Source organism: Manis javanica, chromosome 4 (genome assembly GCF_040802235.1).
Source record: "Manis javanica isolate MJ-LG chromosome 4, MJ_LKY, whole genome shotgun sequence".
NCBI classification, from domain to species: Eukaryota; Metazoa; Chordata; class Mammalia; order Pholidota; family Manidae; genus Manis; species Manis javanica.
In genome coordinates, this window is record NC_133159.1 from 132,319,965 (window position 1) to 132,441,234 (window position 121,270).

Here is a 121,270-nt window from a genome sequence, read left to right on the forward strand (position 1 = left end):
ACAAAACCCCAGACCTTCGCCCACCAGACCGCAGGAATTCACACCGGGCAAAACTCAGTGCGGGCGGGTGCCGGCCACCCAACACCGCTGCGCAGGTGGGGAGCGGGCGCGCGTCTCCAAGTGGCCTTGCGACGCAGTCGGAGCCTTAAAGGAACCAACCTTTTGTATCTGCTGTTCTTCTTCTGGAAATTCGTCCACAGAATAACCGGCCAACACACTGAGATGTGTCTTTTACTGGAACCCTGAAAAATGTCCACTCTGCAGAATTTGTTAAATGTGATCATATACTATGCAGGCGTTTGAAATGCTATTGCGCATGTGTATTTATTGACATTCAGAAATGTTCACATTTTAGTAAGTGTAAAAAAAGGCGAGGACGTTTATCCCTTCCACCGAAGCCAAAAAAAAACATATAAATAATGTCAACAATCCCATTTATGTAAGAGAAGAAATATTTTTTTGCCCAAAGAGAAAGTCTGACCAAATTTGCAATAAAATATTAACATTGGTCATAGATGGTGGTGAGTTATGGGAAATTTTATCTTTATGCTTATCTGTATTTTGAAATTTTATTCTACAATAAATGTGTAGTACTTACATAATAAAAAAGGAAAATAAAGGTTGTTGTTTTTTTTTTTAACATTCTATTGTGAGAGTTTGTCTTTTCAGGTTTTGTTTTTAAATTTGTCACAGGGCTTGGCTTTCTGGGCTCCAGGCTGGAATATGCGGCTGGTTTCCTGCCTGGGGAATTGTATTTTTCCAGGTTGCCTGAGAGGCACTGCGACTTTGGAACAAACAGGAGCTGCCCGTTTCTCACGAAGTCCTGACCCTGGGCAACCCCTGGGCCGGAGTCACCATACCACCCAGGACGCTGCGCCCCACGCGCCAGCCCTGCTGCCTGGGCCAGACTGCAAGCCCCACTGGGCTCTGAGCAGAGCATCCACGCCTGTGTATTTAATTCTACCTGTACTTATGTGAGCACTGCAATCCGAGCCTCTGTTCTTGCCATTTTCCCTTCTCTCCTAGGAGTGTTTCTTTCTCTATGGCAGCAGACATATGACCCAGGCCTGGCCAATCAGAGTCTTCTATTCTCTTGCTGCAGTGATTGGCCCATGGTTGGTCATGTGACCCAAGTCAGCCCAATAAAACCTTGTCCCAGTACTTTTGCCACAACTATGGAAAGAAGTTCCAGTCTCTTGGGGTTGCTGGACAAGGGAACGTCAGCCTGGAGCTAGCTGCTGGTGGCCCTTCTGCAGACCCTTCAGGAGCCTAAGAGTGAAGTCCACTAACATTTTGCTCCCTGGTTCAGCCAGTCTGATGCCAGCTACCTTGGACTTGTCAGTCACGTGAGCCAAGAGTTTCCCATTTTTGCACAACCACTCTGAGATGGACTTCTGTCACTTGTAAGCAAAAGAGGCCAAACGAACTCCTTGAGCTAATGAGCTAGGCGCCAGGTGCTGTGCTGGGCCTGAGATGCAGGGGGACAGGCAGGCCCAGGCTCTGCCACTCAGGGCCCACAGCCCGCTAAGGTCCAGGCTTCCTCCTGGTGGCTGACTTTGCCTGTGTCTCCCCCACCAGCCTGCCCAGCAAGCCAGCCCCCTAGGGCCTTCCACCCGCAGAGCCCGCAGATTTTGTGATTCTCCCGCACAAGTCCCTCCTTGGCAGAAGAGCAAGGAGTTGGACTCACATTCCTCCAAATGCTTGACTTCAAGTTCCAAATTTCTTAATGCCTCCCATGGTAGCTTAAATTTTGTGTAAATTTTGCATTCTCTACTATTTTAACATTTAAGGAATGTTTTCCCAAAAAAAATCTTTTTGAGTAAAAGTAATTATATACTTTGTTTATCAGGTGACTTCTGGAAACAATACCCTTAGAGATATGACTTGCAAATATTTTCTCCCATTCCATAGCTTGTTCTGTCACTCTTAGTAGTTCCTTTGATGCACAAAAGTTTTTAATTTTGATGACATCCAATTATTTTTTCTTTTGTTATTTATGCTTTTAGCATCATTTCTTAGAAACCATTGTCAATTTCAAGGTTATGAAAATTTACCTGTATGTTTCTTCCAAGAATTTTACAGTTTTCACTGTTTGGTTCATTTTGAGTTGGTTTTCATATATGGTGTGAGGTAAGGGTCCAACTTCATTCTTTTTGCATGTGGATATCCAGTTATTCCAGCCACACAGACCCCTGGGGTGGGTGTCCCCCAGTTCCCCTGAGAACCCTGTAGAGAAGGCACAACTTGCACCATTTTGGAAAGGAAGCTCTACTAAGTGCCAGGCACAGGCCAGGATGGTTTGAGTCCGGGGAGGATGGGATAGACAAGGAGAAAGGAGTGTTGTGAGGAAAGACAGGACAAAGCAAGAGGCGAAATAAGCAGGGGGAGCTGGCAGGCCCTGAAATGAGGGGACTGGAGGCAGGCTGGCTGGGGGGCAGGGGAGCCCACTGCTGACCAAAGGGAAAGAGTCAGCCCAGAGGCTGGGGTTGCAGTGAGGTTTCGATGGAGATAGGAGGCCTAGAGTCATGGGTTCTTCACCCACCCTGCCTAGACGGCCCTGCGGATAAGGATTCTAAGCTCAGAGGCTTAGAATGCCTGGCTGACTGTTCTCAGCTCCGGGAAAGTAACTGGTCCCACCCCTCACCTCAAAACAATAGATGTCAGTGTTCCCAACAACACCATACAGTGGTCAGGCTCATGAATTCAGGCGCCAACAGTCAGGATTCAGCTCCCAGAGCTACCACAAACAAGTATGCAACTTTGGGCACATCACTTAACCTCTCTGAGCTTCCAAGGCCCTGGACAGCTGAGGCTACACCCAGCACATGCTGCATGCCAAGTACCAGTTAATATCTTATGACCAGAAAATCTAGATGGCAGGCACCCAAGATGTTTAATGACACTTATTTTCTAATTATTCCTTATATAGATTTTTTTACAGTGATGGTATATAGCTTTATGACCATAAAACCTGTGAAGCTTGGAACTTGTGCCTTGGTGTTTTAACCCAGGCCTGCTCCCAGCTGGGGGCAGGAGGCTGAGGGCGAAGGCCACACTATTGGTTTGACCTGAGCGTGGCCAGGCTGTGCTTGGCTCGGGGCCGGCTGCGGCAGGAAGCATTTGCTGCCCGGAGTCCCCGACCCTTTGTGTCTGGGGCTGCCTCTCTGGGAGGGGCTAAGGCAGACCCTCTGTAGCTGCGGCTCCTGGGCCTCACAGCCACCACCAGGCTGACATGTGACTCAGTTTAGAGCCTGGGAGTCATTACAGAGGGGAGGTAATGTGCTCAGAGGTTCGAGCATGTTTCTGGGGTGGAACCCCATTCTGACCTGGTCCCCTGCACCCCTCACAGAGGGCTGAGGTCTAGGTCCAGGGGCCATGGGCATCTGAGATGCCTGGTGTGTGCATCTGCCCCCCGGCTGGAGACGCACATCCGCTCTTCGCCCCGGGCGTGGGCTCCGCGGCTACTCCTCGGGGGAAGCTGGCATTGTGTTCTCAATGGCCGGCTGTGGAAAAATCGCACACAGAGAGCCGAGTAAACAGAGACCGGGGCCGCCGTCATGGGAACCGCCGGGTGGAGTGGCAGCGGAGGCCGGTGGCAGGAGCATGTGGCTTGGCCCAGGCTCCCCTTGGAGCCAAGACTCTGCCGACACAGACCCAGAGGGCCGAAGGGGTGGCTGAAGGAGGGCAGAAGCTCAAGGAGTCCCTGAGGCCACCCAGCAAGCCAGGGCCCAGGTTAAGGACAGCACCCAGGCCTCTGGGCTACAGCCCCTCTGCCCCCTGCTCAGAAAGGCTGGCAGAGAAACAGTAGGAATTCATCTTTGAACTACCATTTCGGGGAGGCCTAGGGGAGAGCCCTCATCCTTCACCTTCCAGGCCCTGACCTTGACTGATGTCCAAAGTAAGGAGCCATCGATACCCAGGGGAAACTGAGGGTCATTCCAAGTACTGCCACTGTTCTTTGGTTAAAGCCCTTCCCGGGCCCTCAGACTGTATGTGGGCGACACTGGCACACAGAGTATATGAGCATGTGGGAGGCATTCATACTCGGAAGGTGGTAGACTCGGAAAGCTCCCAGAGGGTGGATAAAACGATAAGCGCCCCCTGCACCCCGGCACTCCACGCCTAACCAAGAGGTACCTTTGTTTAAGTGCGGATGGTTCCCTTTGGGAATAGATGTGGACAAGAGGCAAGATGTGGACTCACTAATTCTGCTTCCTCGTGTGAATTGCAGCCATGCATTTGCACGTGGCTGGACCCCGGTGCCATTCCAGGGCTCAAGGATGAGGCCAGTTTGCTCTTGGGAAGCTACCACTTCCTGTTTCTACAAATAAGGATCAGTCAACAGCATCTCTCCCCAGAGCCTCCCCGCCTCCCAGGAGAGAGACTTGTCCACAGAGGCCACGGCCCCTCACCCAGCCCTCCATTGTCCGCATCCCAGAGGCTCCGTCCCTGGGCTGCTCTGCGCTCAGCACTCACCCTGTGCCTGTAGGCCTCCCCGGGGTGGCCGCCGAGGCTCTTGGGAGGCTGGTGCTGGCCGGAGGCTTCCACCCCTCCTCTCTGGGACTGTCCCAGCTGCTCCTATGAGCTGGGGCCCTCCTGGCATCCGTGGGGAGAACTCCCTGCCCAGCATGCTCCCCAGCTGTGGCAGCCCTCCGTGTTCCTGCCCATCAGCACCCCGTCCTCCAGCTTCAGCACCTTGACTGGCCTTGTGTTGACCTCGCTTCCTGCGCCCCACCTCCCACCTGCAGAGCACATGCAGCCGGTTGGAGCATTCCAAGGACTGGTTCAGGAATGGGCACAAAGCAGTTACCGAGGGAACCCAACATGAGACTCAAATCAGGGGCTTTCAGTGAACCTGTTGGCAAGGAGAATCTCATTCCTCTGGGGTGGCCATGCAAGAGGGACGTTGCATAGAGCTGCTGGCAGCCATTTTACCACCATAAGGAAAGAACCATCCTAAAAATGAAGCCACCACAGAGCAAATAGTCCAGAGGCAGAGAGAGACAAGTTCCTAAAAACATTATCTGAGAACACTTGATTCTGCTGTTTATGAAGCCATCACACTCCCTGGACTTTTCAGTGAGATGAGCCAATAATTTTCCATTTGCCCTTCAACCTGTTTAAACTGGGTTCCTGTCCCTGCAATTGAAAGAGACCTGACTTGTCCACCACATCCAGTCAGACTTTGCTGGACCTGCAAGGCCCTCCCACCTGCCCCTCTCCCTTTCCCTGGAAAATCCCAGGACTGTGGATGGCTTCTTGCTGCCTTCATCACTCACACTCACTCCTCACTTAGGCTAAGGGGCAGACGGGACCACAGAGCCCAGGCCAGAGTGGGAGGAGGCAGACCAGGAGGGCCAGACAGGGGCTACACCTGCCAGACTCTGCACAGCAGCTGTGGTCCCAGGCACAGACTGGAGCAGGCATCGCCCGGCTCCCAGGCCAAGTGTCTCCACTCCTCAGACTGGGAAGAAGGGCAGGCAGCTGGGGATGTGAGGAGGGTCCCAGAGGGCAGCCCCCAGCCAGCTGTCTGATGAGGTATCTGTCCATCTGTCTCTGGGTTGGGCAGGGGTCTGATCATTCTGTAACAAGTACTCCTCATTCCCTCAGAGAAGGAGAGGCCTCAAAAAAGAAGGCAGGCCAAAGATAGGTGGGACTTGCTGGAGGTGACAGCGCGTGGGAGACCGGGCTGAGCCCTCAGCCGTGGGCCTGGCAGCTGTGCTGGAAGGAGCCCCCTCCCAGCCCGTCCCTTCCTCCACAGTCCTCCCCTCATTCTGCCCTTCCAGATCCCCAGGCAGGGACTTTGTTTAACCCCTCCTCCCAGGGGGTGGCAGTCTAACAGAGGAGGCCAAAGCAAGGCTCTGGTGGTGGGCTCACAGGAGCGGGCAGGCGGCGTACCTGTCAGTTCAGGGCAAAGGCCCCCCTGCCCCTGACGAGAGCCACAGCTAGAATTCGCCCCTGAGAAGGCCAAGTTCATTCCCAGCAGCTGGCAGAAGCTTCCCAACCACTCCCTTCCCACCCCAGCCAGGCCATGTTTTTGAGGAGCCACTCTCCAGCCCTGCAGCCCCCAAGGGGCTCCCCTTCCAGAGGGCAGGCTGGGCCCGCTCTCCACAGCGGAGGGGGCAGGCCAGGAGGCTCCAGGCAGGGGTGTCTGCCTCCGGACCTCCCTGGGCCTTGTGATGGCCTCGTTGACAGAAGCAGAGCAGCGTCTCCCCACCTCCAGGGGCCGTGGGTGCAGGCCGGCTGGCCGCTGGCTGGGCACATGGCTGCTCAGGCTGTGTGCATGGGCCATGCCGGCCCTGCAGGATCCACAGTGTGCAAGCTTGGCCTCAGGTCAGCTCCTTACTGTTCAACCCTGGGGCTGACATCAGGGCTCCACGGTGAGAACTGAATGAGATCTGGGCTAGGCCACAGAAAAGATCCAGAGCAGACTCGGCTCCAGCGGCCACAGGATGCAAGCTCAGGCTTGGATGAGGGCTGGGAAACCTGTTTGAACAGCCTGGGCAGCCTATGAGCAGGAGGGATGTGGATGGTTAGGTGGGGGGGTTCTTTATTTTCGCAGGTTAGAAAGACCAGATCAAAGGGTATAGACACGGGGCTTGATTACTTTCTCGAAGGACAAGAAGCACATACAAAAGCCTCCCAGTGCACCTGTTTCCTCCCAGCCTGACAGCACGAGGTTTATTATTCCAATGTAATTTTTATTAGTTTAACAGGCATGTATGGGTACCCTCAGGCTCTATATTTACATTTCTTTTACTGAAGGAAGATTCTCTACTGTCCGAGCAACAACTTGCTGCATGTGAACATTGGGGTCTGGGTTTTCCCCCCACCACAGTGCCAGTCCAGCTGGTGTCAGGTCCCAGCATTACCGTACATGAACAAGAGCATATGGCTGCTGCCATCGGCGTCCCCACCCCATGTGGTCCCCTTTCTGTGGCTGTTCCATGGCGTTCATGGCAGAAAATGTCACACAAACGTGTATTGTTTCACTTGCCCCCATTTGTCTTGCTGACGACACCTGTCTCTTCGATGCCCAGATTCCTTTCCTCCCATGGCCCTGCCATGGCCCCTGGGGTAAGTCCCTGGCCTCTCCGGGCTCTGAGCCCTACCTGTGCCAGGGGGAGGAGGGGTAGCAAGACTCAGAGGCCTTTTCCAGGTCAGATACCCTGGGTTCTACTATGTCATTTGCAGGGTGGGGGACGGAGCCACAGCCCCCTTTCGCACAGCTCCCGAGGGCCCAGTTCCCGGCACATCGGCGGGACTGGGTGGCTTGGAGCCCCCTTCTCCTTCTGGGCTCCTGATGCCTCTCTCTGCTGGCTGGCAGAGCAGCACCTCCAACACTTAGGACCTTAGGAGCAATCCTTTATGGCAGGCCCCATGCTTCTGCTTACAAAAATGAACAACCAAAAACACAACTTGGAATACTTACAAGCCAAGAAGCTGACCAGAAGGCCTTGGGGTTTGTTGTACCTGGATATCATCCTTTATCACAAGCCTTGGGCTCTCCCAGCTTCACTGACATTTAATGTAAAATGAAGCCAGCTTTTGAGATGTCAAGTTTTTTCACTCGAGAGCCTGTGTTAGCGCCGGGCCAGGATGTCACATCAGATCACACGCAAGGGGATGAGCCAGATCACCCTTGAAACCCTCCAGGAAGGGATGGGAGGCAGTGGCCATCAGCTGCAGTGGTTCCAGCCTTCAGGCCTTCTGCAGGCACGGGGCAGTCTCCGTTTCTCCGCTGGAGCCCATGCCTCAGTCCCTCTTTACAACTGAGGTCCTGAGAGATGTCTGAGGACAGCAGATTCACCCACTGAGTGGAAAGGCAAGTGGGCCCACTGACACCACTTACACCCTTCCTTCCTCTTTCCTTGTCTGTCTACAGAGCACATGTAGCCAAGTGTGGCATATGCTGTGACTTCTCTGTAAGGTCACAGCTGGCATGTGCTAAGCATGGTACCAGGGCTTGTATCACAGGGTGTTTTCAGTGAGGGGAACAGACAACCCATTTCCCAGCTGTTTTGAATAAAGGCTTTTAAAATCATCTCTCTGAACAGAAAGCCTGGATAGGTCATCTCAAGCTGTTCTGCAGCTCAACAATGCTTCCCCCCAGCCAACCTTCTTCCACTCTGCCATCCTCAGTGCATGGGCTTTACATCCTCAAGCTGGATGCCTCATGACCACAAAATGGCTGCTGCAGCTCCAGGGATCACAACTCTTCATGGGCAGGAAGCAGAGAAAGCAAAGGCTTCAACCTCTGTTTTTTATTTGGGAAGCCCCCAGCAGATTTCCCCTTACACCTCAATGGTGATAAATGGGTCACATGATCATCCTCAGCTGCCAGGGAACTGGAAAAGTCAGTATTTGGCAAAGAGGAAGGGCATTGCTGTGATTGGCTTAAACCATTCATGATTCATGCCCTGGGCTACGGCACTTTGCTACCTGGAGCAAAGTCAGGGCTCTATTAGCAAAAGGAGACACCTTCGTGTAGCCAGCTAACAATGCCATGTATTTTTTTCAATTAAACTCCCAGCAGTCCACTGAGATGGGGTCTGTTGTACAAAGGATGGAACAGAGACTCAGAGCCATTTAGTAACTTGCCCCAGATCACACAACTGGTAACCAGTAGAGGTTTAACCCACCATCCACCCTTAGACCCCTGCTACTTGGGGAGATGCCTCCCCAGGCTGTGAACCTCTTGAGGGAAGGGACCAGCCCTTCATCTTTATATTTAGTCAGTGTCCTGAAATTGACAGGTTCCCAACTGAATTTATTTAAAGACAAAATCATTTTGTTTTGATACTTGCCGCTTTGTAATATGTTTTAAAACCAAGAGTGCAAACTTGCCAACACTACCTTTAAAAAATACACCTATCTCTTCTTTTGTATTGTTTTCCACTTACCCAGGCTGGGTTCCTGAAGTCCTGGGAAGAATTCCAATGTAAATATCACCAACGATGGAAATTGGAGGGAAGGAGAGGAGGGTGAAAGACTAATTGAGGCCCCAGAGAGTGTCAGTTCCTCATTAACTGTGGAGCCATGGAAAATTCTTTGTTTTAGCCTGTTGGCTCCTTGCCTCCAGGATCTGGGTGGGTATTACCCTTGGCCAGCTTCCTGGTCGGGTCAGACAGTCTGATCAGAGGGGGAGTGTCCTGGAGAGCAGAGGGCAGAACCAGGCTGGGTCCTTCAGGGGGGATGCAAGAAAATGATGGTGCTGAGCACCTGTGCCCAGTAGGCCCACTTAGCACTCAAAATGGCCTGTGGATTGGGATTCCTATCTTTCCCATTTTACAGCTGAGAAAACTGAGGCTCAGAAAGAGAAAGTCATTTGTCGAAGGTCATACAGCAGAGCTAAGATTAAAAATTAAAGCCCATGGACTTCTCAGATGGTGTTATTTCCCCATCTCAGGTACCATGAAGAGGGTGCTGAGGGCATTTTGGGGGCCAAAGAGGTCCCTGGCCCATCTTTCTGAGCTTTCGCCCAGCAGTCAACTCAGGGTCACCAATGGTGGTTAGGAGCCCAGACTGCGCTGCCTAGGGATGCAGGGCCAGTGGCATGCCACTCTTCTTTCTGTCCACAGCACAGCCATGAGAAGCTTGAGTTCTGGGGCCAGACGGCCTGGGTTCAAACCCCTGCTCTTCCGGGGCCCTTACCTCATTGTGTAACTCTGTAAAGTAGGGGCATAAGAGAACCTGCTCTAAGGGCTGCTTGTCGGGATCAAATAGTGTACTCAGCCCAGTGCCCAGCACTCGGTTGAGTCAGTTTGGGTTGGCTCTTGTTAGTTTATACCCTTAGAACAGATACTGCTGCCCTGTGCCCCAGGGCAGACCCCATTTCAGATCCATCCCTTCCGCCACCCCAGCAGCTGCTTGTGAATGAAAGACCCAGACTCCTGACTGATTTGGCTATGCAAACTATGGATCCAGGGAATTAAAGGCAAATGGAACCCAACTTGCAAATCTGGGCATTTTGTGTAGTGCAGTGAAGCCAGAAGTGAAGCCCAGCTGCAGCTCCCCTCACCCCCAGCCCACCAGGGTGCAGAGGGCCCACCTGAGAGCACCCAGCCCACCAGCCACTCTGGGATGACGACTCTCCCCCACCACACAGATTCCCTGGGTCTGCGGAACCTGGGCTGGGTCTGCCCTAAGTCATGGCCTGGTGGGGAGCAGGTAGCCCAATGAAGCAGAGGACATGCCAAGGTCACCCACAAGGCCGGTGACAGGGCAGAGAGCCCCACCCGTGCGTCTGCCCAGAGGCTGGCCACAGCCCAGGCGTCAGGTGTCTTGGGCACTGCCGGCTCTGCCACGCTGCATATCTGTGTGCCTTTGCCAACTTCCCTAACCTGTCTGCACTCCCGGGCCCCACCTGGAGGCCTGGAAGGGCCCCAGAGCACTGGAGCTAACCTGGCAAGATGCAGCACCTAGGCTCTGGGCCACAATGACAGGATATCCCCAGGGAGTTGGGCTGGCTGCCATGCAGGGAACACCGGGGCGGAGACCTAGCGCAGCTGATGGGAGGCCTGAACGGGCACTGAGGAGGGAAAGCCAGGACAGCTGGGCCCAGAGCTGGTGAGGAACAGGCCAGGGCTGTCATGGAAACCAGGGCCCCAGGTGGCGAGGGGCCCATAGGCAGCTGAGGTTTTCCTCGGCCCCCAGCCTGGGAGCCAGGGGCAGGGCCTGATCTCCTGACTTTCTCCTAGGTGGGCAGCACGAACAAGTTCTCACCAGGGATCCTGGGAGCTCCAGGTGCCATCTGTCCCACCCCACTGCACAGAGACCCTGAGTCCAGTGGAGAGGGGGCTTTCTCAGACTCCCTTGGCCAGGGTGGTGTCCGGGAGGGCTGAGCCTGGCTAGAAGCCTTGACCAGCCTCCATAGCCCAGCCGAGACCTAGGGCACCCTCTGGGAAAGGCCAGCAGAGCAGCCCCTGCTGTGCACACAGGGAGCAGGGCCGCCCTCCAGGCTGGGGGTCTGATCAAGCCTTGACCTCAGGTGCCCCAAGGCCAAGGCCTGGTCCCATTTCCTGGAGCAAGTCCCGGGTCTCAAATTCCTTTTCAAATTGTGCATTAAGCTTACAAGCCTGGTTGAGTATAACCATTTACAAGGCAAATAGGGTTTTGCATTTTATGTTTTACAACCCAGATGAGGTCGTGCAGGCACACTGGTCAGGCATGGCCTAGAACAGCTGGAGCCCCTCCCTGCCAGGCAGGGCTTCTTGCTTCATTGACCATGGTGCCCATAGGCACAGGCCAAGACTAGCCGAGAGACTATGTGCTTGTGCCAGACATTGTGGTGGAGAAAATAGTATAGAGCTAGGAAGGAACCCAACTCCCTGTGTAATCCTGGGGAGCCTCTAGCCCCTGGCTGGGTCGTAAGCCCCTGTCCATACAGTGGGACTGCAAACTCAGACATGTCCCATAGTGAGAATGTCACAGCTCATGGATGTGAATACACTCATTCCTTCTTTCACTTTCCAGTATTTGTACCCCATTTCCTTTTCTTCTCTTACTGCATTGGCTAGAACCTTATTCATTTAACCAATATCTTTGTAAGTATAGTAAAAACCTGATGAGGTACTAGGCACTGAGATGCAATGATGGATGCTACAGACACAGTTTGGGTGGGCCTCAGGAGCTCCCAGGGCAACTTGGGAATGACCTTCATGCACCAGGCTGCTTGTGGAGACCTTGCGGTGACTCGGCCACAGCTCTGTTCTGGAGGTTAGGAGCCCAGCCCGTGCTCCACATGCTGCAGATGAGAATTCAGGCAAAGACAGAGGAACACACCAACGCTGGGCCCCTCAGGAGGTCCAAGGTTATTAGCTCCTGAGAGGTCAGGAAGGAGCTCTCTGAGAAGGCAGCTTTTGAGCCTGGCTTTGAGGAGCGAGAAGGGTTTAGACAAGGTAAAGATGAGAAAGTTTCTCAGTAAAGGTAACAGCCTGGGCAGGGACAGAGGGGGAGGAGCTGTGGGAGCAGGACGGAGAGACAGGTCCAAGTGACTGAAGTTTAAGGTGCTGAGGGGCAGGAGCAGGAGACAAGCCTGGCAAGCTGAGGAGTTGATCTTAACTGGGGAGGCCATAGAGAGCCACGGAAGGTGCCTGAGCAGGCGGGGAGCAGGGTATGGCTGCTTTAGGAAGAGGAATCTGGTAGCAGCAGCAAGAGGTGGCAGGCAGGCCCTCACATGGTATGCTCCCATTTCCTGAGGTCTGAAGGTGTCTGTCCGCCACTGGGAGGGAGAGGACAGCTTCCTCTCCTCAGCCTGGCTGGGCAGATAAGGGGCTGAAGACAGGAAGTCGCCACAAGGAGCTGAGGAGGGAGCAGCCTGGCCCAGCATTCCCACCCCCACCCCATGCAGGGCCTCCCTGTAGAGGTGGATGCAAGGGGAAGGAGGCCAGGCCCCACAGGTCAAAACGTACTGTCCAGGTGTCCTGGGCTGCTGAGGGGCCCTGGGTGCCTCATCTGACCTGCTGCTGGCCACCCTCCACTCCCTCAGGCCCCCAGAGGCCAGGTGTGCTCCTCTGCCCGGAAGAGGCTCCGGGGTTTCCTGTCCTTACCTCGGTCATTTACACACCCTCTTTGACACCTCCTGAGAGCCAGGTGAGTGGACGAAGTGCCTGCCCTCAAGGGCGCCTGCAGACAGGAGAGCAGAGCAGATAACGGACCCTAAGGTGCTGGGAGCTGGACTGGGTCATGCGGGCCCCAGAGCTCTGTTGGCCTGTGGGATGATGGGTGGCTGCCAGGCCGTAAGGACTAGTAAGAATGAGCACTGAGTGATGGAGGGGTGCTCGTGCTCTAAGCAGAGGGCACAGCGTGAGCAAAGGTGCAGAGGCAAGGAGCTTCCTACTGTGTGCAGGGAGCTAGCTGTGGCCCCAGGGGGCACCCATGGGAGGCAGGAAGTGGTGAGGATGAGTGGTGGGTGAGGAAGAGGGGTACCCCCTGACGGACAGGGCAGAGTGGGTGAGGGGGGCCACGTTAGAGCACAGGCAGAGGCTGGAGGTGCAGGTGTGAGGGTGACTCCAGGCCAGCTGGGGCCCAGGCCCAGGAGCACTGGTGGGTGCATCAGGGACTTGCACAGGGGTCCCTAAGCCCAAAAGATGGAAATAAAGAACTTGGGGTCTGGTGGGGGAGTAGCAGAAAGGAAGTCTCCCACTCTAAACAGCCGGCAGCCAGTCTTCCGCGCCCCTCCAGGGGGGCTGTTCAGGTGAGCAGAGAGGGGGGGCTAAGATGGAATTGGGCTCAGCAGCAGGGTCTTGAAGAGCCTGGGACACCTGCCCCCTGGACCCTGGTGACCCTGGAGGGGCAGCAAGGTTCCCAGGCTTCCAGGGCCATTTGCATTTAGAATCAAAGCCATTTACAGAACAAAGTGGGGCAAGGCACCCCCAGCCTCTCTGTCTTCTCTGAGGACAGAAGCTGCTTCAGCCCTTCCCCTGTGGGCACTGATGTGACAGGGTCACGGAGGCCCAGAGGCAGGCAGGCACCTCCAAGTCCTCACAGCGTAGCCAGCTCCACACAGGCTGTTCCTTTGGCCTGGAACTCTTTTTCCTCCCCTGCTCCTTCTCAGCTTAGCAGAAGTGTCACCTCCTCCAGGAGCTGTCCCGTGGTCTCCCCGACACACTGGGAGGCCCCCTCCCTGCCACATTCTCAGGTCGCTTGCTGGCCTCCCTGCCCTCTGCTTGGTGTGTGGTGGTCTGGGAGAGGTAGCTCTCCCTTCTCCTGTGTGAGCCCAGGGAGAACAGCGGCCAGCGCTCCAGGTTCTGGATGAACATTTTAGAGGGACGGAGAGAGGAAGAGGGGGAGGAAGGTGGAAGGAAGGAAGGGAGAGAGTGCTCTCTGGAGCCTCCCCAGGAGTCTCATTCAGGGCCCAAGTGTGCAGGGTACAGGGTAAATACACAGAATTGGGGTAGCCAAGGAAATGGGTTTCCAGAGTGGGGAGAGATTTTAGGGAGAGTTGCTGGAAGCGCTGTCTAGGCCAGGGGTACAGCATGAACAAAGGGGTGAAGCTAGAATGTGCAGGCCAATGCGGGGCATTTTGAGGAGACGGATTTGCCTGGATATGCATAGGAGCCAACTGGTAAAAGGTTATGATTGCTGGGTTGAAGGGTTTGAACTTTATCCTGCTAGTAATAGGGAGCTAAGGAAGGTTCTTGAGCAGAGGAGGAAGTAATGGAGGCAAGGAGGCCAAGGAGGAGGCTATTGGAACAGTTAGTCCAGCTTGGGAGAGAAAGTGCATCCTGCTCTCAGGCAATGGTAACAAGCCAGGGTGGGGGAGATGCAGGCAGGGGGACTTGAGCCCTCAAAACACCCTTCTCTGCCTGCTCAAAGCTCCACTGAACCTGTGCTTTGGGAGGAGCTCCCAGCCAGGCAGGATGCTGTGGTGCTCAGGGGCCTGGGCTCCAGAGTCAGACTGCAGACTAGCCCAGGCTTGAATCCCACCTGACTGAGTGCCCTTGGACCAGTTACCTAGGCTCTCAGAGCCTCTCAGGGCCTCTCTTTGCCTATGAATCGAGAACAGGGCTGGCTGCATGATTTGCAGGGCCCAATACAAAATGAAAATATAGGGCCTCTGTCTAAGAAAGAGGGGAAAAAAACTACCATTAAGGGTACTAAAATACAAAGCTGTTTCTTTCTTTGCAGTCTCTACTGGGCAGGATGTTTTTTTAATTTGTTCTTTAGTCTTCTAAGTAAGGAAAAATTCAAAATTTAAACTGTTAGCATGTATTTTGCTGCTCATTTTATGTTGTGCGATGCCAGTTTTAAATGCAAAATTAAGGGCATTGCACACGTGTGTGATCACTAGTTATACAAATTTTAACTTACATATTTGGAACGTGCATATATAAGCTGCGCGCCTTGAGTACAATGGTGGGAATGCTGCACAACACTAGCTCAGTGCTTTAATTCTTGATCTGTGCACTTTCTGACCCCCTCTCTACCTTGGGTTTATTGATGAGTAAGGATGAACTGAAAAGAAGGGGAATGCTGGCTGCCCTATCTTTCCCTTTCCTTCTGGGATATTGTTTTTTTAACATAAGTGGTTGGTGAATGCTGGGAATAATGGGAGTAAGAAAGGTATGGTAGGGTTTGCAGACCCTTTGTGTTTCTTAGAACTATTGTCTTTTTTCTGCATTTGAGGCAACCTCTCAGGGCTGCAGCAGCCCCACTCAGCTGTGGACGTCACACCCTTACCCTATACTTGATTTGAGTCTCACAATCCATGCCTCACCAGGCCCCAGGAATCTGTGTTCACAGAGCATGGCGGGCTGTGTTTGAAATGGGCGGCATATGATGCACGTCCTCTCTGCTCACACCAGGCTCCACTGTCTTCACTTACAAAGCACAAGTTCAGAGATAAAATTATTAAGAATTTCAAGACAGTGATAGCAGAGTGTTAAAGCAAGCACACATGCCTACTGACCACAGGCTCTGTGTGGCAGCAGAGTGTGCATGCCCATGAAGCTGGCCCTGCATGAGGATAATAATAGTACTGTACATATACCCATGGTATGGTGAGGATTAAATGAAATGATGCTTGAAAACAATTTAGCACAGGGCTTGTCACATGGTGAGTGCTCAATTCAGGTGGCAGACCCGAGGCAAATCAGGGTGCTGGGGTACAGACCTAGCCCCAGCCAAAGGGGCTCCAGGACAAGGCCCAGAGCAGCGACATCTAGGAAACCTTCCTTTCTTGGCCCCATGCTCTTCACCCCCTTCTCTGGCTGCTCCTTCTTAACCTCCACTGCCAATCCCTGCCCCATTCTCATAATAATAAAAATAACACCAGAAACTATTTATTGAACATGTGCTACTTCTAGATACTACGCTTTACCAACAGCCATCAGTTAGTTCCTGCAACAGCTCTTAAAGGCCCAACTCTTTGATTTTCAAAGGGTAGAAGCCCCACTGAAAAGGGAATTTACTGACTCACATAACTGAAAGAACTAGGGATGAACTGATTTCAAACAGAGGTCATCAGCAATCTGCCTTTCTACCTCTTCCTGCTTTTCTTTGCTTTTCTTCATTGGCAGCTAAATTCTACCCTCATGGTGGCAAGATGGCTGCCAGCAGCATCCAGCTTACATTGCACCAGGTTCACCATCACTTAAGGGAGAGAATAATAAAAATATTTTCCCCAACATTCTAACAAATAGCCAAGTTGATGGCTCTGGTTGGCTGACTTCTGGTCACATGTTCATCCTAAACCAATCAAGCTCCATGGGTAGGGAGTTGTAGACCTTACTATCTAGGAAAGAGTCATATGCCCACCCCTGGATCTAATGGGATCAGTTCTAAAGATACCACAAGAATTGAGGAGGGGCAGGGAAGAGTCTCATAAAGACACCAAACAGAAGATGGATACTGCCTGTGCGACCGGCTTCATCAACCCTGGGAGCGGGCAGCTATCATCTCCACATATGGCTAAGACTACTTGTTCACCAAACCTGCATCGTTTTCTTTCTGGGCACAGCTAGACTACATTTCCCAGCTTTCTTTGCAGTTATATGGCCATATGACTGAATCCTAACCGATGGAATTTGAGGGGAAATGATGTTATTGCCTCCTGGACTGGCTCATCTCCAGACGGCCACCGTCTCCATGCTCTCTTTCCAGTGACTCGATGCTCACAAGTGTACTAACCTCTTGGAACCATGCTGAAGATGGCAGAGCCACAAAACAGAAGGAGCCTGGGTCTCAGTATTACCACCCCACCAACTAGAACACCTACCTGGACTTCATTGACCTAGAAGTAAAGTCCTGTGATGTTTAAGTCCTTAGATATTTTTGGGTGACCTTGTTAGAGTAGCTGGCTTGCCCTAACTAATAATTACAGATGAGTAAGGTGGGGTTCAGAGGATAAAGTGCCTTGTCCGAGACCACCCTGCCGGTTAAGAGGCAGAACCCAGGTTCAGAGCTGGGCCTCTCTGACTTTTTCTAGTTCAGTGCCTTGACTACGAAAGACAGAAACCTGCTCAAACTGTAATGAAAAAAGGCAGGTGTATGGGAAGGGCACAGAACTGTGCCCTGTGCAGTCTGGGAGAGCCAAGGACAAAAGTACAGTAGAGGCTCTGAGGAACTTGGGTGCCACTGGGCAGTCTCTGTCCCTGCCTCTATTTCTCTCTCTTGGCACCACACGGTATCTTGTCTCCATTTCTTGCTTCATGTGCCCCTGGTTTTCCCCTCTGCTCTCCCACTGCTATACTCAGATGATGTTACCTCTGGCCCTCTAACTCTGGGCCGAGCACCCATGGCCATCCCTACATCATCTCTGGCTCAATCCTTAAATTCTCATGAGAGACTCTGATGGCTCAGCTCACTGTCCTATGACTGAGCAACTCCTCCATCAAGGTCCCTCCACGTGCACCCAGCTAGGGTGAGGGATTACATGGGCAGCCCAGGCTGCCTCCCAGGTATCCCTCTTCAGCCCTAAGCATACAGCTGCCCTTAGACACGTCCACCTGGAGTCCCTCAGGCCCCTCACACTCGACTCCGCTCCAGATGTAAGCCTTAACTCCTCCCCACCTCATCCTGCTGTTCCCCCACCTCAGGGCTAAACCTCTCACCCAACTACTACAGCCAGGATCTTGGGAGTTAGCTGTGACTCCTCACTTCTTTCACCCCCAAATCTAGTCCTTTACCAGGTCCTGTCCATTGCAGCCCCACTGTATCTTTGTCCAGAACTCCTCATTTTTCTTTGGGATAACTGTGGGGGCTTCTCAGCCTCTGTTCTCTCCTTCAAAGGCTTCAGGGAGAAGCTTTTCTAGAAGGCAAATCTGACCCCATCTCTTCATTGCTTAAAAAGTCTTTAAGACAAAATCCAGGCCATTATGTGGGCAGCCAACATTTTCATGTCCTAGCGCTCTCTCTCTGGTCTATCCTCCTGATCCCCATGATCTAGCCATGCTGAGGGACTGAATCACTGCCCTCAGCACTTGGCTGAGGTTTCCCACTTTCAATTCGTGTTTTTTTTTTTTTTTCTGCCTGAAACACCCACTTCATATATCCAAATCCTTTCAGGGAAGACCTACCTTTCCCTCATCCTGGCCCCCTCAAGTGTGGCTGGTAGACCCACTGCTAGAGAGGTGATAAGTTTTGCCACCAACCGTCCTTTTGGGGAGCCAGAAAGAGCTGGGACTGGGTGCCAGGCCTGGAGCTCTCAATCCATGGCAGCTGGGGGATGGGGAGGACCAGCCTGTACCCTTTGGACAGCATACCTGTGGTATGTCCCCCTGGCCCCTGGCTGTTTGTCCAGGTGTAGATAAAGCAGTGATGGGCTGGACCATTTGGTCCAACCAGTCCTCACTGACTGTCTCTAGGCTCAAGGAGACATAGTGCGGGGGAGACAGGGGAGGGGACCACCGCCCTGTCCTGGGAGGAGATCAGGAGCTGGGGGTTACACGGGGTCTCAGCAGGACTCAGCAGCCCACTTCTAGGCTGGAAGCTGGGGCTGTTGTATGTTGGGGGAGGGATGTGTGAGTGGAGTTGTAGGATCTGGGAGGGCTTTCTGGCTGCAGACGCCCTGTATGGGTTGGGGTTTGAACAGACATCTGAGTGGGCTCAACCCTCGAATCTATGAACCTGTGAGGCGAAGGTACATGGCAGAGGCTGAAGCTCTGGACAGCAGAGACCAGCTTGGTGGGGAATAAGATGGCAGGTGGGGTGAGACCAGCGGTGTCTCTCAAGCTAGAAAGGGTACCAAGCAGACTGTACCCTCTGCTCTTCCTTTTGGTGGGGTGAGTGCTTCCTGCCTTTCTGCAATTCCCTTCCCTGACCTTCAGCCCCTCTCCTGCCACCCGGGAGCTGCTGGAGCCCAGGAGCTCTGAGTCCCTCACTGAGGGGCCCTCCCACTCCCTGAGCCAAGGTCACAATCCCTAGGGGCCCTGGCTGGGCCTCTAGGGAGCCCCACCCCCACCCAGCAGTTAACATTTCCTGCTGGGGTGAGGGTGAGTCTAAGGAAACAAGACTGGTTCACTTTCTCATATACTGTTTCCTTAGTAGACGCCTGGTTGTTTGAAGAATAACCAACGGCTCACTGGACATTTGGAAAAGATAAAGAAAGCACAAATATCAAAAGAAGGAAATATCAAGTTACCTGCACCGGAGGAGACGCGCTTATCCACAGGCTTTTGGGTTCCCTCTAGACCAGGGTCACCCTTTGCATAATTGGGTGTAGGGGGGCAGGAAGCTCTTCTATGGACACCTCCATTTTGCAACTTCCCAGGACCCAGGAGGGCTTGAAAGGGCTCAGAGACCCGCACTCTGCAGCCTGTGGCAGCTCTTGGCCCTCGGGGCCTCCCGAGCTCTGCAGACCCGGGCTGACGTCCCTCCGAGCCACGCGCCCTGGGCTCCCCCACGCTCAGCACGCTCCCGCAGGCGACCTCAGTTTCCTCGTCTGCAGAATGGGCCTGCGGCTGGCCTCTGCGCCCCGGGGCGCTGCGGGGGCGGGGCGGCGGGCTCCGAGGGCGGCCGGAAGGGGAGTGCGGGGGCGGGCTCCGCGCCGCCCCGCCCCAGGGAGGGAGCCCGGGGCGCAGCATCCTGGCGCGGGCCTGGCCGCCGCCGCCACTGCCGTCGGGGAAGGTTCCAGCGCGGACATGGCCTTGCGTGGCGCTCTCCCGGGCCCGAGCCTCCCACGCGCGGCGCAGTAGCCCCGCGAAGAGGCTGCCTCGACGGTGCCCACGGCGCAGAAGGCCGAGTGGGCGGCATGGAGGCGGCGCACCTGCTCCCGGCTGCGGACGTGCTGCGCCGCTTCTCGGTGACTGCCGAGGTGGGCCTGAGCCCCGCGCAGGTGACCGGCGCGCGGGAGCGCTATGGCCCCAACGGTGAGAGCGCGGGCGGCCGGGGGAGCAGGGGCCGCGCAGTCTCAGTTTCCCCCCTGCGCCGCGGCCGCGGAGCCGTCCTTTCCCCTTCTAGCTCTCGGACCCCGCGGGCGGGCAGGAAGCGAGGGCTCCGGAAACCTCTGCAGATGCTTTTGAGCCATCCGGCTGCGCTGCGCGGCGGCTGCCTTCGCTGGGGCGCGGGGCTGAGGTGGGTTCCGGGTTCCGACAACGGACGTCTGGCTCCCGGTGTCCGCTCTTCTCCCTGCGGGGCCAGGTACCTGTGCGGCGCTTCCGCTTCCCACCTCCACCCGCGTCCCATCCACTTCGGCAAGCCGTGGGCTCCGCCCCCACCCCCCACCCCATCTGGCTGTCAGCGCTGCATCCCGGCGCCGCACGGGCAACCTGCCCATCGTGCAGGTGCACCCCTGAGGTCAGCTGGTGAGGGACCAGCCAGGGACTCTGAGGTCCAGCTTCCCAGCTGACCCTGAAGGTCTCTCCCCAGGGCTCAATAAAATGCCCAGAAGGCGCTGCTTGTCAGCTGGCGGCTTGGTGCCCTCACCCCCACCCCCAGGTCTTCCTCTTTTCTGCCACCCAAGGCGGATGTGGCTGGCGGGAGTTGGTGGGGGCTTTGAACTGCTGAGGCGGGGGACCCACCTCCCTGGGGGTGGCAGACTCAAGGCCTCATGCAGAGAGTTGCCTGGGGAGGCCTTTCCCTCCTGGGGGACCTGTAGCAGCGCCTGCCCATTTGTGGGCCGGCAGGAAGCCTGCCCTGCTGTTACTGTTTGAGTGGGAGAGGTATCATTTCTTCCTCATCTTCCAAGGAGTGTGTCATTCTCCATTTGCCAAAAGGCACGGGAAGTGCCAGGTACTGTCCAGACGTGGCCCTGGCACACATGAAGGACCTGTGAGGTTGGAAAATGTAGAAGAGGCCCTCCCCAAGTTGCTTCCAGGAAAGACTTGCTACCCCCTTCATCCACCCCAGGGCACCAGGCAGAGTGTTAGGGGTCCAAAGAGAAATGACCCCTCCATCCCCAAAGTGCAGCCCGGACCTGTGTTCAGGACTTGGGGCCTCACCCTTTGAGGGTCCCCAGCCAGCCAGGGGGTAAGTTTGAGTGCTCACTGCTCAGCGCTGGCTTGAAACTTACGAAGAACTGTCAGAAATGGAGCTTTGGGTTTTGTATTGGTTTATGAAAACCACCTCTTATACAAATATTATCTTTCTGGAGCAGAAATCCATTTTCAAAAAAATTAGTTGCTATATTTAGTTGAGCTGTGGTAGGAGCTAGGGAGATAAATATTATTTAATATCCCCCCTTAGTGACTTGGCAGGGAGAACGTCATTGCTGCAGAAGAGCAGGACAGCAGAGCCGGTCCCCCAACCCGGGCATGGGAGTGGGGGTCAGGGTAGTTAGTCTGGGGTTTCACAGCCTCTTCTGTGGGGTTGTGGCCTCTAGCTTGAGAGTCCTGATTCCCAACGGAAGCTGAAGACCCAGCCTTTGGTTCTGCCTCCAGAAACACACAGATCGGCCCTGTTTGACAGCCTGGCCAATTCCCCTTCCCTTTCTGGCCCCCATGTCTTCATCGGTCCAGCAGGAGGGACTGACCAGGAAGGAGGGAGCCTCTGGTTCTCTCCCATGTTGCTTTGCCTGAGTGAGGGGATTTGGGTGCCCTGGCCACTGAGCATCTGTGTGGGGTGATGGGTGAGGATGTTGGTGTGGTGTGCAGGTCCACAGAGAGGTGGATGTGCATTGAGGGAGTGGTAGGAGTCGGTCACCACTGGGCCTCCCTGGTTCCTCTGTGCTTTGATAGTAGGAATAATAAAAGCTAACGTTCATTGAGTACTTACTATGTGCCGGGCATTGCTCTTAGCACTTTCCATCTTTTCTCTCATTTTTCCCCCAAACAACTGTTGTCATTACCACGTTACAGAGGAGGTCATTGAGGCACCAGGAAGTTACACAGCTTCTCAAGGTCACACAACAAGGGGTAGAGCTGTTATTGGGTGCATGCCCCTCTCTGGGGGTCACTGGTGGGGTCACTGGTTCTGCAGGCTCTGGGGCCCTGATGCTGGTGCTTGTGCTCAGGTGATGATCAGCTAGGTAGGAGCTATTCTCGCTTTCCCCTCATACCCCTGAGATCACTGATCAGCTTCTTCCCCAGGCCCTGGAAGTCCTCGGGTGAGGAGGGGGTAGCCAGCTGTCCCTGCCTTCCTCATGCCCTTCCGCCCAGCCCAGGCTGAGGAGGGGGCATGGGTGTCCCACAGTCTCTACCGGCACAGCCTCTCGGGTGGGGCTGACAGGGCTGAGCCCAGCTCTGCTCCTTCGTGGCTGTGTGAGCCTGGATAAGCCATTGGGTCTTCTGTGCCCTGGTTTCTTCCTCATAAGTGAGAGTACAGTAGCAGCCGTGCCCTGGGGCTGTCTGTGATGTTTGTGTACACTGAGGCATCCTTCCTTGTGGCAGAAGAGACTGGACTGGGCGCTGGGCCAGAAGCTGGGTGGTGGGGTGGGCGGGACCTGCAGGTGGAGGGGAACACCCCAGGGACTGGTGTCCCCTGCTTCCCACCCCTGGAGTGTGTGCACCTGCAAGGGCGTCAGCTGCTGGAAACCGCAAGGAAGTCATTTGCTTAAGTCGTGAAGTTTGCAAATTCTGCCTGCAGGGTTGGGGGCAGGGAGGGGCTGAGGATCCCACCCTCGCACCTTAGCCTGTTCCTCCTCAGATTGAGTCAGTAGTATGTCAGTGAGTACACCAGCCAGGAGACGCACGCAGAGCACTGCCCATTCCAAACCTGGCTTGTAGATATGTTGCCTAAGGCCCCAATGGGCCAGTGAGCAGGAGGCTCTTGTGAGCCAGCCTTTCTGGGCAGGTCCCAGAGGTGCCCAGGACTCAGCTTCCTTGGGGTTGGGGTTGGGTGTTCCACATCCTTTCAGTTTATTTTCTGAATAACAATGTGCAAACAGTACAACCTTCAAAGGGTACAAAAGGTGTACAGTGAGTTTCCCCAGCCCAGTCCCCAACTACCCATTCTCAGTGGTCCCAGGGCCTTTGCACATACACCCCCTGGTCAGTGATCTGTTGTCAGGAGTGCTCTATGGCCCCAGCTTTCCATGTGATGATCATGTGGAGAGAGTGCCTCATGGAGCATCCTTGGGCTTCCTAGAGGACTAAGGGTTTCCCTGTGTGGCTGAACCAGCACTTCTTCACCCCAGCTTTTGATGGGCACTTGGGTTGTTCACATCTCTGCTTATCACACACATTACAAGGCATATCCCTGTCCCCGTGTCATTTCACAAACTTGTGAATATCACTAAAGGGTACATTCCTAGAAGTGGAATTTCTGGGTCAAAGGGCATGTGTATTTTAAATTTTGACAGCTGTTGCTAAATTGTCCTCCATAAAGTTCCCCAGTCAACCTGCCCGTTTCCCACCACGTCACAGTGTGGTGTTCTGCCCTGTGTCCATCTGACAGGAAAGTGTGCTCTCATAGCTCCACTTTGCATTTCTCTGTAGACAAGTCAGGACTTCACATGTGGACGTCACATATTTAGGGGTCATTTGTTCCCTTACATCCTTGAATGGGCTGCCCAACATCTTTGCTGGACATGAGCCGAGGCAGAAGGCAGGACTGGGTCAGGTATATCCTGACAAGTGGGTCAACGCTCCAGAGAGCCCAGTGAGCTGGGGGTCAGAGGAGGTCCCAGGAGATCTCTGGAGGGTGGAGGGTGGTCTCTGTCTGGGGGGTGGGGAGGGGCTGTGCCAGGGGCTGCCTTCTGGGCCTCACATTGCCCATCTGTGCTGTGGGTGTGGCAGCCCCAGAGATGCCAGGTGGGAGGCATGGTCCAGGTTTAAATTCCTGCCAGTGGCTTCCGAGCCTTGGCCTTATCTCCTGCCCTCAAACTCAGGCCCCGTTGGCAGCTGGAACTGAGGAAAGCCCCATGTGTGGCCCATGGCAACCAGGCCAAGAGGAAAGGGGTCAGGTGGGAGGAGGTCTGAGTGGCCTGGCTCATGGGGTGGCCTCAGGCCAACTTGCCCCTTCTCGGCCTCAGTGTCCTCAGGAGAGCAGAGATGGGACCTTGAGATCCTCCTAAGCCGTGCTGGCTATGGACCAACCTCAGGTCTGGGGGTGTGGCTGGCCCACAGGTTGGGAAGCCCCAGGTCTCTCAGGCTTCCCCCAAGTTTTTGGCCCACAGGCCCTTGTCGGGCAGCCTTAGCACCCCTCCTAGGAGCGGCGTCAGGCTTGCCCCTCAGAACCCACACCCCTAAGGCAGAGCGAGTTGGTCCGCGGAGCAGCTGGCACACGGCTGAGCAAACCCTTTGCCAGGGCTTCCCAGTGCCAGGCCAGCCAGGAAGGCTGCAGCGCAGGGTGGCCATTTCCCGAGGCCCCCTGCCAAGCAGAGCCAGGTTGTCTAGTCTAGGTGGACCCTGGAAGCCAACAGGGCTGTGGGGTGGGGCGGGGTGTGCCCAGCCAGGGCCGCTCCCTGACTCTGCAAATGATGGTTAGATTGCTTTGTCAACTTACCTTTGAGGAAGACCTGGGCGAGCACTTGCCTACCCCCACTGGAACTGGTATTTAGAAGCCAAAATAGCAGTCTCCAATATTTCCAGAGGAGAAGGAAAGAGTCAAGAAGGGGGGTTAGGGGTGCAGGTGGTGTGTGAGCCCTAGGGCAGCATTGGCCCTGCACCTGCTTCTCCGGGCTCTGGCCTGAGCTGCCTGGGTAACCGAGTAAACAACTCTGAGGCTCTGTGTGGGCCCAGAGATGACTCAGCCCCTTCCCACCCTGGAGGTGCTCCAGGCCGGTGGGAGGATGACTGGTCAGAGAAGGTCAGAGGAATGGCAGGGAGAGGCTTTTCCTAGAAGGCTGGGGTTTAGAAGGGGAGATGGAGAAGGGGGTACCCTGAACAGGAGTGCCCCAAACAAAATCTTGGAGGGGGAGAAACTTTAGTAAAACCAGGGGAGGTGGGAGCAATCCTGAGGCATTGGGTATGTCTAAGATGCAGGCGTGATTCTGGAAGGGCAGGTTGGGGCAGATCCAGGAAGGCCTTGAGGGTCTTCTGCAGACCAAGGAGAGCTCCTGCATGTCTGAGAGCAGGACAGAGGCAGGGTCACCCACTCATTGAGCACCTGCTATGTGCCAGGCATTGTTCCAGGTGCTGGGACACTGCAGTTAACAAAGTCATGCTGGCATGTAGCTGACACACTAAGAGTTATGATGGCTACTGTTTTTGGAGTACTTACCATGTACTGGGCATATTCTAAGTGCTTTATGCATAGCATGTCATTTAGTCTTCATAGCAACCTTATGAGGTAGTGGACTGTTATTATCCCCACTTTGCAGATGGGGAAACTGAATCACAGAGGGTTTGAATGACTTGTCCGTAGCCACAGAACTCCCAAGAGATAAAGCAAGATTTGAACTCAAGCTCTCTGGACCAGACCCCTTGCTCTAAGCCATGAAGCTTCTCTGATCACATCCCCTGTTGGCCCCCAGGACCCCCAGGCCAGCCCCACATTAGGCATCTGTGGGCATGGGCCGGCTCGGTCTGACAACAGTGACCTAGAGCAAGGGTTGACCGGGAGAAGCCACTATGTGAGAGGTCCGGAGGTCTGCCATGCAGAACAGTGGCGGCTGCACGCCCCTGGGCTGGCCCAGCTGGGATCTGTTACAGCTGAACCCAGCTTCTGGGGTTATAAGATAGAACTTGTAACTGTCTGGGTCTGTGCAGCCCGGTGGATGGCACCAAGAGGTGGGCAGGGCTGGGGTGTCCTCCCCATCTAACAAACCCCATACTGACACCACTTAAAGGGGAACTGGCTCAGAGCCCCCACATGCAGCCTGGAGGTTGTGAAGGGAAGCCAGCAACTTCTGGGGATGCCCGGGGAGGAGCTGGGAGGGTGCTCTCCTAGCCATGGGCTCCCTCTATGGCTCTGGGATTTGGTCGTGTCAGGGGAGAATTGGGTCATCCAGGGTCTTGCCAGGTTGAAACTTTGAACCAGACCAAACCTGAGCAAGAGGGCTTAGTAACCCCCAAACACCACCTTGAGAACAGCAGAGCCTTTCAGACAGGAATGATTCTGGCTGATGGCTCTGGGGTCACAACAGAGGGGTGAGCTGGTTGATGGGATGAGGACATCCAGCCTAACAGTCAGGACATGGAACACCAAGGTGTTTCAGGTGGTCTTGGCTTGGGGAGGCAGGGGGCCAGGATGGGAAGGCAGGACTGCCGAGAAGTTAGCGCAGGAGTCCTGTGCAGAGACTTCTTCTGCAGGGCACTAGAGCCGGCTTCTGTGCCCTGTGAAGTCCCAACCCAGGCCTTTCAGATACGCAGAGGGTTGAGAACCAGACTGCCTGAGCTCAAAGCCCCGACCCAGCTGTGTGACCATAAACTAGTCACTCAGCCTCTCTCCCTGCTTCAGTTGTCTACTCTGTAAAATGGGCAGAGTAATTGTATCCTTCTTCTCAGCTTGTTTGACAGTCACAGAGAGTAACACACTCTAGGAGTCAGCATGGCATCTGGCATGCTCACACTGATCATTCTGCTGCAGTCATTCTCTCTGTGAGCGCCTTCTCCTGCTCAGTGCCTTCCCATTTCTCTCTGCAGTTAACATGGGTGAAGCATCTGGCACATTGCTCGGTACATTGTAGGTGCTCAGTAAATGAGGCTCTTATTAATTATAGTAGTGCTCATCCTCAGAGCAGCCCTTCAGGGAGGGGTGGGTGCCCCATCTTCCAGAGGAGGTCAGGCCCCCACAGGGAGCCAGCTGCCGAGGCAGGACTGCACACATGTTCATGTGCAGGAATGGCCTGTGTAGGGGTGGGCGGCCCTCTGCGGTGATCTGGCTGGCTGAGCTTCCCCCAAGGGGCGGTGGGTGGGCTGGAAGGGAAGCCATGGGGTAGAAGCTGGGTTGGGGGAGAAGGGGACACCAGTCAGGACAGGCTAGATTATGCTGCAGTAACAACCCCCAAATTTCAATGGCTTAAGACAACAGAAGCTGTTTCTCATTCACACTGTATATACGGATGTCAGTGGCAGGTATCTGGGGGCACCTGGGGGCTCGGTATCTCCTGCATCCTGTAACTCAGGCTCCCAGAGCAGACACCATCTCACAAATTGCTGGGCGCTGTAGCAGAGGGACAAAGAGCTCCAGACATGCTGTCCAGTGTGCCAGACACTTGCCTCATGTGGCTCTTTAAATCTAAATGAGTGAAGATTAATTGAAATTTAATAGTTAGCCTTTCAGTCACACTAGCCACATTCCCAGTGCTCAGTCGCTACATGCGACTAGTGGCTTCTGTATAGGACAGCACGGCTGCAGAAGAGTTAGGTTATCACAGAAATTTCTACTGGACAGCCCCCTTCTGGAGAGTCCCGCCAGCAGTTCAGCGCTCCAGCCCAGAGCTCACGCACATCCTTTTGGCAACTCACGCGAGGGCCGGGAAGAGCAGACTGCTATGTGCCCACAAGGTGGAGAGAAGCAGAATCATTTGGGGAATCATGGCCACTGAAGAGTGGATCCCGGGTCAGAGAGCAGAAGGGAAGGACCTGGTGGAAAGGCAGAGAACAGAGAACTTGGGAGAGGGCGTTCTGCAGGGCACTGGAGCTGGCTTCTGTGCCCTGTGAAGTCTCAACCCAGGCCTTGCCCCTGCCCAGAAAAAATGCCAAGGAACGTGGTGGCCGAGGGGCTACATGCCTAACAGAGGGTGGGGTAGGGAGACAGCACGAGAGGTTCAGGTGAGACTTTCAAATAAGCTCCCCCTTTAGGCAGGAACCCAGAAGATACCTGCAGAGATGAGGGGTTTAGGAGTCTCCTGCGTAGAGCACAGCAGAAGCAGGCTGATGTGTGATGAGGTTGGAAGCATTCTGTGCCGAGTCTGGGGCATGGCACAGATGACCTCTAAAGGACCCTGCTCCATTGGAGAATTGGCCCAGAATTGGCCTGGCCCTCCCCCTACCTTTCCTGTTCACTTCAGTTAAATAGATCAGAAGGAAAAAGTCTGATTTTAATCTCAACGCAGAACACTGGAGATTACATTTTCCACGGAAAATGTCAGCTGTTGCCTAAAATAGGACTTTGGAGAAAATGCTAGAAAGTGTATTTTTAGATTATATGTTTCCCTCCTGGATTCCTGCAGTCCAGTGGGCTGCTTGATACTCTCCCCCTTCAGCTGCCAGGTGCAGACCCCAGACCTTCCCAACAGGTGGTGTGGGGAGAGGACTCCCATGAGAGAAAATGCTTCCCGGCCCTCCAGCCAAAAACAGGTGGAATATGCGAGGATCTGTGTCAAGGAGGAGGAGGAGCAGAGAGCCAGCCTGGGGTGGGCCTGACAGTCTGCACTGCTAACAGGCCCCCAGGGATGCTGATGCTGCGGGTCCAGAGACTGTCCTCTGAGTAGCAAGGCACAAGAAGATGGGGCTCAGTTAGGTCTGGTTTGGGAGGAGCCTCAAGCCTCAGCAGGGCCTGAGCTTGGAGGGAGCAGCCCCCGTGTCCACCCTCTAGGGCCCAGCTCCCACCCCCGGGACTCACTGGGTGACCTAGCTCAAGCCACTGTCCACTCTGAACCTCAGTTCTTGCACCTGTGAAACAGGGCAGGTACTCCCCACCACTGCTTCCCCTGTAGGTTGCTGGGAAGCTCCAAAGACCTCAGGGGCAGAGCCGCTCTGCCTGGAACAGAAGGAGATAAATGTGGAGCTGAAAAGTGACAGGAGGCCTTGGTGGAGTTTGGGGTCTGGGACTGTGTGTGCAGGCTGGAGTGGAGGGCCTGGAAGGGGGCGAGGTGACACTCAACCTCTAGGACCTAATCTGTGGCAGGCTTCTTGCTGTCTGGAGTGATGGCTGTGGGGTTGCATCCAGGGGAAGCCCCCAGGTGGGGTGGGGCCCAGGGGGCTGGGTGTGCTGCAGCCTGTTCCTGGTGGTCCCCCAGGAGCAGGTGTGTCAGAGGCAGCCCGAGCTGATGTTCTCAGATTGACGGGGAGCTACCTTGCCTCAGGTGTGGGGGGCACTGAACAGGACTGGGTGGGCATCTGTCCATTCTTGGTGCGACCTTGGGTCCCTTCTCTTCCCCAATTTGCTCAGTTTCCCAGTTTCCCCTTGTGCAGTGGGGTCGGGGGTGTTGGACTGGAGGGTCTGGAAGGGCCCTCCTGCTCTGGTCTTGGCCCAGGGTAAGCCAGGCCACATCAGACCTTCCTCATGCAGAGCAGGGTGGGGGCGGGGTGGAAGCACGGGCCCAGACCCCCATTCTGTGGCCTCTGAGCTGTGGGGACGTGTGCAGGCTGCCGCAGAGGTCTGGGTGGGCACAGTGAGGGGGCTGCTGAGGCCCCTCCACAGCCCCACTGCTCAACCCAGTTGTCTCTTGTCTCCTCATGGCTCCCGTGGCTGCTGGATCCCACAGAACTCCCGACGGAGGAAGGTGAGGCTTGGGCCAGGGCAGGTGGCAAGGCCACTGGGTGACGTCCTTGGGTCATCCACTGTCACATGTGTCCTCCTGCTCCTTGACAGAGCAAGGCCTGGCTGTGCCTCCAGGGCCCGGGCTCTCCTGCTTCACATGGACAGAGGGAGCAAGCCAGGTGGTCTTGGGGTGGTCCCAGCTCTGAATGGGGCAGGTGGGCTGGTCAGGGGCCCAGACCTTACAGAATGCCCCCATTCCCAGGCAAGTCCCTGTGGGAGCTGGTGCTGGAGCAGTTTGAGGACCTCCTGGTGCGAATCCTGCTGCTGGCTGCCCTGGTCTCCTTTGTAAGTAGACCCCTGCCCCATAGCATGTGCAACACAGTGGGGTGCAGGGAAGCCAGCCCAGGGCGGTGCTCCGAGGCCCAGGCCCCGGCCCACAGGGCTGTTCCCTCATGGGCATCCCTGGGCCTCTAGCCACTCTACCCACCTCTGCCTTGCTCAGACTTCAGCTTTCCTTGCTTCAGCCTCACGGCACCCCCCCTCCCCACTGGCCTCAGCCCCCATCTGTCCCTGACCCCCTGGCTGTCAGAGCGAGCTTGCAGAAACACACGGGCGCCCCGCCCCTCCCTGTCTCAGTGCAGGGTTTCTCACCCTCACACCACTGGCATCTTGTACCAGGTAAGGCTTTGTTGTGGGGCCATCCTGTGTACTGTAGGATGTCTAGCAGCATCCCTAGCCCCTGCCCACCAGAAGCCACTGGCACTCCCCAGCTGTGACAATCAAAAGTCTCCAGACATTGCCAAATGTCCCAGAGGGGGCTCAAATGGCCCCGGGTGAGAGCTCCTTCCGTGGCTCCCAGTGCCTCTCAGAAGATTTGGGGTCTTTACTTCTCCTCGTGGCTGCTGCTCCCCTTTGCTCTTACCCCATTCCTGCTGACTGGACCTCTCTGGACCTGTGGTCACATCAGTGTCTGAGCAGCAGAGACCCAGGGGTGGGGCAGGGAAATGGCTCCCCTGAGGATGGATGCAATTCCCTCTCTTGCCCCCATGCGCAGCAGGGCCAGGAGAGAAGGCCTCATCTCAGTACGTGGAGTGCAGAGCAGCAGGTGCATTGGGTGGGACCAACCCTTCCCCTCTAGCCAGCAGGGCCCCCGCCAGCAGTGTCTGGCCGTCCTAGCCACTGTCCTTGTGGAAACTGAGGACTCTTAGAGAGAAAGAAAAGCCTATCCATGCAGATGCCCAAACAGTTGAGCCATGAGGGTGCTGGTACGCCTCCACGGTAAGGATGGACGCACTGAGGCCCATGGAGGGCAGTGAGAAGTACCCACCTGGGGCAAGAGGTGGGAACAGGATCTGAACTGGGTCTCCTGGTCCAGGCCTGGGCTCAGGCCGGAATTAAGCTCCCCTGGCCAGTGGACTTTGAGCATGAGCCTGTAGCGAGATCACCTGGGCTTGTTAAAACACACGCTACTGGGCCCCCAACAGTTTCTGACTTAGACTGTCTGGGATGGACCCTGAGGACTGCATTTCTAACAAGACCTCAGATGATGCTTCTGCTGCTGGTCTGGGCACCACACTGGAAGAGCCACAGCCTGGCAGACAGTGAGGCCCCTAGCTGGCAGCTAGACAACTGCCCCACAGCCCTGAAAGCTGGCCAGGTGGGACATGGGCTGTGGCCGTCACCACCTGCAGAGGCAAGGTGTCCTAAGCCAGGGCTCCCCAGGGCTATCTCCCCAAAAGCAGGGGGACAGGGTACAAAGGAAATGGTGAGCAGACTGTGGCTCACAGCAGAGTCCAAACTTACCAGCTCTAATCCCGGCAGATCCTGGCCTGGTTCGAGGAGGGTGAGGAGACCACGACAGCCTTTGTGGAGCCCCTGGTCATCATGCTGATCCTTGTGGCCAATGCAATCGTGGGCGTGTGGCAGGTGGGAGGCGTGGGGGTGGGCTGGGCCTTGGGGTCTCCTGGCTGCTTGGTGTGACCTCTGCCTGGTGCCAGAGTCCTGCAGGGCCTTCTGCTTCCAGCTCCATCCCAGGCCCTAAGGTTGTCATTCCAGTGGGGTGGCTTGCTGGGGCCAGTGGGGACTGACCACATGTCTGCCTCATGTTCGCAGGAACGCAATGCTGAGAGTGCCATCGAGGCCCTGAAGGAGTATGAGCCTGAGATGGGCAAGGTGATCCGCTCAGACCGCAAGGGTGTCCAGAGGATCCATGCCCGGGACATCGTCCCTGGAGACATTGTGGAAGTGGCAGGTCATTGGGGGCCTCCTTCTTTTGTTACGTGACGCCAGCAAGCCCATGTCCCCATGGCATGGGTTCATGCCAGCAAGTCTCTGGCCCCATGCTTTGGGCTGTATATGCAGAGGGGTGGCTGTCAGATCCCTCCAAAGCTCTTTGGCCAAAACTCCACTGGACAGATAAGGGGACTATAGGCCAGGGCACAGGGGCCACCTGAGGGATCACAGCTCAGGCCCCTGTTCCCAGCCCCAACCTTGTTTCCTGGGGCCCCTCTTGACTTTCCTGGTGGGTGGCTTCCAAAGCCACACTTAGCCGAGCTATTCTGTCCCCACAGTGGGAGACAAAGTCCCCGCCGACCTCCGCCTCATCGAGATCAAGTCCACCACACTGAGAGTGGACCAGTCCATCCTGACAGGTGAGGCCCAGAGGCGGGGCCCGGCAGCAGCTGGGTCAGGGGATGGAGGTGCCTGCATGCGGGGCCTCTCATTTCTGATTCCGTGACCAGGTGAATCCATGTCTGTGACCAAGCACACAGATGCTATCCCAGATCCCAGAGCTGTCAACCAGGACAAGAAGAACATGCTGTTTTCCGTAAGTCCCTGGGATGGCTGGGCTTTGGCTTGGACATTGATAATAAAAATGGTAACACTTAGTCAGTTAAAGGAAAGAACCTCCTCAATTATTGACAATACATGCAAATTTATACTAATAATAATAGCTTGTATTTACTAAAGGCTCTGTGCTTGGCACTAAGTCTTCTACATGTATTAATTTATATTAATCCTCACAATGCCTTTGAAATAAGGACTCCTGTTATCTGCATTTTTCCAGCAAGGGAACAGGCACCAGGTAAGCTGCCCAAGGTCACATAGCCAGTGAATGGCAGAGCTGGGATTGCACTCAGACATTCTAACTCCAGAGCTTTTCCTCTTACCTTCTAGGCTTATCCTGCCTTAATCTGGAGAGGGGCAGAGCTTGCCTATAATGACTAAGTGGAGAATCCTGTAGAGGGGAGAGGGTTGCCAAAGCGGTGGAGGATGACAGGAACAGTCCGTTTCTCAGCTGGGAAAAGGGACTCCCAAGGCTCTTTTTAGGAAGAGTGATGGGTTCCGCCCTGGTGGGTGTGGTCTGCCCTGGGGCCTCCGAGAGACAACCAGCGATGCTCACAGGCTGCCCAGAAACAGCCTGAAGCCAAGCCCAGAGGCTACAAGGATGGCTCAAGCCAACTGACAAGTGGCCGAGGCCCCACGTTATATAAGGCTAGAAAACCTCCCCAGAAATGAACAGAAATGGATGGAGGAAGTGATACTTACCAGAGCTGTTCTTGAGAAGTGCACCCTACCTAGATGGGTGGAAGCCTTGGGCAAACTGCTTTGGGGTGGGGAGGGGACTAAGGGGACTACTTGGGCATCAGCAGTTGTCACTGAGAAGCTTCTTCCCAAGGAGGATGCCCTGGCTAACTGAGGGGTCTGAAAGTGGGAGGTGGGAGCCACATTGCTCAGGAGAGAAGAGAAGCAGAGGCTGCCACCAGCACCCACCTTCTCTCCAGCCTCGGCGCAGTGCGCCTGGCTGAAGGGCGCCAACGTATCAGCCTCCTGGGAGCAGCTGTGTCTTGAGCCTCTGTGGGACCGTTTTACAGAGAGGACACGAGGCTCAGAACTGGCTGCACCTTACTCCAGGATTAGCGGTTTTACTGGGAATGGATGGATTTACGGATGTTTGCCTTGGGAACGGATAGACTTAAGTTCAAGTTTTCTGGATTCTTCAGTAAATATTTATGGACTGTACCTGGGGCCACGGTCAGGGGCACTCCTGCGTGGCTGTGCTGGTTGTTCATGAATGGTATTTTGATGGGTTGGGGCTGTGCTATTGACCATATTGTGAGTATTGGCCGGATGGGTGCTTCCTCTGTGCTGGGCCCCATGTTTTAGGCACTGGGGATACGGTGCTGAGCCAAGTCCTCGGCTTCAGAGAGCTGACACTATCATGGGATGACAGCAGTGACCCAGCACTGCATAGCTGCCTAAGCCTGGGAGCACTGAATGACATGGAGAAAAAGAAAGCCAAGCCAGGGTTCCTGGGCCCCGGCTGAGGTGCTGAGCAGCCTTCTTTCGTCCATCCCTCTGCCAGGGTACCAACATTGCGTCAGGCAAGGCAGTGGGTGTTACCGTGGCCACAGGCCTGCACACGGAGCTGGGTGAGATCCGCAGCCAGATGGCGGCAGTGGAGCCAGAGCGGACGCCGCTGCAGCACAGGCTGGATGAGTTTGGGCGGCAGCTGTCGCAGGCCATCTCTGTGATCTGTGTGGCTGTGTGGGTCATCAACATTGGCCACTTTGCCGACCCGGCCCACGGGGGCTCCTGGCTCCGCGGTGCTGTCTACTACTTCAAGATTGCTGTGGCCCTGGCTGTGGCCGCCATCCCCGAGGGCCTCCCAGCTGTCATCACTACATGCCTGGCGCTGGGCACACGGCGCATGGCACGCAAGAATGCCATCGTGCGGAGTCTGCCCTCTGTGGAGACCCTGGGCTGCACCTCAGTCATCTGCTCCGACAAGACGGGCACACTTACCACCAATCAGATGTCAGTCTGCAGAGTGAGTGGCCATGACCGGCTTGAGGTCCCACTGGAGTTGCTGTGTGATGCTTGGCAGACTGCACTCTGTCTCTGGGCTACTCTCTGACTCCCTTTTTAGCCGGGGATGGAGGAGAGAACCTGTAGGCTGCCCCACAGTAGGAGCAGATCCAGGTTTTCAGGGTATAGAGCAACATAGCTTAGCTGGACATGTGTCACTAAGACTCATGCATCACTGTAAGGCCGTGGGAGGTCACTGCCCATCTATGAACCTCCGTTTTCTCATCTGAAATTGGGTTGTGTAACCATGAAAAACATAGGAGAGGGTCAAGTACAGCCCTGGCATCTGAGTGAAGCTAGGCTGGACCCAGGTTCTATCCTGCTCCACCATGACTGCAGTCAATGCTTGTCACCAGATGTGCCAGCTCCAGTGACCTGGGAAGGGTCAGGGCAGGAATCACTCATTCTCTGGCACTTGATCCCAGATCCTGGGTTTGCTACCCACATTCTCCAGGGATTCTGGCTGAGGCACCAGCAGGCCTGTGGGGCAGAGGGAGGGTGGGGAGATGATGACTGTTGTGGGCTTCCCACCCCTCCAGGTTCTCCCATTGCTCCTCTCCCGCCCCTGCTCCCATAGTCTGCCTACTGGGCCTTGGAAACCTGGGCTCTATATCCAAGACTTTAAAAGCCCCATAGAAACCCATCAGAGGCTGCCGCAGAGGCAGGGACGTCAGCAAGCTTTACTGCCTTGCAGCCCCTGACCTGCCAGAATCCCTAGTAGGATGTCGTTTGAACAGAGTGTTCCTTGACTGCAATAAAAATTTGTAAAACAGTATAGGGAAGTTGTAGAGGTCTCACATGGTGGATAATGGGCCATGTTGGCTAGACGGCTGCCCCAGGGGCAGGGAGGAGAGCACAGGAAGGGACATTTCTTCAGCACCTACCTACTGGGTGCCAGGCTGGCCATTCATTGGCTTGGGAATGTGCAGTGAGCCAGTTTACAGAAAGCAAAACCTGTCTCCTGGGCAGAGCTGGCTGGCAAACAAGGAAATGGGCCACCCTGGGAGGGGTGAGCCCCTTCCGTGAGGTGAACAGGTAGGGGCTGGGTGACTCAGCGGGCCCAGCAGGCAGGAGCTCACTGTCCGGGGATAGCTTTGATCAGGAGGGGTCTATGGCTCAAATAAGGTGTGGGTTTCCAGAAAGAATGAGGCCAGAAACTCATCCTCTTGAAAGGAAAAGAAGAGCAACTGGACCCTGATCCCACTTTTTTCATGTTACTAATGGGGAAACTGAAGCCCAGTTCCTCAGCCAGGAGTCCCTTCCTGCCCCAGCCCAGGGCTCTGTCAAGCTGGGAGCTGCCCCTAGAACACTGCAGAATCTGCCATAAACCTCCCAGGTGCAGAGCAAATGGTCCAGCCTGAGCTGGGCACACGTGGACAGAGCAGAGACCCCGCCACAGCCTGGACTCTGCTCTTACATTGCCCCTGGGAGACCCTGGCAGGAGGAAAGGCAGGTGGCTAGGGGGCCCCTAGGACCCCAACCCTAGGGTCAGGTGGTATCAGACTGGCTGCCCAAGGAATGAGACCTGAGCATGCCTCGCGCTCCGCAGATGTTCGTGATAGCTGAGGCTGAAGCGGGCTCCTGCCGGTTACACGAGTTCACCATCTCAGGCACTACATACGCCCCTGAAGGCGAAGTGTGAGTGCTGCGAGAGGGGGCGCGGGTGGGGCGGGGCTTCGTGCTGGGCGGGGCTATAGGGACACCTCGGAATTGTCAGTGGGCGAGGCTTCCCGGGGGCGGGACCAAGAGGCTGGTCACCTAGGAACCAAGGTCCTTGCACTGACCTCCGGGGCTCTGCAGGCGGCAGGGGGAGCGGCGTGTGCGTTGCGGGCAGTTCGATGGGCTGGTAGAGCTGGCGACCATCTGTGCCCTGTGCAATGACTCGGCGCTGGACTACAACGAGGTGGGCTCTCGCACCCTTTCATGACCTCTCTAGTATCCAGGCGCCCAGGACAGCCCCTTCTCCCAGAGACTCGAAGCTCCCAGGGCTGGTGGTCCCCGCCCCTTAGGAATGCCACACCCTAGGAGCACTGCCACGTCGCACGCTCCCCACTGCCACTCCTTCCTCGGACTGGCTTCGGAACCCTGTCCTGGGGCTCTTGGGCTTTGGAGGACTGTAATGTAAGGGGCTGAAGGGCCAGGGAGGAGAAACGGGGGGAGTGGGGGTACTACTAGAGAGGGAGTTTTAAGCAGAAGGCACAGCCCAGGAAAGGCCCATGGCTGATGTGATGTAGGCATTGAATGCAATGGGATGGAGCAGGCAGGAAGATCCGCCCTGAAGGGACGGACTTGTCCAGCCAGGTCCCATGCCAACCCGAGTGTGTAGACAGCAAGCAAAGGGTTTTGAGTTGGGGTGGTGATGTGGTCAGATTTGCGTTTACAAAAGATCGCCCAGACCTCTGTGTGGAGGACAGAATAGGGCAGGGCTGGGGCCAGGTCAGAGAGATGCCAGCTGATGCCTGATTGGGCCTCAGGGGTTGGAGAGAGATTGAAGAGCCAGAAAACCTGGGACTTGCTGACTGGTTAGGTGAGAGATGGGAAGGAGGTCAGGGGAGCTCCTGGTTGCTGTCCTGGCTGGGACTGTCACTGGACTGGCAAATATGGGGAGAGGGGGAGGTGGCTGAGGGTCCCCAGGGAACAAAGTCCAGTCGGCAGCAGTGAGACGTGAGGGCCTGGAGCTCAGGGGAGTGGTCCTGGCCTGGCTGGGCACTGGCAGTCATGAGCCCATTAAAGGTCCTGGAACAGGGAGCATGTGAGGCCTCGGAGAGAAGGTGGGAGGGAAGGAGCAGGGCCAGACAGCAGGGTTTAGGAGGAGAAACCCGGTTAAGGAGGCTGAGGAGTGGGCAGAGAGGTGGGAGGCAGGGAGGATGCATGTTCATCGCTGGGGAGCAGCGAGCCTCAGTGTCAGGCAGCACCCAGATCCCACAGCAGCTGGGCTGGGCCAGCCCACAGAACTCCTGCGGAGGAGATCTCAGGTAACTGGCAAAGGGAGCGCCAGGGGGCAGGGAGTGAGTGGGAGGCCAGCTGGGGGCTTTGCTGGGGGCCACCTGCCCCTCACTCCCTTACCCTGGTCCCTCCAGGCCAAGGGCGTGTATGAGAAGGTGGGAGAGGCCACAGAGACAGCCCTGACTTGCCTGGTGGAGAAGATGAATGTATTTGATACCGACCTGCAGGCCCTGTCCCAGGTGGAACGAGCCGGCGCCTGCAATGCGGTGAGCAGGACAGGGGCTTGGGCGGCAAGCTGCATGGCTGGGACTTCTAGAGAAAGTGGAGAGGAGAGCGAAGTCTTGGGAGGCTTCTGGGAGAAGGAAGACTTCAGAGCTTAGTAAGCCTTGGCCCAGGAGAACCGAGAAGGGCTGAGTGCGGGCAAGGATTGGGCCGGGAAATGCACAGCATGGTCAGGAAATGGCAGTAATTCGCCATTTCCCGGGATGGAGAGGAAGATGGAGGCCTCAAATGCTGGGGTCAGAGTAGGCCAGACACCGTCCTGCAGGGAGAAGAGGCTCCTCATGGGGCTGAGTCACTGGCTTTGCCCCTCGTGCCCTGACCCGCCTGGGCCCCACAGGTGATCAAGCAGCTGATGCAGAAGGAGTTCACCCTGGAATTCTCCCGAGACCGGAAGTCAATGTCAGTGTACTGCACGCCCACCCGCCCTGGCCCACTGGCCCAGGGCAGCAAGATGTTTGTGAAGGTGGGACCTCTGCACGCCTGGGGACAAAGAGCCAGAGGCTGCCACTGTGGGGGACTGAGGGAAGTTCTAGGCCCACTGTCACAGCAATGAACCCAGAACCAGGGTGGTCAGCCTGCCATGGGGAACTGGAACAGGGTCCAGGCTTGCTGGAGATAAAGCCAGGGCCAGGCGCCAAGGCCTGCCCCTCCCTGGAGTCCCAGCTTAGGCTGAGGCACTGCCTTGCTGTGTGACCCTGGGGTCCCCATGCCGCCCCGTGGACCCCGGCCTCCCTCTGAGTGGCAGGGTCAGGCTGGAAGGCTTCAGAAGCCCTTTGCCCTGGCTGGTGGTTGGTGCTCTGTGTTTCGGGAACAGTCCCAGGGAGGGAAGGACCAACTCCTGCCAGACCTCTGACAGTACCTCCTGTTGCTGCTTTTGGACCTGAAGTAGGAATCGCAGCTGAAGGAGGTGTTACCCCCTTTTGAAATGGCTTCTGTATTGGGAGCTCGGGCCACTTTGAAACAGTGTATGGAGTGCCCTTTGGGCAGAGGGGGATGGCATTGATGGGGTGGTCAGAGGCTGTTTCCAGGCCTGGCGTGAGGGCCCAGGTAAGACTCAGAGGCTACTGAGGAGCCTGTCACCCCCAGAGCCACCTTGCCAGGGCCACATCCACCACCCCTCAGTATGGCTCTATTTCTGGTTCTTAGGCAGGGCTCTGCTCACCTCCTGCTGCTGAACTCCCTACAAACTGGGATCCTGGTCACAGCAGTCTGGTGGGAGGCGGAGCCTGTGGGTGGGCTGCCGTTCCCACCCCCACCCCCAAAATGCTGCAGCGGGCCTCGGCGGTGGCCTGGTGTGGGGAGGGCACCACAAGTGGGTGCTGAAGACCCCCACCGCCTTTGGGTTTTCTCACAGCAGGGCTCACTCGGTTCCCACTCTGAGCCATCAAAGGACAGATTCTGGCCCTTGCCTTAGGTGGCCTTTCCCCATATCTGGGCCTCCATTTCCCCAGTTGGGCAAGTGGGAAGGAGGGGTCCTGACTGATGGAGCTGCCTCCCCCTCCCCACACTGCAGGGGGCTCCTGAGAGTGTGATGGAGCGCTGCAGCTCAGTCCGAGTGGGCAGCCGCACAGTACCCCTGAGCACCACCTCCAGGGAGCAGATCCTGGCCAGGATCCGGGATTGGGGTTCAGGCTTGGACACACTGCGCTGTCTGGCACTGGCCACCCGGGACACGCCCCCAAAGAAGGAGGACATGCAGCTGGATGACTGCAGCAAGTTTGCGCAGTTCGAGGTGGGTGCTGGGGCAGGACTGCAGGGCCTGGAGCTGCGTCTGTGTCAGCGGTTGGGCAGGCACCATGTTGTGGATAGGCCCAGCTCCCCTACCTCTGCCTCTTCCTTATAGACAGACCTGACTTTCGTGGGCTGCGTGGGCATGCTGGACCCTCCGAGGCCCGAGGTGGCTGCCTGCATTGCCCGCTGCCACCAGGCAGGGATCCGCGTGGTCATGATCACAGGGGACAACAAAGGCACAGCCGTGGCCATCTGCCACCGGCTTGGCATCTTTAAGGACACAGAGGATGTGGCAGGCAAGGCCTACACAGGCCGAGAATTCGATGACCTCAGCTCCGAGCAGCAGCGCCATGCCTGCCACACAGCCTGCTGTTTCGCGCGTGTGGAACCCGCACACAAGTCCCGAATTGTGGAGTACCTGCAGTCCTTTAACGAGATCACCGCCATGGTGAGGCCACCGAATGGGCACCTGGGGGAGGTGGCAAGGAGTGAAGGGAGCACTCATCACAGGCTTGGAAAGAGCAACCCATGCAACCCCTGCCTCTGCTCCATCCTTATTTTTTCCGACATTTTATTACAAAAAATTTCAAGCACAAAGAGAAACTGAAGTAATTTTATAGTGAATGCCTATGTCTCTACAATCCAGGTTCTATAAATAATATTTTTATCACAAACCTGTCCATCGATTAACTCATCTTTTCTTAAATGCATTTCAGAGTAGGTACAGACATCACTATGTCTCACCCTCGCATACATTAGAATGCGTGCTCCGGACAGCAGTATCCGTGCTTCTGTTTCTTTTCCTTTGTGAGGTTTTAAAACTTGCATGGAATGAAATACATGAGTCCTAAGCACACCACATGTCTGATGAGTTTTGTTCTTGCACACGCCTGTGACCCAAACCCTTAAGGGCAGGGAACATTACCATGCCGTTTCCTCATGCCCCTTCCCACCAGGCCCTGCTCCCACCACAGGCAACCCCTGTTCTGACTTCTTTCCACTATGGGTGAGTTTTGCCTGTCCTAGATTTTCATATGTATGGAATCACACAGAATGACTCTTGTGTCTGGTCTCTTTCTTTTGAGATTTATTCATATTATCTCAGGCAAATGCTTTTTCATTGTTGAGTCCCATTCCACGGTGTGAATATTCCACAGTTTGTTTATCCATTAAGCTTTGGATGGACATTTGGTTTGCTCTAAGTTTTGTTCAGTCTCGTTCTCGATGACTGACCTATTCAGCGACACTGATCTGATTCTTGACCTCTCCCTCACCCCTGACCTGGCTTCTGTTGACCTCCAGCCTAACCTCGTTCTTTAACTTGACCTCAATACTGACCTGTGGTGAAGCCTTGACTTTGATACTGAGCTGGACACTAACCTTGACTACAACTGTAACCTGGTTCTTGACCTTCTTGCTGACTTGGTCCATGACCTTGACCTTCTTAATCTGATTCTTTACTTTGAGCTCAACCCAGATATAGGTTCCAGTCTTGACCTGGATCCTGACCTGATCTTTGACATTTACCTTGATCCTTCTAACCCAATACTTTATGTTGACCTCCAACTTTGATCTGGCCTCAGTCTTGACCTTGACTGCAACTCCAGCCTCAATCATGACATCACTCCTGAAGTGGACCATAATCTTGAGTTGACCTCTGACTTTTGATGTGACCTTTACCTTAACTTAACTTTTAATCTTGAGCCTAAGTCCAATCTTGACCCTGACCTTCACCTTGGCTCCACTGTTCACCTCAACTACAACATCTGCTTGGTCCTTGAACTAGGCCGCAACCTTGACCTCATCCCTGACTTGACCTTAATTTTGCTCTCAATTTCATCTTCTTCCTCACATCCAATCTGAATTCCATCCCTCTGTTGTCCCTGACCCCACCGTACCACCTTCTCTGACCTTAGACTTGATCTTCCCCATTTACTTTGTCCTTATCTGTACCCCTTGCCTCCCCTTTAGCCTCATTCCCAGCCCAGGCTCTAAGCTCAGGCTTGACCTCACCATTAGTTCTGTCCAGCTGTCTGTTTCCTTGGGGACGTCCCCTGAGCTTGGAAATAGGCTGCACTGAGGGAGTCTGGGAGGTGGAAGGGAAGTTTCTCAGGCATAATCCTTCCTACCCTGGCCCCCAGACTGGAGATGGGGTGAATGATGCCCCAGCCCTGAAGAAAGCAGAGATTGGCATTGCCATGGGCTCCGGCACAGCTGTGGCCAAGTCGGCGGCAGAGATGGTGCTGTCGGATGACAATTTTGCATCCATTGTGGCTGCAGTGGAGGAGGGCCGGGCCATTTACAGCAACATGAAGCAATTCATCCGCTACCTCATCTCTTCCAATGTCGGCGAGGTTGTTTGGTGAGGCTCTGTGCTCCCTCCTCCCAGCCCTCTGGACCAGCCCTGCATCCCTGAGCCGGGAGAATGCCAGTTCCTGGGATGGGGCTGCAGGAATGGAGGGACAGGTGCCCTACCCTGGCCGGGGCTTTCCAGGGTACCCCTGCAGGTGCACCCCAGCCCCAAGGAAGTACCTAAAAAGTCCCCTATCGTCCCTCCAGCCACTTTCAGAGTTGCACAAGATGGAAGAACCAGCCCCACCTTCGGGCAGTAATGTGTTCATGTGTGTGTGTGTGTACCTGTATTTTTGCACACAGTTGTGTGCATGTGGTGTGTGTGCCTGAGAGGAGTGTGTGTGTGCATGTGTGTTCTCCTGCATCTGTGGGCATGAGTGCAAACACAGAGGATTTGTGCTGGTGTGTAATTGTGAACACACTTAGGTTTGCGTGTAAGGAATGCCTATGGGGAACAGCGAGCGCATGTTGGCCTGGACAATATGAATCTTGCCATCTTTGCACGTCAGGGCCAGCATGTAGGTGTTTGCTTGTGTTTGTGGAATTGTGTGGCCTGTGCTAGGTTTTTGCTCATATCTGTGGACAAATGCATGTATGTTCAGGTGTGTGTTGCCCACATGTGTGTGTGCATGACCAGAGAGGAGTTAGGTCCTACACAGGAAAGGCCTGAAGAGCAGATACATCGAGGCTCCAGGACTGGGACTGAGGAGGCAGTGATGGCCCCAGGGGAGGCAGATCCATGTATGCATACTTGTCATTCATGCACATGCATCACTAGCAGAGTGAGATGGAGGTATTGGGAGACGGTGGGTGAGCTCCCCAGTCTGGTCTATGAATGGAAGCTGGATCTTCCATTTGCTGGGGGCTAGAGCCATGATTCTGGTTCCAGTATCTTCCTCACGGCAATTCTGGGCCTACCCGAAGCCCTGATCCCTGTGCAGCTGCTCTGGGTGAACCTGGTGACAGATGGTCTACCTGCCACAGCCCTGGGCTTCAACCCGCCTGACCTAGACATCATGGAGAAGCCACCCCGGAACCCTCATGAGGCCCTCATCAGTGGCTGGCTCCTCTTCCGATATCTGGCTATTGGAGGTAAGCGCCTCAGCCCTCAGTGGGGTTCTAGTAACTTCCTAAGACTCTCCTATTAGTTAGTCTTACAAACTGCAGATAGTATGACTCAGCCTGGCTTGTGTTAAAAGAAATGGTGTGGGCTCCTCTAACTGAAAAAATTAGAGCATGCCTCATACATGGCTGGATCCAGACCTCAGACAGTATCATTGTCTTGCCTCAACTGCATTCTCAGGCAGATGACCTTCGGGGTAGCAGAGTGGCTGCTGCAGTGCCAGCCCTCGTGCTCACTCCATTATAACTCCACATTCAGCAGAAGGGAGAGCTTTTCATCCTACTACTCCCTCAGGAATATGATAGAAGTCTTAGGGTTATTCTTGGCTCAGATTGGGTTACCTGCTTATGTTCTGGCCAATCACCATAGCCAAGGGTATGGCAGATGCTGATTGCCAGTCAGGCCCACCGCTGGCCCTGAGGGTAGGTATGGAAACCACCCAGCTTAGAGAGGGAGAGGGTGGTTTTCAGACAGAAATTCAGGGACTTATTAGGAAGGGGAAATGGATGCCAGAAAAGCACAGCTGTCCACTACAGCCGGTTTCCTCCTGCCCTCCCTGCAGTGTATGTAGGCCTGGCCACAGTGGCTGCCGCCACCTGGTGGTTCCTGTACGATGCCGAGGGACCTCACATCACCTTCTACCAGCTGGTGAGCAAGGATGGCCAGGGAGCCTATTGGGTTGTTTCTGAGGTAGAACTCGCAAGCCCAAGTTATTGGTGTTCCAGGGAAAGGGGTCTGGAACCCTATGGTTGGCCAATGGCTGTCCCTTTCCAGCCTTATACAGACACCCACCACCTAAGGGGCCACTGGAAACATCGCGATAGCACAGCCCAGAGCCAGAGAAGTAGTCACTCCCTCTCCCAGTCATCTGGTTGGGGGAGACCAAGGGGCAGAACTGCCCAGAAGTGTCTTACCTTTACTGGGGAACCCCCGAAACATTGAGGTCTGAGCTCAGAGACATGAGCCCCTAAATGTAGAACTTCAGGCAGCAGGTCAAACTGAGGAGATGAAGAGTAGAGGGAAGGAATGTGCCAGGCCCCCTACTCCCTGCCCCCCACCATAACCAACGCGTTTCTCGGGGAAGGACCCACTGACCTCTTGAAGTTACCTGGCTGGCAGGGGTCCACCATGGGGCTGGCTCAGCTCAGCACAGCTCTGGAAGCAAGCAAGGAGACCCAAGTTGCGATCTGTTGGTCTGTCCTGTCTGAGCAGCTGACGCAGCTTTGAAAGAGCCTTTGGGGTGTTTGCAGAGCCAGCTGTGGGTTTCTCCTGTAAAGGGGAGAGTGGCCAGGATGCAGGATTTCCTTCCTCTGAGTACGCCTGCCAGTGTTGCCTTCTGGTAGATGAAAGAGCTCAAGGGAGGGATCCTGACTCTACCCCACCCTGGGAGCACCTGGGGTCTGCCCTGAGGGTGGGTGAGGGCTGGTCGCCTGCGTGCTCCTTGGGGAGGCTGTGATTTTGGTGATCGCAGGGTTCTCTCGGGGTTCACAGCCAGGCAGAGCCCGCCCCTGGCACCCAGAACTCTCAGGCCCCAGCGGCTCTCCCTTCTGGCAGCAGTGCAGAGCATGGGCCCGGGCTCTCATCCCAAAGGCTGCTGCCTGGCCTGGGCAGAAGGCTCATGCCAGCCTCTGTCACCTCTGCTCATTTACCTCCCATGGAGGCAGCGGGGTGGAGAGTAGGATGCGCTACCCACTGCTGCCTTCTCTTGATGCTGTCTCTGTTACCACACTTATCTATGGATCCCAAGTCTCCAGGGACTTCCGCCCACCCGACCTTTCTTCTGGGCCCAGTCTGCGTACCCAGCTGGATACATCCTCTGGGAGCCCCAAAGGCCCCTTGCGCTCCCTGAGCCCAAAGTCAAATCTCTCACCTTTCTCCCAAACAATCCCTGCCTGGTCACCCAGACACCTTGGGCTCATGCTGGGCACCCCTAACCGGTCAGTCCCTGGTCCCCTTGGTGCCATCTTCCCATCTGTCCTCAGCTCATTCCAGTTCTCATTTAACCACTTGGTCAAGAAATAGCTATCAAGCCCGGACTGTGTGCCAGGCACCAATTACTAGGGCTGGGCCTGGACCCAGCAGGCAGTCTCTGCAGAGCTTATGGTCTGGTGAGAAGAGTGCCAGGGAAACGGGCAGTCACATTTCAAGGGGAGGGGCACTTCAGCAAAGAAAAGGTAGATGGCTGTGGGACTTGGAGGTGTCAGAGGTTAGACCAGAGGTAGAACTTCCAGCTCTAGTTGTTGGAATTTCAGGAGAGGTGCTCAGAGTCCCAGTGGGTGGTTCCTGAAGGAAACTGCCAAATGGCAGCAGAGTGGTTAAGAAACAGAGCATAGAACTTAGATCCAGACTGCCTGGGTTCACACCCCAGTTCCACGCTAGCTGTGTGACTTTGGACAGGCTACTTAACCTCTCTGTTGGTTTCCTCATCTGTAAAATGGGTAATAATCCCTGCCTCATAAGGCCCTCAAGAGAATTAATAGAGTCAATACTTGTAAAGACCTTAAACCAATACCTGGCACATAGTAAGAGCTATGTAAGTGTTAATTAAAATTCATGAAAACCAGAGGAGGCCTTAAAGGAGAAGGTAAATAGGAAAGAGCCATGGCAGCAAAGGGAAGGAGTAGGTAAAACTTGCATCACCCAGAGAAACAGGCTCACTCCCCCAACCACGGGACTCGTGATGAACCTGTGAGACAGAAGTTCCAGCCCCGAGCACCTTCACATAAACAATTCAGGAGGCCACACTGCGACCCGTGACCTGGGACATACTGTGTGTGCATCGGGTGCTCACTGGTGAGACCCAGGTCTGAATGGGCAGGGCATTTATCTATTGAAACTAATTGATGTCATCCTCTTTGTGTTTTCCTCCGCGTGCACATGCACGAGGATCTAAACACGCACATGAGTAGGATCTGGGAGGTGGGGCCTGACAGTGGTGGCCCTAACTGGCAGGAGCATTGGGTCCTCTTGGTCACTGGCTAGATTCAAAGTTTAGGACATTTTCTCTGCTCTGTGATCAGTGCCAACTAAAAATATGTGCACATGTCCCAAATCCTGGAGCTTAATTTTTGGAGAAAAGCCCACTGTTTATTTAAATGAAATGAGTGCATCTTTTTGTTGATATAAATCTAGCCAAGACCGCTTTTGGGTAATGGTTCATCCTAAGTGAGAGAGAAGAGGAAAGTGCTGGCGCCCCCTTCTGGTCAACAGTCACCCTACCTGTATTTAAGCAATGTGGGCCAACAGGAGTGTAATAAGTCGGCCTGGCAATTCATTAGTCCAAGTCGTAAGCAAAAGGCAGGTCTGGTAGAGCTCAATTCCAGTAACAGAAATGGAGGGAGATATGAATGGGACCTTATTTAGTAACAGTAAATAGGGTACATGTAGCCTTCACTGTCTATGTACCAAAGGCAGATTCTATTCAAGCATAATCTGCTCATTGGTTTCATATGGATTTACTTATTCAGTGGTCTGTTAGCCACCCCCAACTCCTGCCCTCAGGTACTCAGGGAACCTCCTGCACCTTCAGAGTAAAGCCTGGACCCACCCCTGATCTCGAGGATCCCCTGCTCTTCTCCCCATCCTAACTCCAGTTGCTCTACCTCTGTCCCATCATGCCCCTGCCTGGAACGGTACCCTTCCACCGACACAGGGCAGCCTCCTGCCCCCATCCTGGGTGCCCCATTCCTTGGGCCCACACTGCACAGCACTTCGCCCACTGGTGGTGTTGGGCCCTCACCTGTGGGCTGAGGGTGGAGTGAGGCTTCCCTCTCCCCATGCACCAGCCCCTCCCCTGACCACGGTTCTCCTTACCCCACCTGTCACCCCACCTTGGCCTCTCAGAGGAACTTCCTGAAGTGCTCCCAGGACAATCCACTCTTTGCTGACATTGACTGTGAGGTCTTCGAGTCACGTTTCCCCACGACCATGGCCTTGTCTGTGCTGGTGACCATTGAAATGTGCAACGCCCTCAACAGGTGGGCTGGGCAGAGGGGCCTGGAGCTGCGGTTGAAGGATAGATGGAGGCCGAGGCCTAAGAGTGGGACTGGGGGTCCGTTGGGGCCCAGAATTGGGGTCAGAAGGTCCAGGAGTGCAGTCTAAGTGCTGGGGGGTTCAGGATGGAGTCTGAGGGTCAGAGGGGTCCAGAATTTGGGATCCGAGGGACAAAGGGGGCCAAGATTGGGATCTAAAGATAGAAAGGGACCAAGAATTAGGTCTGAGGGGTGGAAAGGGGGTCCAAACTCTAGAACGGGCCCCAGTGGGGCTGAGTGGACAGCAGTGACACATCCCCCCTGGCTGCACCAGCCTCCCAGGAGTGCTCCAGCCTGCAGGCCTAATTAGGGAGGTGCAGCTCCACATGGAGCGGATGGGTGCTCACAGCAGGGCCTGCCCACGTCCTGACCTGAGATGAGCACCCTGTGCCCTTGGCAGCGTCTCGGAGAACCAGTCGTTGCTGCGGATGCCACCCTGGCTGAACCCCTGGCTGCTGGCGGCAGTGGCCATGTCCATGGCCCTGCACTTCCTCATCTTGCTTGTCCCGCCCCTGCCTGTGAGTCACTGCCCTGCTCCACCCCCTCTCCAGCTCCAGGGCTGCCTGGGTCCCAAACATCCTCTGACACTCCCTTGGCCATGGAAGCCGCCTGCAGACGTGAGTGGGGAGGCTTGAAGGTGCTCCGTGTGTGTGGCCTGTGCTTGGACCCTGGCCGGCTGCCATCCTCCAGATGTGTCCCCACCTTCAGGAGCCCCCAGACATGGGGAACAGAAGAGGTGGAGACCCCTTGCTCTGGGACTCTCCCAGGCTGGGCAGGGGGAAGGACGATGTGCTTCCCTATGCAGACTCCCTGCGGGCTTCCCTGCAGGACTGGTGGGGTTGGTTCCTGAGGGAGGACAGGGTCGGGCACTTCAGGCAGAGGCATCAAGGTGGGCAAAGATCTGAAGGTGAGACCTGTAGGGGCATCCTGGGCGTGCTTATGAGGGGTCCACTGCCGCCCGAGTATATGAAGTGGGTGGACGTGCAGGGGGTGCTCAGCAGCCCTTAACCACCCCCCTCCTCCAGCTTATTTTCCAGGTGACCCCACTGAGTGGGCGCCAGTGGGTGGTGGTGCTCCAGATATCTCTGCCTGTCATCCTGCTTGACGAGGCCCTCAAGTACCTGTCCCGGAACCACATGCATGGTGAGTGGGCGGCCTCAGGTGGATCCTCCCTGCCCTGCTCGCCCCGTCCTGCATCCTTGCCGCCTCTGCCCCCAGGTGGCAGTGGGCTGGTGCAAGCTTCGGCCTCCCGGTCTGTACAGAGCAAGGAGTGTTCCTGGGTCACCCAGTGGAGACATGAAGGGGCACTGGTGGTTGTGACCCGTGGTCTCTGCAGGGACCCTGGGTCTGCTGGGCTTGCTCAGGGCCACACTGCCTCGCTCTCCCCACTTGCCACCAGCTCCGCGTGGCCAGGCCCGCTGTGCCCTCCTCTGGGCTGTGGCCTCTGATTTCTCTGAACCCGCCTGCTATCCAGGCTTTCTCAGGTCAGTCTTCAGATGTGGAGTGGGCCAGACCCCAGACCAGACCAGGGTGGCCTCGTTGGTGTCACTTTGTGGGCCAGTGGAAGTGGGAGGGTTCTCTGTTCTGAGAACAGCTCTGGGTCTGCCTTAACCCAGGACTGGAGGACAGAATCGCAGGGTGCAGGCTGGGGCACAGTGCCATCGCCTGCCTCTGAGCAGTCCTCAGAGAGTGGGTGACTCCGAACTTCCCAGGGACAAGGAGGGCGAGGCTCACCGATGGAGCTGAGAGAGGGGGGATGCAGGGGTGAGAAACTCCTGGCTCCTGGGAGTTTGAGCCAAGGCAGTTGCCTGGTGGCCAGGCCGCTCTGGAGGGCCCAGGTCAGGCCCCACCATGGCTGAGGCCTGTGCTAGAGCAGTTGAGGGCCACCTCTGGCAGGAATGTGCCCTGGTCCCAGGACAGGGTGCTGGGGGTGGAGGGGTTATAAATAGATCACATGCCTATCATTCCACAGGGGCCAAGGCAATCAATCAGCCCCCATCTCCCACGCTGGCCATCCCTCCCGGGTGCCTCAAATATTTTATTCTATTAAAAATGAGAAAACAAGTTGGCCTCCTGTCTCTGGAGAAGCTGGCCACTACAGGTCTGCTCAAAGGTTGTCCAGACACATAGCAGGGGCTCATCTGAGGGTGGAGGAGGGTGCTCAGCCAAAGCAAGGCCTGTTGGAGCCCATGGGTGGGGTGGAGGGAGCCAGATAAGACATTCTACCCTGTGTCCATCCTCTGTGGACACTCCTGGGAGGTAAAGAAGGGGAAGTGGGTCTGTTGTCTGAAGCTCCATCCGTGGGAGCCAGGAGCCTAGGGATCTACCAGGAAATCCTCTGGCCAACCTTGACCACACTAACTCACCTGCCAAGCCAGGCCTCCCGAGGATGTGACAGTTCAGGCAGCTTTACTTGTCTTCCTTGAGAGCCTTCCCCAGCAGCCACAACTGCCAAGGAGGTCTGCATATCTTCCTGAAAAAGCTTAAGTGAGAAAACTTCTCAGCCAGTGGGGAAAGCCTGTGTCTTGGGCCCTGCTCAGCACTGGCTGTTAGATGATGGAGGATTCAGGCCTGGGAGGGGCAGGGGGCCCCTGGCAGGATGGGGCAGGTTGGAAGGCCTGGAGAGGGAGCCATCCCTGCTGGGCGGGTGGTTGGGGATGGTTTCTGGAAGGGGTGGGGTATGAGCAGAGGTTTCAGTGGGGAGGATTGAGCCTGGTGGGGAGGTGCTGGCCTATCCTGGCTCAGCTGGGCTGGGGTGGAGTGGTGAGGCCAGAGCATGGCAGGGGCCTTGAATGCCAAGGTAAAGACCCTGGACACTCCTCGGAGCTGCAGAAGGGTGCAGCCATAGAAGCCACCAGCGTACCGGGAGTAAGCATGGAGGAGAGAGTCAGGAGGGGTGGGACCAAAGGCAGGGAGGTGGTGAGGGCGTTGAGCCGGCTGCAGGTTGACACTGAGTCTCAGCCGGGATGGGCTAGTCCCATGCAACACTTCCACCTCCACCATTAACCTGAGATGTTGACTATGATCCTCGTGAGACCTGGTCTGAAAGGGTGGTGCCCTGCTATCAGGAGGGGCTGTGGGGCCCACAGGACGGGCACAGGCTGGGCATCTGTGGCCACATGTAAGGAGCGGAGTGGAGTGAGCTTACTGAAGCCCAGACAGCTCTGCTACATGCACTGCAGTCCCTCGGGCGGGGTGAGAGGGGGGCTCTGTTAAGTTCCCAAACTAGCCTGGTTGCCTTTTAGGGAAGTTTTGCAAAAGCCTGATGCTCCTGTCTTCCCCATGATTTATGAGGGATGTTTCCTGAGGGTATCTGTGGGTGCTGGGTCAGCACCAGGGGGCTGGAGGTCCTCTTGCCTCACCTGGCTCTGCCCAGGTGCCGCTGAGCCACTGTCAGGCAGAGGCCTGTTGGCCAGGTAGAGTGGAGGGAGGCCTGGAGAAATTGAGCAGGGACAGATATGGGAGGGTCCAGGATGTGAGGTGCTTTATTCTGCGGGCAGGTGGGAGCCATGGCAGGGGGAAATGTAGTGTGATGCCAGGGGCAGGAGGGTGATCATGAGGCGAGATGGGGGCTGAGGGCAGGGCTGAGGCCTTGGGCCGGGGAGGAACTGGTAGTGAGCTTGAGAGGTGCAGGTGGGGAAATCAGCAGGCCCGGCTGGGTGGGATGGGCAACAGGTCCGTGATGCCCTGGGTTTCTGGACTTCCTAAGGCTGGGTGGTGGCTCCCCAAAGTGACAACCAGGAGGAGACTACACTGGGGTGAGCCGGGGGCCGGGCCACTGGTGGGATGCATGGAGTGGAGGAGGATGGGGGTCATCAAGGGGCAGCACAGGGAGCAGGGAGCCAGGGGACGGCTGAGTGATGCCTGGAGAGTGGGGCCGGCCTGGGGGGATGGAGGGTGCGGACGGCTGAGGGAGGGCTGGAAGGAAGCCTCTTGGATGTGTGCTCTCACACACACAACGTAACATACATACTCGTGTTTTTCTTCCAGAAGAAAAGAACAAGCAGTGAGTGTCAGCGGCGCAGTGGAGTCTGTGGTGTACACCTAAGCCTGATGGTGCCCAAGCATTCGCCCCCACTCCCCACCCTGCCACCACGCTCGCCTGCTTGCTCACTGGGCCCTGTCAAGGCGACAGCCAACCCCCTGACCAGGCCGGGGGCTCTCTCCCTGCTTCCCTCTGCCTGGGGGCTGTGTACTGCGTGTCTCTGGCACTCTCCCTGCGAGTTCCTCCCTGGAGCAGTGGCCCAGGAGCCAGCAGGGGCCTGCCCAGAGTCCAGAGCTGGCAGGAGATGGAGAGATGCCAAGCCCTCTGCCCTCAGACCCACAAGCATTCTGGAGCCTGCTCCCCATGCTCAGAAGCTGGGCATTTATGTACTGATGGAGGGCGTCTGGAGGCTGCTCTCCCCAGCTCTGACCTCCCACTCAGTGCCTGGTCTGGAGCCTGGTCAGCTGGGGGTGGGAGAGGGGACATCTGGGTCCAGCTGTGCACCGCGAGGAGGGCAGGCAGGCCCCCCGACTCTGCTCAGCTTCCACAAAGTTGGCTCCTGAGGGCCTGAGCCTCTTACGTGTGCTGGGGATGGAGGGGTCAGAGAGCTGACCTGCCTCAGCTCGGCTCACCCCTGCGCCTAGGCTTCCCTGTCCTAGCCAAATGACATGCGCCGAGTCTTGGTGCTGTCTGCTCTGCCAAGCAGAGGCCAATTTGCCCTCTGTGTCCCTGGTGCCTGAGACCCCAGATGTCCTTGGGCTCCTGACCACCGTGCCCTTCCGGCCCATCCCAGTGCGTGGTCATCTCTCGGTCTGCACGGCTAGGTGATTCTGAATCCTCTGCACTTGGGGGCTTACTCTTCATGCCTGAGCCCACAGACCCGTGAACCAAGGGGATGTCCCTAAGAATGGCTGACCACCCAAGGGCACGTCCTCTCCCTCTCTCCTTGCTGGAGGAATGAGTCCATGTGGATCGTTTCAGATGACAGGAAAAAGGATTTGATGGACAGAAATGGTCTCTGAACTCAGGTTTTGCCCCTTTGGCAAAAAGTAGACACAGAAGAAAACAGTCAATGACTGTGTTCTCGCACCTAGAAAGGGTACAAAGTGATTGTTTTTTGTGGAAATTAAAGACTCACATCCCTGTCCTGGTCCCCAGAACCGAAAGCCCCCCTCCCTGCCTTGCAGACAAATGGGCTCTAGGTTCTGTGGCCCCTTCCCGTCCCCCACCTCAAAGGTTCTGGGTGGGTCTCCCCTGCTGCCCCAGAGGGGCTCAGCTTCTTTCCTGCTCGGGGAGGGGGCAGGGCCCTGTCCCCACCTGCTGACATGCAGTTTGATAGAGAAATAAAGGCCGAGTGCCCAGGGCGACAGAGGACTGTTAGCGTCTGTTTCCCTGGAGAGTGGTCCTGCCATTTGCCTCTGTGTCTACCTGGCCTCTCACCACCTGCGCCCACCCCACCCCCAGAAATGGGGGCAAAGGCCTGGGGCTCTCACCCCACATTGCCAAGCAGGGATGGTTGCCTTCCTTGAGGCAAGACCTGTAGAGGCCCAGATTTCCCGAGCCACACCCAAATGGCGAGGCCTGATTCTGCCCCTGAGAGACAGCACCAAGTGCATTTGGTGGGACCCCACTGCTCATATTAATGATTCTCATGTCCCCACTGAGAAAACACGCTGGGAGAGGGGTTCATGACTTGGCCCAGGGTAGGGCTGGGCTTGGATCCTCAGTATCAGGCCCCTTGCACCCCACAGAGGGCCCCCAGCCCTGGCTGTGCTGTGGGTCTTGTGTTCTCCCTGAGGTTCCTCTCTTACTTGTTACACACAATCCCCCCCCCCCCACTCCTTGAACCTTAGAATGCCACCCAACCACTTGCCCTTCTGAGCCCAGCTCAAATGCACCGCTCCAAAGCTCCCCTTCTCACACTGTCTGGGGGCCTTGGGGGCCGGCCGGGCATTTGCTCCTGGCTTGCCCAGGTGGCTCTGTCGTCTGGGAGCAGGGGCTCTGAGAAGGCAACTGTTCTGTCCCCTCCTCCCTCCTTTCTCTCCTTTGGAGGGAAACCCACTCTTGGAGTACTGTATGTAATCCTCTATCCAGCTACCCCGGAAGGGGAGCCCAGCCCTGCCTGCAGGGCCAGAGGCAGGACCGACTGCATGATTTGTGGGGCTCAGTGCAAAGTGAGAGAAAATGTGGAGCTCCTTGCTCAAAAATAGGACTTCATAGCAGTGACAGCAGAGCCATAAAGCAACTGCATGGGGCCCTGTGCAGCCACACGGGTCACAAACACATCTGTGAGGTGAGCTGTGATGGGAGGAGGCAGCCATAACCTTAGGAGCTCCCAGGTTTTAGGACAGGATTTGGTGCATAGCCAACAGCTGGAGCCAGGGACAGCCAGAGGCTTTTTCCTTTCTGCTTAGTCCCTCTGTAAGACCTCTCAGACCACAGAACCTTTTCATACTCCTCCCCAAGGCCTCAACCAGCTCCGTGAGATGGACCAGACAGGGGTTCGAGCTCCATTTTACAGGTAAGCCTGAGGCCCTCAGGCTGGCCACCTGGTGGGCAGGCAGGGCACGCAGATGGGCCGGGGGGCTTATGCAGGAGGCAGGCTGGCTTCAGTGCTCTAGGCAACTGCTGGGGCTCGGGCCAGGCCTGTTCCGCCTCCACTGCCACCCAGGCCTGCCTGAGTCCAGCCTGCCCGGCTCACAGCGTGAGACCCAACAGGCCAAGATGAAGCGGCCAAGGTAAACAGAGGTTTCCTACCTCACAGCTGCTCGCCCAGGAGGGAGTTCCAGGGCAAGCCCCAGCACACTTCTCACTAGCTCAGCCGCGGCAGCTGCCAAAATGCCCATGGCCACCTCCTGGCCCCTCCAGAGGCCAGGACTCTCTGCTCCCCAGGTCCCCCACGTCCCACTCACAGGGCCGTGGTGGGAGAAATGGAGGGGCCAAACCAGGAACTGAAGGCACATCTACACCGTGGGCCTGAACCCAACCATCTGGCGGCTTTATTCATCATGGCCCCAAACTGGAAGCAATCCACATGTCCAACGGGAAAGATAAACAAATGGTGGCAGTTCGTGTAACGGAATACTCAGCGATAAAAAGGAACAAACAGACCATATATGCAATGGCACAGCTGAAGCTTAATACCCTTGTGCTGAGTAAAAGAAGCCAGACACAAAAAGGGCTCGCATTGCGCTATTTCACCTCCGCGAAGTTCTAGACAAGGCAGACCAGCTCTGCAGTGAGAAAGCAGACCAGTGATCACATGGGGCTGGGGGCTGGGGACTGACTGACAGCCAAGGGGCAGGAGGGAACATACTAGGATGAGGGATTGGGGGGTGGCTGCAGACATGTGTCAAAACTCATCAGACTGTGCCTAAAGTGGGCACATTTTGTTGTATGTAAATTTTACTTCAATGCCATTCGAGTTAGAAAGAAAACAAAGAAGGTAAGAGCCAGAGGAGGTGGGTAGGCACGAGGCTGCCTTGTGGGTGCACAGGTCTTGGCATCATCAGGAGGCAGGGAGGAGGCGAGTCTTCCAGGGGTGCCCCCTGTTTGAGGAGCAGGGCCTAGGCCAGTCCCCAGGAATGCCCGCGTTCCAGGGGCAGGAAGAGGCTGGGCACGGGAAGAAATGGCGCAAAATGACGGAGAACCAGCAGAGTGTGATGGCCCAGACTCTCAGGAGGAGGGGCTCCAGTTGTGTCGTTGGCCGTCATGGGAGGACAGAAGAGGCCAGATAAGCACTGCGAGATCTGGGCAACGGGGAAAGCCAGCTCTCCTGTGGTCTCCCCATAGATGCCTGCCCCCCACCTAACCTCCCCTAGACAGTCTCTGGTATAGTGGCCCAGGGCCCTGTTCCAGCCGGCATCTGAGGGGCTGTGTGGCATTGGTGAGTCCCTGGGCGCTGAGGGACGCCCGGATGGTGCCAGGGGTTGGACCAAACACCTCTGGAGGCAGAGGCATGGGCTCTGCAGCCTGGGGACCCTGAGTGGCTAAGGAGACTCACTGGAGCCTGTGCCGACCCCCTTGGGGGCCTGGGCTGGCCTCCAGGATAGGCACAGGCCCCCCACACTCCACAGAGCCACTAAATTTAGCCAAGCAGAGGAGGCTGTCCAGGGGCCGAGTGCTTGGCAGCACCTCCTCGTCTCCCTACAAGGCCTGGCCCAGTACCGGAGCAGGCCACCCGGCCTTTGGGCTTATAAGGCAGGTCTGGCAGCTCTTGAGGACTGGAGTCTCAGGGTAGGCTCTCAGCCAAGCTCTCAGACTTTGGGGAGCCTCCTTCCCAGCCACCAGCAGACATGGAAGCTACTTGTGTGACTTGTGGACAAGGCACTCAACTTCTAGAGCCTCGGTTTCCTTATCTGTAAAATGGGTTTCTTCTAGTACCTACCTCACAGGACTATTTTAAAGAAAACCTGCCAACTGTGAATGTACTGTGTCCCCTGTAGACTCTGACCCCTGCCCTGCTCACCCTGCCTTCCCCAGAGCCTTCCCCATTAGTATAGTCACGGGGTCCATCCCCCAGGATGCTGGAGTTGGGGCCAAGGGCAGGAAGGGATAGACCTAGGACGGAAAGGTGCATTTAGAGCCCGTGAAAGAGACACTGGCCCTATCAGCAGCCTGCCTCACTCTTGCAGAATTATTAGCAAGAAAATATTTGGGAAGGGAAGTGCAATTGTTTTTATTTCTTTTTCCTTTGGGTATGCTTTGGAAAGGATAACCCCGAATGAGACAGTCCTCTGTGCCAGTCTGTATTCTGGGCGTCAGGGTCAGAACTGAGGCCATAACAGGAGTATCTCTGTGTGCCCCCAGCAAGTCTGTCTGAGTGGCTAAGGAGACCCACTAGAGCCTGTGTCCACCCCCTTGAAGACCCCCTTGAGGGCTGGCCTCCAGGATGCACATGTGTTTCCCCATGCTCCACAGAGCCACCAAATTTAGCCAGGCAGAGGAGGCCATCAGTCCATTGGTCCATCTGTCTGTCAGCAAGCCTGTCTCCTTGGAGGAGGAGGAGGAGGAGGAGGAGGAGGAAATCATGGTGACGGCGATGAAAAGGACCAACAGATCGCAGAGTGACTGCCTGACCTCCCTTCCCCCCTTCTCTTTCCCCTCCCCACTCACTCGGTGCCTGCTGCCTCCTGAACGTGGTGCACCTGTCCTCTGGAAATGTCGCTGGAGTGGGACACAGAGGCGGCTCAGACAGTGCCAGCATCCACCCCACTCCCCGTCACAAGCAGTCCCGTCCTGAGGCCTGCTATCCCAGGGGCCATGGGGTCAGCTGGGAAGGGGATGGGCCCTGTGGAGCCCAAGTCCAGGTTGAGGGGATGTAGCCACCACAGCTCTGGCTCCCAGCATCTCTGGAGTTTTCCTTAAAAAAATCCCAGGACATTGTTCTTGCTGGCCCCTCTTGACGATGGTTTTAGACAGGCAGTTGAGCCTCAGACTGATGGAGCTGATCTGTTTGGGGCAGGGGAGTGGCGGTGCTGGAAGGGGCCATGGGCCTGCCCTCTGTGGGGGCCCCTTGCTGTCCAGAAAGCAGCTCTGCTCAGACGGGTGCCTGGGCTTCCTGTTGCTGAGGCCTGGCTCCATGTCAAGAGAGATTTTCCAGCTACAAGTCAGCAAGAAGACCCCTGCTGGCCTTTAGGGTGGGGTGGCTTGGATGGGGGGAATCCAAGGACACCCAGCCTTCCCACATCCAGAGACAGCCGCAGAATGTACACCCAGCCCAGGCTGACGGCCAGCCAGGGAGGCCTCCTGCCTGGAGCTGGAGCCTTCAGTACCACCCAGGTGAGCGTGGGCAATTAATTTCTTTTCTCTGAGCTCATTCCTTCACCTGCACAACAAAGTAGGGTGTTAGGGGCACCCTCTAGCTCTAGGTTTCTGAGGACTAGCATGGGACCCCTGCTGCACCTCAGCATCCAGACACCACTGTGTTCAGGGCCTGGGTTGGGACTGATGACGGGCTGCAGGGGGCTGTACCCCGAGATCAGTGGTGGCCTCAAGTTCTGTCTGTCTTCATCACTGTTGGACCCACCCCTTGGGGCCTCTGCCTCTGAGGGAAGTCCCATTATTGTCCCCATTTCAAAGATGAGGAAGCAGGCCCAGACTGGTGAGGGAGCCCACCCAAACCCCATACCCCACAGGTAGCAGTGGCAGAGCCAGTGGACTGAGGATGTGGCCTGAAGTCAGGCCTTCCTGGCGGGGCCTCCGGGAGCCGGATGGGAATGTGTAACAGGTGCCACTCGTGCCTCGTCTGGCACCTGCTTCCTCTCTGCTCCTTCTGGGGAGAGGGAGGTGTGGCTGGGACAGGGCAGATGGGGGGACAGGAGAGGCAGGGGGATGGAGATGGAGTGTGATGCTGGGGTTGACTGGGTACAGGCCAGGCTGGGACTCAGAGGGATGGGTGGGTGGAAGGTGATCTATGAGGACGTTGGGGGGGTTCCTGCCACATACCCAGGGAGTGTCAGGCAGTTGGACCGGAAAGAGCCCTCCTTCCTCTCCTGCCCTCCTGGCTGCAGGCCCCCAGTGTCTGAGCTGCCCACCTGGGGGCAGAGGTAAGGTGGGGAGGATGTTTGGATACAGGGATGGGTCCCTGGTTGGGGAGGCCCTGGCCTGAGGCCACTCCACCCAGGCCCTGACCCGAGCCCCCAGCTCTGTATTTCTAGTTCACGGGGGGCTGACAGCCTTATCTTTGCCTTATGACGGGTGGCCCGTGGTTTCCTGCCAACAGCTCCTGTTTCCGGAGGCCCGGCAGGGCCCAGGCAGAGCGAGGAGGGGCAGTGGGGCCGGGCCTGGGTGGCCCCCCCGGCCCCGCCCCCATCTATCTTTGGGAATTTATTTGTCCACAGGCGCGGCTGGCCCACAGTTCACTGCTTGCCAGGGGCCAAGAGCTGCTCTGACCGCCCAAGGATTCTCCCTCCCAACCCAAGCACCTTCAACTGACCTCTGACTCCTGGCCTCTGGCCCCAGCTACCTGCCCTTCCTAAGGGGCTGGGAAGGCCAGAGAAGCTCCTCTGTAGATGTGGGTGTTGACACCTGGCTCACCTCCAGAGCAAAGGCTCAGTTCTCAGTCCGCAGCCTGGTCCACCATGGCACGGAGGCTCCAGGATGAGCTGGCTGCTTTCTTCTTCGAGTATGACACTCCCCGAATGGTGCTCGTGCGCAACAAGAAGGTGGGCGTCGTCTTCCGCCTGATCCAGCTCGTGGTTCTGGTTTACGTCATTGGGTGAGTCTGGGCCCCCTCCCCACCACCCTCTTGCACCATCCCCCAAGTGAGCCTGTCCTCCGGGTTCTGGGCTGCCTCCCACGACCCCGCGGAGCCCCTCTTTCACTCCACTGGAGGTCATCCTTCCTGACAAACCACGGTGGTATTCAGGAGGAAGTCTGCTACTCACTGTCAGGATGGAGACACTGAGGTAGAAGCCCTGCCCTAGGTCGTATGGTGAACAAGAAGCAAAGTCGTTGGGTCAGACGAACTAACTCACTGTTAACCATCCCTTCAAGTGGTGAGTGGCTGGAGGCCAGGGCCTTGGCTAGCCACAGCCAGAGTCCTTTGCCCTCTGACCTCTTGCCAAGCCAGGCTACTACTGAGATGGAGGCTACACCCCAATTTACAGGCCAGAGAAAGACAGGCCCTGCTCCCACCTGCCCTTGCCAAATTAGAGGTATCCTGAGATATTCAGGACCCCTGAAGCGAAGAAACTTTAGTGGGGCCTCCGTGGTGGCATGTCAGGCAGAGGCTGGAGGCCAGTTCTGGTGTCAGGGATAGCAGCTCCTTTCCGGGCATCCTGGGACCTCTCTCGCTGTCCCAGAAGTGCAGGGGCAGAAGCGGAGTGGGACTCCCTGCAGTCTGACTGTTCTGGAGGCCACATAAAGGCCATCTTCCTGAAATCAGTCTGGCTGTCCTGGGAAGTGAGACAGGCCTGGCAGGGGGCTTGCACATGTGTATGCTTATGTGGTGTGTGTGTGGGTGTGTATTGTACCCAGAGCTTGGTGTGGGTACGCATGCCCTCGTGTGTCTGGGTGTGTGTCCAATGGGTATGGCTGCCAGGTGTGCTGCTGCGGCTGGGTACTCACATATATGCATGGCTAGTGGCTGAGGTGGCTGGGTGTCTGATGTGTGTGCCCCTTTCTGGGCGGCTTCGTGCCCACTCACAGTGACTCTGCAGAGGGTTCCTCCAGGGCCACTGAAGTGAGTTCAGCCCCTGCTGGGGGTCTAGAGGTCCCCAGCTGGGGTTTGGAGGTCCCCTGCAGCCCCAGTGTGACTTTTCTATTTGTTTCTGAGGCCCCTGCCCTGCTGGGCTCCATATCCTCATTTTTGCTGTGGGACCAGACCAGGACTGCTCACTGGGGCCCAGAGCAGGCTGACCAGGAGGCCAAACAGTGACCACATAGCCCTGGTCCCCCTGGGGACTTCGGCATCCAAAGCAGGGTTCCCTCTGCCTCACTCGGTCCCCAAGGCCTCGCAGCTGTCAGGGGGAGCTAGGGCCAGGACCCAGCCTCCTGATACCTTTTGGCCTCTGCCTCCTTTCTGCTCATAAACCAGTTTGACATTTGCAGTCCCATTTGAGTTTGTGAGGAAAACTGAGGTCTAGAGAGGCACAGTGGGGTTTCCAGTTCACCCAGCAAGTCAGCAGCAAGTTCCAGTTAGAACTAAAACCTCCCGGCGCCGGGGCCTCAGCTCTGCCATCTCCTTTCCCACCTCGCATAGGCTGAGAGCCCTTCTAATGGGACACTGGCGGTGTGCCACTGGGGACAGGACAGGCCTAAAAGTTCATCGTGAGCCACGCTCCTGACTCTCCAGAGAAGAGAGAGGGCGCCTGCCCAGGCCCAGCCCATCTGGAGAGGCTGGGAGAATGTTGTCCTCGCTGGGGCCAAATGACTCTCTGTTTCTGCTTTTGGGAGCAGCTCCAGGGCCCTCTTGTGTGTTTGTCACAGACTGTCAGGGGAAAAGGGATGGTCCTCCCACCTTACCCCCATCTGTAGCCTATGCCCCAGGCCACCACCCAGTCCTGAAGACATCCTTCCAGTGATGGGGACCTCACTATCTCCCTGCTTCTGTTTGCCTTCCCAAGACAGCCTGCCTAGTTAGTTCCCAAACAGCTCAGCCTCCTCAGCATAGTGAGGCTCAGAGGCACTGAGTGATTTAGCCTGGACCTCGGCAGCCAGCAAAAGGCAAACCCGGATTTGAATCCTGCTGTGTGGCTTCAGTCAGCCTTGATACCTGGAAAGGAAACATCCTCAGAGAGGGGCACTCACATAGCAGAGGGAAGAAGGCAGGGTCCCCCACAGCATCCCCCCAACCCACCCTCCAGCCCAGGCTGCCAGCTCTGGCTTTGACGGCCACTCCTGCTTATCTTTGGCGCCCTCTTCTGACCACTGCTTACTACTGCACTGGCTGGCTGCTCAGCAAGGAGTCCACAGCTGCACACAGAAACCAGCGTGGGCTTGGTCTTTGCTCAGACCTCAGTTTCCCAACTGTTCCATGGAGAAGGGAGCGGTGGGGGAGCCTCTAAAGATGTTGCAGGCAGACTCAACAACTTTCTCTCTACTGAGGACGGATGGCCTTCCTTTAATTAAGCCCCCTCCCCTCTCTCCATCCCCCCACCTAAGGCCCCTGTCTGAATGTCTGGCCCTGTGGGTGTTGCAGAGAGACAGAGCCGGGAATAGAAAAAAGACTGGACTCCCAGACCGTAGAGACAGGGCGGGGACGGGCAGACAAAGAGACCTGGATGGAGGGCCAGACATGGAGAGTAACTGCTCAGATGAAGGGGCCCTCAGACTTAGGGCTGGAGACAGAGTCACCAAGACGGAGAGGCTGAGGTGATGAGAACCCGAACAGGCTCTGAGGAGGGAAACTAAAGCTGTGTTCTCCAGCGGTTACACTCTTCAGAGATTCCGGGGCAAGTGAAGGGACTGGGTGAGCCTGAGGCCTGGTGGGCTGAGCTAAGATCTCACTCTTTTTGACTCGAATTACAATGGTTAATTTACAAGTCAGAGCTGTGTGCTGGGAAGTGATGAGCTCCCGGCAGCTGCAGGTGTGCATCCAGTGGGCTGTTGTCTATGGCCTAGCAGGCCCATACAAGGGGTGTGCTGGGACACGTGCCCCGGCTGGGGGTCTCTGTCCCGAATGGCTGCAGCCTGCCTCTTCAGCATAGGGAGGCTCAGAGGCACAGAGTGTTGTGGGGGAGGTCTGGCTGTGGCACACAGGTCGGTTCCAAAGGCAGTTTGTGAATGATGCCTGGGGAGGTGTGAGGGTGTCTTTTGTTCCTACAGATACATATAACAATAACAGTATTATACACAGCAGTAATAGTAGTATAACTGTTCGAGTTCCCGGACCCGATTCCAATGTGTGTAAATGTGAAAGAGGGTCTTCCCATACATTAACACCCAGCAATTCTTGAACACCAGCAGGGTGTCTGAGAACTCAACTCAATTCTGATACTTTCTGCCCAGAGATGGCACCAGATTCCTAGGTTAAGGGCTCTGTCCTGCAAGACTGCCCTTCACCCCCCAACTCCAGGCACTGGTCACAAGCCCCAGGCAGTTCCCTGTGCTTCTGATTTACCGGCTACAGATGGGAGGGCCCCACAACCTCCCCCTTGGATTCAATTAATTCTCTAGAGCTCACAGAACTCAGGAAAACAAAAGTTTACCAGTTTAATAAAGGATACAAGTTAACAGCCAGATGAAAAGATACTTGGGGCAAGGTCCCAAAAAAAGGAGCTTTCTGTCCTCGTGGAGCTTGGGGCCAGGTTCTGTGGCACGTTGAGGCGTTCAAGTTCTTCAAGCACAAAAGTTCCCTGACTGGTATTAGAAAACAGCATAAAACCTAAATGTAATTTGTAGGAGGTTTAAAACATTTTAACAGTAAGATATTAACAAGGAGCAACGTGGTGGAAGCTGCTCAGGCTGAGAGTGGGGGTGGAAATTGATAAGGTCCTGGCTATACCTGTTTGAGTTTTTTAAACCTACCAATAAGATTAAGACAAATGTAAGGGAAAGATATATCTGGCTTAGGCGACGTCCGGGAAATAATGTGAACCCTGTAGTACTCAGCCAATGAGGAACCAGGGGAGGGACTCGCGCACTAGGAGATAAATTATTGGCGCCGAACTCCCCAGGTGTGCCTGCCCACCAGACTCCCAATCCTGCAAGACTGTCATTAAAGCCTCGCTCCGCTGTTCTCTTTGTCTCCGTGTCCACTTGCTGAATTTGGACCATTGAGTGTATTTCTTACACTGGTAAGCAGGATCCAACCGAGCAGAGGGTTAAGCTCTCAGGAGTTTTGTGAGGGCTTCATTGCATAGTCATGACTGACTAAGTTATTGGCTATTGGCTGATTCAGCCTCCAGCCCCTGCCCTTGGGTTGTGAGGTCGAAAAATCGTTCATTAACATGACAAAACACGCATTCCACCTTCAAGACTGCAGTGTCTTCAGGACTGCAGGCCTGGTGGGCTGAGATCTCACTCTTTTTGACTCAAATTACAATGGTTAACTGTATGCATGACCAAATATATATTTCTTACTACTCATTGTATCACAGGAAGGGAGCCTAGGAAGAGTTCCTGAAGGAGGGGACAGTGGTGGAAGCAGCCTTGAGCAAACGCTTGGGGACTAGTCCAGGCAGGCCTGAAAGAAAACGAGCGACATACAATAGCAATTCACCGGAGAATTCCGCTTTATTAGGGAAAGGTGCTGGGTTATATAGGAAGGGGCATGAATTGATTGAGGTGTCACTTCTACGGGGCTGGTGGCTGTTGGCTAGGTGCTGGGATTGGGAGGGGAGCGAGAGGTGATTGGGCTTCAGGTGGCGCCGGCGGGAACCGAGGACCCCCCCCCAAGAGAAGCCGGAAGTTTGCCATCTTACTGGTGGGGGCCCTTCATTCACCCCTTTCTCCTCTATGGGGTTGTAGATGTTGCTTTCTCTCTGGCTGCTTCCTGCTGAACAGGGGCGGAGAAGGGAGTGAGGGCTTGAGGATTGGGAGGAAAGGGTTGATAGGGCTCCCCACAGTAAGGATGAGTAGATGTGGACTTCTTCAGGTTTGGAAATCAATGAAGGTTCCCTGTAACCATAGGTCGAGGACCTGTTGATTCCAATGGTGCCAAGAGGATATGGGTGTCAGGAGCCAGGCGTCTGCAGCCATTGTTTCCAGGAACAGTTTCCAGTGGAGAGAGGGGTCCATCTCAGTGTGTGGCGAGGAGGTCACGTGAGGGTGAGGGATCTTCTGTGGCCAGAAGCTGGTAGTTCCTGAGTAAAAGCTGGTTGAAAGCTTGATTAGAGATTTTTCTGACTTGGCATTTGATGAACTTTATTATACAGGGTAAGAAGAGACAGGCGAGAAGAATGATTATTATGGGGCTTGTGATGGGCCAGAGCCAGGTGAGGAGGGGGTTTGTTAGTATTGATGAGAATGGGTTGGAATTGGAAGCAGAGTGGAGACTGGAGGCAAGGTCGGTGAGTTTGGTAATGTCAGTTTCTACAATGCTGGATTCGTTGATGTAATAGCAGCACTCTTCCCGGAGGAAGACGCAGGTGCCACCCTTCTCGGCTGTAAGCAGATCTAGGGCCCGCCGGTTTTGAAGGGTGACTTTAGCTAGCGAAGTGACCTGTCTTTGGAGAGAGGCTAGGGAATTGGCAGTGGATGTCAGGGCTCCCTCAAGTTTGGCGTTGAGATCTCTAACTGCCCATAGAGAGTGACCTAAGGCTTCTCCCGAAAACCGTACCCCAATGGCTGAGGTGATCAAAGAGATACCGACCATGATGGGAAGGAAAGCAGCTCGTTTTGTTCGCGAGGGCAAGGGAGGTTGGAGCTCAAGAAATTCTGCCATACTGTAAAGTGTAAGCTGTGGGATTAGGGTGACGAGAATGCAGGGTGTATCGGAGCTGAGAGGCAGTGAGTTGAAAAGACTGCCATTACACCAAAAGAAGTGTCCCGGTTGCGTAAAAGTCTTAGAGCCGGAGGTAGGGGTGTAGATAGAGAGGCAGTGAAGTGCGCTGGAGGGGGGTGGAGTTGGGCCTACACAGTGGTGGATGGTGAGATTATCTGCATATTCTGGTTCCCATAGGGGTATGTCTGCCAGGGGGCAGAGGGGTTGTCTTTCTGCATGGAAGGAGTAGTTGGAAATATTAAGGGGCACGGCGGCCAGCAGTGGGCGCTGTAGTGATGCGCACAAGAAACAATTGGCTGTGTTAAGGGTGTGGTTGAGAAAGATGGTGGTGTCCTGAATGAGCTGTAACGAAGAGTAGGAGAAATGGGAAGAGGGGTGGGGATAAGAAGATGAAGAGGCGCCGTCAAGAGTTTGGATAATGACTTTTTCGGAATGTCTGATATCTGATGCAACTTGAGAGATCTGGGAATGAGAGGGAACATACTTTCGAGAGATATGAAGGGTGCTGTGGGGGGTCGAGGACCCCCAGTAGTAAACTGAGGCTGTGACTCTGGCGGCCCATCGAGAGTCCCAGGGATCTGGGATTGATAAGGAGAATGAGCCATTGGGATATTTCATGAAACAGTTGGAGGAGTAATACTGTGGGTACTGGAAGTTACCCATGTAGTGAAAGGCACAAGACTAGTAGGGACATCTCCTGTAGGTGTCTGGCCATCGCCTGCAATAGGCTTGTTTTTGGTCATAGAGGAAGCAGAGGTAGGGAGAATAAGGGTAGCTGCTAGTGAACACTTCGGTGGAGGGAGGAAAGTGGAGGTATAAAGGCTCAGAGCAGCTTTTCAGAGGGCAGTCTGGTGTGGCAATGAGGGCAGTAACTTTTGTTTGATGCTGTGTGTAAGTCTGTCTGACTTTGAATCGCCATACAAAGGAGGCTGGGGTGGTGGGGAAGACAATAGGAATGAGGGGAAAAAAAGCGAGAGCGCAGTAAAGGAGGAAAAAGTCATGATTCGGGTATGGATGGCAAAGGGGGTGAATGGGATTTTGGAGGAAAGAGGACAGTAAGGTCAGGAGTCTGGAGGGAGGGAGAGTCTGTAAACTTTTGTAGGTTAAGAGATCTTTTAGGTGATGTGGGGACAGAATGGTAAGGGGCGCCCTGAATGTCAATCTCTGTATGAGCTGCCTTCTGCAAGAGCTGTCTAGCGGCTAATGCTCGTAGGCAGGGGGCCCATCTCCGAACTGTGGGGTCTAATTGCTTGGAGAGATAAGCTACTGGGGCAAAGGATGGGCCATAATATTGGCCTAGGACTCCTAGAGCTTGACTGGACCTCTCATGAATGTATAATGAGAAGGGCTTCGACAAATCAGGAAGATGGAGAGCTGGGGCTTCTACAAGGGCTTGACGGAGCTTAATGAAGGAGTGTCGGGGTGAGGAGGATAATGGTTTTTTAGGGGGGCTCTTGCTGAGGTCGTATAGGGGTCTTGCCAACGGGGAGAAGTTAGGGATCTACGCTCTAAAATATCTAGCCAGGCCTAGAAAGGAAAGGATTTCTGTCTTGGTTTTGGGAACGGGCAGGTCAGAGAGGAGCCATTTTCTGTCTAAGGTAATGGACTTTCTTTGTTGAGATAGAAGGAATCTGAGGTAAGTGACAGGAGGGGAAGAGATTTGAGCTTTGATGGGGGATACTCGGTAACCTCTGGAAGCTAGAAGGTTAAGTAGGGAGGCAGTGTCAAGTTGAGACTGTTCCCACGAGGGACTGCAGAGTAGAAGATTGTCCATGTATTGTAATAAGGTGGACTTGGAGTGATCATGATGAAACTGTTTGAGGTCCTGACCTAGGACCTGTCTAAAAATATGGGGACTATCTCGGAAGCTTTGTGGCAAAACTGTCCAAGTGAGTTGTTCAGAATGTCTTGTGTATGGGTCCGTCCAGGTGAAGATGAAAAAATCTTGGGAGCAGGGGTCTAGAGGGATAGAAAAATGGGTCCTTGAGATCTGGGACTGAGAAGTGGGATGCCGAGGGAGGGATCTGTGATAAAAGGCTGTATGGATTTGGAACTAAGGGATGGATAGGGACAACGGCTATGTTGATGAGGCGAAGGTCTTGGACAAGGCGGAAAGATCCGTTGGTTTTTTTAACAGCTAATATGGGGGTATTAAATGGGGAGTGAGTGGGTCTGAGGTAATTTTTGTTTAAGAGATCTTGAATGATGGGTTGGAGGCCTATGAGGGCTGAAGTGGTTAGGGGGTATTGGGCCTGACAGATATACTGAGAGGGGTCACATAATTTGATAGAGGCAGGGGGACATAGGGCCACGGAGGGGCTTGTAATGTCCCAAACTTTGGGATTTACAGGGTGTATGAGGGCAGAACTGGAGCTTTCATTGGGTAGAGGGGGGTTGTCGGCTATGAGGGCCATCAGAAAGGGAGTACTGGGGGCTGTGGGAGTGGATATAGTTATAGAAACGTGGAGGAGAGAAAGGATGTCCCATCCTAGTAAAGGGATGGGACACTGGGGCATAACCAGGAAGGAGTGGGAGAAAGGTATGGGATTGTCTAGGATTGTGCATAAAAGGAGGGGGTTTTAATGGGAAAATCTGTTTACCTCCTACCCCGACTATAGGAGTAATGGCTGGCGTGGTAGGGCCCCAGTATTCTCGCAAGACTGAGAAGGTGGCTCCTGTATCTAGGAGGAAGGAGATGGGGCGACCGTCTACTGTTAAAGTAACCCTGGGCTCCTGTTTGGTGATGGAAATGGTCGGGCAAGAAGCCCCCAGGCCCCGTCAATCTTCTTCTGCCAGCCCCACTACGGCGGGCTTAGGATGGGGGTTGCTCGTCCAGCCTCCCCTTCGGGTGGTTGGGCAATCAGACCCCCAGTGGCCCTTTTTGTGGCATCTGGGGCATGGGGTGGTAGGAGATCTGGGGGAGGGGCATGCCCTTGACCAATGTCCCTCTTTTCCGCACTTGAAACAAGCTCCTGGGGGGGGGGCTTGTTTGTAGGGGGCGCCCAGGTTGTGGTTTTATCAGCTGGGCCAACATCTGGAAATTGGCCTGATCAGCCTTTTGTTTACAGCGTTTTTTCTCCTCCTCCCGGTTATGGAAGACTTTAAAGGCCACTGTTAGGATCTCAGTCTGTGGGGTAGTGGGGCTCTGTTCTAACTTTTTGAGTTTAGCTTTAATGTCCGGGTAGCTTTGAGCTAGGAAGTATGTCATAAGGACATGTCTTCCTTTAGGTGTTTCTAGGTCCAGGCTGGTATACTGTAATAGGGCTTGAGTGAGTCTGTCTAAGAACTCAGAGGGGGTTTCGTCTCTCTTTTGAATTATGTCTTGAGTTTTTGAAAATTGACTACTTTATGAGCTGCCTTTTTCAGACCTGCTATTAAGCAGGAGGCAAAAATATCTCGAGAGCAGAGACCCATGGCGGTGTTATAATCTCAGTGTGGGTCTTGTTCTGGGACAGCAGTGGGGCCAGGGGGATAGGTGGGGTCAGTCCTGTGGGTTTCGGTAGCGTGCGTTTGGGCGAAGTCCCAAACTCGTCTACGCTCTTCAGGGAGGAGAGTATTGGCCAGGAGCATGAAAATGTCATGATGTGTGAGGCTGTAAGACTGGAGGGTCCATTGAAACTCCCTGATGTATGTCGTGGGATCAGTGGAAAAGGAACCTAGGCATTTCTCTAGTTGGGCTAAATCTCCTAAGGAGAAAGGGACGTGAACGCGCACAATGCCTTCGGATCTTGCTACCTCCCGGAGGGGGCGATAATTTTGGGAGGCCCTTGGGACCGAGTCTGAGGGGGACTGAAGGGTTCTGGCTCAGTCTGTGGGGGAGTGACGTGGTCTAGCCGTGCTTAGTCGAGCAGGTCCTGAAGTGCAGAAGGGAGGCAAAGAAAATAAAGATAGAATCGGACCCACGTGTCACCAGCTAGCAGCCCAGCTGCTTGCCTCTGCTGCTCTAGTTGGGCTTGAACTCATGACTCTGAGGTTAAGAGTCCCATGCCCTACTAACTGAGCTACAGCAGGGCTCTGGTTAATTGTTTATGGAATGCGTAAACAGAATGTTCTTTGTTCTCCATTCCTGCCACATCGGCAAGTGGGGGAAGGGCATATTTAGAAGCAGGGGCGGTGTTTCTACACATCTTCAAGGTCTCCCTATTTTCAGAGTGAGGAGTCTTGGCAAGATATGTTTTTGTGGACAGATAACTTCTAAGGACTGCACTGGTTGTTCTCTAGCTTGTGCTTTCCCATGCTGCTTTCAGACATGTGGGAAGGTGCTTTCCCATTCTCCCTACAAACATGTGAGAAGACACAGGTGGTCCCTAACAGGGAGAAACAGGTGATGAGGGCAAAGACGGAGGAGGCCCTTAGGACCTAGTTAAAGGGGGGGGCTGAAAGGCTCAGGCTTAATCTGTGGGGGACGAAGTCGGAGGAGGTGAGATGGGGTCCAGGAGATGGTGGGGGAGGAAGGGAGAAGGGCTGTTGTAGGAGAAGAAGGGGAAGGGAGTGAACGGGAGGCTTCTGCGGGGGCAGGGGCTTGCAGGCTAGGAGAACTTGGGAGGGGGCAGGGGGAGGAGGAGGCGGAAAGCTTCGATATAGGGAATCTCCTTCCATTTTTTCAGGCGCTGGCAGTAGTTAAAAAGATCGCGAGTGATGTTAGGATCAAGAGTTCCCCCTGCAGGCCATTGGTTGTTATTGTCTAGGGGGTATGTCAGCCAATCTTGGGAGCAATATTTATGGAGAAGTTTTGGTTTTATATCAGGCGTCAGGGAGAGGGTAGCCAGATGCTTAAGCAGGCATTCAAGAGGTGAACTTTCAGGGAGGGATGAGGAGGCTCCCATGGCTAAAGGACAGAGAAGGAGACAGACAGGGGAAGACGAACGGAGATCCTCGGACTGGAAGCAGACCGCAAGGAGATAAAGGGCGTCCCCGATGATCCTTGGTGGTCTGCGGAAACTCGTATACGAGTCGGAATTTCTTGGGAAGTGTGGGTCGTCACCCAGACTTCCCTAAGAAGGCAGTTTGCCAGAGTCACGAGGTACCTAGTGCTAGGAGTTTTCAGCAGACAGAACAGATTTCGGCGGACGGAGCAGAAGGGGGTTGGGGGGGAAAGGGAGCGTTCTCATCCGCAAAGGAGTCACCTCATTTATGGCTGTTGGAGGGGGGTGCCTGAGAGTCTGCCGCAGCTGTGAAGACCTGAGGCAGGGAGAGTTCCCTCCTCGTCCCCGAGCGTCAGGGCCTTGCCGGACGATCACGGTCAATGGCACTGCGATAGCTTGGAGAAGAGTGGCCCACCCCGGGGAAATTTTGCTTAAAAAGTTTCAGCACTGATGGAAGGGATGGTGAATGCGTTTATGACTGTCGGAGGAGGGGCCTGAGGGTCCGCCGCAGCCGTAAAGTCTTGAGGCAGGGATTTATGGCTGTTGGAGGAGAGGCCTGAGGGTCCGCTGCAACCGTGAAGGCCTGAGGCGGGGAGCGTTCCCTCCTCATCCCCAAGCGTCAGGGCCTTGCCGGACAATCACGGTCAATGGCACTGCGATAGCTCGGGGAAGAGTGGCCCACTCCGGGGGGAAAACTTACCTAAAGGCCAGAGAGGAGTGGTGAGTGTGATGAGCCAGCGCAGGAAAAAGAGGACGAGGGCAAGCTGCTGCTGGTGTTCGGGGGGAAGACGGGGCCCAGTTGGGGTGTCCCGTCTCCCGGGTTTTGGCACCAATGAAAGGAAAGGAGCGACACAGCAGCAATTCACCGGAGAATTCCGCTTTATTAGGGAAAGGTGCTGGGTTATATAGGAAGGGGCATGAATTGATTGAGGTGTCACTTCTATGGGGCTGGTGGCTGTTGGCTAGGTGCTGGGATTGGGAGGGGAGCGAGAGGTGATTGGGCTTCACGTGGCACCGGCGGGAACCGAGGATTCCCCCCCCCCCACCCCGAAGAGAAGCCGGAAGTTTGCCATCTTACTGGTGGGGGCCCTTCAAGGCCTATTCTGGGCTTTCCCTCAGGTGCCCAGACGCACCCTCACACAGAGCTCGCGAGTCACCTGCCTCTGAGATTCCCGGTCCTGGAGCACACCAGTGAGGGATAAGGATAGATATAAGTCACTGCTGAGAGAAACACATCGGAGGACATTCCTAAAGCTCTGTGCCCAGTGCTGCGTCGGGCTCCGTGGGACACAGTGGGGTACAGGTGGTCAGAGGGAGAGGGGAGAGCGGAAGAATCAGGCAGAGGTCCTTTGGTTACTAGTGAGGAGTGGGGCTATTGACTGGTTTATGTAACTAAAAAATCCATGTGGGCTCCAGGCCTGGCTGGGTCCTCCATGCTGCGGGCACGGGAACGGGAAGAGCCAGTTCTCTGGGAGATGCGGTGCTGGGTCTGTTCCATTTGGGCTCCCCGAGGAAGCCAGCCAGGATCTTCTCGGCTCACTCTTCCGCGAAGGCTTCATTCTCAGGCAGGCTCTCTGTGCTCAGAGCGGCAGAACGGCCACCAGCAGCTCCAGGCTGACATCCCCCCAGCTTACCCACCTCCCGCGGCACAGGAGTGTCTCCTCTAGAGTTTCAGAGAAAGTCTCAGGTCCAGCTCTTACTGGCTGGGGTCGGGTCATGTGCCCATCCAGAACCAATCGCTGTGGCCAAGGAAACAGAATGTCAGATTGGTGGAGCCTGGTTTCTGCCCACCCGGGCCAGGCACCCTTGCTGGAAAGCAGAGTGTGATCAAAGGTTCTGGGGCAGGCAAGGAGCAGCAGAAGAGTCCCCAGGGCCAGGCTGGAGGGCATGAAAGGAGCCCAGGGAGAAGAGGTGGAGGGGTGAGCAGGGCTGCTGACTCAGGCCTCTGAACACCAGGCTGAGGAATGTGGCCTTTCTCCTGCAGGCGGTGGGGAGCCATGGAAGGGTGTCTAGCAGGGGGGCAGACAGGTGCTGGGTGAGGGAGAGGGCCCGAGGCAGGACAGCTGTGGAGAGGCAGAGGGCGAGCTGGGCCAAGGCAGAAGCAGGGAGCATGGATGACAGAGGTCGCCATCCTGGTAGGCCCCACACAGGGGTGGCCATAGCTGAGCCTCTGTCCATCAGTGCTGTGGGAGGACATGTGCCCAGCATGGCCAGAATTCCCAACTTCTCAAGAGCAGTGGGAAATTGGAATTTGTGGGCAAAATGAGCCTATTGGTTTTTAGGAGTTGGTGACTCACTCAAAAACACAAATTGCATCTTGACTTGTCTACATGCTGCTTGTTAACCTCTGAGCCACCAGTGTGGCCCCAGCTCTGAGCTCAGTCCTGCCTGGGCCTGGAGTCTGGTCTTGCGCCTCCCCAAGGCTCCTCTGCCCCATAGCATGTGCCCAGTCTGGTCAAATCCCACCTGTGACCCCACAGTTATACCATGTGCCCCACCTGCCATGAGACCCATCCTCTAGTCTCCATTCCAGAGCTCCCCCAGCATCTGCCCTAGCACCTCTTAAGTCTCAGCCTCCCTGCTGTGGACCCTCTGGGTCCTTAGAGGGAAGCAGGGAGGACAGGAAGGACAGAGGGACCCAAAGAATGTGGGGCCGATGGCAAAATAGGGTGTGATGGTGATGTCCATACTTTGAGCTTCGGGGACAGGGGGAACAGTACCATCCTCCATGATGAGAGCTTCAGAAGGACAAGTTCTGGGGAGGTGAGGCACTCAAGTTGGTCCTGTTGAATTTTTTGTTTTAAGGTATAATTCACATGCCATCACAGTCACCCTTTTAAAATATGTAATTTGGTGGTTTTAGTATAATTACAAAGTTGTGCAACCATCACCACTAATGGCAGAACATTTTCTCTGCTCTGAAAAGAAATGCTGTACCCCTTAGCAATCTCTCCCATTCCCCCTCCTCGCACCCTACTTGCCTACTGTGCACATTTCCTATAATATATACAACATGTGGTCTTTTGCATCTGGCTCCTTTTACTTAGCATACTGTTTGTTAGGTTCATCCATGTTGGTTGTAACATGAATCAGCTTGCCATTCCTTGTTATGGCTGAGTAACATTCCATTGTATGGATATACCACCTCTGACTTATCTGTTTAGCAGCTGATCACATTTGGGTTGTTTGCATTTTTTGTCTTTGTTGCTATGAATACTGATGTCCAAGTGTTTGTATGGACATGCATTTTCAGTTCTCTTGGGTGTATACCTAGGAGTGGGATTGCCGAGTCACATGATAATTCCATGTTTAACTTTTGGGGGGAACTGTTGTCCAAAGGGTCAAGTTGAGTTTGAGATACCTGTGAGATGTCTGGGGAGGAGAGCCAGGGTAGGGGGAAGGAATGTGTGTCACTAAGCTGTGGGAAATGTAAGCTTATATTGAGTACAGAATTTTGGTGTGTCTTGTTCACTTCTGTATTTTTACTGCTTACAAAAGGGCTTGGCAGGTGATAGAGGCTCAATAAATAAGTATTTGTTGAATAACTAAATGAATGTGTGTGTGTGTCTGAGCCTCGGAGAAAGTGCAGAAGTAGAGATAGAAATCGGGGGACACAGGAAAATAACTATTTACAATGAATCAAAAACAATAAAATACCTAGGAATAAACCTTACCAAGGAGGTGAAAGACTTATGCTCTGAAAACTACAAGACACTCATGAGAGAGATTAAAGAGGACACCAAAAAATGGAAATCTATCCCATGCTCATGGATAGGAAGAATTAATATTGTCAAAATGGCCATCCTGCCCAAAGCAATTTACAGGTTCAGTGCAAACCCTATCAAAATAACAACAGCATTCTTCAATGAACTAGAACAAATAGTTCTAAAATTCATATGGAACCACAAAAGACTCCGAATAGCCAAAGCAATCCTGAGAAAGAAGAACAAAGCTGGTGGAATATACTCCCTGACTTCAAGTTTTACCACAGAGCTACAGTAATCAAAACAGATTGGTACTGGCACAAGAACAGACCCATAGATCAATGGAACAAAATAGAAAGCCCAGATATAAACCCACACATATATATTGTCTAACTCCATACACAAAAGTAAACTTGAAATGGATCACAGACCTGAATGTAAGTCATGAAAGCATAAAACTCTTAGAAGAAAGCATAGGCAAAAATCTCTTGAATATAAGCATGAGCAATTTTTTCTTGGACACATTTCCTTGGGCAAGGAAAACAAAATAAATGAACAAATGGGAACTACATCAAACTAAAAACTTCTGTACAGCAAAGGACACCATCAGCAGAACAAAAAGGCATCCTACAGCATGGAAGAACATATTTGTAAATGACTTATCCAAAAAGGGATTAACCTCCAAAATATACAAAGAACTCATATGCCTCAACACCCAGAAAACAAATAACCCAATTAAGAAAAGGGAGGAGGACCTGACAGACACTTCTCCAAAGAAGAAATACAAATGGCCAACAGGCACATGAAAAGATGCTCCACATCGCTAATGATTAGGGAAATGCAAATTAAAACCACAATGAGATATCATCTCATACCAGTTAGAATGGCCACTATCCAAAGACAAGAGAGAACAAGTGTTGGCAGGGGTGCAGAGAAATAGGAACCCTGCCACACTGATGGTGGGACTGCAAATTGGTGCAACCATTGTGGAAAGCAATACGGAGGTTCCTCAAAAAGCTAAAAATAGAAATACCATTTGACCCAATAATTCCACTCCTAGGAATTTACCCAATTAAAACAAAATCTCTGATTCAAAAAGATATATGCACCCCTATGTTTATCGCCGCACTATTTACAGTAGTCAAGATATGGAAGCAACCTAACTGTCCATCAATAGATGAATGGATAAAGAAGAGGTGGTACATATACACAATGGAATTTTATTCAGCCATAAAAAGAAAAGAAATCCTGCCATTTGCGACAACATGGATGGATCTAGAAGGTATTATGCTCAGTGAAATAAGTTAGATGGAGAAAAATATTATATGATTTCACTTATTTGTGGAATATAAAAACAAAGCAAAACATAAGGAACAAAACAGTATTAGACTCATAGACACTGAGAAGTGACTAGTGGTTACCACAGAGGAGGGGAGTGGGTGGGGGTGCAGGGGGGGGAGTGAGAGGAGGACCGTTGAACCACTGTGATGTACATTTGATTTAAAAAAAAGAGAAATCAGGGGACACCGTGTGTGACACCTCACATGGGATCTGCCTGCTCTGAGAATGGAAGCCAGGGCTATGAAGCAGATGGGCATTTAAAGAGGAACTAGTGAGGGAGGGCTTGAGACAGTGAAAACAGGAGGATTATTATGTGCTTACTGTGTGCTAATTTCCTTAAAGAGAACTCATGAAAATGTCCCCCAATCAGCTAGACTCTTTCTTCTGGGCCCTAGCCCACAGCTCAGTGAAGGGTCAGGCCTTGCTTATATTTGTTGAATGAACAGTGTCTTTGAAACGGGTGCCATGGCCTCCATTTTACTGATAAATCCAAGGCTCAGAGAGGTTTAGTCTTTAGCTTGAAGCTACACAGCTGGTGAGTGGCAGTGCTGACACCTGAACCTCAGCCTCTGGGACCCAGAGGCCACACTCTTGGCCACTGCACCACGCAGCCTCCTCCATGAGGGGCTGTTGGAAAGAATAGGGAAGAAGGGCTACTGGAGATGCTGTTCCTTCAGCAGCGGGCCACCTTGGTGGTGGCAGCCTGGCCAGGTCGAGATGCATGTGCTTTTGGAGGGGTGAGCATGGCCAAATGCTCATTCTATTATTACCAGAACTGAGGTCACTGACGTTTTCCTTTGACCCCAGGTGACAGATGCCTGAATCAGCCCCAGCCTGCAGCCTGGGTGTGGCCCTGCCTCCCCTCTGCTCCGCTGGCTCCAGGTGGACATGCTGATGGCTGATGCTGGGCTGCTCAGGGGAGGGGGCAGAGTCCTGGGTCTGAGACCTGGAGCCTGGGGTCTGCCTCTAACTCTCCGGGCTTCAGTTCTTCCATCTGTGTTGTAAGGAGTTGGTATTGAGCAAAGAGAGAAATGAGGGTGGGGTGTCACAGCTGGGGGCTGCCAAAAGGGAGGTCAGGGACCTCTCCCACAGGGGCTCAAAATGTGGAGTAGCACTCACCACCCCCCAACAGCTCCTTCTAGCTTGAGCATGAAGCCAGAAGCCTCCTTAGGGAAGGATGCTAAGGAGAGCACAGAGGCGTGGGTGAGCCCCCCACTCCCCGTCCCCCAGAGGAGGCTGCAGGCAGGACGGTAGGCTCAGAACACGGGGAACTTGGGGCCTTTGTCAGGCCTCATGTGCTGGCATCTGGGACCTGCAGGAGACAGCAGTGACCATGCTTAGCTTAGGCTTGTGGGGGTGGTTTGGCTCCAGTGCCAGACTGAGGGAGGGTCTTGAAGAAAGAGAGGAGTGGACTGGGGGTGGCAGGAGGACTTAGGTGGGCTGCATTCCTAGGGCCTGGAGCAAGGAGACAGCCCCAGAGAACTAGCAGTGACTCTGGGACTAAGAGGCGCAGAGGATTCTGTTGCCAGGCCTGAGCTCTAGAGCACAGGAGAGGGGCTTTGAGCGCAAAGTTCAAAGGACAGATGGGCTGGGGGTTAGGGTTGGGGGTGAAGGGGTAAAATATAACCGCCCACAGTCAGACACAGCCATAGGTGTGCTCACACAGGACTCTCAGTTTTAAGCAACAGAAACCAAACCCAAACTGCCTTAATTAAAAGAAGGGAATTTATTAGCCTTATATAACTGAAAAGTTCAGAAGTAGATTTTTTTCAACAGTCTTCAGGCATGACTGGATTCAGGTGCTCAAAGAACATTGATTGACAAGTCTTGGTCATGTGCCCCCCACCCCAATCCTGGGGCTCGGAGGGAGGTCAGCTTTGCTGGACCTCCCCGATTAAAAGTGGAGAACCCAAAGGAGCAGAGATCCTTGAAGCTGGGAAGGAAAGGCCAGAATTTCCCCAGAAAGCTCAACTGAGGCCAGATGCCACAAGGCCTTCAGAGGGTCACTTGCCCCATTTCCTTTCCCACACCCTTTGCCAGGGACTCCCAACATGGCAGAGATAATCATAGCTAATGTCTATATGGCTCCTACTCTGTGCCAGTCCCCTTCTGAGTGCTTTTACATGCATTAACTCACAAGAACTGTTATTGTTATCCCCATTTTACAGATGAGGAAACTGAGGCAGAGAAGTGAATAGCTTACCTCAAATCACACAGCCTGTGAGTAGTGTAGCTGGGAATCAACTCCTGGCTCTTGCACACCAAAGGCCAGGCTTTCAGCCATCATGCTCTGCTGTTTCTTGGTAGGAGGGCTTCAGGAAGGAAGGAGCACCCTGGGAATGAGGACTGTGGTCCAAGAGGCTCAGCCTGCAGACCCCAAATCCTGCTCTTGGGAAAGGATCTGAAGGAGTCCTTCAGTGGGTCTCCTTCCTGGGAATTAGTATTTTCGGAGTGAAAAGAATGGTGGAAGTTCAGGCATAGGCCAAGTGGGGAGGCAGGTGAGGCTCTCCTGCCTCCAGTCCGAGATGTAGCTTCAGGAACAGCGAGTGGCTCAGAGATATATCTGGGGAAGGGGAGGGGAAGGACCTGACATGTCCGGCTGGTGCCAGAGAGGGCGGTGGCCCACTTAGCCACATGCCATTCTGAGCAGCACCGCCAAGCTCTGGCCCCTCTGCCCCTCCAATCCCTCTGTAGGTGGGTGTTTGTCTATGAAAAGGGCTACCAGACCTCGAGCGGCCTCATCAGCAGCGTGTCTGTGAAACTCAAGGGTCTGGCCGTGACGCAGCTCCCAGGCCTGGGCCCCCAGGTCTGGGACGTGGCTGACTATGTCTTCCCAGCCCAGGTGAGCTGACTCAGGGCTGCACCTTCCACCCACAGGGCCTGGCTCAGAGCTGGTTGGGCTCTGTCTCACGGCCCTACAGGACCAGGCCAGCTCCTTCGTCTCTCTGAGGGGCAGGAGCAGCCTCCTAGTATCACCCACTCTGCTCTCATGGGGCATGGAGGCTGCTGGGTGCCACGTGGATTCTAGAGGCCTCCTGGAGCAGCGCTTGGGTTCTCCAGGCTGTTCCCGCAGCTCAGAGCCCTGCCCTCCCTCCCCCTGCCTCTCACTTCCAGGGGGACAGCTCTTTCGTGGTCATGACCAATTTCATCGTGACCCCCCAGCAGACGCAAGGCTACTGTGCAGAGGTGAGGACTGCTGCTGTTCCCCCTTCTCTTCTTGGGCCCACAGGGAAAAATAACATGAAGAGGAGGTCCTCTTGGACACTAGAGGCGAAGCCAGACAGGCTTCCTACCAGGGCCACAAGGGTGGAATTCCAGGCATAGATTCACACCAGCAAGCAGCCACCATTGGCAGTGCTGAGGCTCCCCTCGCAGCTGTGTGCCAGACTGGACGCTGAGCCTCAGGGCCCGCCCAACCCCAGGTCCCAACCTCCCACCCACTGCCTGCTGACAGCCACAGTGGGGCAGCTGGGCATGAGCCCGAGGGCTCCCTGGGAGGGGCCTGTGGGGAGGAGGCTGTGAGCAAGGGTCACCCCAAAGCAGTCTGGGACTCTGCCACCTGCCCTCCCTGGGGTCTTGGGAATGGGAGGGACTCTTTTCAGGACCCCACCTGAGGGACCTGGGGCGAGCAGATCTCCCCTCCCCCAGCACCCAGAAGGGGGCACGTGCATGGATGACAGTGGCTGCAGGCCAGGGAAGGCAGAAAGGAAGGCCCAAGGTAAGGTTGGCCTCCTGTTGACACCCTCCACAGCCGCTGTCAACCCCAGGCTTCTTCTACCAGGAAGTCCTTCCTGCTCTCTCCCCTCCTGCCACCCTGACCTTGGCCTGCCTCGTCCCAGACCCAGCCACATTTCTGTCCTTAGGCCTCTGCTTTTGGGTGTCCTGTCACTTGGAGATCCTAAGGGTGGGACTGGGGGGCCTCCTCTGCACACCCATTTGGGGTGGACACTCATGGATTCCTCCCTTGCTCCAGGCATCCGCACGGGCAAGTGTGTAGCCTTTAATAACACTGTGCAGACATGTGAGATCTTTGGCTGGTGCCCTGTGGAAGTGGATGACAATATCCCGCGGTAACACTCTGTCCTTCCAGAGAGCTGGGAAGAGGGTCCCCAACCCAGACAGAGGGGCATCTGGATACATGCTCTGGAAAGGATCAGTTGCCCCTTCTTCCAACCCCACCTGGACCCCATCTGTGTGGCCAAAGATGCCCCTGGTCCCTGGTCAAGGGGCCTGAGAGTCACCATTACAGCATACCCACCCCTCCACTGACCCCACAGGTTCTCCCACCCCACATACAGTGCCAAGCTCTGGTGGGCACACAGGGTTCTCCTGGGGAGGGGGCAGTGAATAAGTGTGGTCTCCTCCAGCCCTGCTCTTCTCCGAGAGGCCGAGAACTTCACTCTCTTCATCAAGAACAGCATCAGCTTTCCACGCTTCAAGGTCAACAGGTTCGCGGGAAAAGCAAATAGAAATGCAGGCGGCTTCCTGAGGCTGCTCCAGCTGGTCTGAACTGTCTCCACTCCTGCTGATTTCACTCTGGGGGCAGAACCCTGGGCTGAGCCCCTGGGATGGGCTGCCTTCAGTCTCAAAGATCTGTGGCAGGGGCATTTCTGGAGCCCCTGAGGGATCCCCAGAGCTTTGGGGCATGGTAGGCATCCTCCTAGCTGGTACACTGCTGTCACAAATGCCCTCTGTCTCCACAGGCACAACCTGGTGGAGCAGGTGAATGCTGCCTACATGAAGACCTGCCTCTATCACAAGATCTTGCACCCACTGTGCCCTGTCTTCAAGCTTGGCTATGTGATACAGGAGTCAGGACAGAACTTTAGCACCCTAGCCGAGAAGGTATGGTACTAGGAGAGTGGGGACATCCGGGCCCCAGGATCATCAGGCCAATAAAGGCTTTTCAGGCCCAGTTAGCCACCCTCTCAAGCCTCCCTGGTGTGGACCAAGTTTATATATGGATTATCTCCTAATACTGGGGTCCCCTGAGGGTCAGGCCGGTGTCCTCAGCAGGGCCAGTATGCACCTGGCACAGAGGAGGTACCCAGAATGGATGGACATCTGTTGAGATCCCACTGTTTTTTAAATATTAGATAAAAGCAGCCTGAATCTCATTGCCCGTGGCTCTGAGAAATCCTGTTCCCTGGCCAGGATTCCTGGGAATTCTGGATACTCAGTCACCTGGAGCTCTAAGAGAAATGGTATCATGAGGAGCACAGACCTCTCTGACCTGGTTCAAATCCTGGCTCTGGGCCTAACAAGCAGCATGACCTCAGACAAGTGTCTGATCTTCAGTGTGTCTGAGCTTTCGTACACTGTGAAGTGGGGGCAATAAGAGTAGCAGTCTTCCGGGGTTTTCTTGGGGATCAAGTGAGTTCATGCACAGGACAGCACTTTAGTACCGCCTGGCATGTGGCAGCTCCCTGTGTGCTCCCACGTGATCATTATTACCCTGTTCCTGAGGCTGCCTATCCCTTTTCTGTGATATCCCACACACATACACACACACACACACACACATGCACACACACAAAACCTCATTCACAACACGTTTATGTAGAAGAGGGGTCGGCAAACTTTTTCTTTAAAGGGCAAGAAAGTACGTATTTCCAGCTTTGCTGGCCATATGGCTTCTGCTCCAGCTACTCAAGTCGGCTGCCTGTCGGGCAAAGCAACCACGGACAATACATAAACAAATCTGGCCCTTGTGCCTCAGTTTGCAGACCCCTGGAGGGCGTTTATACTGTAGCAACATGCAGGACCAGAAGGCTGAGTGTCAGACCTTCCTGTTCCTAAATCTTTCTGCCACCCCCACTGGAAACTTCTCCATCACCATAGGGTACCAGCCTCCTGCCTAGTGGCCCAGATCCTCACCTGCTCTGACCATCTCCCATCTCTCCTGCTGCTCAGCCTACCATCATCTGTCCCTGATCCTTTCCTTGTTCAGAGGAGCTGTACTTTTTCAAGTTTTCTCTACCCAGCCCATGTCTTAACAGACTCATTCTTTAATCCAGCAACTCTTTACTTGCCTCCCAGGCTGTGACTCATGCTGGGAGCTCAGGAGCCAGGGTGAATGAGGCAGACAGCCCCATCTTTGTGGAGCTTACAATCTTGAAGGAGATGGGTTGATAATCACACAAGACAAATATGTGATTACAAAGTGACAAATGTCGAAGAAGAAAACACAGAGGGAATAATAGGGATGTATTTTAGATTGGTGGGAGGAAGGGGAGGCCTCTCAGGAGAAATGACCAAAGGTTGAGAGATAGCCAGCCTTGTGGGTAACTGGGGCAACTGCATGTGCAAAGGCCCCAAGGTCAGAAGAACTTTTGTTCTAGAAAGCTGGAGTGATTGGGGGAGGTGGGGCCAGAGAGGGAAACAGGACCTTGATCCTGAGGCAGCTTCTCAGTGTCTCTTCTCAAACAAAAAATGTGTTCCCTCTTCAAGAGACTGCTGGCACTCCTGTAAGGCAGGAGTTCCTTCATCCTGAAACCCCAGACCTTAAACAGCTGTGTTTGTGTCAGGGCGGGGTGGTGGGCATCACCATCGACTGGAACTGTGACCTGGACTGGCACGTGCGACACTGCAAACCCATCTACGAGTTCCATGGGCTGTATGAGGAGAAAAATCTGTCTCCAGGCTTCAACTTCAGGTGCCTGCTGAGCCCCTACCAGTGCACCCTTCCTTGGGGTCCTGAGGGCTTTTCTACTCCCAGAATCCACTGGGGCTGCGTAACTGTCCTGGGAGGGGAGCAGAGGAGCCCGGACAGCTCCCATTCTGCTGGGGCTGGCCAAGCAGGGCGCCAGCAGGGAACAAGACCTTGGAGGGCTGAGCCCCTGCCCCTTGAAGACCACCTGGCCAGGACTGGGAATTTCCACTGGGAAATTGCTGACATCAAGAGTTAGGGCAAGGGTTGAATATAGCTTTCCTGAAGGTTGAATTCAGTCTGGGATCCAGCTGTGACCCCCCCCCTCTGTATAATATTGGGGGGGTCTGCAGCTGTCCTCATGGACCTCTAAGGGGCCCCTGCATCCCTGATGCTCTGAGAACTCTGTGCCCAAGATAGTTTTCCATCACCTTCTCCTGCAACCTCACCACTTTCCCAAGGTTTGCCAGGTACTTTGTGGAGAATGGGACCAACTACCGGCACCTCTTCAAGGTGTTTGGGATTCGCTTTGACATCCTTGTGAACGGGAAGGTGAGTGCTCAGTATAAGGGACAGCCAGGCACACATTCTCAGCTCCTGTGAGTGCCAGTTGGGTGTCTGTGTTTACAAACGACAGCAAGTTGGCTGGGCTTCACTCAGTAGGTCTATTTCTGAGAGCAGGCAGCGCTGGGTGCCACTGAGGGCAGGACTTCCCAGCCTGTGACATTACCTCCCCTGCTCTGTCCTGGTGTCTAGGAAGGCAGAGCGAAGGTCAAAGCCCAGGGCTCCCGAGCAGCCTCTGGGTCCTCATGTAGAGCCAGAGCTGTGGGCAGTAGGCGGTGGGGCCAGTTATCAGAGTAGGGGGTGGGCCTGGCCTTAGGGCTTCTGAGGAGGGCCTGTTCCACCAGGCCCCTTCTGACTCTAAACCCTTCTCTCCCCTGGGCACTGCCACCAGGCTGGCAAGTTTGACATCATCCCCACAATGACTACCATTGGCTCTGGGATTGGGATCTTCGGGGTGGTGAGTACTGGGATCATGGGGACACCGTGCTGCAGTCAGTCCTTCATCTTCTACCTCTCAGTAGCAGCAAAAACCCCAAACCTTGACTGTAATTGTCCATCCTGACTGAGCCTGCCCCACCACCCTAGATCCACAGTATATCTGAGGAAACTGAGGCCCAGAACTGGGGCAGGACAGAGGTGGGATGGGGCGGTCTTGGTCACCTGTGGCGCCTGCAGGGCCTCATTCCACCTCCAGGACCTGAGGCCTAGATAGGGCAGGATTCACCTTCAGCAGGGCCTAAGGGATGTGGAGGGCTCTGTCCCTGCCCCCAGATTTCCCACACTCTCCCCACCTCCCCCCACCCTGCCCCCAGGCCACGGTTCTCTGTGACCTGCTGCTGCTCCACATCCTGCCCAAGAGGCACTACTACAAGCAAAAGAAGTTCAAATATGCAGAGGACATGGGGCCGGGGGCGGTAAGAGACTGCCTGAGCCGGCCCTTCCGAGGCCTCAGGCCCATGTGTCTGTGTTGGGGGGCCAGCTGCTTCCCTGAGGCTGACTTTTATTCCCCCCAATGCTTCCACAGGGTGAGCGTGACCCCGCGGCTACCAGCTCCACCCTGGGCCTGCAGGAAAATATGAAGACCTCCTGACCCCCAACCCCAGGCCCCTGACCATGCACTGTGAGGCTTAAGGCGGGGGCCCTGATGGGGTCCCAGCCGAGGGAGAGGGGTCTTCCCAGGAGCTCTTCTGCCCTCCCAGCCAAGCAGACACCAGGCTGCCAGCAGCTCAGAGTGGACACTGGGAGAGACCTGCACAATTCTGGGCTCTGGCTCTGCACCTTCCAAGGGAGCCTCACCTGGGCTCAGCCATGTCTGCTCCACGGGGGCTGGGCGGGGCTCCTCACACTACTGTACCGGAGCTGTGTGCTTCTGAGCCCACTTCCATCCCATCGCCTCAGTGTCCTTCCACCTGTGCTCTCTAATCTGGCAGCCACTAGCTACAGGTGACTGCTTACATTTCAATTAATTTAAACAATACAAACTTCAGTTCCTCAAACTAGCCACATTACAACTGCTAAGTAGACACACGTGGCTAGTGGCTGCCATATCGGACCCCACGAAACATTTTCAGTGTTATAGAAAGTTCTGTTGGGCAGCTCTACTTGAGCGCTGTTTTCTTACTTGCCCCAGACTTCCCTGGGGAGCTCATCAACAGTGCAGGCACCTGGGCCCACCCCAGACCTCCGGACCCAGAATCTCCAGGGCTGGCCACATGATCTGCAGGGATAGCAAACTCCACAGGCCATTTTAAGGACCTAAGTTTAAGACCTGTTTCTGACGTGGTACCAGACTTAGCCTGGCCCTGCATGACCTGGCAGGTGTGGACATTGAGCAGGTGTGTGGTGAGGTCACAGGCCACAGGAGTCTCATGCACACCCCCCACCCACCATGTGCACACTTGCCTGCATGCACACCCTCCTCCCATCCACACTGTATGTGAACAGCTTGCATCCTGCAGGCACAACCATTTGAACACACCTCCGCCCCTAAACACAGAAACACGGTCCATGCCACCTCACTTCCATGGGGATTTGCTTCTCCATAAGTGTGTCAGGCAAGGGCAGTCCCTTCTAGCCAAGAATATTCAGCTACCTCTGGTTGAGTGGGAGCCTCAGCCTGATCCTAGGCTCCGTGCCTGTGGCCCAGCCCCAGCTCCCAAGGCCTGCTCAGCTCTGTCTGAACACAAGGTCTGGGAGGGGTGGAGTACAATAAAAGGAATGAGGACAAACCTCTGTCTTCTGCATTTTCTTCCCAGCCCTCTCTGAAACTCAGTGTGCCCATCTGTGAGACTCAGGGCTGAGCTAAGAGTCTTTGAGGTCTTTCTGTTTTTCCCCGTACATAGAGATGAGCTGATGCTTATGTCCTGAGCCCAGCAGTCGGTGCTGTGGGTCAGCTCACCTCTGTCCATGGGCTGCTGTCCTGGCACAGCTCTTAACACTGGAGTTCTTCTCAACTCTCCACACACCCTTCCCACAGCTCTGAGAAGCCTGGCACTGGGACAAACAGAGACCCTCAGCAGTGGCCTCACAAAAACAAGGGTGAGGAAGGGGCTGGCTATCCTAGGAGGGATTGCTGAGCAAATCCCAAAGTGGGGAGGGAGGTCTTGAGTGGAGACAGTGTGGAAGGATTCTCCAGGGGCCCTGTTGCGGGTATGACCTCCAGTCTGGACTGACCAGTGCTGTCCACAAGCCAGGATGGAAATGTGCTCTATCTATGCCACACATTATAGTATTCACTAAACACATGTGGCCACTGAGTTCTTAAAATGTGGCTAGTGCAACCAAGGAACTGTTTTTTATTTTATTCACTTTTAATTAACTTATATCACCACATGTGGCTAGCAGCCACGACACTGGACAGCATAGGCTAGCCCTGACCCTCTCCCTCAGGCCCTTGCCTCTACTCTCCTCCCCAGCCAAGAACCATCCTTTTATAGGACAGGAACTCCTTCTTCCCTCCCATCCTTCTCCAGATCTACCTGCTGCTTTTTCATCTCCTGTCTGTCCCCCCCTGAAGGAGCAGATGATCCCTCTTTTATATTCAAACTTCTACTCAGCTCAGACCCCCCCAGCAGAGGCTGTCTCTCCCTCTCCCACTTATACCTTTCTGCCTCCTCTTGGTCCATGTTCCCCTACAGCTCTGCCTGCTCTCCCTGCACTGCCACCATTCCAGAAAGACCAGTTTATACTGCCCCTGCATCCTACCCTCTGCAGCTGGTTTCCAGCCCCCACCCCCACTTCTCCTAGATGCCCTTGCCAAGGTTACTGGCAGTGTCTATGTTGCCAAATCCACACACACACTTCAGCCCATATCCTGCTTGGCCCATCAGCCTCTGACACTGTTGACCAAGCCCTCCTTTGTTGAAGATTTCCTTCCAGCAGCTCCTAGGACCCACCCTCTCCTGATTTTCCAGCCAGTCTGGTGTGCTGGGAAAAGATAATTTTCAACTGCAGCACTGCCTAAGGTCACTGTGTGTCTTTGGGCAAGTGGCTTAACTCTCCAAGCCTGCTCTTAGTCAGGGAAAATGATAGCCTCTCCTCAGGTTGGGGTAAGATAAGATACGTAAAATGCCTAGCACACAGCCTGGCATACAGGAGTGCTCTGCTCCTCCATCCCTCCTCTCATTCGGTGGTGGAATCAGCTAGTCGTCCCAGGACATCTATTCTCTCTACAGTGATACAACCCTTCGTTCTTGGCTGGCTATATGGCTGCCCAAAACGTAAGCTGCATTTCCCAGCCCCCTCTTGTAGCCAGGTCTGGTCATGTGACTAAGTTTTAGCTAATGGGATTATGTGGAAATGTCATGTGACACCTGGGAACTTTCCTTAAAAGAGAGCTGGTGCAAATCCTTTGGCCTCTTCTTTTTAATCCCTGTCTCCCTCCCACTGCCTGGAATGCATATGCAGTGGCTGGAGCGTGGCTGGAGCTCTAGCCACTACCCTGAACCATGAGGACAAGAGGCATACCCAGATCTTGTTGGAGCAGTGAGTTGAAGGAGCCACATCTGAGAGGTGTTTGTGGAGCACAGCGGGCATGCCAGTCCAGGACTGTCTTCCCTGAGGATCTTATGTGGGAATCTCTGTTACTTAGGTCAATATTGGTCCCACCTAGTTTAGAAATCTTTCCTTCTTAAAAGTGAGTGTCCTGTCCTTGGCCTCTGCTTTATTTGCTCTGAGTTATCTCACCCTTTCCCATGGCTCTGTATTTACAACTTTACAACTGTGGGTCCTTTCTGATACCCTCTAAAACTGGTCCAATCCTCTTTCCTAGACTCTGGCCCCACATATCCAAATCCCTAATTGTCATATCCAATTAGTTATTCATTTGACAAACATCTTTTGAGCATCTACACAATGTGTAAGGCTGTGTGATGGATGAATCAGGCACAGTCCTTGTTCTCAAGGAGCTTCCAGTCCAGAGACTGAAAAGGCAGGTAAACAAATGCTGAGTACAAACCCTTAGAGAGGCTGCTAACCTATGCTGGGAAGACAGGAGGACATAGGAAAGGGTTCCTGGCATTGAACCACGCCCTGAAAGGAGCTTGACAAGCAGGTAGTTAGGACTGAGGTCATGCAGGGCTTCACTGGACCTATTCTCAGGGTACTAGTGAGCCATGGAAGATTCCTAGGCAGAGTGGACTAGTTTGGCTGTGTTCCTGAAAGAGTGCTCTGGCTGCCAAGGGGAGAAAGACTAGTGAGAGGGGTGAGACTGGAGGCGGGAGGCCCATGAGGAGGCTGCTGCTGCAATCCAGGTACAAGCTGATGGTGGCTTAAGCTAAGGAGGGCAGAGAGGTGGGGAGAAGTGGGTTTTCTAGGGATATTTAAGAGGCAGCATGGGCAGGGCTCTAGGATCGGCTGGTTGGGGCAGGAAAGGGGTAGACTAAGGGGACCTCCAGGCTTCTGGCTCCAGATTGAGACAGGGACACAAGAGGTCAGGTTTCAGAGAGTAACATGGGGCTCTGTTTTGGGCAAGAGTGAGGTGAGGCGCTAGAGGATTCACAAGTGAAGAACTTAGCATAATTGAGAGTTGGCGAGCTCACCAGAGGAGAAGTGTGGGGCAGAGTTCCCAGCCACCGTGAAGGTCAGGACGTCCTGTTGAGTCCTCTCCATTTCCTCTGCCCCAGCTAGGCCATTCCTGCCATCTTCACCCAGGGCCTTTCCCCCAGAATGAAACCAGCCGCGACCCCAGCATCCGTCTCTCATACCCCACCCAGCAGAAGGCTAAGCTCCTGACTCTGCCATTCAAGGCCTTTCTCCCTGGCTCTCGGCCCGGGTCTCGTCCCTCGTCGCCGATCTCGCATTGCCCTGCCTATAGTACGCACCTCGCCTCCTCCCCTCCCCCCCGACCCTGGAGGGGTGCGCTTTTGCCCCAGCCAGACAGAGATGGGCGGGAAAAAGACTTCTTTTGGCAAGCACCCGTATCCTCCAGGTTCCGCTAAGGGGTCCGGGCTGCGGCCTGGAGGGGTTCAGCGGACCCCAGACAGCACGCATCCGGGCGTGGGGGTGTGTGACAAGGCCCAGCTCCGCGGCTGGAGAAACGGCCCCTCCGAGGCAGCCCCCAGCCGCGGCCCCTCCAGCGCCAGGCGGGAGTCCGGGCTCTGATTGGGCGACGCTGGGGGAGCCGCGCGGACAGACCAATGAGCGCCTGCCGGGCGCGGCGGCGGGCGGGGAAGAGCGCGCAGCCTGTAGCCGCGGTGCCGGCGGGCTGAGCTCTGCGATCCCGGCCGGGGCGAGGCTGGCGGGCGGGTCGCGCGCCGCGGGAGCGAGCCTGAGTCTGGCCGCCCGCGGGGCTGCGGAGACAGTCGCCGGGCACTGAGGTAGGGGTCGGCAGGAGGGAACCTGGGTCGAGGAGGGGTAGGTGGGACGAACGCCTGGACGTCTTCTCGGAGCCTGCGGGGGAGAGGAATGGTCTGCGAGGCCGTGTCTGTGAGGGCAGCCGGGACCTTGTGTGGGGATCCTCCCGCTTCTGTCTGTGGGGTCGGGTCCTCGGAGTGTCTCCTGAGCCTGCTTCTGACTGCGCCAGCAGCCGGGACCTCATCTGTGCGGGCACCCGGCCATCTGCTTTTCCCCAGCTCTAGTCTGCGGGACTGCGTCCATACCCGGCGCACTACCCACCCCCGACCCAGCCCCTGGTGGGAGGCCGTGTCAATGCGGAGTGGGCCCAGACGGGTGCACCCACGTGTGGACCTGCGCGGAGAGCTCCTCCCACACGGCCCTCCTCTGAGTCTTCCTTCAAGAGCTGGGGTGGGGGACAATGAATGGGACACATGCCGCGCGTGGTTTTAGCTGCGTAGCCCTCCCCAGGCTGGGGCGGGGGTGGAAGGGGGCGGTGAGGCGGGCGCTGCGGTTTCTGGGGCGAGATAGGCACCGAACTGGTGGCTCAGGGTGCACACGTGTACGGGGACCTGTGTGTGGTGTTTGGAGGCGGGTGTGCGTGTGTCACGTGGACACGGGAGTGTGCCTGTGTGTGAGGGGGGTGCATTACAGGATGGAGTGGTGTGTGAGGGCAGGTCACGCGGACATCGGCGTGCGCCTGTCGGGAGGGGTGTGTGTGTGTGTGTGTGTGTGTGTGTGTGTGTGTGTGTTACAGGGGTGTGTAGAGAAGGTTCTGCCCCAGGTGGCAAGACTGTGCCTCTCTGGGTGCATATGGGGCTATATGTTAGCCAAGTGGGCCGGGGAGTAGGGAGGAGCTCAAAGCTTGTGTCCTTGAGGGTGCACTGTCCCCCCTCCCCAACCCTTGGGACTTCACTAAGCACATACAGACCGAGCCCCCACTGTGTGTCTTGCACCCACAGATTCTCCCTTGTCCTTGGTCTCTCACTGCCAGTCCCCACAGCAGACAGAGATATGGGTTTAAACCTCATCCATCCAAGTCACTCCTCTGCTCAAACCCTCCTCTGGCTTTTGAGGCATCCTAATCTCTGTCCACAAAACCCCCCAATGCCAAGCCCTGAGTCCCAGCCAGGAAATGGCTCTTTGTCATCCACAGTTTGAACTTCCATCGTCTCTCCCCTGAAATCCATTCTTGGTGGTAGTGAAAAAGCTTAAATGCCATCTTCTTCAGGAAGCTGCCGCTCAGGTCAGAGACAATGAATAACTGGGCCTTCTCATCCAGGTGTAACTCTTCTCGCCACTGGGTACCTCACACACGAACTCCCTACTGCAGCCACAGCCGTCTCCTTCCTCTTCCTCAGACAACGCTTGCTCACAGCCTTTGCAATTGCTGGTTCCTCTGCCCGAGATGCCCTTCCCAGATGTCCACACTGCATGCTCACTCACTTCCTTCACATTGTGCTCAAATCCTGCATCAGAAAGGCCTTTCCTTGACCTCACTGTATAAAGTGTCCCCTGTCCCCTCATTCTCAATCCCCCCTTACACAATTGTAGTTTTCTCCACAGCACGTACCCCTTGACATATCATCTATCAATTACTGACTGGTTTCCTTGTTTGTTCTTGCCCCCACTAGAAATTAAACTGCATGAAAGCAGAAGCTTTGTCTTTTTGGCTCCCTGCTTTATCTCCCAGCATCTAGCACAGTGCCTGGGCACACAGAGCAGGTGCTCAATAAAGATTTGTTGCATGAATGAGTAACTGGATTTGCATTCTAGGAGACTCCAGTCTGAGGTCAGTTCTGCTCTTCTATCCTCTGGATTTCCTGGAAGGCCAGATCTGGGAGCACTGTGACCGTATTTGCCTGTTAGAAATATTCCCTCTATCAAGTGGTATGGCGGCTGGCACAGGGTGGGGGTGGGATGGGGGCCTGGAGGTGGGGAGACTGGTAGAAGTAGTGGGCAAGAGAAGCGGAGGTCTGAATCAGGACTTTTTAAGGGGTTCAGCTTGGTGACTTCACCGCAGTAGGGAGATCGGGGGGCTCCCAGAGGAGGAGATGGCAAAGCTGTCCTCTGGCAGTAGAGAAGGAGGTGTGTTCTTGGTGGAAGGCACAGCTTGTACAAAGGCCTGGCAGCAGAACTGAGTCTGCAACTTGGGAAGCCACAAACACCATGATGTGGCCAGAATGGAGAGTGAGTGTGGGGTGGGGGCACAAGGACAGGCAAAAGGCAGAAGCTGGTTATTAATGAGGCTCTGGGGTTTCTGGCCTGGGAGCATTGGGAGGGTGGTGATGCCCCTCTGTAATGGGGACAGAGGAGGAAGACCAGACTTGGGGGAAAGGCTGAGTTTAATTGGGGCCCTGTTGGGTCTGAGCTGCCCACAAACATGGAAGGGAGGAGGCAGCTGGCAGGAATGAGTTGGGCTAGAGGCACAGACTTGGTGTGGAGGACGAGGAGCAGCAGAGACGGAGGGTGAGGCCGGGAGACCCATCAGCCAAGCTGAGGATGAGCTGAGGGTTGCCGGGCTGGATCAGCCACAGAGCCTGCCTCAGTGCTTGGGGCCTCCCTGGGGATGATGGGAGGGGGGTGTCCTCACAGCATGCATCCTCAAGCATGACTTGGCACTAGACGCCTGGGCCTCCCTTGAGGGGACTGAGTCATCCCAGGCGGGGGCGGGAGCCTCGGAGGGCACCCGTTGCCAGGGCTGTCCAGGCACTTATCAGAAGCATAAACACGGCTCCTGGGAGACAGCCCTAAGATGCCAGGGCACCCTTCTGTGTCTGGCCCATGGGGCTAGACCACCTCCTTGCAGCTTTTTCCTTCTGGCCAGCCATCTGCTGGTCAGGGCCGTGTCCTCTCTGCCTCGATGGTCACTGGCCTCTGGCCCCTGGCCTACTGACCCTGAGTTCACAGCAGCCCTCTAGAACTTGGCGTAAGGTCTGTCTGGTGGCTGAAGTCATCCGAGGTGGGGCAGCTTGAAGCAGCTTGGATGAGAGCAGGACCTGCCAGTCCTATCCTGCTCTGAGCCTCCTCTGAGAGGGGCCCAGGTGGATGGGGCACATCCTGGGGAGGCCAGGCCAAGATGATATCTGCATCCTTGAGAGTAGCCAGATACCTGGGGTGGGGAGCCTAGCATGAGTGGAGTAATGTGCCAGGCCATCCTGGAGCCAGGGGGCAGAGATGGGGTTGTACTTTGTACCTCAAGGCTCTCTGGTGGCTTCTAGACACAGACACATCCTAGCCCTACATCACCAGGCACAAACTGCTTCTGTGTCCACAGTTTCATCATTTCCTTCCATAGAGATGGAAGCTGGCAGGATGGTGGCCATCTGTCCAGTTCACATATGAGGAAACCGAGGCTCCAAGAGACTTAATGAATTGTTGAAGGCAACCCAGCCCCAATCTGGAGGACAGCGTTGAGGGAGCTTTTCCCAGTAAGAGGGCCTGAGTCTGGCCATTCTTCGTTACAGGGCTAAGCTGGTCGCTGGGAGCCTCACTATGCCGAGCATAGGAGTCCTTGCCCTACCTTGAGCCTGGGTCTCAGCCTATTTTGTTCTATTTGCCCACGTGGCCCCTAGTTATCTGCTGAGTCAGTTTCGGCAGTGTTTCCCCAGGCCTCCGCTTGGGGAGGACCTTGAGAGAACCCTTGGATGAGCCCCCAGAGAGGGGTGGGGCTTGCCAAGGACACAGCCCAGCCCAGCTCAGCAGGCAGCCCTAGGCTGGTGGAAGTCCAAACTTGAGCTTCTGGGATCAGGTTCCCATGGCCCCCAAGAGTTCCCCACCCCCATTCTGGAGCTCAATTCCACAAAGACCTTAATGGACATGAACACATTTATCCACACGCATAGGCCACCTGGATAGATTTCTGTCTCCATGCAGATGCGCTCCTCTGTGCAGATTCCCTTGCTCCAGAGACACGCTGTCACCCAGGCCCCCAAGCCCTACAACACATATTCTTTCCCACGTGGACACAAGCTCTCTTACACACAGCCTGGGGCGCCAGGTCTGGACACATTCAGGAACCTGGGACCTCCCCTGCGCCTCCGCGCAGACATGCTTAGTCACCTGAATTTGATCCAGGCCGGGAGGGAGGGTGGGGAGGGTGGAGGGCATGACGTCAGCCCTCACAGCCGCCTCCTGCCGCCTGCGCATCCATCTGGGCTACAGCATGTCCCAGGCAGTCACAACTGCAGCCAGCACAACCCACTTTTACAGGGCTTCCCTGGTGGCAGGCCCACTCTGAGCCCAGCGTGGGCAGTCGTTCACTCCTTTCTCCTCACTGACACCCAGGGAGGTGAGACTGCTGTTCACCTCATTCTGCAGATAAGGAAAACCCAGGCCCAAAGGCGAAGTCACCTACCTGCAGGCTCACATCCAGTAGAGGATGGAGCCTGGCAGCCTGGCTTATGAGCCTGGGCCCTAAACCAGGTATTGGGGCCCCAGGTTGGATCAGGAAGACCTCTGACCCGACTTGCTGTGTGACCCTGGGATCATCCCTGCCACTTGCTGGGCCATGCTTTTCCCAGCTGAGAAGAAGGGGGAAGTGAGTTAAAGGAGGACGGCCTCTTGCTGAGCTAGCAGCCTTAGGGAAATTATATGCGAATTTTATGAGTGGGGCAGCCCTTGGGTTCCTTGCAACTCATTCCTGCTGTGGGCTTGTTGGGGTTCCCTCTCTGAGGCTACGTTCCCATCTGTCTAATGGGGACAGGGCTGTAATGATCACTATGGCAACCACTCATTCATTCATCAAATATTTATGGAACTCCTACTATGTGCCAGGCACTGCTGCAGACACCAGTGGTCTTATGGAGACAAGGCAGAGAAGAACCCTAATCTATGGAGTTTATTCTGGTGGGAGGAAAAGGACCTATAAGGGGAGGGGGAAGGGCAGTAGAGGGGTCACCTTTGGGGAGGAGTGGGATGGGCAGGCCAGGCTTGGAGGGCTCCCTTCCGCCTTGGCTTCATCTGTCCTGCAAGTGGCCTCATTCTCAAAGCCTCCCTGATGCTCCAGTCCTATTCATCTCCCCCACCTCCTCCAGGGAGCCTTCCCTGATGTTCCAGTCCCATTCACTTCCCCCTCTCATCTCCAGGAAGGCCACCCTGATACTCCAGCCTGACTCACCTTCCTCACCTCCTTCAGAATGGACTCCCTGATGTGCCAGCCCTACTTGCCTTCCACACCCCCTCTAGGGAGGCCACCCTGGTGCTCTAGCCTTACCACCCACTCCCTTACTCCTGTAGGGCCAGTCCTATGTCCTTTCCTGTCGCCAGTCTGGATTTCCTTCCCCCTTTCTTTCAACATCAGCTCCACCACCTCCAGGCTTCCCCTCATTCACACATTATGTGCCAGGCACAGGGGCTTGGACCATGCCCATATCCATAATTCACCTCCAAGCCTTGCTGTGGCCCTAGAGAATCTGGGAAGGTCATTTATCCATAGCACAGAAGCTCAGAGTTAGGAAGGCCTGCCCAGGGCCCCTCAGGTTGGCAGGCAGGACTGGAACCCAGCCCAGGCTCTTCTGTGGCCAGTGGACTCCACTGAGCGTTACCTCTTAAACATCTGTCAAAGCAAGGTGATGGGGCACAAGGAGTGTCCTGGGTTCTTAAAGTTGTTTTGTTAGGACAGAAGAAGTTACTGCCTGACAGAAAGAGCAGACAGGAGTCCACTCACTTCCTTCTGAGAAGATGCTGAGTCTGGGCCAGGAAGGGGGAGGGGCATCAGCTGGGGAAGGGCCAAGCTCAGCCTGGGGTCAGCCCCGCGTTTGGTCTGAGGGGAAGGCGGGGCTGGAGGTTGGAGGCTGGTTTGGGGTTCGAGCTGGGCCTGGTTTGGGGCTCGGAATGCAGTAAGTCCGGGGTGAGTGAAAGGCCAGGCCACAGGGAGCATCTCCGCCTGAGCAGCTATGCCCAACGTTCTGGCCACACAAATAAACTGAAAGGAAAAACCAAGAGAAATAAGAAAGGAACTTTCAGTTCAGTGAGTCTTTTGGCAGCCGCCAAAGCAGCAGCCTCTCCCCTGTTGGGTCCTGCCCTGGGCTCCCCGGTGCTCTAGCCTTACCACCTACTCCCTCACTCCTCTAGGACCCATCCCATGTCTCTTCCTGTCACCAGTCTGGATTTTCTTCCTCTTTCCTTTCAACATCAGCTCCGCCACCTCCAGGCTTCCCCACATTCAACACACTATGTGCAAGTTCATAAGAAAGGTCATAAGAAATTCAAATGGAAATTCAGGATACTATGTTCATGGACCCGGCTGGGGCAGGGAAGGAAGTAATGAAAGACTTGCCCTGTGGCTCTGGAGAGGCCTTTCTGGAGGAGGTGAGAGTGGGTGAGAGAGGCTGGAGCCCCAGGGAAGTCTTCCTGACAGAAGTGAGAGGGTTGGGTGTAGGGGGCTGGAATATCAGGGAGGCCTCCCTGGAGGAGGTGAGTGGGCCTAGAGTATCAGGGAGGCCTCTGCATTACAAGTGCCAGCTCAGCTTCCAGGCAACAGTGTTGGAATGCTCTGTTGTCAAGGGTTGGGCTGGTGAGTCACCAGACTGTCTCCTGGATGGGGGCCTGAACTGACTGACCCTAGACTGTTTGTCCCAGGCCTGCTGGGCCTCCAGTCTTCTGCCCATGTCTATTTGTCCTGATACTGAACATCAGATTTGCCCTCCTCTGTGAATCCAGCAAGGCATTGTTGTGATGGTGTCTGTTTGACAGATGGGGATACTGAGGTCTGTGGGACTGGTGTGCAGCAAAGCCAGATGAGTCCCTGGAATTTGTTCAGTTAGTGGGGACAGACCTGAGTTTAGATGCTGGCAACCCAGGCAGAGGGAACTGACAGGACAAAGGCATAGAAGTGGGACCAGCAGGCTCGTGGCTGCAATAGCAGAGGGACCTGGAAATCTGACCTCCTTGCTTTGTGGCCTGGACTGAAGCCTTCTCTGCCCTCTTTTCTCAGGTTCCTAAGAAGGCTGCAGAGAGGACCCACTTGACTGCGGTGATGGAGCGGGGCCCAGCGGTTTGCTGCCAGGACCCCCGCACAGAGTTGGTGGAGCGAGTGGCAGCCATTGATGTGGCCCACTTGGAGGAGGCTGATGGTGGCCCAGAGCCTTCCAGGAATGGTGTGGACCCTCTGCCACGGGCCAGAGCTGCCTCCGTGATCCCTGGTGGGGTTTCAGGACCCACCCTAGTGCGGCCCAGCCTCTCAGCTAGGAAGTTCTCCTTGCAGGAGCGGCCAGCAGGAAGCTGCCTGGAGGCCCAGGCTGGGCCTTATGCCACAGGGCCTGCCAGCCACATCTCCCCACGGGCTTGGCGGAGGCCCACCATCGAGTCCCACCGCGTGGCTATCTCTGACGCAGAGGTTGGTGGGGCACAGCTAGGGGGTGCTCATGAGCTTTGCAGTGTCCTCAGTGAAGCCCCTTTCCTGCTCCTGTCCCTGCCACCCCACTGGCTAGTCTTTGCTTTGCACACCCCCAGAGCTGAGGAGCTTGCTACCTACAACGTGGCCTCTTCCCACACAGGTAGCACCATTTGAGCCAATCCCTGCCTCCTAAGTCCTCCTCATTCCCTCCTCCAGTCCAGGCCTCAGAAGTAGGCCACTGTCTTGTCCCCCAAGAAGTCATTCTAGAGGTTTGAAGATAGATGTATGTCCTCTACCCCCTACGTCTTCCTCAGCCTGAGCCCCCGGTCTCTAATCCTGCCTCTAGTCTCCTCTGACACAGAAGTTGCTGGCATGCTTCCAGCCTCTGGCTCTGTTCTTGCCACTTAGACCTGAAAGTGAACCTAGTACAAGTGGTTTACAGATCTCATAGGCTGAGTTTAGTATGCCTGAGCCAGGGCTCTGGCTCTTCTCCCCAAGGCTCTCTTCATCTTTCTTGTCCACACAATCTAGGCCTCGCATTCAGCTGCTTCTAGAAATCCTTGCTCATGGGTTTCTCTCAGATTTGGGCCTCCCAGACTCCAGCACCCAGGCAGGAATTAATTCATTTTTCCTTCACCACTTCCTAGGAAGCAAAGCATAGCCATGACTCACCATTTGTGCTTTCAAACATTATCCAAGGTCTCTTGTCTCTGTTAGTGGCATTGGCACCACTGAGCTTCCGTGTGCACACTTGAAAGTTTGATAAGACCTGGGGTCTGGGACTAAGGAACCTGGGGCCAAGATGGGGCCCTGAACAGACTCTTGGGGTGGGATTCATGCTGCCTCTGGATCAAGCTTTACCTGATGCTCCCTCTTTACCCCCAGGACTGTGTGCAGCTGAACCAGTACAAGCTGCAGAGTGAGATTGGCAAGGTAGGACTGGGCAGGCAAGAGCAGTGGAGCCTTCTCTCTTGGGGCTTTGTGGAGATAGCCTCTGCTTGGCATGGTCCCTTCTCCTCTGGGGATGTGGAACACAGCCTGGAAGTGAGGGTATTGTCCTTGGAAATATCTAGCATGGGGTGGGAGATAACTCCCCTTTCCTAACTCCTCAGTTTTTGGTGGAAGACAGAGACTGGGGGAGCATGGAGCTGCATTGAACCAGGTGGGGCCTTTACCAGGGCACAGGAGTCCCCTCCCTGTCTATGTGAAATTTGTGCCCACTGGTGGCCAGCTGGTAGGGACTAGTGCTGGAGCTGTGCAGGCTCCTCATTTCCTGAGCTAGTCCTGGGGGAGGTTGCCTTGTCCAGGCACGGCTGACCAGTGCCTACCTGCAGGGTGCCTACGGCGTGGTGAGGCTGGCCTACAATGAAAGTGAAGACCGGCACTATGTGAGTCTGGGGATAGGAGGTGTTGCCCAACTAGGGTAGAACCCTGAGGGTGGGCAGTAGCTGTGCTGGGAAGACAGAGGACAAGGCTGCTTCTGAATGGATGGGGCTCCCTCCCCCAGGGGCATACAAAGGGAGTGAGTCTTTTGACCCTAGGAATATGCAAGCTGAGGCTGGACACCTCTGAGGGGAGAGGTCCAGAACGGCTTGTGGGGGGAATAGGGGTAAAGCCGAGGCTCAGATAATGGCCACCTCCTAACCCAGCTTAAGCACAGCCAGGCTGTACCCTCAGTGTTGGTAGCAGATGCCCAGTGTGCCTTTCTAGACCTCAATCCACATGTAACCAGCTTGTTCTGGCTCCTGGGGACTACACACAGGTGACATTTCCATCCCTCCTTCCTCAGGCAATGAAAGTTCTTTCCAAAAAGAAGTTACTAAAGCAATACGGCTTTCCACGTATGTATCTATTGGGTCCTGTGCTTGGGAGTCCTGGTCTGGGGACAGAAGAGGCTGACACCTGGGTTCCTAGCTTGATTTATTAGAACTAGGGGTAGAGGTGGGGACAGCACAAGCAAAAGCCCAGTTGGGTTGGCAGGTTGGGGTCAAGACCATGGCCTTACAGGATTCTTGCTTGAGGCTGCTTGCAGGGTCATGGTGAGGCCCAGCCTCCTGCAGCTTGACTCCCCTGCCTGGTCACAGGTCGCCCTCCCCCAAGAGGGCCCCAGGCTACCCAGGGAGGACCAGCCAAGCAGCTGCTGCCCCTGGAGCGGGTGTACCAGGAGATCGCCATCCTGAAGAAGCTGGACCATGTGAATGTGGTCAAGCTGATTGAGGTAGGAGGCAGGGGTGAGTGGGTGGGAACCCGGGCCCGAGGCCTGTGGAGCATCCTCCAGTGCTGGGGGCACTTAGCACAGACCCAGGATCCCACCGAGGGAACAATGTGCCTGTGGCCTCCAAGGGCAGAACCAGACGTGGGGTGGAGGCTGCAGGCAGGCTTCAGGGGTCTGTCCAGGCTGGTCTGGGATGTTCCCAGGGTCTCACTGAGGGTAATGGGCTACCCCATAGGCAGGAAGTGAACCCCCAGTCTTGGCAGGAGAGGAGAAGGGTTGGATGTCACTTGGTGTGCCAGGGTTGGGGGTCAGTGATTTCTGAGGTCTCACCTGTCTGGTGCTTACACAGGTCCTGCTCCATTGTCTGGGGTGACTACATAGCACATGGGGGTCTTGGGGATGACAAGGATGAGGAGACCTAAGACCCCCACCCCATGCCTCCTCAAGCCCTACTCTTATATCTGCTTTCTCTGACCAGGTCCTGGATGACCCAGCTGAGGACAATCTCTATTTGGGTGAGTGACCTAGCTCATCGTCCAAGGCTCCCTGAGGGCTCGTGGCCTCCAGATGGGCCTTGTGAATGCACTGACTTCCTGGGCCAAGGGGGAAAAGCCCTGGATTCCCTTGCCCAGCCCTGCCGATCCAGGCTCAGAATATCCAGTTAGATTCAACAAGTATTCCCAGGTCCCCACTCCACTGATTGGAGAGACAATGGATCAGGAAGATGAAGGAAGCAGGCTATGTGATGTGAGTTCCCAGACCCAGTCTGATAGCTCTGTGCCTCAGTTTCCCCACCTGTAAAATGGGGGATAATCATGGTATCTACCCCATAGGGTTGATGTGAGGAGTAAATGAGTTATTAAGTGCAAGACATGTTTAGCTATTGTTGTTACTAATATTAATGTGGTTATTATTTAAGTTTGTGGTACCTGATTTATGGCTAGGTCTAGAGGCCATTAGGAAATGGGGCAGAAAGAACACTGGCTGAGGAATTAGAGTCCAAGGCTTTAGTCTCCACTCCCTTTCCTACCTGCTTATCTGCTATGACCTTTAGGAAAATTTCTGCCCCTTCTCTGACCCTCAGTTATTAACCTCCTATCCCCATAAAAGGGGTTCATGCTGAATCAGATGAGACAGGTCCACGGGTAGACACCACTCTCACCCATTTACCTCCTCTGGTACCCTGGGACCCTTGTCCCTCCCTCAAGTATGCCTGGATGCCTGCCCCCTCTCCCACCCTTCAGAATGGGGAGAGACCTGCTTTGACAGTCTGGCTACACCTTACCTACTTTTCTTTTCTTTTCTTTCAGTGTTTGACCTCCTGAGAAAGGGGTGAGTTCCCCATCCCAATCAGGCAGGTCAAGTCTAATCCAGGCCTTCCTTTCCCTCCCCATGTCCCCAGGACTAGGTCAGCTACTCTAGGAGAAAGCAGAGGCCCAGGCCCCACCTTTGGGGAGAAATGAGGGACCAAAAGGGTGATTTTTTGAAGGCTAGTGAGGCCTCTGGAAAAGGTGGGTTTTGAGTCAGGCCTTGAAGAACTAGAAAGGAAATATTGATGGAGGAGGGGGAGAAAAAAGGTGTTTCTCAAGCAATAAGTGGAGAGGTAGGACTCTTCCCTGTATTCAAATCACAAAGAGTTCTTTCAGCTTTACAAGTTTGTGAGGTGGGTAGGTGGGACTCCCTATGCTCCCATTTACAAGAGGGGAAGCTGAGGTTCAGAGGGGTAAGTGGCTTGTTCAAGGTCACACAGCAAGTCACTGATAAAACCTAGGGCTCTAACTCATGTCTGCCTTATTTAGCCTTCTCAGGGTATTTGCAAAGCAGCAGACATTGAGTAGTGAGCATGGGCCTGGTGGACAGGAGGCCTTGAGTACAGGCTGTGGCTTGTCTCTGTGTGGTTGGAGGGGGGATTTCCTAAACAACTGTCTGAGGAGTGTTTAGGAAGACTCAGGGGCTTTCAAACATTTTTGACCTCCATCCAAAGTAAAAAATATAAATTTTACCTTGCTGTCCATATCTGTAACTGAAACCAAGATTTTACAAAACAGTACATATCCTTACTACATATGATACACTCTGATATATTCTACTTCATCAGGAAAACAAGGTAGTAGCCACCCACTAAATTGATGTCATAACCCTCCATTGAGTCTGGTCCTACGGTTTGAAAAACACAGCTCTACATGGCATCTTTGCAACAGTTTGATTATAGATAATAAGGTACTTAGAAGGAATGCTATGCCAATCAGAAATTAAGATAATTTGAAATTATAATGATTGTAAAGGGATATTTGTGTCCATGTGTGTTTTTAAAATGTCATTATGGGAGAAAAAGCTAATTCGTTGGGTTCTGGGGACCTGTTTGAGCATAGAGGGCACCCGGGAGGTCCAGAGGGACCTAGTGGCCCAGTCCCTGTCCCCCTTCACCTGTCTGCTTTACTCATCCTGATTTGGCTGAATGCTCCAACCCCCTTCCACCCCTTAGGCCGGTAATGGAAGTGCCCTGCGACAAGCCCTTTTCGGAGGAGCAAGCTCGCCTCTACCTGAGGGACATCATTCTGGGCCTTGAGTACTGTGAGTGAGGGGATGCTTCCCGAGAAGGGACTGGAGGAGCCTGGGGAGAGGACACAGAGGCGGGGGCGGAGCCCAGGCTGAGCAGGCCCTGAGCAGGTTCTGTCAGTCAGCGCTGACCTGCCAATCAGCTTCAGATGTGGGGCGGGCTTGGGCCTGTGGGTGGGCTCAACACCTGCTGAACGGGAAGGGGAGGCGGTCTGGCCTGAGCCTGCTGCTCTGGGGTATGCGGGCACTACCACGTTGGTCTCTGCCTTCCGTGTTCAGTCTCTCTCCTCTGCTGAGTTCTTAGCCAAGCTTAGCCTCTCCACAGGGCCTCAAGAGATGTGGGAAGGTAGAGATTTATGTCCAGCTTCTTGAGCGCCTGCCCTGTCATGCAGTCTGTCGGTGGGGACAGGGCGGGTTTACTGTGAGGGGCCATAAGGTGATGAGAGCTTAGGGAGAAGGAGTTAGCCTCTATCTCTGGAATTCGTTTATTCACTCATTTAGTCATTTCACTCATTTATGAGTACCTACTAAGTGCTGGCCAGGGGCAGAGAGGTGACAAAAGACCCAGATGAGACCTCAAGGATCTCACAGCCTAGTAGGAGGGACAGGAACCTAAGCAGGCAGATAATACAGTGCAGTGCCTGCCAAGGCTGGGGAGGCATGGGGGTGTCAGAGTGTCAAGGGGCTGGAGAGGTTTCCTGGAGGAGGCAGCCACTTGTGACTGGGGTCCTGAAGGATGAGTAGGAGTTTGTTGGCCAGGCTTGAGGGATGGATGAGAGAGAGTACGCTAGGCAGAGAGGACTGCATGGCACAGGCACAGAGGGGAGTGGGTATACACATCCCTGGCCAGATGAGAGCAGGTGGGGGGTTCTGGGCAGCGGTCCCCCAGGCCAGTGCTCAAGCTGCCTCTTTCTGTAGTGCACTTCAACCAGATTGAGAAGTTCAGTCTAGTTGAAGCTTGGGGGTGGGAGATGTGAAAAATAGCTCTTGAAATACTGTTTGGGCCTCACCATGAAGGCTGGGAATGCCTCTACTTAGGACTGCCATGATTTCATCCTGTCAGCATTGTGTATACCTCTGAGGGCTGTGAGCCAGGGAGGGACTTGGTAGGCTTTGCGTCTTAGAAAGCTCTGTCTGGCAGCTGTGTAGTGGCTGGATAAAGGGTGAGAGGTGGCCAGCTGGTTAGGGAGGAGGCTGTTTCTATAGCCCAAGTGACAGATGGTGAGGCCTGGATTAGGGCAGGGACAGAAGGGAGGAGACATGAGGGAAGTAGGATGGCCAGACCAGGTGACTGATTAGTCACGTGGAGGAGGGGGACCCCAGACACTGAAGGTTCTGACCTGGTTTGGAAAGCAGGGGTGGTGCCCATCTCTGTAAAATCTTAGCTTGATTTTTCAGGAGTATATGCTTTCCCTGGGGGAACTGGGTGAGGACCCAGCTGTAAGACAGAAGCCAGGACTGTCTATGTCATTGGAGCCACTCCAGTGCCCTCAGATTAATATTCCCTTTGTATCTGTGGGAAAGAGAGAGGGGACTTTGTAGGAAGCCCCTAGCCAGGGTTTAGAGGTATAGGAAGGGACCATTTCACCCTAGGTATGGCTAGTGGCAGGCACAGCTCTGTGCCACCTTGGCCTCCACCCCCTTCCTGTCTTGGGCCTGTTGTCTCTCATCTTTTGCAATCCCCCAAAATAAGCTAATCGCATCTGGCTCCTGGGTCAAGACCTGCTGATCATGGTGAAGGGCTCCCCAGAGTGGACTGGTCAGCCCTAGGGGCTGGACAGGCAGAGGATTCTGATCCCAAGAAAGGAGAGTTGAGGCTTCTGGTGATAGCTCTGTGGTCGGGGAGCCCAGGCAGATCCTTGCAGGCGGGACAGGTGCAGCAGTACAGGTATGAAGCAGTCGGATCTGGAGTCTGTCTTAGAGGCTGAGCCCAGAGGACTGGCTGATAAATTATATGTGGAGTCTGAGAGAGAGAGGAGTTGGGGATAATCCCCTGGTTTTTGGGCTGAACAACTGGTAAGATGCCATTAACCAGGTGGGGAAGACTAGAGGAGCAGCAGGGATACTGTGTTTTATTTGTTTAGGGTGGGGCCGGATTTTTGGGGGGAGAATTGCAGATAGAGGAATCAAGTTCTGAATTAGACGTGTTGTTGAGAAATATTGAGATATGTTTTGAGATGTCTACTGGATATCCACATGGATAAAGAGCCTGGAGTTTGGGGGAGAGGCCAGGGTTTAAGATAAGAGTTTGAAACCACTTTCCATGGTCTGTACACAGCCCTGAGCCTCTGCAGCCTGATGGGTGTGTGTCAAATCCCTGTGTGTGCCTAGCACATGGCAGCCAGTCACTATAGAAGCCCATAAGCGGATGTCTGGGGCGGGTCGTGCCTTCTCTTAGCCGGGACATCTCCAGCCTTCTCAGGCTGAGCAGCCTGTTTCTTCCCGGCAGTGTCAGACCTGAAGCCGGGTGAGCTCCCAGACTACTAGAGAAGGCCCACCCTTACTCCAGGCATGTTCAGCCCAGCCATTCTGAGGCCTGGGATGCCCTCCCTCTCTGAAATCCTTCAGCCAAGCATCCGTAGGGTAGAGGCAGTATCTCTGCAGGAAACTCCACGATCCCATCCTAAGTCCAAGGAGCAGGAACATCTTTGACCAGATTTGGGGTGGGCATGGAGGGACTGTGGAAAGACTTTGATGGGCTTTGGATCTGCAGACAGCACTCACATGGGAGAACCCCCTCCCCCAATTTCCTCTGCCCTCCCTACTCAGCAGCGGGTGCCTTGATTGCCATGCAGAGAGCACTGACTCAGAGTCCAGAGACTCGTGAGAGCCCAGTCCTGGCTCGGCTGCTAACAGCCAGGGCTGGCCCCGGGCTCTTCGCTGCAGTGGGGCAGAGGGCACTGCAGTCCTCTCCCAAGGTCCTCGTGAGATGAGTGTGGCCGTGGGCTGGGGTGTCCCAGCTCCTTCTCACCTGGAGCTAGAGATGGACCTCCCTGGCCAGATGAGGGCGGGTGGGGGGTTCTGGGAAGTGGCCCCCCAGGCCGGCACTCAAGCTGCCTCTTTCTGCAGTACACTTCCAGAAGATCATCCACAGGGACATCAAGCCATCCAACCTGCTCCTGGGGGATGACGGGCATGTGAAGATTGCCGACTTTGGCGTCAGCAACCAGTTTGAGGGGAATGATGCTCGGCTGTCCAGCACAGCAGGGACCCCAGCGTTCATGGCCCCGGAGGCCATTTCTGATTCCGGCCAGAGTTTCAGCGGGAAGGTGGCTTCCAGAGCCTGGGCCGGGTGGGGTTTAGGTGGAGGGGTGGGCTAGCTTGCTGCAGGGCCTTGTTCCCAGCCTGCAGGTGCCAGGGCCCTTGGGTCTCGGGAGTGAGCACTGAACATGGTCTGCTCCTTCATGTTTGCCTCTTCCTAGAGTCCAACAACCCACCCAACTTTGGCCTCATCTCATTTTCCAGCAAAATGACCCCTGGCTATTTCCTGCCAGTTGCTCTGTGCTGAGATCTGGGCTGGGCTGTGAAACAGTTAGAGGTGCCCTTCTGGAGATGGTGAAGAGGGCAGGAGAGCTCATGTTTGAGGGAGTTGGAGGCTCCCCTCAGACTTCTGGGATGTGGCAGGGTTTGAATTAGGCCTTGAAGAATAGAGAGGATCTGAGCAGGAGGTGGAGCCAGAGAACTGAGGGGCCCAGGGTGGGGGGCACGGTGGGGCTGGGCAGAGGTCAGAAGGCCTGGGAGTTCAGGCTTTCTCCTAAATGGCAGAGGCAGTGCACAGAGCTTTCTGAGCGGGGCTGCAATTCGGTGCGTTTGGCCATTCCACGGTGGCCCTGCCATGGAGGCAATGGTGGAGAGGCATTTGGACACGAGTGTGGGGGTGGAGCTCAAGAGATAGGTCAGCGAAGTAGATGGGGATTTTTTATTTTTCACTTTTAATTTTGATGTAATTCCAGATTTACAGAAAAAAATTGCAAGAATAATACAAAAAAACTCCCATGTATCCTTTTACCCAGATTCACCAATTAGCAGCATTTTCTCCCATGTGCCTCTTCACCATCTCTTTATTTATTTATATGTATGCATGTTCCATGTTTCTGAACTATTTGAGAGTTAGGTCGGAGGCATTATCTCCCTCTATCACTAAATATTAGTGGATGTTTTCTAAGCACAAGGACATTTTCTTACATGACCTCAGCACAGTGATCAGAATGAGGAACCTTATCATCAGTAAAAGACTGTTATCTAATTGACCTAATTCATCTGTGGTACCGACATTGTCCTCCAGTGCCTTTTCTTTTTCTGATCCAGGGTCCCATCCAGGGACAGTCGCTGCATTCCCTTGTCACATCTCTTTGGGATTCTTTAATCTGGCAGAGTTCCTTGGCCTTCCTCTCTCTGTCTTTTCCAACCTTGACATTTTTGAGAACAGGCCTGTTGCTTGGTAGAATGATGTCAGTTTGCATCTGTCTAGTGTTTTCTGGATTCAGATGAGGCGTCTATGGCAGGAATATGTAGGTAGAGCTTTGAGAATCACTTACATAAGAGAGATACCAGGATACCAGGAGAGGAGGTGTGGTTCCAGAAGGGGAAAACATAGCAAGAGCCCATGGTAGAACCCAGAGTGGTGGGGGTGCATGACAAATTATGGCCTTGGCAGGGGCAGAGGCTGTTTCGGGTGTCAGAATGAAGGCGGATGGATGGTGGCTTCTCCTGTAGGTCATTAGGAAAGGGATGATGAGCTGGTTTCTCAAGGATAAGGTCAATACACACCATCATTTCTGGGAACATCTTTATCATGAGTATAGTGAATACCACCCTGTAGATGAGGGAAATTTTGTACCTGCTAAGTTGGAAATGTATCTAGTTTGAGCCTGTTTCAAGGAGATGTGGAATCACTGAAGGGTAGGGGCCCTATTCTGGTCAACTCTGGGTCCCCAGTGCTCAGCACAGGGTCAGGCATGGAGCAAGTGCCTGGGAGTGTTTGTTGAGTGAATGTGTGACTGAGAAAGAAGGTTCTCTCCCATAACCCACAAGAGCTGGGTGGGCAAGGGGTGTCAGTTCCTTTTGGGAAGTGACGTGAGCTGTTTCTTTCTAGGCATTGGATGTGTGGGCCACTGGGGTCACGTTGTACTGCTTTGTCTATGGACAGGTGAGTGCAGGGTGGGCTGGCAGAGCTGGGGCAGGCCCAGACCCCTGGCACCATGGGCTGGGCTTAGCTGAACCAGGATGAAGGACAGGTGCAGGCCCTATTTTGTGTGTAAAGGAACTTTGAAAGAGCCCATCTGGCTCAGAGATAACTGAGGGAAAAGAGTTTTTTTTTCTGTTTTTCTCTTGTCCCTTGGGATGGGATTCATGTGAAGAAATCCTGGGACAGCAGACACCCCGACGGGACACATAGATGGTGGTGTTACCACCTCTCCAGCCAGAGTGCTCCCTGTCTTTCTGTCCCTTGATGCCTTTCATTCATTTATACATTCACTCATCCATTCGCCCTTGACTCCTGCTCTGGGCCTTGGGGACACCCAGCACCGATGTGGCCAAGATCCCTGTCTGCAGTTGCTCCCCTTCCAGTGACCCCATTGAGGGGCAGGAGGGAATCTCAGTGAACATGTTCCTGGGAGTGGAGGCCTTCTTGCAGATGGCTGTGACGCTGGAGGGTACACCTGGCCTCACAGTCCCCTCAGTGACTCATTTGGTCAGTCAGTGCTCATTGAACATCCACTGTGTGCCAGGCCCTGAACAAGTAGATGGGGCCCCTCCCATTTAATGGGGAGCCCAGAGCTATCCCTAAATCCTGGCACCACCAGGAGATGGGCTTGTCCCCCAGGGTGTCAGGGCCCTGGGCCTGCATGCTCTGTCTGTTTCTCCATCCTGCAGTGCCCGTTCATAGACGATTACATCCTGGCCCTGCACAGGAAGATCAAGAATGAGGATGTGGTGTTTCCCAAGGAGTGAGTTGTCCACCAAGGGTCTCCCCCTACCCTGGGAGGCGTGTCTGAGTTCAGCAACAGTTTTTGCCCTTTGAAGGCCCCACCCCAGCCTGCAGGTCTGTAGGTGGGGTGCTGTTCCCTGGGAGGGGCCCTTGAGCAGACGGAGGGGCCAGAATGTAGAGCGGGATCTCAGAGACACGTGGGTCGGATCTCACCCTCCAAATGGAACTTTGAGGCCAGGAGTCAAGCAGGGGTGACTCGCAGGCACACATTCACTCTGTTCCTTCACTGACGGCCTCCTTGGGGCCTGGGGTACCAATCCTACACCCACCCTGGACTCATGGGAAACCTCTGCCTTCCTCCCACAGGGTAGGGGGGCTTGAAGATGCCAGTGTGCCCCCCACCCCCATTTTGCAGATGGAAAAGGGGAGGCTGCAGAGGAGAGTCATCAGCGGGTCTGGGGTTTGAAGCCACTCCTCTCTCCTGGCCCCTTCCTTTGTGACTGAGGTCTCTGTTTGGAGGGACTGTTTGGAGAGGACTTCCTGCTCCTCCACGGTTCTGATTATGGTGTTGATACCATGGCTCCTCATTTGTCGGAGCCCTTCTGCCCTCTGCTCAAAGTCCTTGACAGGTCAGAGGCCAACCTGGGAGTCACCCTCCGTGCCTCCTGCTCCCTCACACCCACTTCCTGTCTGGTCCCCAAGCCCTGCTGAGTCCCCCTCTTATCTGTATCTTGGCTCCATTGGCATGGGTGCTCCTGCCTAGTTCAGGCCTCAGCCTCCTCCAGCCCCACCCTCTGGTCTCCCTGCTGCCAGCCTCCCTCCAGTCCAGTCACCGCATTCAGGCCAGGATGATCCTGATAAAGCACAACATATCTCACTGGATCTTGCACTCAAGGTTTTCTCAAGGCTTCCCAAAGTCCACAGGAAGAGGCCACACCCTAATCCTGGCATTCAGGGACCTCTGGGTTCTTCTGCCACATCACCGCCCTCCCCAACAGCCCTAGCCAACTGGAATCCGTCCCTCTTGCTGCCTCCAGGCCTTTCCTCCTGCTCCACCCCCTGCCGGGACTCTCTCCCCAGCCCAGGAGTTTTAAAGGGGATTAGTGTCTAGGACAGCAGAGGGAAGAAAGGTCAGTAGTCCCAAGAGTGGCTTCCTTCTTAGAGGGATGGGCGCCCCAAGAATGTTGGTAGCAAAGAGCCTGGACTTTGGGCAGAGACAGTCCAGCTGATGTGGGGCTGAGAGTTCTGTCCCCTCATCCAGTCTCTCATCCCTGCCCTCACTTTCCTGGGTAGCAGTGCGCCAACCCTCTAGCCTCTCTGGGCCTTGCTTTCCTCTGTCAAATGAGAATCTCCCCGCCACCTCCAGGTAGAGAGGATTCGATAGGGACCAGGAGTGGGGACCCCTAGTGGCCCATGAGGTGACTGCAGGTTTTCCTCACCATCTTTGCTACCTGAGGGTGCTGGTTCCCCTGGAACTCTGATTGTGGTCTCTGCCTGCTCAGGAAAGAAGGATAGCCATATACTTGTTCTGGGACTCTCTCCTTCTGCCCTGACACCCAGGGGGTATTCCTCCTGCCCTCTGAGAAATGAGGGTTGGGTGGGCTTGCCCTGGTATGCAGGGTTGGGATGGAGAGAGGTGAGGGAAAAGGCCTTCATCAATGGTCTCTCCTTCATCTTCTTCTCCCGACCCCTTTAGGCCAAAGGTCAGCAAGGAGCTCAAGGACCTCATCCTGAAGATGCTCGACAAGAATCCTGAAATGAGAATTGGGGTGCCGGATATCAAGGTTGGGGAGCCAGGGGTCTTGGGCTGGTCTGGGCTAGTCTACAGCAAACAGACCTCAGTTCTCCATAGGACACATGTGTATTGGGTTCGGGTGTGTGGGCTTTGGACTCTCTCGAGGTGATTGCTGGTGGGGTGCCCATGGTCCCTTGCTGACTGGGAGTCTGCTTGCCCGTGGTGCTGAGCCCTCCCTGCCCTCCCAACAGTTGCATCCTTGGGTGACCAAGAATGGGGAGGAGCCCCTTCCCTCAGAGGAGGAGCACTGTAGTGTGGTGGAGGTGACTGAGGAGGAGGTGAAGAACTCAGTGAAGCTCATCCCCAGCTGGACCACGGTGGTAAGGGGGTGAGGGACAGAGGCCCCCTTGTCTTGGTAGAGCCTGGGGAGGGCTTGGCTGTTGCCTGAGACTTGCTCTGTGCTGGACCCTGTTGGGGGACAGAGGGGAGCCTGGTGAGCCAGCCCAGGTGCTGGAGGCTGGTGGGGAAAGAGGTCAAACTATTTAATTACTCAGCCTTAGGGTAGGAACACCAGAGGCTTGGAGAGGGAAGTGCATGATTTAAAGGAACATACTGCCCTCGCTGAGTGTTTGAGAGAAGCATTTCCTCCCTCCCTCACATTTACCAAACGTCTGCTGTTTCCCTGGCACTGTACTGAGTGCCCAGGGCATGTCAGTGAGAAAGCTGAGGAAGCCTTCGAATTGGAGAGGCGGGCCCAGAGCCCCTGGCGTCAGTCAGGCACACTGTGTACTCCCTCCCCTTTGCACCCACAGTTTGCTTTTTCTCATCTTCACCTTGACATCCTCCAAGTTAACTCGGAAGTTATTCGTGTAGTCCCTGATGGCCATTGGGTTTTTGGGGACGCCAAGAGCCATGGCCTACCTTGCTCTGAGGTGTCACGGCAAGTCAGGGTCAGCACAAGGCCAGGAGAAAGCGTGCAGCTGGTGCCAGCGGTGGGATGGGGCCTGTGCACGTCAGCCTTCCCTGCCAGCTTCAGGCTCAGCTGCCAGCTGGCCCCAGTCCTGCCCATCCCTGTGCTCTCCAGCACTCCGGGGCTCTGCGGGTCCCTGGAGCCTGTCAGTTTTCATGCATCTCTGCAGCCATTTCCCTCATGTTGGCCCACCATCTCTCTCCTAAACCACTGGAATGGCCTCCCAGGATGTCCCCTGCTTCCACTCTCGCCGCACCCCCCACCCCCGTAGTTAATGCTCAGCTTGGCAGCCAGGGTGGTCCCAGTGACTGAGCGTGCACTTCTCAGTTCAAGCCCCTGTACGCTCAGGTTCCCACCTCATCACTCAGAGTAAGAGCCAAGCCTTGCCTGCCCTGAAAGACCCCACACAGCCCACCTGCTCCCATTTCCCCTGCCAGTCTCCCTGCCCCTCTATTCACTGGACTCCAGCCACGTGCCATGCAAACTGCTGCCCCTGGAGCCTTTGAAGTTTTCTTCTTTCCACCTGAGAAGCTCCTGCCCAGACACCCTCAGGGCTTGCTTCCTCTCTCCATTTAGGTCTTTACTCCAAAGTCACCTTCTCAGTGAGAAGCAAGCCTTCCCTGGACCCTCATCTAAATTCCAACCTCCTCTTTATCCTTTCTCCTTTCCTTGTTTTATTTTCCCCCCCTTAGCCCTTAACCACTGACCGACATACTATATATTTTCCTGATTTGTCTTATTAATTACCTGTCCCCACAACTAGAGCATAAGCTCCATGAGGGCAAGCATTTTTGCCTCAGTGTGGTCCTGTGCCTGGAATCGTGTCTGGCATATAGTAGGTGCTCAGTAGTTACTGACGGGGAGAATGAAAGAATGAAAAGAACAAGTGGAGGCAGCAGCGCTATGCCTGGTGTGTGAGTTTGTGTATGTGTGGGCGGGGCATGGAGCTGTCCTCACTGAGGAGGAGGGAAAAGTCAGACAGGGTGCGGTGGCCAAGCCCCATTCCCTGCATCTCCCAAGGCCACTGTGCAGCTGGCACAGCCTCCCCCACCCATCCTGGCCGCCTTAGCATGAAGGCAAATTCCTAATTGCACTTCCCGTTCCCCCACGATAAAGCCCCCCACCCCGTGTATAGCCTGGCCAGTGCAGACCCTTTGTGGACCCAACCCAGCAGCTGCCGCCTTAGGGAGTCAGCACGGAAGTGGCCCGTGTGTCCAGGAGCCTGGGGCCTGTGTTCCTCACGCTGACATGTCCTCCGCAGATCCTGGTTAAGTCCATGCTGAGAAAGCGTTCCTTTGGGAACCCATTTGAGCCCCAGGTGCGGAGGGACGAGCGGTCCCTGTCTACTCCGGGAAACTTCCTGCCGTAAGTAGAGTGGGGTGAGGCCTGTAGGGCGCTCCCTGGGGTGGGGTGGGGTGGGGACTACGGCACATCTTCCTGACTCTCACTGTCACCGGGCTGTGCAGGCTACACCCAAAGCCTGGGCGCTCAGGTCTTAGAACAGGGCCCCGTTTGCGCTTGTTCTCAGCCCAGTACAGCCTGGTAGAGGTCTGTGGACATGCCTCATGTCTGCTCCTTGTAGGACTTGTCTGTGGAGGAGGGGAGCTGACTCTTCTGCTGACTCTTCCTGGCCTGGCAGAGTGTTAGCTGCTCTCCTGGAGGCCCATGCCACCTCCAGCCATTGCTGAGGCCGTGTGCTCAGTCAGCACTTTGTGAATGCTTGTCCAGCAAGTATGAGTGGACAAGCTGGCTGACTGGGTCAGGGAAGAGGAACTTGCATTTGCTGAACCAGGCATGTGCATTTACCTCCTTCTAGAAGAAGTCAAAAGAGTGGTTCCCCAAACCTCTGTGAGCCTCATCTGGAGCTTTTCCACCTTCTTCCATGAAAATAAAAGTCAGTTTGGGATGCCAAAAAGGTCTGCTGGAGTTTGTGCCCAGACCTACAGTGAAAGTGGTGAGGGGGTCCAGAATGTGGGCCTGGGACACTGATGGCCTCCCTCTGGCCTGGGAAAGGAGTTGTTCTCCAGACCCGTTCCTGAGAGGGGAGCGCCAGACACTGCCCAGGAGCAGTTTCACTTGTGCCATCCAGGGGCCCAGGTGTTGGTTCTGCATGAGGCCACCCTCTTGTAAATGAGCAGGCTATTCAAGTCCCTTCATAGCAGACAGGCTGGTGTCTGCTCCCTCCAGAGGTTGCTTGCATGGAGGGATGCCCATTTACCAACCTTTTGCTCCATCCCTGATAATCTTCCTGGCCAGTGGGGGATGAGGGGTGGGGTCTAGGAGAGGCCTGGACTGTACTGAGCGTACCTCTGGTTCCCTGTCTCTTTAGCAAGGTGGCCAGGGTTCCTCTAGGCCTGCAGGCCTCAATGCTGGAAGTGGGCTTGTTGTAGGGGAATCACATGTCTAGCATTCAAATGGAGCCACTTTTGAGGTGAAAGAGGAAGTATTGCCAGTTATCCCAGGACAACAGGCTTAGCCAGGGCCCTGACAGCAAACCTGGACATCTGGTCACTCCAGCTTAGTGCCTGTGATTCAGGGCCCCCAAGTGCTGGGACAGGCCAGTTACAGCCTAAGACACAGCCAGCTCCTAGTGCATGCCTGGCACTGGCCAACACAACTGAGCAGGACCATCATTATCCTTTTCTGGATGTCTTAGTGGGGAGACAGGCCAGTTGCCTCATCTGGACTGTGAGAGGATTGGGCTTTAATACTCTCCAGCTATAACATTCTATAATTCTGTGATTCAAGTTTAATTTTGAAAAGTAGGTTTTACCTCATCATAGACTTTCAACATTTGTCCCTGATAGACTGTTTTTCATGCTTTGGGATAATTGATGAAACTTTATACTAGAGTTAAAGGGATTGATCCTTTTAAAAGATACTAAAACCCATTCGTTGGTCATTTAGAAAGAAACATCTTGCAGTAAAACTCAGACATGGCATTTGTTGAATATGTGACAGAATCCCAACACTGATAGGCAGACTCTGTCCAATCTATGAACAAGGCAACGAAAATGCAAAATCAAAGCGCCTCTTGCCCAGGACCGTGGTGCTGATCTAGGCCAACATAGAAGGTCTGTGACCTGGCTGCTGCTCGAGGATGCAGGGAAGGCAGCTGAGTCAGATCGTGAGCAGCTCCAGGAGTCAAGCTGGGAAGTCTCCACTTTACCTCTGGGCAGTAGGGAGCCACACAGGGTTATGGACCAAGACTGGGGTCAGGAGACCAGCAAGGGGTCATGATGCAGGGGGCTGAGACTGAGGCGAGCTCGGGGAAGTGGGCGAGAGGGGATTGGAGAGGCTGTGGATGGAGGGGATTGTGGATTGTGACGGATGTGAATGCCTGTGGAGCACATGAGAGTGTCCTCCTGAAAGCATGTTCTGATCTCTGAGCTACCTCTGCCCCTGGTGTCCCCTGAACAGGAAAGATGGGTGTGGCGAATTGGGCAAGAGCCCAGAGCTCCCCGGCGTCCGAGAAGACGAGGCTGCATCCTGAGCGCCTGCATGCACCCAGGGCCGCCCAGCAGCATGCCCATCCTGCACCTCCAAAGGCCCACTGCCCCCGTGCCGACAGTCGCCCCTGCAGGCAGGGGGCTGGGAACTGGGCCCCCTCCCTGCCCCCGGGCCCCTGTCGTGCTGCATGACTTCTGTGCGCGTGTCCAGGGACAGGAGTGGAATGTGTGTCCTCTGGGTTTGGGGACAGCGCTCCCACAAGGCCTTTCTCCTCATCCTCGCTCTCCCTTCCAGGACCCATCCTGTGGGGAAGAGAGGTACCTGTGGTGCCTTAGAGACCCCATCGAGCTAGCAAGGCCCAGGGGCAGGAGGCAGGACACCAGGATGGCAGGTAGTGGCCTGGCTTACCACCACTGCAGAGACCTCCCACGGGGGGCTGGGCAGGCCTGGCTCTGCTGCCGCACGCACAAGGCAGAGTGTTCCCTGCCCACCCCAGGCAGGTGCTGCCAGAGCTCTTTTCTACTAAGAACACTAACATGGAGGCTCTGCCCTTGATGGGTAATTCAGGGCCTCACCGAGGCAGGGGCTAGTATTGGGGAATTCAGATTCCTTTTTTGTTGTCTTTTACTTTTGTTTTTAACTCGGGAGGGGGGTTGCACAGCCCTGCTTGGGAACATCTGATGAGCTCTCCTACGGCTTTGGGTAGTTCCCAGCACAGCCCAGCAACATTTGACAGCCAAGAGAACTGGACTAACCTTTTAGGATTGCGTTTCACACTTGGCATTGTCTGGAGGATGGACTAAACTAAAGCTCTGAGCAGAAGCCTGAACCAGGGGCATTATACCTTCCCTGCCCACCTCACTCCCTCCCTTCATGGCTTCCCAGAACCTGCAGAAGAGGCACAAGGGGCCAACATTGACTAAGGGCCCTGGACTCACAGGGCGGTGGCCTCGCAGACACTGAAGTAGCAGGAATCCCGGAATCTACACTGGCCTATCCGTCTGGCCCCAGAAGCTGCCCTCACATTCCTACGATGAAGGACAAGCTGCCCAGGTTAGAGGCAGTGCTAGAAATGGGACCCTCGTGGGATGCACACATTGGCAGGTGGCCACGGAGAGGTGGGCCTTCCACCACTGCCTCACCCTCAGGACAGTCGCCATTCAGCCTGCTTGGAGCTGGAGTGCTGGGGCAGACTTATTCTTCCTCTGCCTCTGGGACCCGGCTGGCTGGCGTGGTGTTTACTGACCGAGTGCTCGAGATTGAGCCCCTAGAGGAAAATAAAGCAGGACTCAGATACCTCCCCTGAAAACATGGGCCAAACAAGGATTTCAGTCACCTGCGTGGGTTCATATTGCAGGAGGACTTGTACTGGGAAGGGAAGCTGGGCTGGAGGAGTGCCCACCTCCCACACATCTCTGTGCCTGTGGGTGTACATTGCGCCTGCACGCACACACATGTGCGTGCCCATCTGCTGCACACAGCACACTTGCATGTCTTGCACTGGCACGTGCATCTGTAATATAGTTTCTTTGTCTATTTAAGGCTATGAGCAGAATGTGGCCCATTATTAATGGGTCTACATTTTTCCCTGGCTCCTCTGCACTAAAGCATTATAAGCCAGGGCTTAAAAAATAATTCGGTACTGTTTTTAAGAACACTTTTATAGAGTTCATGGGAGGCTAATCATAGATCTGCAAGTTTTTCTTGAGCATCCCTGCACTGGGGTCTGGAGGGTAGGGGTTTCAGGGGGCTACATCTATTGGACCTGCCCTAGCAGAGCTCAAAAGGTGGGTCTGGTTTCATTTCTCCTTTCAGAGTGAAGATGGGGTGCTTACCCCATCATTGAGGGTTTTGGTTGGCACCATTAATTTCTAATGTAGCACAAGTGATGAACAAACTCCACAGGAGTGTTTTAGAAATTAACTTCCTGGAAGTGAGTTCAAAATAATAAAAGCCCTTTCTTGAGTTAAAAAACAAAACTGTGTGTACATTTTCTGCATCTGCATGTGTGTTCTTCCTCACCAGCTGTACCATCTGGCTTTGCCAGCTCCTCTGGGAGAGTCTTAGTGGGAGAGTGGGAGGAGCTCTGGGAGGAAGGAGGGAGGGAATGGGGGAAGGGAGAAGGGCTGGCTCTGGAGGGTGAGAAGCTACAGTCCAGGATGCAGCTTGGTCTCCTGAGAAGGTTCTGTGATCCGGCCTTGGGAAGAACAGGGTGTTTGGGAGCCAATGGGCTGCCCATGAAGGGGCAGGGGCCCTGGGTGACCAAGGTTGTCAAACGGAGTTGTCACCGTTCCTCATGGGGCGGAAGTCCCAGGGGAGACTCACAGGAGTCCCTGTGACATTGTCCGGTGGCCTCCCTATGCCTCTTAGCGTTGTTTTGGGCTTTTTAGACCTAGCGGCTCTCTGCTCATAGTAGGGCCCTCCGTGGCCGTGGTGAAAGGAGGCAGCACTGGGGTCAGACAGCCTTGAGCTTGAATCCAAACTTTGCCATTTCATAGCTGCATGACCTTCGGCAAGTCATTGACACTAGGAGCGGATAAAGTCAGCACCTCCTCAGGCAGTACTCGAGAGGCTACAGGAAGTCCTTCTGCCAAGCGGCTGACGTGTACTTGGTATGTGGTAAGTATTCAGCAAATGAGACCCTTGAAAGAAAACCAGAGTGCTTTCTGCCTCAGGGGCTGCCTGGAACCAGCCTTAGTAGCTGCAGGCTCAGCACGTCCTGCATGATTGGTATTTGCTCATATGTGGAGCTTCTGGCTGGGTGAGACGAGCCCAACCCGAAAGAGACCAAGCTCGAGGCTGCCCAGTGGGGTGATCAGTTTTTCCATCTGAGAAACGGAGACCAAAGCTGCTCCTGCCCCTGTGCTAGTCGTCCTGTCAGGGGCAATGAGGGGCTGCACCAAGCCTTCTCCCGGAGGGGTGCTGGCTGCGAGGCACCAGTTCCCCGGCTGCCAAAACTAGTAAGTGATTCTTGCTCCCGCTTCCTCCCCACTACCGTGGCCCTCCATTCGAGACCCCACTATCTCTCACGTCCTCACTGGTCTCTGGTGTCGGTCCCCGGCACTCCACACCGTCCTCTAACCAGCTGCTGGAGTGATCTTCAGGCACCTGCCTGACCATGCCCGTGCCTCTCAGGACCCTCCCATGCTTTCCACAGTGCTCTGCCTGGTGCTTGAGGCTCCTTCCATCAGCCCCGCTGGACTCTCAGGGTGCTCTCTTGACCCAGACCCCACCCATCCACACTCCATCCATTCCCCCAGCTCTTTAGGCACCCCCACTCCTCCAGGACACTGCCTTCTCCCATCCCAGCCTCTGCTTATCAGAGTCTGCCCCACCCTCCAAGGCATGTCCTGCAGTAGGAAAAATTCCCCAGGCTGGTTCATCCCAGGTGTGGTCACCAAATCCTGGGCCTGGGTCTGACAGGCCAGATCATCATGTGTGAGAGCTTTGAATAGGATGGCAGGTATTTGATGTCATTTCCCCACCAGGACAACCACTCTAGGAGGTAGGGAAACTGAAGTCCAGGGAGCAGTGACTTGCTCAGTCACATAGCGAGGCAGGAAAGAGCTAGGCTAGAGCGCAGGTCTCCTGCCTACCCGCCCAAGCAGGTCTTCCCACACTAGCGGCCAGAAAATCCCAGAGGCCCACACCGATACAACTGGGGGGGTCCGAGCGGGAGGGGAAATCAGACGGAGGCTGCAGTTCCGGATCTAACCACACGGGGGTGCTAAGCCCAGGCCAGCGTGTCCTGTAGAAGGCCAGGGAGCAGTCCTGCGTTTGCCCCTGGAGGCCGGTTTCCTCGCAGAGAATCTTAGGGATCTGGATCCCACAGGCACTTTGCCTGGTCTCTGCTCCCGCCATCCTTTATCATCCTATATGGTCTCGGCCTGGGGAGAGGAGGTGAGGGATACTGATGATTCCAGTTTTCCCACGGGGACACCCAGACATGTACTGGGGCCCATATAAACACCCCACAGGCTATGGAGTCACCACACGGCCTCCCGTAGGGCAAACAAACAGGGCTGCTTCCTGGGCCCCTGGGTCTACCAAGGGAGGACAGGGGAGCCATGCTCTGGGTAGTACTGGGCCCTGGGGGCCAACTGAGGCCCAGGAGGAGACCAAGAGGGTCCGGAGAGGGGCCAGTCCTCCACCTCACCTACAGAACAGAATCCTGGCCTGCCAGGACTCCCTGCACCGCTCCATCCCCCTCCTGGACTAGGCATGCATGGCTTAAAGGACCATCTCCTACCCCCAGTCCCACCTGCCATACACATACAGATCTGGCTCTGCCCTCCAGGGTCTCAGCCACACTCATTTCTCCATTCAGGGTGACCAGAGAGCAGAGTCGGGGTTCTCTCACTCTCCAGGGCAGCTGCCAGTCCCCACCCAGGTCGGGCTAACCAGTTTTTCATGAGCGCACCCCAGTTTTGTGGTCAGCCTCCCTGCCTTCCTCACTGCCTCGGTCCCTCCCATCTCCAGGTCACCTCGTCCAGGAAGCCTTGCCTGGTTCCCAGAGGCGCCCTTGGCATGTAGTCTGGTGTCAGGTCCATCTCCTACAAGACTGGAACAAGGGCCCAAGAATTTTCCCACTGGCTGAGTCACTTCCACAACTTATATCTGCCCACTCACTGTTTCACCAGATGAGGGCCCATCGAAGAGTGTCTCAGCTGAATCACAAGAATGGGGCCTTCCTCTGGAGTCCCATTCTGTCCTCCTGATGCCTAGTAAGCCCCTTCTCTGGCCTGTATATCTCTGGCCTTTTCTGATCCTCTGTTCCTTCTCCTCAGCCTACAAACAGGTTCAGGCCTCCCCTGTAGCTGTAAACTGAATTTACACCCTCTTGGCTTTCTGAAGGCCGCTGCCCCACACTCCTGGGCATGCAGGAGGCAGCCCCTCCTGCCTTCTCTCAGATGCCCTCTGCATGGGCTCCTTCTTCCCTGTCATCGCCCAGCTCACTCTATCTCATCCCCAGCAGTACCCGTCACTGTGCGTTCCATTTGGCTGGTGCTTTCCATAGCCTGTGGGGTGTTTATATCAGAAGCCCTTTGATACCCACTCTCCCTTCATCCTTTGGTCTTCCCAAGACCCTCCCCCCATAGCCCTGGCACAAGTCTACGCTAAAGTAATGGCACCGGAACCATGGGGAACTGCAACACAGAAAGGGGCTGGTTAAACCTCCACGCTTGGTCGGTCCCAGGGTCCAGAGGACCATCCCTAAGGTGTGGGAGCTCTCACAAAAGAGGATCCCTGTCCTCAGATACCCTCCCTCCTCCTTTCAGGAAATATGTGCCATGCCAACATGTACCTGCCTTTCTGGGAAACCCACCCAAAGCTGAGGGAGAGGTCCCAGCTGTGGTCTGCCCCTCCCATTCCCAATTTGGTCTAATCAGTAGTCATTATCCTGGTACATGCTAGAATCACCTAGGGAGCTTTTAAAAAATCCTGATGCCTGAGTTCTGCCTTTGGAAACTAATTTAGTTGGTCCAGGATATAGTCTGGATGTCAGGATTTTTTTTTTTTTTTTGTAGATAATTATTTTTTATTGAAGGGTAGTTGACACACAGTATTACATTAGTTTCAGGTGTACAACACAGTGATTCAACATTTATATACATGATAATTCTAGCTACCAGCTATCACCATACAAAGTTGTTACAGTATTTTGACTATATTCCTATGCTATACAAGGATGTCAGGATTTTTAATGGATTTTATTTTTCGGAAGTTTTAGATTAACAGAAAAATTGAGTGGAAAATACTGGAAGTTCCCATAGACCTCCTTCTTACTAGCATCTTACGTTAGTAATTTGTTACAAACAATGAGGTAACATTGACACATTATTACTAACTAAAGTCCACAGTTTCCAGTTCACTCTGTTGTATATTTTGAGTTGTGACAAATACATAATGTCATGTATGCACCCTTACAATTTCATACAGGATAGTTTCTGTCCCACGAATCCCCTGTGCTCCACCTGTTCATCCCTCTTTCCTTTCCCAACCCTTCACCTGCCATCTGCCATAACTCCTGGACACCCTGATCTTTTTGCTGTCTCCATAGTTTTGATTTTTCCAGAAAGTCATATGGTTGGAATCATACACTATATAATTTTTGTAGCTTCTAATTGAGTTTAAATTTTTTTATTACTTTCAATTGAGATATACTTGACATACAACATTGTATAAGTTTAAGGTATACAACATGTTGATTTGATACATTTGAACTGCAATATGATTGCCCTCGTAGCATTAGCTAACACCTCTGTCTTGTCATGTAATTGTATTTCTTGTAGTGGTGAGGACAATTAAGATTTGTCTTTCTAGCAAGTTTAAAGCTTTAAATATAATTTTTTATTTTTGCTGTCATTAATCTACAATTACATGAAGAACACTATGTTTACCAGGCTACCCCCCTCACCAAGTCCCCCCAACACACCCACTACAGTCACTGTCCATCAGCGTAGCAAGATGCTGTATAATCACTACCTGTCTTCTCTGTGTTGTACAGCCCTCCCGTACCCCCCCACAATACTATACATGCTATCTTAATGCCCCCTTTCTTTTTCCCGGCCCTTACCCCTCCCTTCCCACCCATCATCCCCAGTCCCTTTCCCTTTGGTAACTATTAGTCCATTCTTGGGTTCTGCTGCTGTTTTGTTCCTTCAGTTTTTCTTTGTTCTTATACTCTACATATGAGTGAAATCATTTGGTACTTGTCTTTCTCTGCCTGGCTTATTTCACTGAGCATAATACCCTCTAGCTCTGTCCATGTTGTTGCAAATGGTAGGATTTGTTTTCTTCTTATGGCTGAATAATATTCCATTGTGTATATGTACCACATCTTCTTTATCCATTCATTTACTGATGGACATTTAGGTTGTTTCCATTTCTTGGCTATTGTAAATAGTGCTGCGATAAACATAGGGGTGCATCTGTCTTTTTCAAACTGGGCTGCTGCATTCTTAGGGTAAATTCCTAGAAGTGGAATTTCTGGGTCAAATGGTATTTCTATTTTGAGCATTTTGAGGAACCTCCATACTGCTTTCCACAATGGTTGAACTAATTTACATTCCCACCAGCAGTGTAGGAGGGTTCCCCTTTCTCCACAACCTCACCAACATTTGTTGTTGTTTGTCTTTTGGATGGTAGCCATCCTTATTGGTGTGAGGTGATATCTCATTGTGGTTTTAATTTGCATTTCTCTGATGACAAGCGATGTGGAGCATCTTTTCATGTGTCTGTTGGCCATCTGAATTTCTTCTTTAGAGAACTGTCTATTCGGCTCCTCTGCCCATTTTTTAATTGGATTATTTGCTTTTTGTTTGTTGAGGTGTGTGAGCTCTTTATATATTTTGATGTCAACCCTTTATCAGATCTGTCATTTATGAATATATTCTCCCATACTGTAGGATACCTTTTTGTTCTATTTAAATACAATTTTGTTGTCTATAATCACTGTAACGTATATTAGATCTCCTGGACTTACTTATCTACTGTTTACAAGTATGTATCTTGACCTAGGTGATTTTAATAAACAGTGAGGTTTGACATAAATAACCCTGAACTAGAATTTGGTAAAGGGGGACTGGTAGATCTGGTACCCATGTTTCTAAATCTAATGTGGGCATAAGTCTCATTTCCCTTTTGAGATGTCCATCTGCCCAGCCATCCTTTCAATATTTGTCTGGGGCCTTCTATAATCAGGCACTGAGTTGGGCACTAAGGCAAATCAACACCATTACTGCTCTTACGGGTCTCACAGTCCATCATAGGAGACAGACATTAATCAAGTTGCCATGCATGGACATGGATGAATTTGAACTGACATGAAGGCACTCTATAGGAAAGACTCTTTCCTCTCTAAGAGTAGTTGGGAGACTTCCCAGAGGGAGGGAGGCTCCAACTGAGCTCTGAAGTTGAGGACAAACTAGCTAGGCCAAGAGGGAGAGAGACCAGCCTGTGCAAGGGTCCTGTGGTAGGAAGGAGCCTAGTGCTTTCCAAGGACTGAAGTGAAGTGGTGATGTTGGGAGTTAGGAGCAGAATAGTGTAAGGTGAGCCTGGAGAGGAGGACCAGGCTGGATAGTATGCACCAAAAATATCCCTCTGGCTGTAGTGCAGAGGAGGGAGGGGAGTGGAGGAACCAGACCGTTAACATGTGGGCGGAGATAAAACCCAAGAAGGCACTGGAGCAGGAGCAGTTTGGGAGGTGAGAGGAAATCCAAGCGCGGCATTATAAAGGAAAGGTGTGTGTGGTTTCAAGAATTAAGGAGTGGCCGTGTCCATGATGCTCAGTGATTGAGTCAGATGGAGAAAATGAGAGAAGACAGTCTTTTCAAGAATTTAGCTGTTTAGAGGGTGGGGGGCAGAGATACAACTCTCCCACAAAGGTCACTTCCTCATGAGGGAACTTTTTCTTAACTATGATCTGCACATGTCTCAAGGATAGGCATGAACTGGGGGTGTGGGGCATGAGGTTGCAAGTACCCAATTTAAAACTGCATAAAGAGCATCGCTGCTTGAACCAATAGGGCTTCACCTTTACCCTGTTGTCTCTGTTATCAGTCCTCAAGTAGCATTTGATTTCACTTTAGCAACTTAAATTACCTTTTATTGACCTTTCCCTTTGTTACCCCAGGAGAGGTGGGTTTCTGTTATTTTTATTCCCTTCCTCCTTGGATGGGAGAGTATGAGGGAAAGGAGAGGGAGTGACCAATTTCATTTAAAGAAGGGGGGAAAAAAGAGGAGTCTTTTAGAAGACCCTGTTAATATGCTCCCTTGTCTCCTAGCTTCAATCTTCACATGGGTCTCAAAAAGGTATTCACACATCTTCAAATTCCACCACTAATCAACCTGCCCTTCAAGGACATTGGTTTCCTCAAGGTCATCAATGGTCAACAAATCTGTAGACCCAAGCCAAGCTCCTGTGTGAACTTGGGGCTGCATTTGACACTTGATCATTTCCTTTGTGAAACCCTCCAGTCTGATCCAATGTCTCACTCTCCTGGTTTCTTCTGTTAATAAAAAATTTATCCAGACTTCAGAAATAGAAAAAAAGGAACAGGAGAAAGAGCTAAACTAATGTTCTCTCAGTGTAATGTCAGGTGTTATCCAACATGACTAATCTACTAAAGAATCATCTGATTCTCTAGGGATGTCACATTTGTCTTCTGATTTACCATTGATTAGGGTATTTCACAACTCTGTAAGGGGAGAGGCTAATTTATAGGAAATTCATAATTAGTAAACAATTCTTGTCCAATAGCAATGTGGATGTTTTCTGTCTGGAAGAAAAGGGAGCCCCTAAGGTTACAGTTTCTTGTTTGTAGGGCATTACCTGTCCTGTTACATTCATTTCAGTATTCCTTTGACCAACTCTATTCATCCTCAAATTCTCTTTCGAACTATTCTTAATACCTTACTGATGTCCTCGTTCATTAATGAATGCATAAAAGCTTTGACATGTGTTCATTTTATATTTGAGAGCCAAGTTAAACTTCTTTGGAAATTATCCTTTACCACTCCTAATTCTGTGGCTCCACATCATCCCGCTTCACTGAGGATGCAAGAGGGTGTTAGGTGATCAAAAAGGCTCAGGCACAAAGGGCTTTTCTGAAAGGAGTCTAGGAAACTTGGTGTTTGCCTGATGCCCTGGCTTGCTGTGGATTCCTAATTCTCCTGTCAGCTAGTGCACCCCTCCCTGCCAGGAGGGTTGTTCTCTGAACTGTGCTGAACTGCCATGCCTGAATCTCACGCAACAAGACTCCTACCCTGCAGGGAGAGGGGCCTGCCCAGCCTTGTCTGCTGGACTGCTGATGTCCACAGCTGAGGAGGTCTTGCTTCCTCCTCTCCCCACCCCCCACCCCCCACCCCTACAAACATAGAAAACAAGTGCAATGGTGGGCCTGTGATGGTCACTCAGAGCTGGCCCCTGGGCACAAACTTTCTTTGAAATGTTCTTAAAATTCACATCAATGCATTCCATGCATTCAAACCAGTTGTGACAAAGGGTCCACTATGTGTCCCTGTCAACAAGCAAAGCTAACTTCCTGAAGAATTCCATCTTGTGTTTGTACTGTGATTTAGCCCACATTTAAGACAAACTATGACATACTGTAATCCTGTTGGATTCTTTATTTATGTATAATGATCTCATTTTACCCTCACAACCTCCTATGGGGGTGGGTAATATTGTCCCATTTTATGGATGAAGGAACTGAGAAGGGTTAAGTAGCTTGCCCAAGGTCATACATAGTGAAAAGGGGTAGAGCCAGCCAGCTTGAAACTCAGGTGTGTCTGATGCTGGTCATGCTCTCCCATGGTTGATAATTATTTGTTTCTCCATGGTTAGATCTGGTAGGGCCTTGGAGAACCTAGGATCCCACTTACACCCTCCTCAGATGGGAAGACAGCCCAGAAAGGGGCCAGAACTAGGCCAAGGTAACACAGGGAGGAAGGTACAAAATCAGGACTCAAAGCCAAAACTGACCAGTGGTACCCTCTAGAAGCCTAGAACCCTGTCTCCCAGCCAGGCTTTTAGAAATGTCTGCAAGAAACCATGTTCAGAGTTCTACAGCGAATCCAGCCCTCGGGAGTCAGGGAATTGGGGTTCAAGCTCTGGCCTTTGGGTAGCTCATTACCCTTGGAGTCTTAACTTTTGTGTATGTAAAATGGGGCAATTATTGGGAGACTTGAAAGACACAAAAGTTGGCAAGGCAAG

The 121,270-nt window shown here is 54.4% G+C and overlaps 3 protein-coding genes and 1 long non-coding RNA gene across 18 annotated transcripts; 3 read left to right on the top strand and 1 right to left on the bottom strand.

The window, feature by feature from the left end:
• The first annotated feature begins 19,506 nt into the window (after positions 1-19,506).
• ATP2A3 (ATPase sarcoplasmic/endoplasmic reticulum Ca2+ transporting 3) lies at positions 19,507-51,920 on the top strand. 4 transcript variants are annotated; one of them, XM_017671616.3, is made up of 21 exons: positions 19,508-19,811; positions 29,195-29,212; positions 29,453-29,535; positions 31,012-31,116; positions 31,303-31,441; positions 31,761-31,841; positions 31,932-32,017; positions 33,557-34,021; positions 35,609-35,697; positions 35,860-35,962; positions 37,140-37,271; positions 37,625-37,750; positions 38,801-39,019; positions 39,131-39,466; positions 41,160-41,380; positions 42,260-42,462; positions 43,056-43,141; positions 46,337-46,470; positions 46,925-47,042; positions 47,550-47,667; positions 50,515-51,920. In XM_017671616.3, the coding sequence occupies exons 1-21, from the start codon at positions 19,694-19,696 to the stop codon at positions 50,532-50,534; spliced, it is 3,000 nt and encodes a 999-aa protein (XP_017527105.1). In that variant the 5' UTR covers positions 19,508-19,693; the 3' UTR covers positions 50,535-51,920. The 4 variants fall into 4 exon arrangements, with proteins under 4 accessions (XP_073091096.1, XP_017527105.1, XP_017527106.1 ...); XM_017671617.3 differs by having other exon boundaries at positions 50,518-51,920; XM_073234995.1 differs by lacking the exon at positions 37,625-37,750 and having other exon boundaries at positions 19,507-19,811.
• Positions 42,259-47,036, bottom strand: LOC118973246 (uncharacterized). Its single transcript, XR_005062487.2, has 2 exons — positions 46,896-47,036; positions 42,259-43,762 (listed from the first exon to the last, which is right to left on the bottom strand). It is a non-coding gene; the product is annotated as an uncharacterized lncRNA (long non-coding RNA).
• A 4,973-nt stretch (positions 51,921-56,893) lies between the features above and the next one.
• Positions 56,894-82,766, top strand: P2RX1 (purinergic receptor P2X 1). Of its 3 annotated transcripts, none has more exons than XM_073234997.1 (13): positions 56,894-57,057; positions 57,352-57,728; positions 76,003-76,150; positions 76,423-76,494; positions 76,957-77,026; positions 77,282-77,378; positions 77,676-77,756; positions 78,012-78,153; positions 79,836-79,963; positions 80,428-80,509; positions 80,913-80,978; positions 81,334-81,435; positions 81,546-82,766. In XM_073234997.1, exons 2-13 carry the CDS (start codon positions 57,523-57,525, stop codon positions 81,609-81,611), a joined length of 1,260 nt encoding a protein of 419 aa, XP_073091098.1. In that variant the 5' UTR covers positions 56,894-57,057; positions 57,352-57,522; the 3' UTR covers positions 81,612-82,766. The 3 variants fall into 3 exon arrangements, with proteins under 3 accessions (XP_073091098.1, XP_036878737.2, XP_017527119.3); XM_017671630.3 differs by having other exon boundaries at positions 56,902-57,057; positions 80,419-80,509; XM_037022842.2 differs by lacking the exon at positions 80,913-80,978 and having other exon boundaries at positions 56,896-57,057; positions 80,419-80,509.
• A 3,422-nt stretch (positions 82,767-86,188) lies between these two features.
• CAMKK1 (calcium/calmodulin dependent protein kinase kinase 1) lies at positions 86,189-112,526 on the top strand. Of its 10 annotated transcripts, none has more exons than XR_012130536.1 (18): positions 86,189-86,337; positions 93,291-93,692; positions 94,578-94,625; positions 95,027-95,080; positions 95,482-95,533; positions 95,777-95,910; positions 96,386-96,422; positions 97,218-97,239; positions 98,393-98,481; positions 101,536-101,735; positions 103,562-103,615; positions 104,344-104,417; positions 106,095-106,182; positions 106,385-106,513; positions 108,365-108,468; positions 110,524-110,686; positions 110,848-110,944; positions 111,439-112,526. XR_012130536.1 is itself a non-coding variant. In XM_073234999.1 (18 exons), the coding sequence occupies exons 3-18, from the start codon at positions 93,403-93,405 to the stop codon at positions 108,789-108,791; spliced, it is 1,374 nt and encodes a 457-aa protein (XP_073091100.1). In that variant the 5' UTR covers positions 86,210-86,337; positions 87,510-87,599; positions 93,291-93,402; the 3' UTR covers positions 108,792-110,515. The 10 variants fall into 10 exon arrangements, 8 of the variants coding, with proteins under 8 accessions (XP_017527116.1, XP_017527109.1, XP_017527115.1 ...); XM_073234999.1 differs by lacking the exons at positions 110,524-110,686; positions 110,848-110,944; positions 111,439-112,526 and adding exons at positions 87,510-87,599; positions 108,686-110,515 and having other exon boundaries at positions 86,210-86,337; positions 93,291-93,453; positions 93,561-93,692; XR_005062489.2 differs by having other exon boundaries at positions 110,848-112,526.
• Positions 112,527-121,270: the final 8,744 nt, after the last annotated feature.

Coding starts and splice junctions, on each gene's coding strand:
- ATP2A3 (XM_017671616.3), top strand. CDS start 19,694: ATGGAGGCGGCGCACCTGCTCCCGGCTGCGGACGTGCTGCGCCGCTTC. Junction 32,018..33,556: donor AGAAGAACATGCTGTTTTCC/GTAAGTCCCTGG, acceptor TCCCTCTGCCAG/GGTACCAACATTGCGTCAGG. Junction 35,698..35,859: donor TACGCCCCTGAAGGCGAAGT/GTGAGTGCTGCG, acceptor GGGGCTCTGCAG/GCGGCAGGGGGAGCGGCGTG.
- CAMKK1 (XM_037022809.2), top strand. CDS start 93,333: ATGGAGCGGGGCCCAGCGGTTTGCTGCCAGGACCCCCGCACAGAGTTG. Junction 96,423..97,217: donor TGAGGACAATCTCTATTTGG/GTGAGTGACCTA, acceptor CTTTTCTTTCAG/TGTTTGACCTCCTGAGAAAG. Junction 97,240..98,392: donor TTTGACCTCCTGAGAAAGGG/GTGAGTTCCCCA, acceptor TCCACCCCTTAG/GCCGGTAATGGAAGTGCCCT.
- P2RX1 (XM_017671630.3), top strand. CDS start 57,523: ATGTGGGTGTTGACACCTGGCTCACCTCCAGAGCAAAGGCTCAGTTCT. Junction 79,964..80,418: donor TCTCCAGGCTTCAACTTCAG/GTGCCTGCTGAG, acceptor CACTTTCCCAAG/GTTTGCCAGGTACTTTGTGG. Junction 80,979..81,333: donor GGATTGGGATCTTCGGGGTG/GTGAGTACTGGG, acceptor CCCTGCCCCCAG/GCCACGGTTCTCTGTGACCT.